Source organism: Pezoporus occidentalis, unplaced genomic scaffold (genome assembly GCF_034315485.1).
Source record: "Pezoporus occidentalis ecotype Australia unplaced genomic scaffold, CSIRO_AGI_Poc_V1 ctg130, whole genome shotgun sequence".
Taxonomy (NCBI): Eukaryota; Metazoa; Chordata; class Aves; order Psittaciformes; family Psittacidae; genus Pezoporus; species Pezoporus occidentalis.
Window position 1 is genome coordinate 3,104,157 of NW_026913104.1, and position 111,759 is coordinate 3,215,915.

General features: G+C 45.5%; 1 protein-coding gene across 12 annotated transcripts; it reads right to left on the bottom strand.

The window, feature by feature from the left end:
- Positions 1-1,607: 1,607 nt before the first annotated feature.
- Positions 1,608-111,230, bottom strand: GRAMD1B (GRAM domain containing 1B). Of its 12 annotated transcripts, none has more exons than XM_062608830.1 (20): positions 111,208-111,230; positions 71,910-71,987; positions 27,769-27,979; positions 20,759-20,779; positions 15,176-15,260; positions 14,243-14,346; positions 14,005-14,100; positions 13,454-13,534; positions 12,246-12,361; positions 11,645-11,858; positions 10,782-10,971; positions 10,298-10,441; positions 9,688-9,806; positions 8,512-8,654; positions 7,791-7,894; positions 7,047-7,250; positions 6,472-6,562; positions 4,548-4,655; positions 3,691-3,808; positions 1,608-3,387 (listed from the first exon to the last, which is right to left on the bottom strand). In XM_062608830.1, the coding sequence occupies exons 2-20, from the start codon at positions 71,921-71,923 to the stop codon at positions 3,298-3,300; spliced, it is 2,253 nt and encodes a 750-aa protein (XP_062464814.1). In that variant the 5' UTR covers positions 71,924-71,987; positions 111,208-111,230; the 3' UTR covers positions 1,608-3,297. The 12 variants fall into 12 exon arrangements, with proteins under 12 accessions (XP_062464814.1, XP_062464810.1, XP_062464812.1 ...); XM_062608826.1 differs by lacking the exon at positions 111,208-111,230 and adding an exon at positions 82,526-83,532; XM_062608828.1 differs by lacking the exon at positions 111,208-111,230 and adding an exon at positions 82,526-83,531 and having other exon boundaries at positions 11,645-11,801.
- Positions 111,231-111,759: the final 529 nt, after the last annotated feature.

Sequence of the window (111,759 nt, forward strand, 5' to 3'; positions counted from 1 at the left end):
CAAGCTGAATGTGCAGACTCAGCACTGACCCTGTCTTGGGGACGCTATAGATGCAGTTTACTGTCTGGTTTATGAATGCATAGCAGGTATCCAGGTCTCAAATTCACTTTGAGTTCATCCCAGATGCCATAACCCAAACACCTCTTTTAAGGTAAGCACTGAAGGCATGTATTTAACAGAAGCAAGCTAGGATTAGCAGGTATATTCTTCTCCCAGATACACACAAACTGGCACATCAGAGCCTTGTGTCTCCTTACTCCCTCCTCCCAGTAGGTAGCATCTGACTCAGCCAGAATTAGGCTACGAGCTGTTGGCATCAGGCTGCAGGTTTGGCTGGAGAAATGCTCTGCTAGAAATCCCTTCTATAGCTTTTCAGATGCTGCAAACCAAACCCCAGCTGCGCTCACCTGGCAGATTGGCAGCAGCAGAAGGGTCAGAGGGAGCACTCAGCAGGAAACACGGCTGCGAGGAGCTATTAAAAGCCCTGCCATTGACTTGGGATTTCTGGCACAGGTAAGCCAGTCAAGATGTGAAGCCCTGACAATGGAAACCCTTGGCTGTGACTGTAGGGAATGTGGAAGTAACACTATTAAGGTTGCTCTGCCTTGCTCCTAGAAAGCATTGCTGATTTTTTCCAGGAAACAGCATCATAAACTGACTGGTCCAACATCTTCTATGGCTGCAAAAGGAATTAATCTGTCAACTGGGACTCAGCTGCCGTAGCAGGTGATTCCTGTCATAGCTCGAGGCAGGAAGGCATCTAGGTGAAAACATGCCAAGGTTTTCTTTAAGCTTTCGCTTTTAGTGCCATTATGGGGTTAGCTTTAAGAAAAAGACCTTGTTTTTTTCTCCTTTATTACTCCTGTGATAAATTAAGAGGCAATAAAATGCTACGAATCCTGTCCAACTGCAAGCCTGACTTGGTGCCAGGTGGCAAAAAGACAGTAAGTAACTAGAAAGAGAAACCTTCCTTGGTCTAAAGGTCGCTGCATGTGCAAGATCTGTTTGGTGACGGCCACCCTTGTGCTGTTTATTGAAGGATTTACCATAGCTTTGTGTCAGGATATGGGCCAAACGTGTTAAACTCGGTTTAAAGCAATGTGCAAGCAGAATGAGTGTTAGTGTTTGAGAATGCTATAGGAAGTGTGGGACTAAATGGGGAAACAGGACTTCTTGGCCAGTGTGTCAAGTCACAGTGGGGAACTGGGGCCCTCCTATCCCAAGATGAGCCACAGAACACACTAGCACCTCAGTTTCATTGTACAGTAGCCATTTCAGCAGCCTCCCTGGACCAAAGTCAGGGAGGAACAAAGTACAGTAGTCAGCAGCATTAAATTAAATAAATAGTCATAAATACACACTACTCTCTAGTTGCTGAGGCATGTTTTCCCCAACTGTACCTTGCTTTCACACTCGCAAATGTCTCTTTAATAACCCGTGTCCATCTGTGCTTCTTCAAATGTGAGTCCTCCGTGGGATACGTTGTATTGTGTGGTGGGAGAAAGCAGTGGGTTACGTGTACGTGTATTGGAATGTGGGAGCTTGGGAGGGTTTTCCTTGGACTCCATGAGGGTAAAATACAAGGAGCAGTTACTCACCCTTTTGTCCCCTTGCTCTTGCAGCGCCCACTGGAGCTAGAGACAGCAGACAAGCTACAACTGCACTGTTTGCATACAGGGAATATGCAGCTGACTCCCTCCTGCCATTCAGAAGGTGGGAAAATCCTGGTGTTGAACAGGGTGGACACTGAGGACCTCGCGCATCACCTAATCTACGTGGCTGGGTAAGATGAAAAAGCACTGATTAAACATTCAGACAAGCATCCTGCATCCCAGGCAGTCGCAGTGGGTTTGGGTACAGTCTTGCTGCCCCTCTTCCTCATTTGCCTGCTAACAGGAGTCCAGAATTATCCCCCAGAACAAGTGAAAATCCGTATTTAATGGATTTTCGTGTCTTTTTAATGCAGCTCTATCACCTGACGTGCTTACAGAGGTAGAGCCTCACTATCCAGCTTACAAAGGATACCAGTCAGATACCTTGCACCACAGATACCATCCAGATCTATCCCTGCCACCCACTGATGGTCCCTTTTTCCTTTCCTTTTTTTGGTCCCCGTGACCCTTCCTAACCTCTCCTGGACCTTCAGAGCCCTTGTTTCTATATAGATATAGGCATGCAAGATAAGAAGCTGTCCTTTCTCTCCCTCCTGGTTTCCCATAGAGTTCGTAAGACAAGGTATGAGCAGAATTGTCTCTCAGACCAGGGGCAGGAGGGAAATTTGCTGAGCCAGGGGAGTGGGAGCAGTTGCAAAGCAATACTAGTTTTGGTTTGCTTTTCCAGTTGGAATACTCCCCCATCATGGGGAGTCACACAGGCAGTCACCCTTTCAAGCACCGACGTAGAACTTCAGCATAGGGATGGCTCAATGGCAGGGGCCCAAGCACATGGAAAGCAGAGAACTACAGGGGACACTGTCAAAAGGATGGAAGCGTGCTTCCTGCAGCATGGCTCTCCTCCATCCATGCACCTTGTAGGCAGATACTCCCCTCCCCACCACCTCCTTGGCTATTAATGCAGTATCAATAACAGGAGGCATCAAACTAGTGTTTGGAGAAAGCATTTCAGCTCATTTATGTGCTGTGCTCTGCTCTCTGAACCAGGCTGGCTGGCACCACAGTAAATAGCATCTCTGCTCCAAGACATAGAGAAGCTGATTGCCAGCGAGAGATGTTCTTTGCAGACCTACAGCAACTCTCGTTGCAGCCTCCTCTCCGAATGTGGAATAGTTTAGCAAGGCATTGACAGCGACTGCCAAAACCTCTCCGCCCCGAAGCCAGCAAGGTAAGAAAGTTGACAGTGTCCCCTTCGTGTGTATAGATAAATACAGTCACCCAGGGACCTTCATGCGCAGGGAGGGGTGGGGTGGGGGGGCACTCACGCTGATGCTTCCCTTTGAAACAACATAAGACAGACAGAGACAGGCAGGAATATTACACAAGGGTGGTGCACAGGCCCAGGGGAGCACGCTCCAAGGTGCCCCTAAGCGCACCTCAGTGCTGGGAGAGCACAGCCCTCCCCACACACACACAGCACACTGCCACCGAGACGCTCCATTTCAGCCAGTGTTGGAGGTCAATCCTTCCTCTCGATACGTAGGCTTTGTTTTGTTTTTTTCTCTTAAAATCTGTATATAATATATATATTTATATTCTGTATATATATATTTATATATATATATTTATATATCCTATTTACACATATTGCACACCGTCCTCTGGCCTCCTGCATTCCTGCCTGTTAGTGGAAACGTTTCCGTTTCTCCTCTGGATCTGACCCGAAGTCCCGGGACCCGATGCCATTCTGAAGATTTATTAGTGAATCCTTCATCTGCAAGACAAGAAAGTTCTCCACTATGATGCCACCCTAGAGGTGAGAACACATTGGGAATTCCTTCCCTATTGGTGCCTCCTTCCTCCATGTAAAGTATTGATGCCATAATCTGTGAGCAGTGCATTGGGGATGGGATGTGCAAGCGGGGACTGGGAAGATGGGAACCCATAAGAGAGCATTCTCCCACCTAACAGAGAGGGGGTGAGCTGAACTGAGGTGTGGGGTAAGCAGCCCTCTCCACAGGGACTAAGGTGGAAGCAGGTATGGCTTAAGGAGGACACAGTGACCCTCTGATGTTACCTGATCTAGAAGCATCACCGAAGATTTGATGATCTCGCGCCATTTCTGTAGCTCTGAGTCGTGATACTTCTGCTGAGATTCTAGTAACTGAGCCCATTCTGTCTGAGACTGGGGTAACCTGTCAGGCAGAACATAAGCAACAGTGAATCCAGGGAAACTGAGGCTGAGGGGGAGCAAAGTGGATTGGGGGAGCGTGTAGAGTCTATCAATCAGTTTGTGTCTTTCTACCCTAAAGGGTAAAATGTTTTCTTGAGCACAAGTGCGTTTACACATGCTTAGCATTTCCTAAATCAGATACAGTGCTTCTCTGTATGAATTAATAGCAAAGATGTGCCTTTTGCAGAAGCTGCTGAACTGTGGGAGGAACCAATGCAGTGTGTTCTCATTGCTGGGGAGATGTGCACATCCTGGGAGATGCAACTGTCTGGTTGCCTTTAACCCTAGACACAGTGGGGGACTCTATGCAGTAAATACTGCTCCCCACAATAAACTCAGCCTGGCTGTTGTCATGCTTTCTGCAAAGGAAACAGGGAAATGCTGCCATGCAGCACAGAGCTTTACACATCTCAGCACACTATACTGAAATAGGATGTCCAAAAGGCTTTGGACAAGGCCCTGTGCTACCAATTACTAAGGAAATGGAATTAATCTGCAATCACACTTCCCTGCTTCCCATCTACTACTGCCAGGAACTGTGCTCTGTGCTCTCTTTGTGATCTTTCTCTTCCTCCCATGCTCCAACAACTTCCTGACATCTGGACCTGTACCTTTCACAGCACTTATCTAATAGCTGATTATGTGTCACAGGCCCAAATTCCCCTCCCCGGTACAAAGCAAACGACACAGATAGATAGTACCTCTCCTGCAGTCGCAAGCCCTGCCATGCCGTGAGTGTCTGTGTAGTATATTCTAACATCCAGAGCTTGTAGAACAGCATCATGTTGAGAATGACCAGCAGCACCAGACTGGGAATAAAGAGAACAGGTCATTAGGAGCACGGCATAGCCCACTGCTTGCCAGTCACACCTGAGGCTTTCAGAAGGTGTCAGGTCCACGCTGTATGTGAGTGGGAATTCAATCTAATTAAATTAGATTTTGATCTAATTTAAAAACAAAAGGTGGTCAGAACCCAAAGCTTCACCTGGTGGGAGAAATGTGTGAGCAAGGAAGACAGGAGACAGAAAGACAGGGATGATGGATCAGACAGAACAGGGTGGGTGAGTGGATGAGCTGAATGCAGAGAAAGGGAGGGAAATGGAAGAGTAAAGAGGTAAAAAAAGAGAGAGACAGTACCTGAAACAGATCCTAATGGGAGCAGGGAAGAGAAAAGGGAGTAGCTGCAGGTTAGAAACAGACCAACACAGAACAGGAGAAACAGGGTTGAAGGGAGAGGGCTCAATAGTGCAGAAGATACATGGGGAGAGGAGGGAAGAAAGAAACAGTGGGAAGAGAAGCAAGAAGGACAGATACCTAACTGCGTGCCTGCAGCTAATGGTGAAAGATGCTCAGCAAAACATGAGCTGTGTAAGCAAAAGACAGCACAAGGCTGCCTTCTCATCCTTACATCACTTTACATTACCTTACCCATCATTACAGCAACCAGCTGGGCTGCTGCTGCAAACCTCTACAGTCTATCCCCACTGGGAAAAGGAAAGGCAGCAAGGAGCTCAAATTGAAAAGAAACCTCAGTCTATAGCTCAGCTTCTTCCCACCTCACTAAAAGGCAAGCGGAGCTTAAGATTGAGCCCAATTTCTGCTGTTCCTCGGGGTTTAACAACATGCTTCCATTTCTCTATGTGATGAAAAACCCCACTGTGCCTGCACTGCTCCTGTAGCACCTCACAGCACCTGCCCAGCATCCGCTGCAGCACTAACACATGAAAGCTACTTACCAAAAGGCAAAGAAACAGTAAATACACCTGGGGTTAGGTATAAAAACCAAGCACAGGGATACAAGGAGCCCATAGACAGCTCCCTTTGAGCACACATCCAGCCAAGTCCAAGACTAGCCACCGTGAAAGGTAGTGGCAGAAAAGGGACCCGAATCAAACACAGTTCCTGCTGCTGAACAATAAAACCACGCTGATCAATCTTGCTTCATGTATTTCTACCCTTATTTTACAGCAATCATCTCTAAATGGTCCAGCTTCTTTCTGAGATATTATCCTCATCAAAACCACTGCCCAGGACCAGTCCCAAACAGGTTTTGGCAGACCAGAGAAAAGAAGTCACAGCCAAACTCCTCACATACAGTAAGCGCTCTTAAGGTAGCACAGCACTCCCAGGGAGCCTGGCATGGTCATCTTTCATTGTAACAGTGAGTTTGGTGCCAGATTGCATTAAATTACTTAAATTAACTAAAACCAAAACCACAGTTTCTAGATGTCACTGAAAATCTCTAAACGGAGTCCCTGAAATAATAAATACTTTCTATTTGTTGGAATTCTTCTCTTTAGATATTGATTTAAGTGATTTATTTAAGTACTTCATTTACTTGAAGTATTTGATAAAATAAGATCCAGAACCTATAGAGCCAGATCTGTGGCCAGCTAAACACTGACAAAAGCTGGGATCAAGCCAAACAAAAGACCTGATGGGACACTTGGGGGAAATCTTAATTCATTCTTTTCCGCCTGTCATTGCTTTTCCTTCCTCTGTGTTGTGCAAAGCTTGGGACTAGAGAGGAACATGTGAGAGTAAAAGCTGGCTCAGGGGAGCACAGAACACGAAAGGACCAAAGGTGCTAAGAACCTGACAAGGAAAGCAAAGAAAAGCACTTACACAAAACTGATGACAAGGAGCAGCTTGGAGACACTCTGCAGGTGGAAGCCGCTGGGGCTCTCCTCAGGGATGTGCCGTGTCTGAGTGGAACCTGGGGAGATAGATGAGGTCAGGTTAGGAAATGCTGTCCAGTGGGGAGGGCATCCCTTTTCCCTCTACCCACCCCTCCATCTCCTCAAATCAAATCATAGATTCATAGAACAGTTAGGGTTGGAAAGGACCTTAAGATCATCCAGTTCCAACCCCCCTGCCATGGGCAGGGACATCTCACACTAAATCATATCACCCAAGGCTCTGTCCAACCTGGTCTTGAACACTGCCAGGGATGGAGCATTCACAACCTCCCTGGGCAACCCATTCCAGTGCCTCACCACCCTAACAGGAAAGAATTTCCTCCTTATATCCAATCTAAACTTCCCCTGTTTACGTTTGAACCCATTACCCCTTGTCCTATCACTACAGTCCTTAATGAAGAGTCTCTCCCCAATCCAATCCATCCTCCCTGCCCTGGAAAGCCCTGTCCCCTCTTCCCATTAACCCTGCACAAAGCAATGAGGGATCCTGCAGTCCCTTACCTGCCACATGCTTGATCCGATGAGCAACCTCCTCGTCGGTGGGGGTGGTGACGGGGCTCAGCACCTCCTCCAAGTGCGGCACCCGCAGGTGGGCATGGGCGCGTTTCCTCCGGCGCACGGTCGATTGCTTGCTCACCTTCTCTTTGGGGGATTGTCTGTGCACCTCAGCCAGGTACGTGCTCTCTGTCTTGGTCAGCTCACTCTCTGCAGAGGCAGCAAGGGGAAGTGTTTAATAGGGGTGGCCTTGGCTTTGCAGAGATACAGACTGAAGCCCTCGAATGGCAACAGCTAAGAGGCAGTGCCAGAGGATGCACCACACATCATAGAATCATAACCAATTAGGTTGGAAAAGACCTTTAAGATCATCAAGTCCAACCATTACCCCAGGACTGCCAAGACCACCACTAAACCGTATCACTGAGGGCCTCATCTACATGGGTTTTAAGCACTTCCATGTCTCAGAGTTCTTCCTCAAGAGCACCCTTACTTGGAAATCATGGCTTATCATGCAAAAAAGCATTTAAAAATGTGTTTTCCTATATAATTGAAAAAGCATACCTAATACAGCCTTTTAAGCATAAGAAACATATGGCAGAAGAACCAGCAGTGCACTTTACTGTTTCGCCCTCCAAGGTCTGATCCCCAGTAGGCTGGCAGCAAGTATGACAATGTCATGCTCCAGGGATGCATGCATAATCTATGGAAGGTGCTGCACTGTGCAGCTCCACTCATCACTGCTCTTACCCAAGTGACGGAAATAATCTTCTAGGCCACTCCAAAAGTTCTTCTCAATGAAGGATTTCACCAGCCCCCAAGGCTGCTTCCTGTAACGCAGCTCTGTGGAAACCCTATGGGAAGAAAGGAAAGTCGTTATCCCAGTTTTGCTCCCTGGAGGTGATGTCAATTCACACCCCTGTGTCAATAATAAATGAGAAATAACCCTGCACACTGTTAGTTCTGCAATGGTCTCAGCCCTTCGTGTTTCTCCAGAAGCACTGCACGAAAAGGCCTTCCAAAGGCAGCGGCAGGAGGACATCATGAGAGCATCCCCCAAGAGGACTCCCAAGACCTTCAGCCATGTAGCAGGCAGGCATTTACATTGCTTAGCGAAGCCTATAGCTTTGCCTGGCATCAGATTCCTCCCCTTGTCCCCCCAAGCCCAGCCCCTGCAAGCATGTCACATGTTGACTGTGTGTGACCACCAGCCCTGCAAACCACTGCTTCCAAAGAGGGGGCAAGAGAAGCCTGTAAAGGCACCCCCTGACCCAACTCCTCTGCATTGGGTCTATTGTCTGCCCCGTGCCACCACTGTAGGCTATCACCCCTGTGGCAACTCTTCATGGTACGACAAAGAAATAAGGCTAAGTGCTCCCTAACCCCTTCTAACACACCAAACAGCAGAACTCCCACCCAGAGGTGCCTTTTGGTCATCAATATGGCTCTTTTCATCCCCCAAGAAGTGTACCTGAGTCGGCTTTTGTTTCTGGCAACACGAGTCAACGTGTAGCGGTTAATGGTGTAGAAATAATCGTGGTAGGGGACGTCGTGAGTTAGCACCTCTGCGTCTATGACATAGCACTCGCTTTCCTGGCTGGCTTTGTACATTGTCTGCAGAAAAGACAGCATGCAAGGCAACTATTAGTCTGGTTAGAAGGCGGCTTTGATAGACTGGCACCTTCACCAGCACTTTACCACAAACAGGAGCCCATGCCTGTACCCACGCTCCATCTCTGCAATTCCCCTGTGAACATCTCACCTTTAAGAGAAGGTCTGCTCAAGGAAACCAAGGGTTTCACTCAGATGTTTCTCAAGGGCACCTTTCAAAAGGACCATTCAGTCCCAGCAGCTCAACCCCCAGCATTTTGTACCAGAGATGTAGTTACACACACTACCACATGAGGACCTGTTCCTTTAGGCCTCATTAAACTCATGTCTGGCTTGTGAGGGAGCAGCCTGATCTAAAATGGCCCTGCTTTAAGCAGAGGTCCTTTCTAACATAAATGATTCTGTGGTTCTAAACACGGCAGAAACATGTCAATTACTTCTTTTAAGTGCTTCTGATCTGATTCATACACAAATCACATCCTTTCTTACAGACTATTTCCACGTACCTCTGCAATGAGGACACAGCAAAGTACATTTTGGTGCTTGCCCACAACACGGAATAAAATGGTCCTTGCCTGCCTGACAGTGTGCTGCTCCCTTTGCCCATCACTTTAAACAGGTCATCTAATTGTCCTCACCAGCCTGGACATCTCTGTGTAGAGCTGTGAGAAGCACTGGCAAGACAGTGTCTTTCTTGTGCCCTGCTCATGAATAACATGTGCTGGACTGACCGCAGCTCAAAAAGCACCAGCCTGGGTAACACACACAATTGTTAGCATGTGCTGGCTTGTTCCCAAACAACTCTGCTTCTGCTGGAAAATGTATGGCCTTTTCCTTGCAATGCAATCCAGTGTAAATCTCAGATTAGCTATTCATGTCTGCAGTGATACTGGATAGCAAGCTAATATAAGAAAAATGGGTAAAGGAAAATGGATAGGGAGAATGACAACACGCAAAGCAGCATGCCCAAGACAAGGAAATCAACCACAGCTCTGTTTCTACAGAGCATTACACCCCTGCTCCCTCTTCCACATACCTGTGTCTCAGTGACAGTGGCAGTTTTGGGGGCCAAAGGGTTGGTGAGGGTAATGGTGTACAAGATCACTCTGGTCTGATTGCCATTTTCTTCTTTCTTCCAGGGATGAAAGATAATATCTGAGAGGGCAAAACAATAATCCCTTCAAGTAACTGGAGAGGGATCTCGGGTCAATTCCCTAGGGAAAGGCATGACCATATAACCATGCTCAGGACATAACGCCTTCCCCTTGGCTGAGGAAGCACTAGAGCTCAACTGAGTGTGAAAGATATGTCCTCAGCCTCTCCCCCTTTCCCTGCACTTGGAAGAGGGGAAAATACCTACATTTTATATACAAGACCTATCTCCTTCAGCTTTAAACCTCCAGTTACAGGGAAAGGAGGACCACAGCATGCCAAGGGATGCTCTCTTTGCATCATTAACTGTGCAGTCTGTGCCATTGTGTGTGGTATGCAGCTAGAAAAGCTTTTTCCTCGCACTCTTAAACCTTGAACGCAGGACCAGGCTTTAGCTGACGTTCAGAAATAAGAGCTGTTTCCTCCATACAATTAGACATTAGACTCTTTACAATTACAATTAGACTCTTAGAACATAAAGCCAGGTAGCTTACCGGAGAAGCGGCGCTGTTCCATGAAGTCCCTCTGGAACTGAGAGTCCGTGAAGAGCAAATCATACAGCTTGTCCACGCTGAAGTTGAACACCTCATTCACATACTGGCGCCCGTTCAGATCCTCGTAAAAGGCTTGGACTTCCCCTATAGGGAAACAGGCCCACAAAACTCAGCCCTGATCCATGCCAATATCAGAGGCTGTGCTTTCACAGCACCAGGACATCGGTATTAGTGAAGAAGGAACCCGAAGTTGGTACTTGCAACCCTTTCCCTCCACTGACCCAGGGCAACAGTTGGAAAGTCAGAAGGGGTCATTAACTACATAGGTTATTTTAGGGACATCCTTCCAAATACCCCACATCCCCAGGATGGGAAATCTTTGCATCTTCTGAACTTGCAGGGTCCAGAAAAGGAATTCAGTATTCAGTCCCTCACTGGAAAGGATGGGAGAAGGCTGAAAACAACACAGCCCTTCCCCACATACCCTCATCATGGGTCTCTGAGGAGTCACTGAGCTCAGTGGGAATGTCTTCGTTGTCATTGAAGTCTAGGGAAGGGGAGTTCACGGGGCTGATGATCTCTATCTTCTCTGCCATGATATTTGCAATGCCAATGTCTTTTTCCACAGGACTCTCTGCCACTGCCTCCTCCTCCTCTGGTAGCACTCCATCAAACTGCAGCAAGGAGAGAGCACAACAAAGGCAAGGTCAGCACTTGGAAATAGGGTGCTTTCTGAAATCTGCACGTCCTTGAGCCAATCTTCATACCTTTGGCCTCAACATGTCTGGATATTAAATAATAGAGAGGGGAGGAAGGTCACCATACAGTGTTTGTAAAACACAGACATAGGGGATCACCTCCTCTCCAAGAACCACATACAGCTCAAACTGGGGATGTACACAGGGCTTTTTGTTTGTTCAGACAAGCACACCAACACTGGGTTTGCTACCAAACAAGCCCTGTACAGCTAGGAAAATCTGAGGTTATATGTAGGGTGTTGAAACTCGTCCTTTCTAACCCTAACTATTCTACAATCTAAACAAGGTCTGCTCTGCTGTAATACTGGTGGGGTACAGGCTGTTTCCTAGGGAATAACTGAAGGCAGAGAAAAACTCATAAGCCTTTTATCTCCAACACTCATTTCTTTACATCTAAAAGCCCTCAGTTCCCTGGATTTTAGGACTTTAGGCATGCTCTGGACATCTTTTCAAGGCCAAAGGCCATGCTCGCAGATGGCACTGATTCAAGTACCAAGGTTTGTTGCAGTGGAATCGGAGCACCAAGGATGATGAGCTGGCTGCCAGAGGAAAGGATTACTGCTCCCATTGCAACAGAGGAAGCACTTACCGAGGCTGGTGCTTCACTGCTTCCCGTGGATGTCAGTGTGCTGGCAGTGACAGATTTCTTTGGCAGCTGAGGGCTAGCTTCTGGCTTGGCCTCCACGCTGCTTTTGGAGGAGCTGTCGTTGACTTCATTCTCTTCCACGGGGATTTCTTCGCAGTAGCTGAGACGCCACAGAGAACACAGGTTTTTATGTTTACCCCTCTCAGTACAGCTACAACTGGACACACAGAGCAAGTAAGAATATTTCTATGAGGATTCCAGGCTGATCGGGAGCAGAAATGGCTCAGTACAGGGGATATCAGCACTTTCTGACCGTGTAACACACTGTCTGGCCTTGTGATGGGATGCTTTGGCATTTACAGAGTTGCTCATCTAGCCCAGCAAGTAGAGAGGCAGGCATTTCATCCCTGCCAGCTTCCATGAGGAAATGTTGTGCCTTCAGCTTTATTGATATTACACATTTAAGGGCAAACACTTGGCTGGAACCCAGCATCTCTCATCAGGGACAATCAGCAGTTTGAGGGATGCAGTGTGTATCAGGACTCCTGCTCTCCTGAAGCCATCTTTTCTTCATCCCAGGCAGAGTTTACTCCTCCTCACTCACCCCATTGTGTTGAAGTCATCGTCAGGAGGCACGTAGTCTTCGTCATCACTGGTCAGACCCAGTTCGTTCCCGTAACACTGGTGGACAAAGTGCCAGAGCTCCTTTGGACAGAGAGGCTAAAGAGGGAACAGAGAACAGCGTATGTTTTCACCTGACAGCATCCTTCCCATAGTTACTGCATGGAATAAGGCAGGAAATTTTTAATCTAGCTCCCAAAAGTAGCAATCAAAAACATGGGGGGGGAACCCTATAATGAAAAAGTTTTATCCAGAAAAATGTGTTTCACCTTCCTCCCACACACACTCTCACACTCTAATCCACATCAGGAGAAAAGGACCGGGTTCTTTCTCCCTCTCTTTTGCCAGACACGGATCCTACATTTGGAAACAGAGCTCTGGAAGTGGTTCCTGTCTTTATCTCCATTCCCATTTGCTTTGCCCTTGAAAGCAAGGACACTGAATTTTGTCAGGAACTCCAAAAGGCTGCTCAAATGACAGCATATGGCAGCAACACAAGCTGCCCAAAGCAAAGCGATCCTTTGGCATACCAACCACTACCCCCATGTTCAGGACAGGGTATTCTGGGTGCCTGATTACTTAAACCTTCCAGCATGGTAAGAACTCAAGTCAGAAACATCCCAAAATGCTGGGGGCACCACAATGTCAGTTCATGAGTGTTGCTCCCACAGGGAGGCCAGAAATACTCAATGGATTGTGGAACATATACTGGGATCAAATACAGGATAAGTGGGGCCCTCCACAGCAGGTGCATATCCTGCTTTATTTTACTATCCAACCCACTGAGCCCTTAACCCTACCTAACACTGGCTGGTTTTGGGATGCCCTTTTCTGTCCTACCTTGAAGTCTACACACAGACTTAGTGAGAGCTTTGCTTGTGCAATGAGCTAATTCTGTTCCATTTTCAACTGTTTTCTTCTGGGCTGTTTCACTTCAATTATGGACCTCAAAAAAACCTCCTTCCTAAGACATATGCTTCCACACCTCAGCAGAGGCAAAGTGGGATCTACTGCATGTCTGTACATAGACAGAATTCCATGTTAAAAGAGAAAACTTCACCTGCAGTGATGTACCTAAACACATGTGCTTACTGTCTCTATGCCTTCTTATGCATATACGTTAGTTGCAGCTGCATATATTCATCACCTCCCTTCCACCCCACCCCAGCACTGAAGGGCTGGTGTCTGTACCTTGTCAAGGAGAGCATTCTGCCACAGTCTGAACATCATCATGTACGTCCTGTCTCGAGCCCCAAAGGAAGTAAAAAAGTGCTGAATGGGAAGAGAGAAAGTGAAAAATCAGTTCAGAAAAGGCCCAATGAAGGGAAGAAGAAGAAACAAGCCTGTTCAGTTCACTTCCCAGCTCACAGGCTAAGCAAGCCACACAGCACAGCTGCTTGGTTCTTGGGTATAAAAACCGAAGGCCTCACAGGGACGCTGAGTGCTTCTCACCCAGAGATGCTTGAACTGGGAGAGAATCAGCTGCAAGTCCTCTCGCTTGCATCTGAGCATAGAAACAGCTCTCTTTGTGATGTGCTAATAAATAACCCAGATCTCCTACCTGTTCCCACACCCCACATATGATCAACACGTGTTCCAGCCTCAGCCTGAGGTCTGCAGAAGCTCTACACCTTGGTGCCTCCTCCGAGGCTCCAGGCAGCACAAGCACTCAATCCCATGACATTCCCTGCCTCTGCCAGCCATAAGGGATGACCATAGGGGTGAAGGCTTCAAGGATGTACCTTTTCAGTGTCAGTGCAAACTTGGATGGCATTAGGAATGAGCCGTGCTGTTTTTTCCTTGGTCATCGAGCAGATATCCTTCAAGCGAACCGTCAGCTGCAGTCAGAGCCATGCAGAGAGGGGAAGGCGGAGAAAGAACACAGGTAAAGATGAGGGAGACAACGGGAAGAGTGCTTTGAAAGCCATGTCAGCAGACCTGCTGGCACAGAACGCGTGCAGCAGTGTGACAGAGCCTTACCAGTGTCTCCCAGCGGAAGATGTTGCTGTAAAAGCAGATCCAGTTTTCAGAGAGGTAGAGGCGGCCCTGCAGGAGAATGTCTCTTTGTAGCGCGCATGAGTAATCTGTGGGTGGACAATAGATGGTCATTTAGGAGCATCAAAATCAGGAGACGGGACAGCCTAAAGGTGAGGATCAGCAGCAAGACAAGAAGCTACTCAGTGCAGTGCTGCAGAAAGCCAAAGGCAGAGCCAGAAGGAACTGAGCCACAGCTGCTGCTCTGTCCACTGGGTTATGATTCCTCCTAAGGGCATGTCACAGACAACCTCTCTTACTGATTCATGATCTTGCCTTATTATCATCCCATGTACTATAATGTGTCTTTTCCTTTTTGCCTTCTAGTTCATTTCTCGCCCATTTTAAGCATCCAAAACCATTTCTATTCCCCTGCTAAGAATGTGCACTTTTCAACAGGATGAGACATGGTATGAGCTCATCAGTTACATAAAATGAAAGAACAGATGCAAGGCAGTGTGCAGTCACTAATCAGCTGCAAGGCCAAAGGCTAAATAGATACGGGAAGGGCAGTCATGTGTGAATAGGGGGCATCAGGGATGCTGGAAAACAGGGAAGCTCAGTGGCACGTACATTGAGACATGCAACCCGGACCAAAGGAGGAAGGAGCTCCAAGGCTGACACACTGTCAGGTCTGGGGGAGCACTGTGGAGGGAAACGTGCTCCTCGCATCACGAGGAAACAGAGCCACAGCTGATACAAATCAGTGTTGCTCTCTGAAGCAAAATGGATGAAACCCATTAGAAATGGTGAGGAGGGGTTCCATCTGGGCACAAGACAGACGCAATGGGCTTGTTCCTTGGTGGCAACCTCTCTGAAGAGCAAGCCGCATGCGTGCCTGTGTTGGACTTCCTCCCCAAACCATAGGCTGCACCTTACCTACGATGAGGCGCTCCGTGTCAGGAAGCTGCTTGAAGAGTTTCCTGAAGTCTTCATTCCGCTGTTTGTAAGTTGGACTCAATACCTGCAAATAACAGTGCCTGTTAAAGAGAGGGGCAGGCACGAGCACAGAGAAACGGAGTGGGAAAACGGGAACACCTCGGTAAGGAGAAGGGGGATTGGATGCACTTACAAAGTGTGAGGCTAGGAGCTCCCACCACAGCAGACACAGAGATGGGAGGATTTGGGGTTTAGTGCATTAAGTGGGAAGAGGAGAAGAACCTGATTTGGAAGAGCAAGTACAGAGTAGAAGAGCTATACCCGCATCAGAGGTAGCAAAAAGGAATCGTATGGAAGCTGGGGCTGCAGGAGAAACCTCTTTTCCTGCAATCCTACACTGCACAAAGTATGACATATGTTTGCAGTGCATCAGTTTGCCACCAATCCCCAGCTCTCCCAGGAACAGCAGAGCAGCACAGGAAATAGGTGCTTTAGTAGACCTGCAGCCCTGCCAAAGGGACTTGAACAGTCACCGTCATCAAGAGCTCAGGAATACCGCAGTCATCCCGTTCCTCTCCCCATCAAGTCAGTCAGGGAACCACAACTACCCACTGTACACCAAGAACACTCCTATGGGGCTCAGAAGACCCTCTCACAGGGACTCAACTGTGTTTTGCACTCATTCTGCAGACACTTGGCCTCACGGCGCTATTAACTGGAGGGAGCCCAGGAGCTGGCTTCTCTCTGGTGTTTACTACCCTCTAATGTGCCTCTGCCCATGTCAGATCCCCCTGCACACCGTGCCCATGCTGACAGCTGCTCAGAGCAGCCAGGGCAGTTTCTGAAGGCAGAGCTGACCAAAATAGAGACACATCCAAATGCAGGAGACACGTATCTCCCACCTGATCTATCATGCTCTTTCTCCCACATGTAGGGAAGGCAGAGTAACCTGGGGTACAACCTCTTCCCTCCCTATCTCCATTTCCATTCAACAACCCTCCCCTATCTCTTCCAGCTGTGCAGTACAAATCACCAAAGCAGAAAGGGAACTTCCCCAGAAATCAAAGTGATTATAGGACATAGCTTCTAGTCTGAACATCTGGAAAAGATCTTCTTCAGAGATGGGCTCCAGCAAGAGCCCCAAGCCCAAGATTTCCTGGGACAAGCAGACAGGATGGAAAAGGAGCAGAGGGAACAGAGATTACAATCAGCTCTGAGCTTTGGGTTCAGTGCATTACAGCAACCCAGCTTAGCAGCACAGTTTCATGTGGCAGGGTGCTCCCCTCCCTTCCCTGCAGTAAGGGATGCTCTGACCTAAAGCCTGTACTACAGCAGACACCTCAGCTCAGCACCAGAGCTTCTGTTAGTGACAATCAGTTGGGTTTAGAGACACTCACAGCTGGAAATTCATCTGATCCATATTCTTGTGACAAGTCGACAAACCCGTCCAGGTCCCTCTGCAGACAGGGCAGCTCGCGATCCAGCACCAGATCCCAGAGAGACCCGCACTCCAGCAAGGAATCCATAGCACTCCCACTGCACAGCTCCCAGCCAAACTTTTCCTGTTCCTGCTGTCACCGCTTCTTGTTTAGATTCAAAGTCAAAAGAGATGGAGCAGCTTGGCAGGGGTTTATGTGCCCTCCCCTATGCTCCTGCTCACATTCAGGTCGCCTGCCCTAGCAGGCTCTGTACATCTGAGAGACGGTTTGCCCTCCAGGTGTTTGCAGAAGCGGCTCATTGGGGTAAGCGTGCTGGCAGGCAATCTTGGTGCTCCAAAGCTCCAGCCTCACCACCTTCTTGCTGTGGGTATCCACTGAAGCAGCACTGCAGAGGTGCTGGTAGCCTGAGCACTCCCAGGCAGGTCAGCACAAGGCATGTGCAGCTCCCAGCCAAGCTCCGATGCACAGGAGCTGGCAACTGATACAGCTCCAACCACCAGGACCAACAGCTCGGAGGCTTCAGCTTGGGTTTTTGTCCACCTTTTTCAACCAGAAAGCAGTTACCCCCCTTCCTTCAGTGCCTCCTCTATTCCCTCTCTGCTCTGAAAGGCAGCTCCCGGTCTTTGTCACAGCTTCTCATGGAAGGATCGGGTGGGGAAGGTCCCGAAACGCCTCGCACATGCTTTAAGTCACTGTAGCTGGGTAATGCTGTCGGCCAATGCCCTGCAGTAACCCGGGCTCAGCCCTGCCTCCCAGCAGATGTTTCCTGTAATGGAAAGTTGCTGGACAGAGTGCGCTGGGGGAGGCGCGAGGGGAGAAAGGAGAGACCGGCCTGAAGAGTACAGCGATGAGGAATCAGGCATGTGAGACACACACAGCTAGGGATCTTAAGGGCTCCGCTATTCCTGTATGTGTTTCTGAGCCCTCTCAAAAAGCACAGCTCTTTCTAGGTTTCCTCCATTATCAAGTCACTTTGGAAATGAAGGACTCCAGCAAAAGAACTCCCTACAGGTCCCAGGATAATTGCTTGAAGCAATGGAACTCCCTATACCCCTCTGCCTCTAGTCCCCAGCCTATCTATCTCTCTGCTCAAGCTTAGAAATGAAGAGGTAAACATCCACACTATGGCACCAGTGCTGCTCAACCACGATGCTGAACCCATGGAAACGAGTATCCTGAAGTAAATCCTCATCCTTCCTAACAAACTGGGCACATAGACCTCAGAAACCGAAACACCAACCAACCAACCAACCAAGCCTATGCAAAGCCACTGTGTCATTCCAGGGCCAAGGACTGCAGTTTGCTCCCTGACAAGAGCTCTGTCTGCTCAGACGCACCACAAAAGCATTGCTAGTGCTAGACAGCATGCAGGTCTCCCCATTTAACTCTGCCAGAAGGAAGCAGTGCATCCATCTGCCACCCAATGATGAGGGAACAACAAGCCTGGGAAGGACAAACAGCGAGGATTAGAGACATCTGTGAGGCACCTGCATTGCTTTACTGAATGGCCCTATTTGGTGGAAACTCTTCATGGGATTACTTCCAAAAAAGAACCCACCAGGATGCTTCTGTCTGCACATCCACCCACCTCTATTGCAGGGATGAATGACACAACTGATGGGAAGAGCTAACCTGGAGGTGGAGACAGCAAACATTAACTCTACTGCAAACAGAGAGAGACAGGACAGGGTGGCACGGTGAGGGGGGGAACAGGGAGAAAAGGGTGCCTCCCAACAGCAAGAGCTCCCTGTTAGTACACAGACAGATCCTCCAACAGGAAATTTAGAGCAACTGCTGCTGGGGGGTGGGATCTGACAGCACAATAACAGGGATAGGTACAGCCTGGTTCAGCACAAGCCACAGAAAACAGGAGAGATGGAAGGGGCAGGGAGAAAAGGGGGAAGGAAAATCTCATCTGCTTTGCACAACTGAGGGACTTGCTGTTAACCCTTTAGGGAAGAAGATTTACATTGCTTCTGGACAACAGGAAAACCACTGGAAAAGGACAGCATGCATTCCTCCTCTGACAGCAGTTCTGCTATGCTGATTAATGCAGTAAAGAAACTAGCCACCCGTCCCACAGCATTTGCTCCAAACCCAGTCTGCTTTAAGAATAACAGTTCTAAACCAGAGCCTCTGTGTCTGCAGCTCCTCACTGAAGGCTTCTTCCCACTGTTAGTGAACCTAGCCAGCCCAGTCATGGTGTCTGCTCTCCCACCATGAAGACACGGACACAGAGCAAAGCTTGAGCGTTTGCTCTCAAACTGATGCTCTTGTCTAAACCTCACACCTGGACCAGTTTGTGTTTGTCCTCCGGAAGGCAAAGCAGAGAAAGCACACCAAGACCAAGCCAGGGCTGGTCTGCCAAACCAGCCCTTGGTTCACCCCTTTTCTCCCACTCCTCAATCTGACAGGGATGTCAATCCCCAAAAGCAGTAGTAGGATCAAAAGGAGAACACACAAGGTGAGAGAAGTTGGTAGCACCTTAAGGAAAAAGTAGACAAAAAAAGGCATCCAGGAAAGGGAAAAGGAAGGGTTCCAACTGCCAAAGAGGACAAGGACCAATTGCCAATGCTACAAGGACAAGAAGAGCAGTTAAAAGCAGCAAAACCTAAAGTAACCTTAAGAAACTGGCATTCTCACCAGTGATGCTCTAAGGATCTTTAAGGACTGCGTGCTCTTTGAGGCAAGGACTGTATTTTGGTTTGTATTTATACAGTGGCAGTGCTGAACTGGCACAAAGACCAATGAGGAGAGTGTTTGCTCTGAGCATAGTGAAGTTTATGTAAAATCAAAGTGGTGCAAAGTGAATAAAGGAAATCATAAGGGGTAGCCTGCACAGATTCATTTCTAGAGCTGCCCTCAGTGGGGAAAGGAACAGAAGAACCAGAATGGTCCAAACACCAGAATAATCCTGCCTGGAAGGAGCTGGCAAAGAAGGGAAACTGTATCAAGGAGATACATTAGCACATTTGTAATGGTAATAATACTGCCAAGTAGGATTGACTTTGACTGCCTTCCTGGAGTTTGTGGCCCATCTACATTGCTGCTTTTATCTGGCCAGAATGTCTCTACTAATAGAAAATGGCTTGGTTTTGTTGGCTAAAGGAAAATAATTGGGGGATGGGAGGGGGGGGAAACCACAAAAAAATGCAGCCAGTGCTTACTCTCCGGATGTACTGTCTCTCATGCTGAAAATATATGGAGGAAAAACAAGAGAACAGAAAGATAAGATAGAGAGAACATGAAAACACAAGAGACCCACAGAAGCAGACCACAGCAAAGCATCATGCAGCAGGGTATGGATCTCAGCAGCTACAGTAAAAGCAGTAATAGCAAAAGTCACCTTTAGCCATGGCCACAGATTCACATTCTTGCCCAGTCTGCCTCGCTCCACGTTCCCCTCTCTGCCACATCTCCACTGGTCTGACCTACCGTGGTTTATCCTGCATTCTTAATGCCATTGCCTCCATGCTTCAATCTGCTCCTGAGCATGGCCTTTCCTGTCCTCGCTACTATCCTGGTGCTGATTACATACAGCAAGTAACTCAGTCTGCCTCTCATGCCTCTGTCAAACCTGAGTCAGCCAAAATCACTGGTTCTGATGTCTATAGGAACATTCCATGCTGCTGGACATGGAATGCCTGCTGTATTTGCCAACTATCTACTTTAGAGCACTCGAGCCATGAGGGTTTAACTGTGCAGAACGACACCGACTGTGGGAATTAGCACACTGTGTACTGACAGCACTGCCACCCATGCTTGCAGAATGAAAACAAGAGCAAGGCAGAAGCAAAAGAGAGTTTTGCTATAGTTTGTTAGACAGAAAACAGCTCCTCTCTCGCCCCACACCACCCTGAGAGATGCAATGGGTTTGCAGGGGGGCAGCTCTGTCCGTCACATCAGGACCAACGCTGCTGGGAAACAATAAGGTACAGGGTGTGGGTGACTCAAAAGACAAAGCTTGTGCTCTCTGTCTCTGGCATCCCCTCCCTCAGGATGCCAGTTCTGAGCCATTTCCACCTTTTCTTCTTGGAAATGGTCAGTATGCCCCAGTGCCATTGCAAAGCCCCTTTGCACCTTTCCCCCCACCCAGGTACCCAGCCCATATTCACCCAGGGACAAGAGAAACTGGAGTACTTACATTATACCAACTCTGGCTTTTCTGTAAGGACAAAATAAAAAGAGAAGCATTAGTTAGCACAGAGATCTTAGGATCCAAAAGAAAGATGGACAGAGAAACTAGGTCCAATCTGGTTTGTATAAGTAGTGAAGTGAAAGTGGGGTTAAACAGAAGATTTCAATGGTGTGGTCTAACAGTTATTTCCAGTTACAGGAACAAAGAACAAATCCAGAAGCACGAGTCCATCATAGGAAGCAATTCAGGCTAACGTGTGCATGTCCCCATGCACGCACACACACAGACTGTACTCCCTTCTGCAGAACAGCAGCATCCACTAGCAACAGGGGAGCTCCTCATTGTCATCATCAGCCATGCCTTTGAGAGGCTTCATCCTTGCTGGCCACGTAGCAAAAATCACATTGCACTGAAGGGACCCTGTGCAAACAAGCCCCTGAAGAACTACGAGGAGAGGCAGGGACACAGTTTGACTCACAAAAGCCATCCAGCAAACTTTCAATAGCATCTTAAGTTCTAAAAAGGAGCCAGGAAAACTGATGAAAAGAAGGGGAAAATCACTAGAAAAGCTAAGCATAACAAGAAAAGAGAGGCTGGGATGTATTTTTCCCCTCCAGAATTTCAGTGCACAGTGTTTTGCATCATTTCACATGTGAATTTGTTTGCCTTTATCATGGCGTTTCAGATGGTTTGAGAGGACAGGCCACACGGCACACTGGAGCATATGAAAAAGCCAGCTCAGCTTGGAAAGTCTCTCTTGGCAGTTCTCAGCTGGAGGTGAGATTTATCTGCACAGAGAGAGCTTCACACTCCCACTCCAGTCAGGCTGGCTTTCCAATGCCGGGACATAGAGCAGCACTGGCAATATAGGCATCCCCCATTTTAGGGTGGATTTACACAAGGGCAATGAAGCTTGAGAGCCCTGTAGCCTTTTACTACTACATGGCTGTGCCCATTCTTCTCCCCCAAGCAGCAATGCATGTCCACATTGCACATGGGAGAGCTGAGGCAATACCCAAGGACAGAAGCAATGTTTCACTGCATTTCTTTCTTTGAAGCCATCTTGCTTCTGACCCTTGGACTGGGAATGTTTCGTCACCCAGTTTGGAAGCTGAAGGGAAACAGACTGTTCCCCAGCTTGTAACAGAGCCTGAGGAAGCTTTGCTCACGTTCACAGAGACACAGAACTACCTGCACTGGGATAGCCCACAACAGGACCAACGATGTACAGGATGTTCATTAGAGGAAAGTAAGTACCAAGTGTTAATGAGATCAGATTGGACCAGAGATTTCTATGTAGACATGGGTGTTGCTCACACTGCTCTTTCTTTACACCCCCCTGCTTTCAGTTCCCCTATATGCCACTCCTGCAGACAACCCTACTGGCATCGGGATCTCATTCCTGAAGGAACCCTTGCAACCTTGGGCATTGCTGCCAGTTTCACTTGCTCTGTTTTCTAACGCAAAACCCCACAGTAACACAGTATATGCCACAGGCCAAAATACAGGAGTTTGATGTTAAAAAGAACATCCCTAAGGCCTTTCCCCAGATCCTGGGGATAGGATATGAACTGAATACACAGTATGGCTCATTAACTAACCAGAGGAATTTCCTTTTACTTCCTACACTTTTCCATACTTGGCCATACCCTCCATTCATAAAGGGTCTGGTTGAAGTCATCCTTCTTTGCAAGTAGGACATGGAAAAATGCCTTCTGGAATTCAGCCTGTCCTGAAAAGAATTGGGGGAATTAATCTTAAACCATATACACACCACCTTGTCTGAGATGGGAGTGGTTTTCCTGCAGATCTGTTCTGCCATCTGTTTGCCTTAATGAGCAAAAGGCATAACTCACAAATTCCTGGGGGAAAAGGATGAATAATCAAGCTATAATTGGCATAGACAAAACAGAGACACCGCTATCGCTCTGTCGCCTAAATCAGGGTGCACATGCTGCGGTGTCAGCACACTGCAAAAGGACTTCATCCCCCTCTGCTGCATTCACTGCAGTAACTCTTTTTGGCCCCTTGCATTTGAATGTCCCCAAACTTCAGCTCCTCTGTAAAGCAGCTCTGCAGCTCCTCCTTTCTTAAGCTCTTCCACACAATTATATTGACATCCAAGCCTCATCTTTTGCCTTCCCTCAACATGAGGGGATTCCTTCCCCCTGACCTCTGTTGTGCAGGTAAAACAGTCCAAAGAGAAGGGAGACCGAATCCTTCTATCTATCTTCAATATTATTTACCTTCTTTTTTAACTCAGAATCAGAACATAGGGGATGTGAATGATGAAAACCAAGAGACAGTGTAATGGGGGGGGGAAGAAAGAAAAAGGAAAAACATTCTTACTTTGAGCAGGTTAAGTCTGTCATACTGGAAAAAGAAACCATAAGCATTAGAACTGAAAAGAGAAAAGAAATAAGTAACAGAGGAATGGAGTTGCACACAGAAGAGGAGATGTAACTGAGTTGCAGAGACGATGCTACCGGCGCAGATACCAGAGTTCACAGTTACATGGTGGCTGTAACCAGGAAGAACTTGAGGAAGGCAAAATACGGGGTATCTTCCATGAGCCTTTAATGAATATAGTGTTGCCTCTAAATCTTCATAGGTTAATGGTATTGCATATACTGCTATGGAAGATTACAGCTTTACAGTGCTAATAGGAAGCAGTGGATCACACATACAAAGTTCAGCCTGCTAACCTGATGCCAACACAAGTTGCCACCTTTCAGCATTACTGGGAGCAGGATCGCAACTCACTCCTACTACTTCCAGGGGAATGGAAACCTTTGCCAAGTGAATGACACGCCATAGAGCTCTCTCAGTATCCCTAAGTCCATTTTACAATTGGGAAAACAGAGGCACAGAACCAGGGTGAGGGTGGAGCTTGGAACAGATTCCAGAGCCCTTTCTCCTGACCTTCTTCCAAAATCTATGCTATTCACCTCACTTCTAAACCCCTATGGCCAGGTAACTGAAAGAAATTGAGGACATTTATTCCTAAATCCCTCACCCTGGTCCAAAATGACCAGTATTTCATCACCTACTGGTTACAGGGGGATTATACCACCCAGTGGCAGGGTAAATGAGAAGACACAGCCAAACTCTTCTCATCATCGCACACTGAAAGGACAAGGTGCAACGGTCATAAGCTGCAGTAAGGGAAATTCTACTCGGGTAGAAGGAAAAAGCCTGTTCCCAAGAGTGATTAAGCACTGGAGCAAGGGCTCGATGAGGTTAAGAGACCTCCAGTCTCGGAGCTCTGCACAATGTAGCTGGCCAAGACTACAGACGAACCTGTTCTAACCACTTCAACCCTGCTTTGAAGACAAGAGACCTTCTGAGCTGTTCTACAGGCTGCAGGGGCTACATCAAAACTCATGTTTTCCCCTAACCTGGTATTCATCCTCAGCGTTCATTATCAGTGATAGACAGTGGGAAGAATCTGAAGGATTTACAAGGGAAAGGAAATCACTTCTAACAGTGAGCAGGAGCAGAAGAGTTGAAAATACATATTTCATTGCTGGCTGTTAGCAAAGAGGGTTTTTTTTTACTAAGTTCAGAAAGCAGCAGTGTTTGCCAGTAAAAGCCTAATGCTGACACAGGCCTGTCGGGGGTTTGGTCCATGCCACATCATGGATGCTATGGCAAAGCTCTTTCTCCAGGACAGACTTCCTGGAGGTGTCATCCAGTGCTTAAAAACTCCTGGCGAAGCGCTCCCTCTGATGGCAACGCTGCAGCACGACAATTGACACAACAGACAAAAGAGACTTCAAGCAGATCTGTCAGCAATTGTATAAACACAGCATCAAACTCATGGGCTCAAGCTGGTTCGTTTCATTAGCAAGACAGGTTGGAAAATGAGACCATTCTTCTTGCACAAGACGGGCGGGGAGAGGAGAAGAGGCTGAGAAAGGAGATGTTAACATCTTAGGCTCTGTTCCTAACCTCTCCCTGTCTTAACAATATCATCATCATCTGTGTGGGAAGAATCAGGGGGGTCACTACACCCGAGATTCCCCCCTTATACCAGAGAAAGCCACCTTGGGGAGCACAGAGAAGAGACTGACACTGCTTTAGGCTCACCTTGTGCACAGAATATGGTAAGCAAGGCAGCAGGCTCTGACAGAGGCTTGGGGAGGCGATGCCCAGGATCCCCTTCTCTCTGTGCTTTATCTTCCTTGCACTGGAACTCACCTTGAGGTCCACTTCCCTCTTGTTTCTCTAATTCTCTTAAAGTTGTTGGGGTTTTCCTCTCATCCTCATGTGCTGCTCATCACAGTACCACTATGCACACATCTGACATATACACCACTCCCTACCAGTGCTCTTCCCATCAGTCCCTCTCCTAACAAACTTCTTCATAACTTAGGCAAAGCACCTCCAGCTTACCACGACCTGTCCTGACCCACACACCTCTACTCACCAGCAATCCTTTCAGGACTCTTTGCTACTCCAGACCTGCATCTTCCATAGAGCTTCTTTCACACTGTTGTGGTTTAAGCTACAGTTACCAAGCACAAGACAATCTGTCTGATAAAAGACATAACAAAGCTTCCAGCAGACACCAGCAAACATGCAAGGTCAGGCTGGACACAGGAGGCACTACGACTAAGGAAAAACAGTAAGCCAGCACTGCAGACTTCACTGCTCTCTGAGAACTCGCCTAGAATGAAACCTAAGGCATCAACAGGGGAAAGGCCAAGGCATTGATTCCGTGGATTATGAAGCCATCCAAGCCATTCTGGTTTTAACTTGCCTTGTATACATGTGGAAATGCCAACAGCCTGGCACGGTATCCAGTACGCATCCCATCCACATTTCTGGTTGGTACACTCTTCTGAGGGTAGCATAGAGATGCGAGGTCAATCTCAAATGATCTTATCTCCAATCCAAGCACCCACAGAGGGATCTTCTACTTATTACCTTTGAGAGCGAGCCCATGAATTCTCACAATTCATTTGGGACAGGTCTGTTCTAACAGGTTTAAGCTGGATTCATTTGAAATCACTGATCTTTAATATTTACATCACACGGGGAAGCATGTGAGGGCAGTAAGCTGAGATCACTGGCCACAGAGCTACTATTCATCATAAAAAGCAAGCAAGAAGTTGTGGGGATCAACTCTTGTTTCTGGAAGGCATAAAGTGAGAAGAGAGGAAAGAGAAGGAATTACGGCACTGTCAGCCTACCAAAGCCAGCAGATTTCTCCCTGGCAAAGACAGCAGCTCACTTCAAGGGGGAGGGAAAGCAAACCTTAAAACAAAGGCTAAAATTAGTCAGAAGTAATTGAAGGAATGTGATGAACAGGCCAGCTCTCACACCATGTGAGCAAATATTAATGAGATCCCAGTGATATAAGTGAAACCAGCTTCAGCTACAGGCACGGGGCTGAGCTCTTGCTGACATTCTCACAGCCGCACCAGGAGAATGCCTTACTGGGGTCACCGCTCAGTACCACGGGGAGGGTTTCTGAGTGATGAGACAATTCTACAGTGGGGGACAGGAGAGAAAAAAGAAGGCTTACTTTGGAGAGGCGCTTGTGTGACTTAATCGGAGAGAAAGCATGCAGGAATGAAAAGAGAGAAATTAAGGAAAGAAGAAAAATTACCTCGCAAATCACGAGAAGGAAAACCCACAAACCCAACAGAAAACATTATACCCCCTTCCCTTTTATAAAGCCAAGCTTTACAGTCACCACGGTGATGAGAATCGCACTCCCATGGCCTTAAATCACAGCAACTCATTTCTGTAACTCCCCCTTAGTAAGGATGCCATTTCCCAGACAGTGTCCCCCAGCATGGCTACAACCACAGCATCCTGCCTGCCTCCCATCGGCACGGTTCTCCTTTGGGGACACACTGCTGGCACCATAATGCCTGATGCTGTCATCCGGTCCCGCTGCCCTGCGGGGTGTTTGTAGGTTGCTGAGTACACAGGAAGCAAGTCTGACCTCAAGGGCAACCTCAGAGCTGACAGGTCTTAAATGATCCGTCCTGAGAAAACTCTTTGCCCGCTCTTTTCAACTCCCATACTCTCCCCATAGCCGTGAGTGATCAGTTCAGCCCAGTGAACGCGGGCCAGTGAATCCCATTTCCTCTGCCGACAGCGACCACAAAGGGGAGTCGATGAACACTTCTCGTGTGCGATAGGGGATGAAGACTTCTTGTGTCCAGCACTAAATCGGGCAAAGATCTAACAACTCGTTTCACACAAGCCATCAGAGCTATACCTGTGCCACCATGAAGTTGTTCAGGCTGGAATATTTCACTTTAAACCACTGGAAATACACACGTAACTAGCTTATAATATGCCACTCACATGAAGGTTATAATCAAAGGCTTTATTTGGCTCCCACGTGTGTTTCAAGGGGTCCCATTTGCTCACAGAAAATTGAGTCACCCAACCCTGCTCCTCAGAACAGCAAAGACAAGGCTGTTTCAAATATGGCCCAAAAGACACAGTATCTTTCTAGGGAAAACATCATCTGCCCTGCCAAGACAGTCAAATACTGCACTGATAGAATGTAATGCACAGAGGATTGGCCAACTGATTCTATGCATCTTGAGCCTCATCTCAACACAGGGCTTCAGACTGGAGAAATGCATGGGCCCTTTCTAGGCTGTCTGCACAGAGGAACCTATATTTGTTCCATGACCCTTCATGTTCCAGATTATAAAACCAGCTGATTTCCAAGGTCTTTCTCCAAACCACAGAGCCTCCCATAGAAACAGGGTCTTGACTGCAAAATCGTTAGCCTACATAAACTGTTACGGAGCTGCGTGCAAGCCATCAGCAACTCGTGGATGCTGAAAGGATGCTAGAGCTGTGCCAAAATCTGACCTATACAAATAGCTCCCAGTTCAGAGAATCTCCAGAAGGATGATGGGGGAAGAAAGAGGAAAGTTAGCTACGGGGGAAAAGGCACAGAACAAAGCCAGTGTCCTGCATTAGAGGGTTTAGAGCTGGGGACACATGCACATCTTGCCCAAAGGCATTTGCTCGCTGCTCACCTTGGAGTTCTTGGCCCCGCTGCGGCCTGACTGAGAGGAACAGCTACGCTGTACACCCTGCTCCGGCGTGGAAGGGGATTTGTCTGACGAGTGGTCCGAGCCTTTCTCCACCATGGCGTCTCCTTGGGAGTCCTGCGGCGTCGGGGACCGGGAGCGTTTGCGCAGGATCGGGGAGCAGGCAGGCGTGCTGCGGTTGGAGTTACTGGCAGTACTACAGAGACAAAGGAAGAAAGAGCAGGGTTAATGATCTTCAGCTCAAACCCAATGCAACTGCATCCCTCCTTGACGTGGAGCATCGCTCACAGATATCTCCACCAGCCCAGCAGACAAATCTGGCTTCCCAAAGCGATGTGCCCAATGCCACGCGTAGGACTTATGTCCTCAGTGAAATTAGGCTGTAGGCAGTTACCATTTACCAGCGGCAAAGGGAACTACAACGGCTTGCCAGTGTCTTTCTCCACCTACTCTTCAGTTCATCTGACCACAGAGAATGAACTCATTCTCTCCTGTCAGCTCTGAGGGTTCAAAAGGAGGATCTGAGCTTAGGAAACCTAAACTTGCTCTCAAAAGCAAAAGAGATATCAGTGTGTTCTCAATAGAGGCCACTCTTAATAGGGTCCCACTATGTCCCTCCTTTATTTTATTCCAGCAAGTGTAACTGGACTCAACAGGATGCACAAAAATGGAACCATGTCTCTTAGGAAACACTCCATTCAAGCTCATCAAAAACGATGGGGCACTGGGACGGGAGTCACGATGACAGACACCACAGTCATGATTTCCTGTACCTAACCATCCTTTCCCACACCAGCTCGAATGGGGCATGGAAACGTTTTGCTATGACGTAAAAGCTTTCATGATTTAAAGAAAGAGAAGTTGCCCTTTCATACTGGGGAAAAGCAAGACCTGACAGAGGTTCACAGAAGATACAAAACATCGGGGGGAACGGAACTTCAGTAAATGCCCTGCACCTAAACCAGAAAGCCAGTTACATACGTATTTATATAGAACAGGAAAACTGAGATTTCCTCACTGTTCCTTCTCTTTTGATGCCTCTTCTTCCTGCCAGACACTTCAAAATACCACATGCTGCATCCATTTTTCCCCATGTAACTCATTTCCTTTAACAGCCAAAACTAGTTATGACCAGACCAAACATCTCTGAGGCCTTCCCTGCTGGTATTGTTCAACTCTGCAAACTGCAGGTCACAGTGGAACCTGGGCTGATCCAAGGCTGACCTTTGTGCTAACTCTGCCATGCTGAGTTGCTACTGCACCCTGTTATCTTCTGAGCATTCGAAAGCAAAGCCACATCTGAGCAAGGCAGAGGAGCAGGCAATAGGAAAAGGGTGAGGGAACTGAATTGAAGAAGTGAATACAATTGAACTCTCAAGGGCTATAATTTAAGCCCAATTACATACCGCAAACTGAAGTTCGCTTCTCACAATGGGATGTGCAGTGGGGGAGTTAAAGCGGACTGTTTCCTTTCTGAAAACATGCCTGAGGTCTCCTTCATTCTCAGATAAAAATCACAGCCACCTCTTACCTCTGAAGATGCCAAAACCATTTTACACGTGTTAGTTTAGGTAACGTAATACGCTCCTTTATTGGGTTCGGTTTAGTACTGGATGAACTGGTCTCATAAATTACCCTCTATTTGGTCACTGTGTGTTTTAACACACAAGTGATGATACTTTCCCTAAACAAGTGGCAGATGGAACACTACAAAGTTGCTTATGCAAACATCATCATCAATTTCACTCTCACACACACAATAAGCTGTAAGAGAAACACCAACAGCAAACTGTGTGCCCCTTTTCCTTGGTCAAGACACAGGAATACTGAATCCCAACTCCATGTACAGCACAACTGTAGCAATAGTCAAGCTTTAATCCCTCCAAATGATACCTGAAACCAAAAACCGAACTAAAGATGATCCACAGAAATACAAGGCAAGAATTTGAAGCCAACGTTCCTGAGTCACGTCCCACTGTGCTACATCTGTTTGAACAGACATACTCCTCTGCTGTGAAACTTGGGTTTAGCATGCACAAGCTCCTTCTCATTTTCAGTTCATGTGAGTTCACACAAGTTTCACTCTTGAGTTTCAGCTTCACGCAACTCTTAACACAGACTAAGTCAAACTCAGCCCAGGTTCTGCTTGCTTTCAGGTTGCAGGTATGAAGGAGCACAGAGTTTTTACTGTTTCGAAAGTAAAACCCAATAGACCCAGTTACTGTACCAGCTGCACTGTGTGCATGTGAAACTCAGATGAGAGCACTAAAAAGTTTGGTAGTCCTATTCAAACTGTAATCAAATGAGACAAATTCCACCTTCTGTGGACTGCAGTAAATACATTATACTAGCTCCAATACACACACACTCAAGCATGGAAGATAGTCTCAGTTTTTACACTCTGAACACATATGTGCTCCAAACCAGCCTTAGCATGCCTAGCACAGATGCAGCTATGGAGGCCAGTTCAAGCTGTATCACCCACGGTCTAACAGAGCTCCTCAGTCATGCTGAGTAACCCATAGTGCTGCAGCAGTGCAGGAGCACCATCAGCACTAACTCCCTTAAAATTGGCATGTATACGTTTGTCCAGGCTCAGTTCACACTGCTGTAGCCGTAGGCTTTGATGCCAAGCACAATTTCGGGCACTCTCTGGTCTCCCAGCTTCATTTTCCAGTCACTGAGCATCTCTGGCATGCTTTAACAACCTCAATCCATCCGTACATATAGTGTTAGGTATGTATGAATTAGCACCTTTGCAGATAGGGAAAAGCAGACAGCTTCAAGGGTGCCTTCTTAGGCTTAAGGCAGAAGAGCTGATCAAATTCAGGTCTGAATGCACCTCACTACCTGATGATTGGGCAACACTGAGTCTTTGTTATTACATGGAGGGCTCCATGCGTAGAATATGAGGATGAGCACAAACCCCCCCAAGCCTGCAGCTCCGTCCCACTCGCCTCCCCCTGCCCTGAGCCCCTAAAAACTCCCTGCTCAGTCCTTGAAGTTTGAATCTAACCCAAGGCACAGCCATGACGAACGCTTTCTGCAGTTGCCATAGTGACCAGGGCCTGCCATTGAACCAGGAATCAGCGCCTGAAATGCCAAAACGGCTTGACCCACTTTGAAATGAAATAATAGTAATAAATAATGCTTTACAGACTTAATTGACCACAGCGCATTCAGGGCCTCCCATACCCCCGCAGCGGAGCCTTTAGTAGATGCAACAGATTAAGTGAGGGACAGAACACAAACAAGCCCACCTAAGCAGCAGCCCTTTACTCCTAGGTGGAGGATATAGAGTGCACAGGCAGAGTGTGTCTTCTTGGTTTATGTTCATGCTGTGCCTAAGAGAAACAGCTCGTCTTATGATTGGAGCTGCAGTAAAAACAACACGAGAAAGTGTGATGCGGATAGGAAAAGGCCAAATTCTGTTCAGTCACGTGGAGGACAAGCCTCAGTATCTGAGCTTTTCTTTGGGTAGTGGAAAAAGAACGAAGATTGGCAACGCGCAGACAAGCTACCTGATCATACCCTACCCTGAGCACTCCACAAAGCAAGGATGCAAGGCAAGATGAAGAATACAAACTTCCTCCTCCCATAGAGCATCTCCTGTAAAGATTTGAACCAGCCAGTGAACAGTGACTTCAGCAAGCAGAAGCTTTTGGGAATGGCTGCGGTCTGTATTCCACAAGCTATGCCTGGGATACTTACAGCTATAAAGGAAGCCTGAGGACTCTGCAATGCTTTAATGGAGAGTTCTGCAAGAAACCTGACTTTTGGGTCTGTTACATGAATGACATTCAAGCATCCCTGCACTGACATGAAAGTCTGTCCGTCCTACCACATCTGCAATAATCACCCTGCCTGCCACTACAACAGAGCCTGTTCTCCTCTCAGGCAGTAACGCACACAGTAGGAGGACACACAGCACATCCATTTGAATCTGCCAGTTGCAGGATGTGAACTAAAATAATCACTACATTGTGAAAAACCAAAGGAGCTGTTACAAGGGCAGCTCATGCGAGCAAGTGGCAGCTTCTGGTACATGATGCTCCCACCTTCACCGTGTTCACCAGCTTCTCAGGCGGCAGAAACACACGGATGACACCATTTCCTGCAGTGTCTTTCTAACCCCCTCTGACTTCCTCCGTTTGGAAAGCTAGTCAGCAGCCTCCAAGCCTGCCACAGGTCTCAAAAGAACTCAACTTTACAAGAGTAAATGTGCTCCAGTTGCTTGCATCTCCCTGCAGCCCACCGCACCTACCTGATAGTAAGCTCTTTAAGGCCCAGAATTGGGGTTACCAACAGCATTGCAAATGCTGGGCTTAATTCTATAGCCAGCTGAGCACTACATGCCTCCAAAACAGCAAAGAACTTCAGCATGTATTGAACTCTGCTTGTCTGAAATCTGTGCAAATAAAGTCAAGCCTGTGCTTACACGCTTTCCTAAACAAGAGTGAGGGAGATCCTCAAGCATAAAACAGAACTCTGCTGATAAAGCCTTGTAAAGAGCAGGAAAAGCTGCAAGGTCAAGAAGGCACCTCAAGACTGGATGTAGTACAAAAGGAGTTAATTCTTCTCAGAAACAGCTAGTAAAGGGGTTCATTAGACGCCTACAAAGATACTTTTCTGTGGTACAGTCTGACATCAGTGGAAAAAGATGAGATTCAGAAACTCATTATGCAGTCTACCAAACAGCAAGCAGATGGTAACAACTTTTGATCATCACCAACCTACACGCACTTCAAATTGATAATCCAAGAATGAAAACCTCCATATATCCTCCAGCAATTCCCTGGGCTTGGCATGGTTCTACAAGCAATAACAAAATGCTATACTTACATTACATCTCCCAGTAAAAAAAGACAGAAAAGCAAGCATTACATTAAAAAAGCAGTGATACCTGGAGGGCTGTAGAGAAACTTTGAGCAGTGTTTCATGGCAATTGCTTTAAAAAGGATAGTGGGGATAGCATCATTTCTGCTTGTTATTTAAACAACTGGTTTTTAACAGAAAAGTCCATCCTTGTCAAAGATTTACTGTGATTGTTCTGACGTTTCACAGAATGGTGCCCTCCTCCTATGACATTCAATAGCATCTTCACATATTCATGAGGCAAAATTAATGCAATTATTATGCTCAAGGGGATTAGCAAATCACTGCAAGCATTAGGAAGGCATTTGCCTTCTGCCCATACACAGCACTACAAGGTTGGTCAAATGTATTATTAACAATGCCATTGTCTGTGTCTGAACCATCTGACACTGGTTACCACTAGAGACAGACTATCAACCCTGATGGACAAATAGCCTGCTATCTTACAGAAGCTCCCACTCTGATGCATCTGAAACACTGCCTCCACCTCTCCCTTTTTACCTGGAGCCATTGCAAATCCCAATCAAAAGTTGGAAAATGCTGTCAAAATAGAACAAGACAGATCTTAATAATACTGTCCAATAATGCAACGGCCCTGATTTAGGGAGGATCATTAATGTGCAGAGAACCAACACGTGTTACAGATCATGCACCAAACCCCTCCAGCACCCCCGGATTAATATAGTTCGGTTTGCTCTGGTGGAAGGCAAACCACATGGAACAAAGTATGATGGATAATACAATGAAACCTGGGGAGAAACAAAGGGGAAATAATGCAAAAGGAGAATTTCACATCCCTCTGAGGCTGATGGCATGTCTCAGACGTGGCCCCAACACGGTCACTCCATCTATGGCTGTACTTCTAAAGAAGGAACAGACAGGGGCTTTGTTTCCTCTCCTTCCCACCACAGTGCCAATGGCTCCTGTAATTAACAGCAAGAAAGGCAATATCTGATGCTCTCTTGAAAATCTCAGAGCCCAGAATTTGGGATAAAACAGAGCTTGCAAGTTCTTGTCTATAATTAAACACGATAACGAAGGACAGTGTTAAACCATCCCTGATGTGAAGGGAAGTTTGAAAACTTGACAGCTCAAAGAATAAAAAGTGACGTTCAAATAAATCTGAGCGTGCTTATTTTAAACCTCATTATCTGCAAAATCCCTCAATGGTTTGGAGATGCATTGTTGCTGTTGTACCTCAGTCCATCTGCATTGTTCCCAGGGAGAATAATGCAATATAGCACTAAATAGGTAGTGATAAAGATCCATGCTCGTTTTGGATGAGGATGTATGTATGATACACCTTCTAGATTACCTCAACAGCAGCAAAAGCACTCTTCCCCTCTGCCTATCTCCTGCTGTAACATAGCAAGGCTATGAGCATCCCAGGACTTTGGCCCCAGCACAGGCAGCATCTCCCTCAACACATTCCAACCTTGTGGCAGGGTTTTTTTAAAACACAGATTAAACATCTAATGAAGCCTCACACCACATCTTATCAGTGACAGAGCGGGGGTGGACAGGGATATTGTGTATCTGGGGAGTAGAAGACAAAGCCAGAGCTGCACAGCTTCCCACTCACTCCTGCTGCTCATCAGCATCAGCTTTCGTAAGTTAATGGAAGATGCTGTAATCGTCAAAGCTGGGACCAAATCGATTTCTTTTGTTCATCTCTTGATGCTTCATCCCTTTACCACTGTGAAAACAACAATGCAACAGTTCCACAGCCCCGTGCCCTGATATCCTCCACGCAATCCCCCCACCTCTGCACTAACCATACAGTGTCCAGTGGACACCTAAAACCAGAGAGGGTCAAGGGATACTGAGAAGAGTCAGACACCCTCAGGGCTGGAGTCACACACAGCCCTTTGTCCTGAGGACCTGGTTTAGGCTTGTCCCCATACACAACATATTCTCTCTTGCTTCATCCAGCTTTCTGGTTTTCAGTGGCACAGACAGTTGGAGGCTTCCCTTAGCACAACGTTGGGCATCCAAAGTTATTGCACTGAGGTGAAATACATCTCTGAGATTCGGCTTGAAGTTTCCTTCCCGCTGAGCCAAAACCACAAGCTCCATCCTAAATACACCAGCTTCAAAAGGAGTTCTCCTGCATATGCATGTGATTTAATGAAGCAAGGGAATAGGAATATATTGTCTGTACTGAATCAGTGCTTTCCATGACAGACAGGACAATGCTAATCACCAGTAATCTGAATAACAGCAATGCTTTAGTGAATGGGGGTTCAGCAGATTTTCACTGCCTATAAGCACCCCCCATTTCCTACTGCCAAAAAAACCAAAGCCACCTGTATAGGCACTGGAGGACCGCCTAAAACAAGCAGCACAAAACAAATCCCACCCCTCCCCATCACTTCAAACACACAAACAGAGCGAGGAATGCAGAGCAGAAGCAAGGCATCAGTGTGCATGCTCCGAGCCCTTTTGAGAGCAAGGGAGCACATGGGCAAACCAATACACCATCTTCCTGCAGCGGCTCCAGCTGCCCTCCCGTGACGCATCGCCTGTCCCTCCGGCATCAACCCCCTTCTGCCTCCCTCCACAGCCCCAGCTGCCATGAGAGCAGTAACTGCCCCTTTGGGGATGGGGGGGGGAGATGGAGGAGACAGCAGGCGTGAACGGGAAAGGAGGAGGGGTGAGGGGAATGGAAGCTGAAAATGCACACAATCAGATTTGCCCATCGGTGGTTTCAAACAATCAAAAAGGCTGCTTTAGCAATTCCACTGTGGGAGAGGTAGGGTGCGTGCACGGGGGAGAACAAGGCGGGGGGGAGGAAGGAATCAGCCTGGGGAAGGGAAAAGAAACGAAGCATCTCTGCAACATGATGTCACGCTGTCTGCTTTCAAGTCCCCCAAACAGAAAGGAGCAGCAGCGGCAACCAACATGGACTCCAGATTTAATCTGCCTTGGAAGCTTGTGTCTCCGGTGGTAGATTTGCTCGGCGGACCTGTGCCGAGCACAGCACGCACGCCCCTTCCACACACATCCATGCACACACGGCACGTACAGACGCGGAGGGGAGAGAGGAAGGGAGGCATCAGCAGAAGGAACAGGAGAGTAACACTAACCTGGTAGCCATTAGGGACCGTAGTGCGGCGCGGAGCGGCTAGGAATTCATTCATTCATGCACTCGTGCGTGGCGGGGGGCGAGCGAGGGTGGGCCAGCGGTGAGGTGGGAGGGTACTCACCTCCTGCACCATGTCAGAGCCCTTCCCGAAGGGAGCAGGGAGACGGGGGGTGCCAGGGGCTCCTCACGGGGAGCCCCGTCTCTCAGCATAGTGCTGCGGCTCCTGCCATGGCTCAGCCTCCCTCCCCACTCTGTGTGCTGATGGTGGTGGTGGTTCGTGTGGCTCGGCCCCTGCTGCTCTCCAACACCCCCCGTCGCTGCTGGCTCTTTCACACGCGCACAGCAGCACACACACGCGTGCGCACGCAGACAAGAGCTGCTGCTTTACATAATGCAGCCCCCTTCATGCCTTCGTTGTTCCCCTTCTCCAGACAGAGCAGTGTGTGCGGGGGGACATGCAGCATCTCCCCCGTGTCCCCCCTATTCTACCTGCCACTTCCAGATGCCGCCCATCAAGCCCGGCAAAGCCGACAAGCGAGGATCCTACAGGTTGAGGCGACCGTCCTCATCCTCGCTGGGCGCGCACCGGCCCATTCATGCACATGGGAGAAAGTTTGGAAACCCGGGAGCGTGTCGGTGCAGGAACAGCAGGGGAAATTAAACCCTAATTAACTGGGGAAGTGGATTATCTAAACCGAGTTAAACACCGTGAGGACACACTCACTCGGAGTTAAGGTGACCTCAACTCTATTTAGCTTGCTTCATCTAGAAAGCGAGATGCTTCATTTTTCATGCCTAGCCGTGTGCAAACAGGCCTGGGATTTTAAAAGGCAGGTTATCGAGCCAAGTTTACCACCCTAGAGCAGCATTAGTATGTGGTGGTTCACTGAGGGACATACACCTCGCTGTAACACCACACACCCGCTCGTGGACATCTTTATCCCAGAATAAGAAGGTTTCAGTCCCTCTCAAGGACTCTCATAGTACAATATAAACTCCATAGGCTGAAGGATGGAGGCCCTTTCCCTTCTTTTGTTGCATTTCATCCATTCCTTACACAGAGGTGACCGTTCTCGCTTCACTTTATAGAAGCAATCACAGTTTTCATGCTAATGACACAAAAAAAAGCATCTTTCCAAAAGGCTGATTATCCATCATTTCATTATAATCAAAATCAGTGGGAGCAGGAGGTGCTCTGCACTTGAGAATCAGTGCTCAAGCAGACTGCTGCAATTCAAATGCTGCACATGATTTTAAATGGAAAACGCTATCACCATACATGCCTTTATCCAGGCAGTACAACAGTACCATCCTCTTCTTCATATTGCTCAAAGGACACACATAGATGCACATGGGTTCATTGTGTATATGCCACTATTCTCACAAATGCATTGCTCCATTAAGAGATCCATCAGCATCCTCTTTGTGCCATGAGGGACCATAGTGCTTTCTTTCTTCACCTTCTCCATTTACAGTGCTGCCAACTACAAGCATCTAAAATACATCAACTTTCACCCCGAACATAAACTTGGCACACAAAATGTAATTTCATCTAGGAAAATCTGGTTTTCATACCTCTAATTCCATTGCACATTTGTTCAGGTCCTTTCTCAAGCTTTTCTCTTCAGTTCAACTTGTGTTATAATATTTCCCTTGTAGTTCCATGTTTACAGGCATTGGAGATTTACAAACAAAATGAATCTGTACCAAAATCACAAGAGCTGACAACGTATTTGTCACTTCATCCAGCAACATCTCACTTTAGGCTTTAAATCTGCAAGTCCCCATAAGGATGGAGCTTTCTGGGTGCATGGAAATGAACAGTCTCTAACTAAGTTGTAAAGCTAAGTAACTGGCAATGAAGTGGTTTTGTCCTCGCACACAATGACCTTCTGCCAACACAGAAATCTCTCTAAAGTTTGCAATGCCTTCTTCTCCAGACTCTAACCTTCAATTCATTGGACCACGTTCCCGTGTTTATAGGTAAACCTGGTGTGTTTTGCAACTGAGAAACCCACGTCTTGTGGTCCTCACTGGAAACACTGAAGCACTTCCCCAATACAAACCTAAGCACGAGCAAGAATATGTCATTATCCAGTCAGAAAACCCAAGGTGAGCAGCAGAGCCACTAGAACTTGCACCTTGGCTTTTCATTTTCATACATGACTATCACAAGTTTCAAAAGCTTGTGAACTGGTGCATTTACAAACAGGTTTAAAGAAAATGGCATGGAACATACAAACTTTCCCATTCCCTGTGTCCAGTGCAATGGGACCTCCATACCCAGGGATGGTGTGACTCCCACTGGAAATGACTGTACCTGGTTTCAGGACGTGAACAATGTGGATAAACTGGACAGGGTTCAGATAAGAGCAACAAACAGTAAAGATAGTGCCACTGAATCCATCCAACACAGACTGGAGTGCAAGGAATGACGAGCTTTATATGATCACCTGGAACAGGAGTTTGATAATAGCAGGTAACAGATGAAAGTGCAACAGTACCAAGTGCTGAAAGACAAGAGAGGCATTTTTGGATGTAAACAGAACTAACCACTGTAACTAATTCAAGGCTAGATTAGCCATCTGTGGCAAGCACTATTACGCAAGGTTTTATGGTTTCCTAAATGCTGTTCTGTAGCTCAAGCAAAAATCAATTCAGGAGAGTCTTATACCTTGCATTCAACAGGGCTTTCACAGAGGTATCTGAATGGTCCCATTTTGGTTTAGAGCCTATGAGCCTTTCAGTGCTTTTTTTCCTTATGGCTTTCAAAGATGCTTGAAGATAGGTGGAAGTGTCTCAGCCTCTACGCATTTTGCCATGACTGACTGACTATCAAGGTCTGAACAAGATACTACTTTCGTAAGTCGCATGAGAGCTACGCTGCCCTAAAGGCCTTGAGGAAATTCAGTCTAATGGCTACTTCAGATTTGGAACCATAGAGGACACGGAGACGCAAAGCGGAAGCGGTAGGATAGACTCAATACAGGAGTTTAAGGCCTACCCATTCTTCAGACTTGTCAGGAAAGAAGATGAATAAAATGAGAGTTCTGCTTCCAAAAACACCGTGAGAGCAATGGCAGAAATGCAGGACTTAGAGAAAAGCTTCTTAGGTTTATCTGGGATAGCATGCAAGAGGCAGAGGTATGGGTAATTTGAAATATCATGCCACGTATCAAAAGCTTTACAAACTTCATCACATCCACAAGGTTTAACCCAGGGTTGCTTGCATGTATGCCTCTCAGCCTTTGCCCTGGTACTAAAGAATCCACTAGGGCATTATTTCATGTGTGAAGGACAGCTGCAGGAGGAGTGAGTGGTGAGCCATCTGTGGCATGACATGGTCACACACCACAGCCTGAATACCAACCCCTACAGCAAGGTGGAAGGTCATACATCAGGAGCACTCCCTCCCAGGATGCTCTAATTCAGATCATGCCTATCTGTGGCAGGTTCTTCAGCAGAAGCCATACCTTTACTGCCTGCTGGAGGGCTGGTTTCTGTTTTGCTGTCTCAGACCCAGCCGTAACACAAGCACACTCATGCATATTGCATCTCTCAGGTGAGAAGAAACAATGCATTGTCCGAGTCATTAAAGCCCAGGGCTGATGATAGATACACACAAGACAGTCCAGTGACTGAAGATCCAGGCCTACAGAGCAGCAGGTAGGTTTGACATAAATGCTATCTCAAACTGGTATGGCTTACCCTCCCTGTAAGCCTAACCAGTGATAGGGAAGCAAACTGCAGTCTTTCAAGGTCTCTCTGCAAAGTGTTTGGGACCATGGCTTTGAAAACACGCAAGGTTTTTCAGTCCCCCTTCCCAATAATTCTTTGTTCAATTTTAATACGCTCTAGTTTGAGGGCTTAAAGGATTGAAACAGTTATTCCCCACCATCTTTACTTTCCAGCTGAGCTCAGAAGAGAACCAGGGACACTTACACTTCCATAGTACTTCTGGCCTTGTCTTCAAAGACATAGCAGAAATGTGCAAGAAAGCGTATCCTCGGGGAAAACTCACAGTGCTGCAGCCTCAAGATCTCCAAGTAGGATTAGCATTAGTGGTTAACTGATGCAGATGGCTGGTAATTACTACTTTGCACATGTTGGCTATTTCTGCTCATACCACTGTTGGAGCACAGAAGCTGCTCTCCTCCTTAACTATGAAGATACGGGCTCTGCTTCTGAATGCACAGCATTGTACAGGGCGAGTTCTCCGACTGGGATGTGTGGTCCTGTTTGCTGGCTTCTGCTCAGACCATTGAGCATCCCTCCAGCGTACAGAATGGGCGCTATTCTCCAAACCCCACAGTATTCTCACCCTATTAAGCAATAAGGAGCACTGCCAAAAGTCTCCCTTCTCTCTCCCATAGAATGAGCTCCCAGACAGGTAGCAGATCAAGCAAAAAAGCATTTTAGAGAACTCTGAGCTGACAATGGCGTTTTCATGGAGCAGGATACAGTGGCTGCTAAGAGCACATGGATTCCTACAGTAGTGGGGGATGGAGGAGGCAGGCAATCATGTGCTCAAAGGCATGGAGAGGAAGAGGGGGAGGAGGAGAACAAGGAGAGAGAGAACAAAGTGTCAACGTCTTAACTGGGACACACAAAGAGCCAGTTCTTGGTAAGAACTTAATCCAGGATTAACAAGAGGTCAGCTACCTCTGCAAGGAGGCCGCACTAAAAGGAGCTAATTAGCTCTCCTTAATTGCACAAAAGGAACCACACAGAATTCAAGGCGTTCACAAGGAGCAGGTCCCACCTCACCTAGGAAACACAGCCCTACCTGTTGTCCGCAGCACCACGCTCAAACAATGGGCGTGTGGAAAGCCAAAAGCAGGCAAGGTGAAAGGATGCTAGCAAAGAGTGTGCGGGGAGTTAGGCTCAGCATCAACAAGTGAAATGGCTGAGCAAGAGCTACATCACACAGGACAAACACTTCTAGCATGGCCAGTGTATTTCCAGACAGCTTCTTCAGCAGCCACTGCCATAACATGTGGAACTGCCCAAGATCCCTATAGTAACTACAGCTATTGCTTTCATAAACATCCCAATTTAGGCAGGCATTGCACCCTGGGCAGAATAAAAGGAGAGCACAAAACAAATGCATCATGGACCACGGGCAGGTAATAGCTCCCAGTCTGGAAACTGGGAGGATGCAGTGGAAAAGGGTGGCTGAACTGGCCTTCCAGAAATTCTCAGACTTGAGTTTCTAATCATACATCACAAAGACGCATACATATCCCTAAATCCTCTGCCAGCTTCTACTCAATACTAAATCCATCTCTTGTTTTCCTCCAAAACCATGATATGTTCTATTCTAGCCCACTGATGATAAGCTGGTGCATATTTTACCCCAGAAACACTTGTGCTGCTGACAATCAGCATGCTTGAAAATGAAGAATAATAAGCACATCAGTAACTTTAACTGATTTCTCCAAGATCAAGCACTAATAAAACTAATTCCAGTACTTATTTGGCTTACAGCACCGTGCTGAGTACTGGGCAGGTTGTAGGCAGACAGGGCCCTCCCCGTGAGAAGCTTACAGTGCAAGACTTCAACCGTGCATTGAAAGGCACAAAGACAAAGAGGCTGCACTGATTTCAAGCCCTGCTGCAATCAAGGGAGGCACCTTCGACTCCCAGGGACCGAGTGCATCCCAGCTCCATGCCCAGCTTGAGAGAGGATGAAGAGAAAAGCAAAACAACAGGTTGACCAGGGGACAAGTATCACACACACAAAGGAAAACAGCAACGGAAACAGGAGATCACCTATTAGTTACACGTCCCTGTGGAATCACTACAGTAGTGCCTCCATTAGCCATGTATCCTTCTTTTCTTATCCCTTCAGGATGGAGTTGAATATCATGCCATTGTACTTCCCGTTACATTGTGAAGGTAGCCACCAGGGGACAAGCAGCAGCAAAACTGCACCTCAAACCCAACCCAAACACATCACGTTCTTGGCATACCACTCCGAAGATGACAAAGCCACATCCCGCTCTGCTCCCTCAGATATGCTGTTCCTATGCAAGCTCAGCACAAAGAGAGAATTCCCTGACAGCTGGATAAAGCTTCAATAGCTGCCATTGGGGAGAGCAAAATGCACATCGGCTGCTCTGTGCCAGGGGCTGGCCTCCGGTCTCCTGGTACAGACATGCCCCACTCCAATCCCTCCACCATCCCTCTGGCTCCTTATTCCACACTGCACCGAGCTGAAACAGCTCAGACCTATGAGTAGATTTATGTAGAGAAGGAAGAGGAAAAGGGCCCTAAAAGGGCCTGATGTCTGTCTTTAGCACTGACTGGTGCAGTGTGAGCTTCTACGTCATGTCATTCAGTTCCGCCAGCTTCACCATTCCTCTGGACTGTTCCAATCTGTTTATCCCCACCAAAAGCAGCTTCCTAAAGCCTTCTTCCAAAGCACTACCCCAGTCTCTACCTACGGACTCCTGATGTCAATCCCAACACCCATTCACACACACTGGATTCTTCCCCACTCTCACCCACTGACTTTCTTAACCTTGCCTGACACTCTTCCAGGATGGGTTCAGATTCCTATTACCTGCTGGGCTCACCCAGAGACTCACTAACACTAAAACAGCTAACTCAGTGCAGCCTTTACTCCCATGAAGACAGAGCACTGCTCCACCAGAATCTTCCCTCCCCACACTCTCACCCCTTCCACCCGACCCTCTGTATCTCCATCCCAGCCCTGCACTGCATCAGGGAATCCTTTTTCCTGAGGAACTGCCTGACCTCAGCATGCACACACAGACACAAAGGAACCTGCATCCACAGGAAGGAGTCCTCCTGCCTGCCTGGGAGGCGAGAAACGAAGAGCTCAATGATGGCATCGCCACCTGTTAGCACATCGCATTGCCCGGGGTGAAGCTTCGTGTCTTCCCTGCTCCTCTGCTCTCTGGCTCCGAAACCACCATTTAAACTGCAGGCAGAAGCAGTTCTGCTGAGGGGAGAGAGACCATTAAAGCAGGCAAGAATCTCACTGCTCCGATGCATTTTATGCTCTCAAAAGTGGTTGACAAAAAGATTCCTCGCTCCGATAACGGCTTGGCATGGCTGAAACAAAGCCTTCTTTGCAACTGGCTACCCAGCTCTGGCATCTGAACTGGCTGCTGCCCACTGGAAAGAAAAGCTCCCACTGTCTCTTTAAGAATGCCCTGTAGCCCACATCGCTGGAGCTCGGTTAACCCTGGCTGCTCCTCGCTCCAGACACTGATGTCAGCTGTGAGATACCAGGACCTCTTCCTTTCTCCTGCTCTTACCTACCTGTTCGACTGCCCTGGTACAGCTTCTCCACGCTGTTGCACACGCCTGGCGCCCCAAGCATTTTTGCAGGGGCACTTTAGAAGAGCTTTATTAAATATCCCTCTAATCCCCGTTATAAAAGCCACCAGGGAGTGCTTCTGTGATGACAAAGGAGCAGAGCAGTCAGCATGGACCAAAGCATCCCAATTACCTCTAAATTCAACTTCCTTACTCCCACAGATCACTCTATTTAGTCATTTCTACATTTTATCTTGTTGGGCTGGAGGGACTGTGCAGCCTTCTCTAAACCTTATCAGACACAACACATACCGTCTCCTTCCCTAATACAACAGCAGGCAGCACAGCCAGCAAGAGGAGAATATTTGTCTTCAGCATAGGGGTGTTTCCAAACATAAACTCCTTGGAAGGCCAGCTTCTACAGAGGGGTTAGAAAGCGCAGAAGGTAGCAATGTGACTCATACTGACAGTGCATATAAACACACATACAAAAGCCTACCTCACAAGCAATACAAACAGAGACTGTGATTCTCTTCTGGGCAAAGCATAAAGAATGCTGCCCTACCACTGCCCTTGGTTTTGTACCTACTCCAAACAGGTATAGGGGGGGAAACACAAAGTCAGGCCCAGCAATACATAGAAAGCAAGCAAGCAGCGTGGCTCCTCAGTGCGCAGGGTAAGAGCACAAAGCAAATTAGATGTGTTCTTGCAACATGATATAGGAGCAGGACGGACTAATGTGATTCAGAGCTGCGTAAATCCGATCAATCACTTCTCATGGAAGCTGGTGAAATACACGCTCTGTATGATCAGTTAATCTCTACCACTAACTTTATTATAAGGGCGCCGTCATAGAATCAGAAAGCTATTCTTGCAGAGAAACAAGTTCAAAGGATAGCAACAAAAACATCACAGTATTCATGAGGCTTATTTATTAAAGGAAACTCGAAGGGCAAACAAAGTGAAGTGGTCAACAAGTATTTGAAGAATGTAAACATCAAAGAGAAAGAGAAGCAGTAGTAGAAGGTTTTATAACAACAAGCAATGCTATTCTATTCAGTTGTGGGAAAAAATGAGGCTGAAGTCAGATCCTTGCAGCCAAGAGCATGAGAGAAGTGGTAGAAACTCATTCACTTGTCATGTTTATAAACAGCATTAGCTAACCATTAGTAAAGACAAACAGTAGGGAACTGTCCTGCACTGGCAGGAGCATGGATTAATGCCTCAATTCCATCACCCTTTTTTCCCGTCTCTAACTCTGCTTTCCGTAATTTTCCTAACAGGAGCAGCCCAGTCCAATGGAGCAAGGCCCTTCTTTTAAAAGCCTCTCCCACTGTCAAACAATACAATCTTAGATCCGTTTCCAAAATCATTTATACTCTCACCTGTCTTTAAAAACAGAAACCTGGAAGAACCAATGGGAAGCCTGTTAGAAATGCTGGGGGAAAATAACATAACAGGCACCTGAAGCAATGATGTAGTTTTACTGCCTTCAGCCAGCCACTGAATATTGCTCAGCTTCTCTAAGCTCCAAGCCCTAGACACGTATCTGCTTTCACAGCCTGCAGTTAAGCAACAGTTCATCTCCCAAACCTCATTCCTAAAATGTACATCGGATTGAAGGCCACCGCATGAGAACTCTGCTTTTTAAACAGCTGACAGCTCTAGAAAAACCTAAATTCCAGCCACAACCCCATCTCCTTCCTCATGAGCAGAGGGCACTGCTTTCAGAGCTCTATAGCTGCTTTATTTCTATTCCTAGAGGGTCAGAAATACACCAAAATTACAGCTCCAGCACGCTGCCGGCTTTCTAAAACGCCTCTGTCTCCAGTGCAAACCTTTTAATTCACAGCACTTCGTGTGTCATCACTGCACAAGGATGAGACCTTGCCAACGTGGAATCCTCAGACCTTGCCATCTCTTTCTCCTGTCATTTAAACAGGCTTGTTTGCTTAGTATTTCATTAAAGGAACGACTCTCGTTAAAGAGAACTGTTATTACACTAAAGATAAACCCTGTTAATTTGGTGCCTTCTATCATGTGCATATGTGGATGCTTTATTCTGTTACTAAATCTTTGCTGCTTCTGAATACATACCTCCTCCTTCCCTCCCCAAGTCTTTTTCATTCAATCCATTTTCTCCTCCATTTCCCTTCTTGCCGTTCCAAGGCCTGAAATTAGGTGTAGTCAAGCCACATTCTTCCAAACCTGGTATTCCAAGTGGTTTGAAAAGGATTCAAAATATATACCCTAAATACATATTCCCCCTCCCACCAACCTAAACCCAAATTCCTCCTTCTCTGCTCCTTTTCCATGTGCATAGAGTGCCTGTGACACTGTCAGATGAGAATGGCAGCATTTACATCTTATGATAGTTGAAAATAAGCAGAGCATCTCCCCCCAGGGTCACTTGGCTGTGTCCACAGAGAGCATTCTGCCCAGGAAAAATGCTTACGGAGAATAAACCTCTGGAAATATAAAGTATAATCAACAGCATAGACCTAACATTGACCAAATGGAAAACTTTACTAAAAGAGAGGCTCAGGGAATGTGCCACCATCTTGTGTTCAGCTCTGCAAGAACATACTGAAGTTGCAGGAGGGGAAGAAAAGTTTATGTGCAGCACTTGTTTGGGTCGGTCTCCGTTCCCCTAACTTTGATACTTTATATTTGGATACTATTATTACTATTATATCTCAATTTATACAATTTCCTTTCACCAGAGTCAAAATACTGAAATTAGCACTTACCATTCATAATAAGTATTAATTATTATAATACTACTGATAATGGCAGCCTGCCATTCAGATGCACTTTCTGACCAGGACTCAAATCAGAGGCACACAAGGGAAGATTCAACCACAAACACACTGCTTAATCAACCAAAGGAATACCACTAACTAGTTTAGAATAGAGAGCAAAGAAAAGTCTTGTTCCCAAGAGGAATTTCAGCTGACAAATGTGATTAAGCAAAAGACATCTCGACCAGGATGCAGTAATTCTTGCATAATGTGCCACAAGAGCTTCGATGGCAGTATTTGGCTCTTTCAGACCTTACCATACCCACTTGTTGAGCAGAATAGCCTTGATCAAGTAGAAACATTAAGTACCTGAGTGTTTCTGTTTAGTTCAGCAGAACTATTAACACATGCAGGGTGAATCACTGTTCAACATACCATTTCTAGCTCTTGTTACATGTAAATAGCAAGCTGTGCTTGTGAAAGGGAGCGCAAAGGATGAGTGGCATAGCAATATATATATTTGCAGATACTATATAGCATACTATATATAAGAGCGGGGCATTTTGCAGACATAGAACCTGGGGCAGAGGCAAGATTGTGATACAAGTGGCTAGTGACAGATTAAGGTTTAAAACTGGCTTCTTGTGACTTCCAGTGCCAACAGGCAGGTCCTTGCTTCTCATTTGAAAGGAGCAAGGACTTAGTTTGAAGAGTGGAAAAGAGAACCTGCAAAATGTTATCTAAAGCCTCCTCTCAACTCAATTTGCCTCTTTCCATGCTTTTTCCTCCTGCATAACTGAGGAAAATAACCTCTAAAGGAGCCACACTGCAGCCTCATTCATCTCAGTTTAAGGCCCTGAACAAGCAATGGCTGCAGAATTCCAGACCAGTTCCCAAGCAGTTTGCCCTTCACTTGACATGTATGAGGCTGCTGAAGGACCAGAGAGAGCACAAGGTGATTTTACCCACTGATAAGCAGAAAAGGCCATTTTAGAGCAAAACAAATGATGAGGATTCAATTAGCCAAAATAATCTGCAGCTCAAGGAGAGATGCTGGGTGTTGACTCTGCAAAGCACAATGTCTTCATGGTGTAAGTCAAAGAGCTCTTCTACCTCATTGCCCTCAGAGAGGTTTCAGTAAGCACACAGACACGTATTACAGAATAAAATTACACATGGTCATCCAATTTTAAATCAAAACCTGATGCCAAAACCATACCACATAACAAGCAGAAGACACGAAAGGGCTACTTTTGCATGTCTATCATCACACAGAGTTTCAGCAAACCAAGCCTCAGAGCAAGGGCTTCAGACTGGCTTGGGTTTTCTTCAAATAGCCTCCTTCCACTGTAATTTTATATATATGTATTTTACTAAAATAGTCACTTCACATGTCCTTTGTACCATATTACCACCGAAGGTATTAATTCAACATGGCAGTCCAGGACAAAAACTGGTCTGATCTTGGTTCTATTTCTGGCTCAGTGATTGCGAGCACAGTGAATTACATGCAAGGTTTTTCCTTGACATTTGTGCACTTGGATTAGGCTCCTAATTGCTTACTAGCACTTCCCACTACTGAAAAGCCCAGAGAAATTAGCACAAAACCTGCTGTGAACCACTTCATCAAGCTATGAAACCATTTACAAAATAGATCTGTCAATACTCTTCAAAGCTGTTCTCTGGGTCACCTTACACAGCATCGTAACGTTTCTTTCTGTTGAGAGAGAAGGATAGAAACTGTACGTTATGGACAGAGGTTCAGCCAAAATGGTCAGAATATTCTGGATGCAGGGAGAGACAAGTGACCTATTAATATGGTTTCCTCTTCCTGCTGCATCGACAGCAAATGGGAACGTTCCGAGTCCTAAAATGCATTTGCAGAATTTATAAGGAGGAGTGAAAGCCTCTCCTTTCCAAAATGCTAACACCGTGTTGGGTGCACATGTGGGTCAGCTCTGATGGCTTCCAGCAGGATTATCAGCACCTATTTCTTCCTTTTGAATAAAAAGCACAGAGAAGAAATAGGGAGACGCAGAAAAATCGATGAAGACGGGAGAGAAGAGCACTGAAATGTAACATTTCAACCTGTGGCATGAAGGTTGAACAGCACAAAAGGCACAACAGCACAGTTATGTAACTTCAATGGAACTATATCGCTAGTCTTCCCCCCAAAAATGGGGAAGAATAGATTTGGAAATCCATCTTTCATTTGCAATACAACAGAACAAAGCTCGTGCTCACTGCACACAGTAGCTCTTTGCAGTATCAATATGAAATTGAAAGTAATTTAAACAGCTTCATCATGTCACTATGCAACTAAGGAGGCAAGAATCCCAAATACCCACGCTGGTCACTTTTACGTATTATGCCAAGCAGTGATTCTCTACAATAGAGAACACATTCCTCCTGGCCCTTTTTTAACCAACAAGCAGTGATTCTCTACAATAGAGAACACATTCCTCCTGGCCCTTTTTTAACCAACCCTTTAGTTTAGATCCTGAAGTCATCACAGGACTACAGTGTAAAGACTGCGTACGTGATAGTACACAAACATCCTCCCTTCCCTCTTAGACACTTGTGGCCCCAAGATGCTGACACACCAACTGAAAGAGCAGGTATCATTGCCTGCACTCCCGAAGTGGCAGCCTTACAGCACACACAACTGAAACTGCCTAACGTTAATCCTCACTGCTCCCTGACATCAAACAGCTTCTAATTTTAGCTCTGCTGTTCTGTAACCCTACCTAGTTCCCATCCCACCCCCACAACTATATAATAGATCCTTCCTTCAGATAAGTAGGGTGTTGGAACATTCAGAGGGTTTTTTTTTTTCTCACCCACAGGCACTAGCAGAAAAATGAATTGCAGATTTATTTTTAGGTAGAGCCTTTGGCCCTTATTTTCTCTGTAGGTTCCCTATAGCAAGTTCTGCGGCTTAGAAATAGTCCAACCAACAAATCAGCACAAGCCAGTGCAGAAGGAACCACAAAAGGAGGAAAAGCGGATGAGCAGACTTTTGTTCAGTATCTCATTTATGGGGTATCAAATTCAGCCACCAGCTTGTTCTTATCCCTGCAAGACTCCTTAGTCATTTGATTGCCATTTTTTTCATAAAAGATCCAAATCAGTATCCATCTACGCTGGATTATGCACTCCCCTGACGAGGAAGAAGGCTAATGGTGAGCAGCATTGCCTAAGATATATGGGGAGGGAAAGCTGCCTGCCCTGCTGTTGTAGTTTGTGCCTTTCTGAAGTGTAAAGCTCAGGGCCTGGCTTATTATAGCCCCTAGGGACCCATGAGATAACAGTGATGTAAGGCTGAAAGCCGAAGTTCTCTCCTGCAATCCCACATCACAACATAAAGCCATATGCAAGGGTATAAAAGCATTATGCTGTGACATGAAGGTAACCTATTAGACCAAGATACTAGGCCCTGACTAGACAGATGCATGTTGTCTTATGGCAATAACAGCACACTAAGGGACTGCAGTATCACTGCTGACACCAGGATGTTGTATAGAACAGCATGATGCTGCACTGGTACATCAGGACCTTGCGTCACGTTTTGATGTCATGGAGTGGCGACGGTTACACGTCAGGGTTCTGCTGTACTGCAGCGTACTGTGACCACCTAATGACTCCATGGTATGCAGCTATGCTATGCTATGACACCAGATGGTGATGAGATCATTTTGGGCAGAATTAGGTGGCGTACTGCAAAAACGCATGACATCGTATTAGAGATCAGCACATTACCTTGTGCGAAAACAAGCCTGTGCCGAGCCTCAGAGGTGGCCAGAGGTTCCCCCATAAGATGCACTATGTTATTTTGGGCAGTCTAACAGCATGAAATGGACGGGTGGTCTAAAAACAGGCAAGAGCAAGTCCTCTTCCTAACGGTCAGAGCAGGCTGCTCCTGCTGACAGCATTCTGTCCCTGTGCTACTGCCCTTCCTGGTACAGAGAGAAATCATGTGTCTGCCTGAGAACGACTCCATAAGGAAATCTGCATTAACCCCAGCAGTGCCATCTACAACTGGAATGAACACTTCTACAGCAAGGACCAAAAGATCTGCTTGTATGCCGTGCATTTGATGTGATTTTCTCTTTAGATAAATACTAAACCTATAAAGCCATTTCACTGCAGATATTGGAGGCTGTACGACCCATGTTAAAGTACCTTAACCAAGTCTGACAGGCAGCAAAGTGTATTCTATACTTAGATCTGTGCCTCTCTAGAACCATACGAATCAGTCCAGTAGTGACAAACACATATTAAACACAGGTGTTTAAGGACTTGAAATAACATCCTTAACTTACCCTTCTGTGCCTGGATACTGCAGCACAGTCAGATAAATAAAACTGCCTGCAAACATCCTAGAGGTGAAACACAGTAACTACTGCATAGTCCCAAAATGCTGTATCCTTCAATTAAATAAGGCAAGCAATCAGACCACTTGACTTGTTCCTCTTTGGGATTCAGAGGAGGATGAAGGGAGGATGCTGGAGAGATAGCCCAAGCAGGGCTTGGTTAGCACTCTCACAAGCATCTCCTGGGGAGTGGATGAGGACCTTCACTGCGCTCCCCAGCAGAGCACAGCCCCCAGGGCAGCGCAGTGCCCCCAGGACCCTGAGACAGAGAAAACTCAGAGGTAAGAGCGTCACCTACTGAATCACTGCGGCATTTCAGCTAGCACAAGGGTAATCTTCTTACGTCCCCCATGAGAACCGACCAGCCTCACTTGCTCAGCTCTGAATCTGACTAAATCAACCGGCTAGCTTCAACCTGGCGTGTTGTAAGTGCTGTGATCGAACTGGGTATGCAAAAGCTCAAGATGTCCAGCGTTGCTCATGGGTAGGTACGGAACCGAATCCAGTGGGGTGCTGTGTTATTGCAGATACACATGAGCACAGCATTCCTAACACATGCTTTGCTCTCCCGGTAGTACGCTAAGCTATTATGCAACTCGTCAGCCCAACTGCATACCATGTAAAGCAGCGAATCAGTGCACGAGTTGGGTTTTCTTTTTAATTAAAGGGATGAAAAGGGAAGATTTTCGAATGCTAACAGTTATATCACTTGTACAGCCTGTGTTACACATGGCCATGTATTTATAGAAGAATTTCAAAGGCTCTCAGGGTAATTAAATTAAAGATAAAATGACAGAAATTAGAGACAGAGATGACCTATTGAGTCATCCCTGGCTCTGGTCCGTCCCCTGGGGCCCAGCACAAGATGCTGCCTAGTGCTGTGCTGTGCTGCTTTCATTCTTTACACCGAAAATAATAAATAAAACAACAGAGGGAAAATAACTTCACTTCTTTCTCACACTTCACAGGGAAGGATCTCAAAGGACTAAATTCAGGCTGATGCAAAACGGCACACTGGAGAGGGAGGCTGTTATTTCTATGATGACTTCCTTTTTCATTACAGAGAAAAAGGATTAAGGAATAGAAACAGGCCTTCACATTGCTCCTGTCATTCACTTTGCAATTGCAACCCCAATTACAAAGTCGCATTCCACTGTTAACTATGGAACCGTTCCCATCTGATAAAGTTCTGATTAAATCAATTTTGTCGCGCTAATTCAAAGGCGATTTATCCCAACTAAGCCATTTTGATATATCAGGGATTTAAAATAGTTTTGATATACTCAAGATTCTATGTAAACCTTTGTTGGCCTGATTTATGTTAGTTATATATATATAGAATTGCATCTATATATATTGCATGCATATATATTTACATGCCCATAGAAAATACAAACTTGACCAACAAGAACATTGACACCCAAAGGTTCTGTTCACTTTGCTGATCACTTTCACCAACACAGTGTTTCCTTCATTGCCCACTTATCCAAACCCAGAGACTTTCCCCCCAAAACACCCAGGAACCACCAAAGAATTAAATGAGCACTTCGGTACCTTCCAGGACACTGTTAGTTCCCTCGACTCCCAACTCTTACTATGTTATTAGAGCAACATAAGGTGCATCCCCAAAAGCAGCTATTTAAAGGACAAGCCGAGCAGGAGCCATTCCACGCACACCGGATTCAAAACGTTTTCTCCACCTTCCTTCAGGATAAACCTGCACAGATCTATTTAATCTGGGTGCAAACAGACACGGGCTCCAGGCGCTCAGGTGTGCGTGCGTGCAGAGATGCAAATTCATGCACAACCATAGCAAAAGCCGGGAAGAGGAGGGGAAGGGGTGGCGGCAGCAGGGAGGAAGATGCAGCCAGACCAGAGGGAAGCTCACGGCATCACGGTCCTGATGCGGAGATGCCCGGACAGGAACGGCCCGTCGTTCCATCGATCCCCACTCACTTCCCCGGCGGCTCCCCCCGAACCAGCAGCCCCACATTGATGCCCACCCCCCCCCCCCCCCCGGCGTTGCTGCAGTGGCTCCGAGCTTCACAGCGCAGGCACCGGCCAACTTAGCGGAGCGCATCCCTCTCCCCGCCGGCCCCCCCTTCGCCGCAGGGCTGGGAAGGAGGATTTGGGGAAGAGGCAAGGGAGGGGTGAGATCGCGTTCTGCTTACCAGGCGAGCTTGAACCCTTTCATTAGTACAGTCACGATAATCCGATGCCCGTGTCCTTGTCTGCCCACTGACAGCTCCAGGGGTCCCAGGACATATTGGAGCAGACCCGGCCGGCGAGCATCCCCCGGGGAGCGCCGAGCCGCATGCACACAGCCCCCTGCGGCGGGGCACGGCCGCCCCCCGGCCCCGGTACCCCCGCCGACAGGCACCGCGCTCCCGCACTAGCAGCGCCGGGGGCTGAGCCGCCCCGCTCTCTGCTGAGCATGTGCAGCGCCGGCAGGACAGCGCGCAGCACAGCATGCCATGGCAGCACAGCATTCCATAGCAGCACGGCCTGACCCCCCCCCCCCCCGCAGCGCTGGAGCCGGCACAAGGGGGATGTGGCTTCCTCCGCTGCCGACCCGTCCCTCCTGCCCCGGTTAGCGCAGGCAGAGTAGCCCCATCACCAATACGGGCTCCCCCTCGATGAATTAACCCATCGCTCCGGCCCCAGAACGCTACTAAGTGCTGCTACAGCGTAATTGAAAGTGTCTTACTCTCATAACACCCGGTGCTTGCACAGAAGGCTCAATTGTGTAGCTTTGCTTAGAAATACAGACTGGTTTGTGTTGGAAAGGAGCTTAAAGATCCTCCAGTTCCAAGGACACCTTCCACTAGGGCATGTTGCTCCAAGCCCCATGCAACCTGGCCTTGAACACTGCCAGGGATAGGGCAGCCACAGCTTCTCTAGGGAAGAAGGTTTATTTGCTTTATTTGACTTTGTTTAATGAAGGGACCAGATCTTTTTTCCCCGTTCTCCCCCATCCTCAAGAGACAGACAGAAGCCAAGTTCTAGATAGACATCCCAATTTCTGGATAGACATCCCAAGTTCTAGATAGACATCCCAAGTTCTAGTTCCACTTCTGTAAGGCTTTGGACATCCCAGCACAGGTAAATGGAAACAGGACCATGCCAGTGGGGCTGAAGTTTTAGAAACTGTTCAAGTAACACAGAAATGTGGTTCCGGGTAGTTGAGCCCCTCCAAATAGCTTCCCAAGCTCCCATTGAGCCGTGCTGCAGTCTTTGCTTCACTATTCCATACCATCATGCTGCAACAATTAGTGTGAAACTGCATCCTCTCTTCCACTGCATTAGTGAAGGGCAGTGATTGGCAGCACCCTAACAGGCAAGCCCTGTGACAGGCAGAGATTGAAACACCTGCTTTGAAAATTGTTTCCAACATGAACATAGAAACACACCTTCTTATTTATTTCTAGACAAAAAGCATTAACTGAGCCATAAAGTTAGGCACATGCATTTCCACATGACAAACAGCATGGGAAAACCACAGATCTCACCCCATGTAATCCCACACTCAGCCCTCATTAGGTCCAACCTATATCGGATGCCTGGCTTGGACTCGGCTTTTCTCCACGAGATTCTTTGAATCTATGGCCTGCAGGTTGTCAAGGAGAGAAGCAAATCACAGTGCTGTAAAATGGGTCAGGAGACCTGCAAGCTTGGCAAATCTGGGACAGACTAATGCTGCAGAGTCACATGTTTAGAAACCAAAGCTCAGGCAAGAAAGGTATTAAGAGATAAGCAGTCACGTACATAACATGGGGGTTTGGAAATTATCAAAGCAGATAAGACCACTTCGAAGAAAGTGCCTGTTTAAGCATCCTTCGGGCAGCTGCAGCCACAATTCAGCTGGGATCCTTGCAGCAGGAGCCTTGGTGAAGGCGCTGCGGATAACCACCACCAGTGAACCCCAAGCAGGTAACCCCACTCTTTACGGGTTGGATTCTGCATTCACTTGCCTGGTCCATCCATGTTAGATAACCCTGCCTGGGCAAACCCTTTCCTTTTCCGCCGTCCTTAGCAAAAACCACTCCAGGGAAGAGATATTACAATTTAAATAAGGGAACAAAAGAGCATATGTAGATATCGAGAGAGAGATAGGCTACGCACAGCCACCCTGTCCACCTCCGCAGTGCTAAGAATACTTAGCATTCACACGCACACTGAATTCCAGATAAATTATCTACCTACTCCATCCCGAGCACCCATCCCACAAAATGGAAAATGGGAAGACAGAAAAAAGCACATTCAGAACTATGGCTTGAGCACTCCAAACCCAGTTCTGGCTCTGTTTGCCCTGTAATCCATGTCTTTTCACTCATCTGTGGAACTACATGTTGTAAGGAGACATTGAGTACATGGTTGTAATAAGCAGCAATGATAGATTGCTTTGGATTGTATAAGTGTCAACAGAAATGACAAATGATCTTTGATCATTATGTTTTGGATGCAGAAAAGCTTTCATAAGACTTTTTTTTTTAAGAATTCCTTTATTTTTCCATATGAATAGTCAAATAAATTAGTAAAAATAATAATAGAAGTGTCAGCACTGGTTTTCTTTTTAGTTTGCTTTCACGTTTCATGAAAACAAGCCTAACAGTGAAACACCGACAGCAGGTATCTCTTTGGCCAACATTAGCCATCACACAATCCCGAAACCACCACAGTAACGCTGTCTCCTTTATGTCTCAGCTACCACAGCCTCTCCTCCCTTACCTAACCAAAACCTGAATTCAACAGCAGCTGTGAAACATACGGAGATGCCCTTCACTTCTGCTGAGGAAGGCAGGAGCCTCCAAAGCATAAATGCTTAACTAGAGCTCTAAGATCATCAGCTACGTTCTTCCCTACAGCTTCTATACCTCACCTCTCACAGCCACCTTCCTTCCCAACTCACCCCCCTACCTCCCTCCATACAGGATGCTGCAGTTGTGCCTCTCGTGGCCCTCTGTTGACTGCCACCTCTATGTCCATAGTAAAACTGCATCTTCTGCCTCTTCCTTAAAAACATGCTGCTCTCTACACCTTGTTACTTCCTTCTCTTCATTTTAGATCACTCCATCAGCTATTTCATAACATCTGTTGATGTTACCTTTGCATCTTTCAGTGTTCTATTCTCCCTTTCCTACCTCAGTCATCAAATCACCTTTCCCTCTCCCACAACCCAAGATTTATTCTTGCCATAGCAATCCCCTTTCTTCTTTGTATTCATTTCTACTTCACCTATCCACAGAGCCAAATGTATATTTGCACCAATGACTACCCTTCATAAAGGATGTTAGCTCAGATGTTCATAGCCATAAAATCTGTAGGTCAAAGAATTTGCTTATTGCAGTAGAGATTTGAGTGTTTGGGAAAGAGATCTCCTTTTCTGATGGCAAAAAAGATGAGGTACATAATCTGCTAAGCCTAAACAATGAATAACAATCAGTTTACACGGTGTCCCTTCCCCCCAGGCCAAATTCTCATGAACTTCAAAAAGGATTTGAGAAGAGAATTTGGATCCTGGCCTCCTGCCCGTAATATTTTGAGTACTTCTGGTCCAGAGCAAGAACACCATGAATACAGCCTCCCTTGTGGCTTCTGGTGCTTCCACCAGCAGTCAGGATGAGGAAGTCAAACCGGCACACACACAGACACTAAAAACAGCAACGGAGTAAAAGCCATGCAGGACTTTCTCAAACAGACTCAGATTCTGAGTCGCATTAAAATAGGAGTTGGAAAAAAAAGACGGATGTTTTCCTGACCTGTAACTATAAACTGCTACGGCCACATGAATTTTAAAGAGTTCGAGCTGTAATACACAACCCCAGAGTTACTTACTCTTCCTGACCTCCAGCTTAGATGAAAGGAAGACTAAACGGTACCGTCCAGATAAAACAGTGCTTTACATGCCCTCTACACAGGCAACAACATCTGGACAAAGTGACAGGCTGTAATGGATTAGGGCTTGGTGTTCTGTTGTGGTCAGACTGCAAGGAACAGACCATTTGTACACAGCGTTTCGCCACCTCCCTCGTCAGGGTCCGGGGGAAGCACAGAGGCAACTAGAGACATAAAAAGTCATACAACAGTAGTTAATATTTAGCATTATTTTATTCACATGCCAGCTATTTCACATTCCCCGTTGTCCTTCTCCCTTTACACACGCTCCTCCAAGCAATCTCAGTCTGAGCAAGTGCTAGCTAATAAAAGCCAAGGAAACAATCTCTGTGGTACTGTAAATCAGTGTCTTTTCTGTCTTCACTCATCACTCCTGTTACAGCTTTTGAAGACAATGTGTTTCTCAAGATGGAACACGTAATTCAGGTACTTAAATATCTCCCCCTCACCCTGAAAGTTCTGAGAACTTTCCATGTATGTACTTGCAGCACAGAGAACCTTTCAGTGTGAGAGGAATGAAAGACAGCTCACTGATTTATGTTCCTCATCTCCACTAGCTGATTACCTGGAATATGATTCATGCTTTCCCAAGAAGAACTGGCCTGATTTTTGTCTCTCTAACAGATCAACTACTTCTCCCCTTGGCACTCAGCGGGAGCAGGGACAAAACAATCCAGGTTCCAACTTGCAGCACATAAGCAAAGGTGACACGTCACCATGTCTCCATCCCAAAGCAAGGTACCCCATAGCATACAAGGGACAAAGATTGCACCGTCAGTTCTGAAAAGCCTTAAGACAACTGCTTGAATGACTGATTACCCTGGGATTAAAACAACAGCCTACAAACCAGTAAAAGCTGCACTCCTCTCTATTTTTAATGCTCTAAATACAGGACTATTCTTTACCACGTCAGGAAATGACACTTCTTGAGATACCCTCAAAGGTGCCCCAGCAGAAAAGGAAGTGACAGTGCAACACAATGGAGAGCAGCCATGGAAGTAAGTAACATCCTGGAATTACGTCCCATGGCCACCTTCTGGCATCAGCTCAGCTGAGAAAATATGTCTGTTAAACCTTCTCCCAAGTTCTTTGCTAGTGCAGGCTAACCCCAGCAGGAATCAAGCGACATGAATAGCATCCCTTGGAGGCTCCAAACCAAGCAGAACAGGGGGAACTGACGCAACCTTTTCAGAAAGTAAAACAGATTATGGAAAAATATTTGGCTTTCAAACAGGGGACTAAACAACAGCACTTGCCATGGTCTAAGTCCAAATAAACCTGTATGCATTCCAGCAATGTTTACATCATAACTGATTTTCAAGAGGTATCTGTTTTAGAAGGTTTAAACTAGACCTGCTTTTCACTCAAACTATATTTTCCAGAAAAGGTAATGAGGATTTCAATACTTTCACACTAAGCCGGTGCTTTAACACCATAGATCATGTTTTCCTTCCATTACAAACAAGCAGATACTAGAAACAAGTGCAGCCAAAAGATTTTTAAAGTGGGTTTGTTGGGTTTGGTTTTGAAAATGTCAGTTTTTCAACATGGAAAACCTGGAGCCCCCCCAAAGCATCACAACAGCTATAACTGAAGTGTCATTTCCAATTGGCTCCAATGCTACTGACCCTTCAAGCATCCTCCGTGGTAGCTTTTCTCAAGCACCACAGGTGGAAGAGGGTACAGCAACAAACAGTTGCAGCTTGAGCAAATGTGGTAGCGGGGATGATTTCACCTTTATAAAGCCATGTTTGTCCAGAGGGACTTCATACACTATATTAACACTAAAACCACAAAGCCTGCACTGACATGCAGCCCACGGCAAAGCAGGGCAGCTGCTCACCAGTGTTATCCAGGCTAGCAGAAACGTGTGAAAAGGGAAATCTCCAATTCAACTTGAATTCTATCCGAGATATAAGACTAAGCCCTACAGTACATTAACAGCACCACAGTGAGGGTTTTAAACCATGGATTTCAGTCCCCTAGGTAGAACAGTTAAGCTTCTGGAACACAGCATCCCTACTCCTTATGGCCATGCCAGAGCACCCAGTACAGCGCAAGCTTAAGAGCAGGAGGTTTATACCTACTAATGCCATTTCCCACTCTTTCAAAGCTACAGCTCTTTTTAGGAACGCTTAATGTCAGACCCTGCCGAGATAAAAGCACAGGATGCGTTTTGCAGGCACATCCCCTGCACTTTAACCTTGCTATGAAGGGAAGTCACATCTTCCTTGTGCTAGGAAACAAACCAAAGGCATTACCACACATAACATATCCCTGCCGTCAGATACAGCCCTTCAGTGGTGGCACAGCCTTGTGCTTCCCAGGCCTCTCCGAGCCATGCTGAAGCCATCTGCCTCACAAGCCCATCTCAGTTCCAGTTTCATTCCCACAGCTTTCCATCCTGCCAGCCCGCAGGAAAGCAGAACCGACACCCTGGTAAAAGCCAGCAGCATAGGCAAACAGAGAAGCCTCACAGCAAAGGGCGGATGCATCCATAAGCTCGAGTTACTTTCTCACCCGGCGCTCCCCTGAGATCCTTTCCAAGGAATAAAGCTGCCAAAAGGCATTTCTGCTCACAGAGCTAGCTCAGGGACCGGGAAACCTGCCCCTAAAGCACCCTCTAGTGTCACTTTCCCATAGAGCAGCATGCCAGCATCCCGGCTTCCTCCTCAGCTTCATAAACCACCGCTGACGGTGATGTGGACTCCCCCATTCCTCCCCACCTACCCCAGACCTTCACTAGAGCATCAGCATCTCAAGGCTGTCTCAAACCTTACAAGAAAGCAACACATAAAAGCCGCCAAGCCCAGAACCTGAGTCCCATCACCCCCAGCACGGGTACCACTGTAGGGAAAAGGGCGAATAGGAAGTAAATGGTTCAGAGACAAAGTAAGAAGTTGCCAAGCGAAACCACTTACGCACAGTGAGGCCGGCAGCATTTCCATCCTACCTTTGCTGTCGCCATATCAGACGTCTCCATGTTTTCTGCTTGGCCTATCCGTAAACAAGAGCATTGAAGGAGAAGGGAGGGGAGAGAAAGGGAAAGTCAAAAGATGGAGAAGACAACTTGACAGGAGGACGGCAACAACAAAAGTCACTTAAGAGCTAGTCCCAAGCTTTTCCTCCTGCACTCAGATGGGCAGAAGAAGCATCTCGGGCAGATAGCCCCAATATAAATACTTAGGAGTCTGGCACAAGACCCAAGTCATTGCCACCTCCCCATACAAACTCCTCCCTCTTGCCACCACCCAAAGGTCTAGTAAGACACAAGGACCCTCCTCCCAGCTTCCCTTTGAAGTCTGAGCTTCTGCAGGGAGCAGGCAAGCAACCCACCTTTCTCCCTCTCACATTATAGAAGGGAGAGGGACACAATCACCCCCCCCCCCCCCAACCACGGGTACTTTATGAATCGGGAGAAGGGAAGAAAGCGAGTGCATTCTGGGCAGTGCACAGGGAAAGGGGGAGAGATCAGACATAAGGAAATAGGGAAGGAAGAGGCAGCTTTTGACAGGAAAGAGTGAAAGGCATCAGGCAGACAGGTAGAGAAGCAATGGTGCAGAATAAGCATGCCACAGACAGGCCGTTTAGAGAGATGTACACGTGCAGAGAGAAACGCAAGGTGGAGGCTGATCATCTGCACCCTGCTGGGAACACTCACCTCAGCAACCCTCAAATGATCTGGCCTAAACTAGGAGCCCTTTGGTGCACAGGCTGAAAATCCCCAATCATCTAAGGTAAGCTTTGTCCCAGCATCAAGAGGCATCCGTAGCTGCCTGGCTGAGCCTGGCCCTGATTGGCGCTGCAGAGTGACTTCACGCCGCCCCATTCATCACCCACAGCTTCTCCCTGCCGGTCCTGCAGGCTCCTCCTGGCCTACTTTACTCCAGTAAATCAGTCTGGAGCCTATTGGGCAGCCCAGGAACCGCTGTACGCAGCTCCTGCCCTGGCAAACCAGACAGACATGAGCAATCCTGGCTGGGAGGGAGGCAGAGCAAACACTGCAGAGCTCAGTCAAATTAAGAGCCTCTGAGGGCTGGAAACATCACTGCTTGAAAGTGCTTATTCATACAACACCGTGCTCAGGCACACAGCAGGCACCGCAGCACAGCGCACAAAGACTGGAGGCGCTGGCAAACCCTTTACAACGCACGGTTCGCACACTGAAGGACAGCTAATGCACCTCTGCAGAACCGCGGTGCTACTATTCCCTTGTGCAATGCGTACACATCACCCCCATAGAACAGACCCACAGGGGTTTACTAACCTGTTTTGCAGTCCTGCTGTTAGTATGCAAAGGAATATCTACGTAAACCATCTTATCACCATCATGCTGATGTGCGGTGTAAACAGTAAAGATGGGCCATCACTCAACGGACAACAGTACTTAGCACTCAAATCGCCTCTGAAAAGGACCATCAGTATAGAATACACACAGCAACACTCCTGCCAAGCCCTGTCTGGCATAGAGGAAATGTGTGTTTCTGGCGTTTATTTCTGCTGTATTTCATGCAGTTACCTGCTTATACAAATCAAGGCTGGCAAACCTCACCTTTTCACTCGGCATATTCATATTATACCAAGCGCATGCTTATCAGGGATATAAAGCCCCCCCTTATGAACACGTCTTTCAATCTCCACTCCAAGCATTGCTGTGGATGTAATGTAGCTTCAACATACCCAATCCAATGCCACATAGGAAAATTATCACCACACCACCTGAGCTACACTCAGTAGGATGAGTATCGCCATCCCTGCTGTGTGCTAGGACCTGTGCCACAAGTGCACACACTGTGGATAATCTACTCCCTAACCCCTCTTTTATAGAGCTGCTGAAGACCCATAGCAGCAGGGACTGCTGTTTAAGCTCCCTTGAGTCTGTAATTGCCCCCCAAAAAGTATCTTACAAAGAGAAAAACATGGTTTGTGTTAGAAGCGTTACCTGAATGTGTAGGACCCCTTCAAACAGTCACAGAGACGCAACTCTCAGCCATTAGGGCATCCTCTGTACAGATACATCGTTGTGGCTTTACTCCTGCCCATCATTACAGTTGTAGCTTCACACTGAGTAGAGCAGACTCGCCTCAGATTCCTGGTTTTATTTACTCAAGTACCCACATAGTGCAAACAAGAGGCTTACAAGGCTCAGACAGATTAGCTCACCAGGAAATGTGCATGACCTGCAGGCACAGAATGCAACACTGCGTGTGCAGCACCACTTCAGCTAGTTTGATTGTCTTATGGCAAGAAAGAAAGGCCTGCAGGAGTTGGGGGAGCAGTAAAAAACCCCTTGTTCTGCATGTATGCCTCAGAGAGGCACAAAACCCGTTAGTAACAGAGCTAGTGGGAGGGAAAACTAGAAGCAAGTTATGAAACATTATCAGGAGAGAAGGAATAGCTTCGAAGAATGCCAGAAACTAAGGCAGATGTAGTTATGCACCTTAGTGTATGGGTCAGATAGTTAAACTCCCGAACCCTTCCCAACGTCAGCATTCTGCAGGCTCTGCTGTCAGAGGAGGCCACATGCAATCGCAGCCCCGGTGAATCAGGGCACACCTCCATTCCCACAGGGAAAAATAAATCTCGGAAGGGACCCTCTCTTTGCTGCAGCAATTAGGAAGTCACATGAGACTGGTTTTCCAGAGGGAAAATATGCATTTCATGCTCTCAGCATCATGGGAGCTGTAGTCACACTGTACACAGAACAGAGTGCCTGTGAGCCATCTCTGAGCTATGTGAATACAGTGTTTGTCATGGCATGCGAGTTAGAAGTTAAGGTCTTGGAATGGAGAGCAAGGTAGAACGGCATCACTGCAGGAAAGCAGTACTTTCAGCTGTCCTGGAAGAAAGGAATTGAGAGAAGCTCCCCTCCATCACAAGGTGAAGAAAACCAATTCCCTATAGAGACTCTGGAGAAGGAATACTGTCATGTAAGGAGAGAGTCAGTATCAATAGGGCGGAGAAACAGGGATGATTCAGACTGCTGCTGCTGCTTCTGTTTTTGAGTAATATTATAACAAAAGAGGGCTGCTGCTTTCACCCAGTCTTTTGGCTCTTTTTTAACTCATTGTCTCACATGTTTGAACTCTTAACCTTCCATTTGCTTGAGATGGTGAAATAACCTCTGCCACCCACAAAAGACTCATTCACTCTGAAAAGGGGTAGGCAAACAACAGAAAGCTTCATGATTCATGGCATGGTTCAGAGAAGTTGCTCTGGTTTGAATGCATCACAAAATGAAAAGCCATCTTCTAACTTCTACCTTCCTTTGCGAAGAACTTGCAGCCACCAGTGAAAAGGCAATGAGATTTCATCACTTGCACAGAAATATGTCCTGATCATCTCCCACCCCATTTAGATCAAGATACTCTGAAACACCATGAAGTAGCAGGTCACATCGCACCATAGCCTCATACCTTAACGGAGCAAGATTTTCACTGAGGATAATGCTGAGCATCTGATCTCTCAAAATCAAAGTGAAGTGCCTAACAGCCAAGACCCTTTGGATCCTCATAACTTAGAAGTCTTTCAAGTACATTGAGCTAAACCTTTACATGGAGTCCAACAGCCTTCAGTCTTCAGGCTGGCACTGCCTAAGGGATAACCCATACAGACACACAGGTAGCACACCAGAGAAACAAAGCCTTCTGCGCTCATCTGGAGCCATGGGTGTCTAAATGCAGTATCCAAACATATGTTTCAGATAAATGGGTGAAAACCTGATAGCGAGAATATAAACCACAAAATATTGGCTTCAGGAATACACATCCTAGAGGAATGACTGCAAATTCATATGGAAGAAAAAGGTCCCACATTCCTAAAATATGAGAGAGAAGAAAGTAGCTAAAGCTGGGGCTCAAGACCCAGGTCCTAAACACAAGCTTCCCGTTTGCAGAGAGCTGTTTCAGATGAGCAGTGAAAGCCTCCCACAGTCACTACCTTTTGCATGTTTGAGGGGTCTCCCAGCAGCAGTGGCACTAGCAACAGGGTAGGACAAAGGGCAGCAGGCTGCAAAGAGGAATACAGTACAGAAGATGCCCCATAGGCACAAAGCAACAGCCTGCTGGAGCTCACATGAGGAAGTGAGCACTTACATGTCTAAGCCTGAAGCAAAGATTCTTTCCCGGAGAAATAACGCAGTCTTACAATGCTGGAAACTTTATAGCTAGACCCATATCCCTCAGGCAAACCCATATTACATGTGGCCTGCCATTTAAATGAGAGGAGGTGGTTTGGGAGGGTGGGAGCACATGGAGCATAGGGATAGAGTACTTAAGAGGGGAAACAAGCAGCAGAGAAGGCTGAAGGAAAAAGATTAGGTCAGACTTGCAATAGAACAGGAAAATAAAGCAGAGGCACTCAAGGACAGACCTTGGCTTGTACCATTGCAGTGCCTGACCTTGTTACACTGCATGGCACAGTGGGGAGACGCATGCTGCCATCTTATCACCGGAACGCACAACAGATACACGCTGCAAAGGCCAGGAAAGAAAAGGATGGGAAGACAAAGAAAGAAGGAGGGGAAGGAAAGGAAGAAACACAGAGGTCAGTGAGCACTCACACGGTTACAGTCATCTGCAGAAATGGGGAAGTCTGTCCAGGTGCCAACGTGTTCCTCAGCAACGTGAGGAAGCTTCACTCCAGCAGCAAGGGAGCAGGACAATGTTGGGTGGAATCCCAGCCTCTTTACGTACACACAGTAGTTTTGGGGAGAAAGCAGCCCAAAGCAGTGACCTCAGAATCCACTGTGGAAAATCATGATGCCACCACTGGCACAGCTCTTACTGATATTACTGGAGTCACTGCAGTTTGGCCCCAGAGAGGAGCAGTGACTAGGCTGATGAGAAGGCAGATCTATGGAGAGATCTCCAAAGAGCTTGATCTGCGCAAGAGGCACTGGTCTCCTTTCTATGCTCTCAGATTTCTTCCATCTCAGGCAATTCAATTTTAAAGGCACAGCTGCTTTCAAGTCCCTGCCAGATAATGCTGCTGCTATGGGATGAGATGCAAAAACCCAAGAAAATTAAGACTTCTCTATTGAAACAAAAAGAATTTGAGGCTGTTCTTTACCAGAGTGAAATTCTCAAGGCAAGAATTAACCAAGTACTATTGCTCTTGAACTAGGCTGTCCATTACAGGTGGAAGTTAACACAGCTTTTGTCCTGAAATGGGGAGGAAAACTGGCTTGAGCATCAGCACCACCACCAGTTTTCTTCTTTGTGGAAAGGAGGGGTGTTCGGATAGAGTCCATAGAAGGGTGCTCTAAGTCCAAGTGACCCATTGCAAGGAACTCATTCTGCTCCATGCTCTTTGTGCCAGGACTCTCTGATCCACTGGTGCACAGAGCAGCCTGAGCAGCTCGGCCTGAGCTATCAGGTCACCACAAGAGACCCTGTACACACTGCTCAATGATTAATGTGCCCCTTGCTTCTCCCACCAACAAACCAGCACTAGCACCTTCCCAGGGACACACGGCTGAGCTCCTCTTCCTGTGTCCAATGCTCCACTAAAAGGAGTTAGACTTTCAGGATGGAGAGGAGATCTGCAAGAAGCAGCAGGTAAAATACAGAGCTTCAGGCATCTCTTTGTAATGTAACATTTAACTTCCTCGTATGTCAAGTAGCTATTCTTCGTGCACTGCATTTCCAAACAGCATCTTATTTCCTATGGCCATGGAACGCAGCAAGGCTTAAGTATGTACTTACCATCACCACATAATTCTCCTCCTCCCTGCCCCATGTTGTTTCTCCTTCTTTATTTTGTGCTACAACTCATTTTGAGTGCTTGGTATTTCCCCATTTAGACAGGCAACTATGAAGTGTAAAGATGCACATATTTTCCAGGGTAAGGATTGCAATCGCTTGCGTGCACCAAAAAATATATAGCACTAAAAGCATGGAAGAGGCATGATAAAATGTTTATGTGCTGACTGTGAAGTTAAGGAAAAGCTGATTTGTTCAGGGACTTGCATCAAGAGCAATCCGAACAATGGATAGCAGCTGCCTGCAATGAGACTCTGAGGATGTTTCACCAAACAAATCCAGAACAACTTGAATGCCCAGGTCAGACAAATGGCCTTAGATTTTAGGGGAACTTTTCCCTATAGAAAAGCAATGATAAATATCTTGCAGCTGGGTTTCAGAAAGAGCTGATGACTGCACTGTAAACGAGGGCCTGGAAAGGTCTCTGTAAGGGCAGAAGCACATGGATTCAAGCTGAAAACCAAAGCTGTTCCCAGGTCCCCTTCCACCACCCATACAACCTGCCATGGTCTCGGGGAAGCTGAGGCAGCAGCATGGGTCAACAGCCCTTTGTCCTCCAGCTGCAGTCTGAAGCTTCAGCAGAACCATCTGTGCATTCAGCTTCCCTAAGCAATTGGCTAGAAAGCCAGGCCTGTGAACAGTGATGCCAGCTCTGATTTAGATACTGTGGTCCCAGATTCCTAAGAATTGGAGTGGGAGAACTAAAAAAAATGCTGTAAAACATAAGCCTTCAGTTTCTGCCCTTCAACATATGCCAGTGCTGTCAATTTATTGGCTCAACAAGTGGGTTTTAACTTGCTTATCTCTGCCATGCAATGGATCCTAGGCAAAATTATTTCAGTAACACACAAACTAGATTTGCAGCTATTCTATCTTAGGGGGGGAAAGAGGAAGAGACCTAGTTAAAGACTGAGAAAGTAACACAGAACTCGAGGGATATTTTGAGATGTACTTTTTTGGTGTTTGCCCACCTGTTTCCCCAAATATCCCCTTCCCATCACAAGGAAAAGAGGGTAGAAAAATGAGACCTGAAAAGCCATGCACCATCCCATCACATTTTAATACCACCTTTGTTTCACTGCACGGCATCAATCTGTCACACTGCATCAGATGGAAGCAAGGAACAATGTACTTGGAGCGCTTTTCATTGCGGCGGGAGCACCAGGCTCAGTCACGACATGACTGACAGGTACCTCTTGGATTCTGATGATATCTCGAGTGAAAATGTTCCCAGCATGAAGCAAGGTGGGTTTCTGTGACAGGGAGACAAAGAGGTATTGCCTACACTGTGCTCTTTTTGAGGAAACCCTGCAGTGATTTCTAGCACTCATAGCAACGGAGCGATGCTATCAAGAAGAAGAGAGATCACCCGTACAGCTAAAATTCCCATACCCTTCACATTTAGGCATATGCAATGCAATAAGGACAGTTGCAGCCCCTAGACATGTCCCAGGCTATATCCCAGCTTAAAAAGGCATCCCCATCAAAAGGGATGGGTTTTACAACTTGGGAAACTCCTGCCTAGATCCTTGAAGCTTGCAATATAGGTACCTGTGACATTGCATAAGCCTGGCCACATGCTAAAAGAAATAAGCATCAGGCTCCCTAAAAGACCCCTCTGCATCCTTGAAACTCCCTAGCTCTGTGAGGCTGAAATCAGTTATGTTCTCTGAGACTAACATCATAGCAGAAGCCCACAGTGGCCTTGTCTGTCTTTATTGGTCTTGCTTTTTATTTAGTCAACAACTGGATGTTCTCTGCCACTTTTCCACATGCTTCAAGAGAGCTACCAGTGCTCCACAGAGCTGGTGGGGTGGCCATTAACTGAAGGGCAGTTACACAACTGAAACCTCTGCACTTGGAAGCAGGAAGGAAGTGTAAGGACTCTGCCCAGTGTCTCAGATAAGGGAAAAGTGGGACATTAAGACGCCTCTTCACCTCCTCCTCATGTTCCTGAGCATCATGAGCTGGTGATGCACTCCAGTGAGGTGAGACCTCCTCTGCATTCAGTGATATGCAAGGCAAATCACGGTTTCTCTGATCTTAACTGACACTAGTCCAATAGAGACAGTGTCCCCGCTGTGACAGTGTCAGTCTGTGGACTGACTGATCACTGTCTACTGCTCTGGACAGTGATCCATTCTATTTTACTTTTCAGGACACCAATGAAGCTGTCTCATGAGTGGCAATCAGGTAACACCCAGAGGTATGATATTGGACTACATTACTATAGATAACACAAAATTACCCTGTTACCAAGTTTGCTCTGAACTCTTCAGAAGTTCCACGCTCTGATGCACTGAGCAACAGCTACCACCAGGTACAGGAAAAGAGCAAGGAAGACAATCCTGCAAGGTCTCCTTTTTGTCTCTGGCCCCAGTAAGGCCAGAGGAGATGTATTTGTCCTCCCATACCCCTCACGGTCATGGAGGGGGGAACAAGAGGGACTATCCCCCTTGCTTCAAATCGAAGGGCTGTCCTTTTATCTTAAGGAGACTGAATTGAGAACAGAGGAGATCACAGGTACAGTACAACTTTGATGAATCAAACCCAATACAGCCTTACCTCCACTGACAGCAGAACACAGGCATACTCTGCAATTAGCAGCCCATCTTCAAAAGAAAAAACAATGTTGGCATATGAGAAATAGAGAGCAGGTGATGCTTCCATTCACTGCAACTCTGCTGACAGTAGCCTACCTAGGAATCCAGATGGAAGAGGACTGATCTTAAGCTGCTCTTCCCTACAGAAAAGGGTCAATGTTGGGGGCTCAGGGAGCAGCACCAACCAGAAGGTGAAAGAGGAAAAAGGGTACTAGCTCTGAACCTAAATATTAACCATCTTTCCTGCGTGACAAAGGAGACTTGTGCCATTCTGATGTAGCTTTCTATTTAACATTACGTCAAACTGACTCAGTTTGGAGCTAGATGCAAACCCAAACTCACCCTAAAGTTATTGCAAGGCCATCAGGGTTCTGATGTGGGGCCCTCTGAGAGCTCATTTGCCTCCAAGTCATCTCCACAACAAGGTCTTTAGCACCACCTTTGAAAACCTCCCTAAAGATGATGCATCAGGCATCCATCCATGATGGATAAAAGCTACTCAGAGATTTGACTAGTACTAGGACCATTACTAACAAGGACTCAAAATGCACTCATCCCTTACAATGAGCATTGTTGGAAGAGCAGTCCCCATATTTCACATTTAACAGTAGGAAGCAGCAGCTGGCTTTTACTTCACCACCACCTTTACAACAGCATCCATTCCCTTTTAGCCCCATAAGGGTTTCTCCTTAATACTGCAGAAGGCCAGCACCACGCTGCATGGTTTGTCCCTGGCAGAAACATCACATCCAGACACACAAACCAGGGTCCCTTGGTTAATCCCTGCCCTCCCCGGTCGAGAGCAGACCAAGCATGCCCAGCCACGCTTTGCTCCCAGTTCTCACCTATCTTCAGCTGCTCCAAGCAATGGAAAAAAACCTTCTGCTCTCCGTGAAGCTGCAGAGGTAGCAAATCTCTGCTGTGCCTCCACTTGCAGGCAAGCAGGGGTACAGCGTGTTAGCACCTCTATCAAGGAGAAAGGGACACAGGCTAGGAAGATGCAGCATAAGCAAGCCCCTGGGTACGTAAATAAGACACAGACTTCACCCTGACCTCTTACACACACCCCAAGGATGTCATTTTGGCACACGTTCCAAGTGTGACCTCGGAATCCAGGCAGCCAACTATTTCTTAGTCTCTCTGTCTTCAGCTGTTCCCTAATCTCCTTGCAAGCAACTTCTGTGAATTCTGAGCCATTGAGAAACCCTCTTTAGCTTATGCAAAGGAAAATCAAGCCCTGCAGCCCTGGAACTAGCAGAATAAGGTGCTGCACAGGTTAAGGGGGTAGTTAAGCTGCAGCCAAGATGTAGGACTTATCCAACTCTGACTTATAACTGCTCTTCCTTCCTTCCTCCCATTTGATAGGGTCTCCGATTCAAATATTACAAATTACACTTAATTGTTAATGTAATTTTTTATATGATCTCTTGTAAACTGCCACTCACTTCTCTCCATTTCCCCAATAGCCTACTGCTTTCCGTCCTTGTACTTCTCATGCTCCCCTCTATTCAACAGTTTCTCCCCTCCTTAGGCTGAATCTAAGAGTCTAAGGACCCGTTTTTCCTCTGATTCAGCAGCTTAACATTTACTCTTAACTGAAACATACTGTGCATCCTAAAACTGATGGGTGCCTCAGTGTCATGACAAAGAACAAGTCCTTGGACCAAGCAGAAACAGGCTCATGAACTGGGACTTCATCTAGCTGAAAGCTCAAGGTAATTCATGCACATAACCTTGTCTCGTTACAGGGATTACAGAGTCTGTTGCATGCAGACATCTCACCCAAGTCCCCATCCCAACCTTACCCACCCTAGCAGCTGTAAATCGAGCTGCTATTGTGAGCACAGTTGTGTGGACACTCAGTAACTCAGCTCTGCCTCTCTCTGTACTTGCTGTTTCAGCATGGGAGCAGCTCAAATTAACTTCACCCCCTCTAGATTCCTGAGAGGTAAAAAAGGAATTCTCCTTATTTCATAAACAGCGACATGAAATGACTCAAACTCACCCAAGCAATCAAAGAGCCAGGGACTGAGCCCTAAGTTCATACAAAACCTGGCTCTTTCTTTCCAGCCTGTCCAACTAACTTCTCCCTTTACGGTTCTAAAATACCACCCATAAAGCACGCAGTTAGAGCTGTACAGAGTCCCCTTCAGCATAAACCAGCCACAATAGATAGATACAAGACAACTTACATGACTTTGGGGAAGGAAAGCTTTTTCCTCAGAGAAGATGCACACAGATGGCAGACCTGCTTCACGGTGCTGCAGGATGCCTTTTCAGGGGATGGGTTCTGGACCATGGCAGGACTTCACAATGCACAAGCCAACAGCAGCACTTGCTCTCAAGAGGAAGACTTGCACTGAATTCATCAGCAGGACAGAATTCTCAGTATTCCCTGAGAAGACCTGAGGGTCGGAGCATGGTCCTTGGAAATCCATCACAGGGGAGTTAACTGCTAGCAGCACTCCTGGGTACGACTTTTATGGTAAGAAAAGACATGTCGTTGAGATCTTGCCTATGCCTAGTTCATATTCAGCCATTCTCAGCTATGTATTCCTCTCTTTTACCCCAGAATCAACTTTGCATCCCTTTACTTTTGGCTGTGGTAGCTTCTTTCAGCACTTTCCCAGCTGTACTGAGGTTGATGCAGATCCTCCCTGCTCTGATCCTTGAAGTGCAGCACTGGCTCCTTCTGCCTGTGATAGCAGAGGCAGCGTGCCAAGAAAAGGTGCACCTTTCAGTATATACCACATGGTTTCTTATTCTCCCCTCTTCTGCCCTACTCTGCCCAGCTTTGGTCACAACTTAAGGACTGCTGAAAGCCTGGGTGGTTGTGGTTAAATACATTAGCAAAGGAGGAAAACAACCAAGGCACTTTACTAGTCCCTGTATGGATCATTTTAGGATCAGTATCCTCCATGAAAACAAACTTAGTTGTAATTAAATCTAGGCAGCAGGAATGCTGCAGGTCCCCAGTAAGTGAGGTCAGCAGGCTCAACATCACCCTGGCTCTGCATAAATAGAGCTGATTGTGCCGCACCTAAAACATGTCCCTTCCGGCCAGGAAGATATTCTTAGCACCAGTTCAAAGGCTTTAAAGTGCAGGCTTCCAATTCAAAATTCCCTTCTTGCTATGCTCCATCTGAGTATTAACAAGGCCTAACCCTGTTTAATCATGAAATCCCGGATCAAATGGTATCACAGCATGCATTACACAAAGAAAGGCCAGGTATGACAACCTAAGCACCCATCTGATTTGCTGTCACATTTTGGTTGCAAACACCATTCACTGCTCAGTTGTACCAGGCTCCACAGCATCTGAGATCGGTAACTGGAGTGAAACATATGGAGGAAAGGTTAGCTACAGCCACCAAGTGCTAATTCTGAGCCAAACCCTGTTGGGATATTAACTAGCTCTTCAGGGTCAGGATGTTCTCTCAAGTGAGTCAATTCCTCAGATGCCTACTCAGTTCTTATTCAATCCATTGGCCTTTGATACCAGAGCAGGGAATAGGAGGTTGGTAACCATCTGACTTACTACACAGTAAGAAAGAACTCTGACCTCGGCGACAGCTTATGTGGAATCACTGAGTAACAGACCTGAAACAACACTCTTACGAGGGACCATGCCCGGATGCAAGCCGGCAGAATGGAAAATGCCATATTCAGATGCTTCGTGTAACCTGCTGTGCAGCAGCACAAACAAATCAGTTCCTAAATCCCAGCATATGCCCTTCTGTGGGCAGTCCCAAGTCAAATGAAATGAAGCATAATTCCACTGTGCAATGCAGTAACAAAATAATGGGAATTTCAGAAACCAAAGTCCAGTGTAACGCTGGACCCAAGAACATCAGTAGGGAAATAGGCCTGGTAGTAGCTTAGGGCTCAATGTTCATACACAGCAGAAGAAAATGAAGCAGATTCAGGCTCAAAAGATGAACTACACCATAGAGCTAAACTCAATCATCTGGCTGCAAGCAAAGCAACAACAGTAAGTCATGCACCAAAATAGGCATTTGGTTTTCAACAGCTTTTGTGCCAATGCTGCAGTTTGAAGTAGTCATTAATCAACCCAAAGTACAAGGAACTTGAGTTTCTTCTAGAACTTCACAGCAGTTCTCACCCAGCTGAGCTCTAGATACCTCGCACTCTCACAACACATCAGAAGTGAAATACAACAGCCAGTCTTAATACTGCCTTTGCTGAGGACGAGAACCACATACAAAGATTCACTTGGGCATTTTTAAAGATCAGAGCTGCTAAGCATCAATACACATCTGCAGTTCTAAGGAACGGGTCTCAAGAGAAAAAGCAGGTTACTGTAGGAGCTGGATGCATTTGTCCCACAAGTTCTACTACATATGTTTAGACATTGATAAGATCAATGTAAATCACATTTTTTGTTGAACACCTGAGAAATACAGGGACAATAAGGAGTTCAACCAGCCCAGCCCATGTCATCTCACTGAGCGGTTCCAGGCTTCCCCATTCAGTCACAGTCTTACCTGTCGTCACGCATATAAGGGCTCAAGAACCGGGACGAGTCATCATCGTGGCTGCTTTGCTGGCTGCTCTGCTGACTGCTGCAATACAAAGGGGAAAACAGAAGCAATTAGATTTGAAACACTCTGGTTGCAATACAGAACAAGAAAAGGTTTGTACTTCGTATCTGGGGGTGCAAAGAAAAAGTAAGTTCATATCTGATTGACAACAGGCATGAGTAGTTTGAAGCCTCTTAACCTTGCTTAGTGACACTTTCCTCAAAGCTTTCTACAACACAGAAGTGACCATGCCCATTGCCTATGCACTGTTTCACCCTACCATCCCTGTCTATTACAGCTTTACATTCAAATACCGCACTGCTGCATCCCCTCTTCTAGGCAGTGGCACAAAAACGTGCTTAAACCAAACTTGCTAAGGATGAGCAGCCGTTTATTCTGGTGGAGAGTTGCGGGCAGAGCCCACAAGATGTCACTCTCCACCCTTAAATAGGTGTTTTGGGGAGGTGTTTTTAATCCCTTCGTTTCTATGGATGTTAGCCTTATTCCCTCCTAGCAGCTTCCACCTGCTCCTAGGACTCATCAGGGTTCCTGCTGCTCATTTCTACAGCTTCATTTCGTTGCAAGAGCTTCCCTTCTGAGCAGTAGATAGATCTGATTCTGCCTTCAGGTAACAGACTGCAGCACAAAGAGCAGATGTGCCCAGAGCTAGCTTCGATTTGATTTCTCTCAGTACCACTGGCTATAGAGTCATGGCAACACAGCACAAACTGCACAGTCCCACCTAGGACACTGTGCACACATCCCTGAGCACACAGGTTGTGCTAAAAAGGCTGTGGTTCCACTGTTGGAAAGACCTGGACTGTTCAAATAAAACTAGCTCAAGGTATGCGTACGCATGCTTGCAATCACAGCTTCCACTGCGCTGTTTGCTGATCTACACGTCACATTGCCCAACGGCACAGAACTATAAATACAGTCCCCAAAAGCACCAAACTGCATCTTTTCACTCTAAAGAGCAATAATTCTCAGCCAGCAACATGTAATTTTTGACAAAACATAGTACTAAAAGACTGCCTGCTTAGAACATGAGCCAGAAAACTGCACCTTACTCAAGACAGGAAAGAGAACAGGCTGAAGCTCTCAAAAGTAAGTAATGAGGGATCAGTCTTTATAAAAATCATTGAAAAAGTGATACAAAAATTAGCCTTTGAAGTTGGACAGAGAAACCCATGAAAACCTCATGTAACATTTACCCCTTTCAGCTATAAAGTCCGTGCACCGCATGGGAGACAGAGGCATGCATAGTGCGTGGGCACATTCACACAACCCCACCGAGCATACTTGGCTTGCTTCCCTCCCCATTGCCCACTGTATAGTTTTAGCATGAGAGCCAAGACACGTAAACGTTTTTGCTCCAGCCTCTCAGCAAGGGGACAGATCTAATTTTCTGCTCCTACACCCACATGCTTACTCATGCTTTTCTTCAAGTGTCTCACTGTAGAAAGGATAATCAGAGAATATTGGCTTCGAGCTAGAAACCAACAGCTGGGTAAGAGCAATGTGCCCCCAAAAGCAAAGAAACATCTTGCCTGTACTTCTGAGCTTAATTACAGCCCAGTGAACTGGTTTGCAAAGAGCACAGAGGGAACCACACTTTCCCCTCCTAATTCAAAGGGATTATCACCCTTTGGATATGAGAAAGGGACTGTTTCTGTAACTGTTTCTGCATAAAAGAAACCCTCCCACAAGAGTTTGCCATTTCCATTGAGATCAAACAAATACAACAAAACTTACCAAAGGAAAATTCTTGCTATCACAGCCCAACGACAGACAGCACCTTCAGTGCTGGTAATCCCACGTGAAAGTTTACTTATGGACACCTATACAAGATGAACCTTAGACCCTTTCCTGCTCACCCACCCATGAGTAAATTCCTCCTTCAGAAAGTCCTCTAAATGAAGGTTTAAAATTTAAACAAATCCTGTTATTGCAACACCTCGCAAGGCAAGACCTTACCCCTATGAAGGCAAGCAATGAAACCAACTCGGACCAGGAGAAATCAGTTTTTACCCACCTATTTGCCACAATCAACATGGGAGCTTTGTGAGCTTTTCACAAAGAAGGGTATTTCGGCATTCTGAATATTAGACAGCAGAGGTGTTTAAATGCCATGAAGTGTAGAGAGCAGCTGAAATGTAGGGTCTATTGTTTTATTATGCTTTACAGTCCTTTTTAAGTCAACCTGCTTTTAAGGCGACTGTTCCTTTGAGTTAAGTTATTGTTGCTATACTGGAAATAATACGAGATAACGAAGGTATGATTTGTGCTGAACAGTGCTATAGGGGAAGCTTTCAGGTACGCTTATGTCAGTTCTGTATCTAAAGAGAAGGCCAAAAGCTGGTTCAAAACCACAGGAAATCAGCAAAACAATCTTATTCTAAAACTCAGCAATGATAAACCTGCATTTGGACAAGGCATAAACTTTTGGGTACACAGGCACAGGTTGCCCCTTTCTCTATTATGGTTTCAAAGACACTAAACATCAAGGTTATACCATGTGCTTTTGACTCAATGCAACCATTCAGACTTACAACATTAGTTACTACTATAGACATTAAGAGTTTTAAAGGCAAGGTGAATCTGTTCTTAACAATTAAAGCTCAGGACTCTCCCTCCACCACTCTTCCATCTCACTGCTCCCAAACAATTTACCCAAGTAGCTAAAGTCCAGAGGAAACATTTTCCCTACTGACCAAAACAAGTGTTCTCATCACCCCCCACTGTTCAAATCACTTGTGCACTACTTGCAAGACTTCTGCATACTGAAGAACACTAAGAGTCAACTTTACAGTGGAAGGAACCCTATACTCTTTGGGCAAGTTTGCCCTTATAGGAGTATAAAGCAAAAGAGATCCTCAAGATCAAATTCGTATTTGGTGGTGTATTTCTTGTTCTCTTAACAGTGTAATCTCAGTTGCCAGTTCATCTTCCCACATCAGAAGACCCATCACCACTGTTGTACCGACTACACTCCTATGAATGCTTGCTCTAATACCTTCCTTTTCCACCAGTTTTAAGTTGTTACAAGTCTTAGTTTTTCTTGACTTCATGACCCAAATACACACACATAAACTTAGGTGAATGCTTATGAGACAGTAACACAGAAGAATGAGGTTTTCTAATTCTCACCAGAAGTGACCATGAACAGATCGAAGATACTAAAAACCCTGCAAAACTTGCTTTTGTGTCTTAAATATTTCCCTCTTGAACTTGGTCTTGGGAATCTATGAGCCAAAAGCCAGATTTTGTACTATTCTTATCTGCCTGCCTTTTTAATAAGCCTCATTTTATTTCGAGATCTCAGTCTCTGAATGATAAGGCAGAGTCAAGGGCTCTTATTTTATGCATGAATAGGCTTTTAAAGCTAAACAGGTTTTCTAGTAGAAGGTATTTGTGTGGCTTTCACAGTTCAGACACCCAGGTCAGTGTTCACACAGTAGGAGTATCCTGGGACTTCTATAGCCTCCAGATGCGGATGAGAAGTCCACCACACTTTTATATCCGCACGTGTGGTTTATTCAGTGGAGATGTCTTTCAACAGTGATGGATGAATGGGGTGAGCAAACAAAGGGGAAAAAAAAATGGCTGTGTCCTGGAAGATAGAATCAGTTAATGAATTTGGAGAATTACCCAAAAATCTGTGGCCTTCAGAAGGCTATTGTTACCCACAGCTATTAGCTACATTGCCAGGGCTGAACCCACATGAATATCTGGTATTCATTTTGCTTCATTAACCCCTGTATTCATAAGGCTTTGGCTTCAGTATTAAGCATTTCCAAAAGGAGAATAATAGACAGTTGACACATTCTTCAATGGCTTTCAGCAGCTGTGGCAACAGTTTTTGGAACTAAAAGCTACTATTATATGAAATACGATGCATTAATATTTCCATTAACATGGGTTTGGGAACTAAAAGACATGCAGGTTATAATTAATGGAACACTGAACTTGCATCAAGGTTTCTGTTACAATTTACAAAGCTTTTTGGCTATTTGAGCGCTTAGCTCTTTTCATCCTCATAGCTGTAAGCACAAAGGCTTGAATTTACCTGCCTTCAAGTACACCACAAAGTGACCAGGACTTTGGAAGAACTATCACCAGAAGCAGCACGGCAGTCCCAATATCTGGTGCAAGTTATGGTTACTTCCAAGCGGGCAAAGAAATCAAATACATTATGCCTGTTAAATGGTATTTAGTGTCAAAATCAACAGTATTTTAAGCCAAAACTCTCTTTCAATTAAGTCTAAATGATTCACTATGAAAAGAGAATCTTTTAGACAGCAAATCCCACGATATGCAAACAACTTTCATTTGAAAACTCTCCTGAGAGGTGTTTCTGCCCATCTTTCCTTGGCGACACAAACAGGGTAATAACACTAGATTGAACTTCAAGCCTCAGGTGTGCCAGAAGAAAAAGGTCCCTCAGTGTTTTCCCACAGGAGCTTGTCAAAGACAAAACAATTTTATCTTTCCATTTCACTCTCCTGCTCTGCTCATCCTTTCCAGAACACATCCCTCCTTGTACTTCTCATGAAGCAGCAGAAATAGACCTCCCGCTCCCAGCTGCCTAACAGCACCTCTTTGTCCTAAGCAAATCAAGTTCCTGTCATCAAAAGCACCACGTTACCATGGTTGCATGGATACGTAAATGTCGGTGCCATTACAGATGTCAAGAAACTGTCAGGTGAAGGGGAAGGAGGAAAAGATAAGGGACTGAACTGGAAATCACTGACCTAAGTTCCAAGGGGTAACAGTCTCCCTTAGCATAAAGGGCTGTCCTTTGACAGACCTAAAGCTTTCAGTCTGGATTAAAAGCCAATCACCTCCAGTGATACAGCTTTCCCACAGGTGCTGCAAGTTCCCACTCTCAACATACAAAGTTCTCAGGGGAAACATACCCTTACCACTGAAGGCAGCAAGCTAACATCAGGCTTTACTAAAAAAGCTAAGGAGAACTCGTGTTCAAAGTGTGGTTGCTGAACGATAGCAAGCCCCATGGGAAGCTGGTACCACATTTCCAAGGATCACAGCATCCTTTGTTTACACAGCCTTGCTCTCTATCCCAGGACTGCCCTTCTTCATAGAAATAGGTGCAAGCACCCTGTTTCTGATCACTTTTCATTGCAGCTGAAATAGGAACCTAAGAGGAAAACTTGTACATAAGCTCATGCAGTGGCTCTGTGGGACAAATGGCAGGCAGAGCCAAAAGGTGAAATTTCAAGTGCCTGGTTTGAACCTTAAAGCATGCATTGCCTGGAACCAAACGTATTGCCAGTGTTGCCAAGAACCAAAGGGACACTTCCTACTCCAGAGCTTCATATCTTTTTAATAACTCAGTTTCATTAATGGGGGATTTAAAGCACTGTTTAGTCTAGAACCAGTTGGAAAGCCAGAGTGTGACTCTGTAGTAGAGTCACCTTTCCTTGCTGGAAAACATTACAAATGGGCAAGTTTTCCCCTCTCACTGCATTCATTTCACTAATGAAAACACCAGCATCAACCTTCACAGCTGTCAAGGCAAGCCCTTTCATCAACATCCTGTTCAACAATGAACAACAGACATCTCCAGTTTCAAAACACAGTCTGGTGGAAAACAACCCTGGTAATGAACATGATGATTAATTGTTAAATACCACTGACAGGCACAGCATTGTGTAGGGCATCACATTCAGACAGTCCAATGGTAAATATTTGCTGACTAGATAAGACCAACAGCAATGAAGTTCCAGGCTGTAAACCAATCAGTTTTGATACTCTTGTGTCACTGGGCATCCTAAAGCACACAGATACTGAAAGGGAAACCACAAACTACAGCACAAAGGCAGGAAGATTCAGAACTGGTGGAATTCACAGCCACTTGGCACACATTATCATGGCCAAAAGTCTGCAATCACAGCAACCAGTACACCAGTACTCTTCATCAGAGATATGCATGCAGCAACCTAAAAGATCAGCTCAGCAGAAGCACAAATTAGGTCTCACTTGAACTTGCAGGCTCACAAAGGAACCAAGCTGCTATTAAGCCATCATTCATGCCCTCTGACTTTTTAGATTAGAAGAGATACCACAGAAATGGAAGTTTGTGCTTACAGACTTTCTGAAGCTACCAAAAGCAGAGAAGATGAGCTGCTTTACTGCAGAGAGCCATGTCAAAAATAACCCTTTTCCTGTTTTTGCTTCGAAGATGAACAAAAGTACCAATTCCAGTACTAACTATCCAACTACGTATTCAAGTCCCAAATGCAACCCATCAGATACACACTACATTTAAAGCTTTGATTTCTGGAGATGTGTGAATATGATTAACACTGAGAGATATTGTCCAAAAGCATGGGACGGTATTAAAACATGTCACAATTTGTGCCAACGTTTCAGAACACACCATGTCTGACATCTGTCCTCCCCAAAGCCCCAGTTAACCGACTCTGGCCACAAGCAGAACAAAAGAATGCAACCCGTTTGCCTCTTCCATTATGAAACCCCCAGGAAGCTGCCAGCTCCTCACACAAATGAGGTTCCAGGGAGGATTTTGTCACAGGTTCCAAAAGCAATCCCAGGACACGCACATCTGTCACTTCCTGCAGCGGCTTGCTGGGTTTCTAATGAAGGAGAAGCCCCACTTCCTCTCCTCTGTCCTAAACCAGGAACATGAAAGCTCTTAAAAGCCAGAGAAACCGAGAACTACAAAATGTACACAGTTACTCATTGTGCAGCTTCCTGGAATTGTATGGCACAAAGTGAACAGAGGTAGAGTCCACCAAGGTTTTGTCTATGAAACCTCTATGGCTGCTCGTCCAGCAGCCCAAGAAGCCTCCATCTCCCCAGCATGTAACTTTTCCTAAGGTAAGATGGAATACTCCTAATAATGTATTTCAGGTTTACATCTTAGAAGCATTTTAGGATAGGTCTTTTCCTTTAGCTCAACTTGTCATTTAGGACTTCAATAAGTGTTTTGAGCAGGAGACCAAACTGAGGCTATTCTGAGGCAATCTATTCCCCATTGATCCAACAAAATCCACAGCCAGTTTTACGTTCTTCGGAGCACCAATGTTTTTAATGTCACCATTACCTAGTCTGGAGGCTGTAACTGACCAAACATTTATCTTTAGGACAAGCATTAACAGAAGACTAACTGGGTGATCTTGGAGCTCAAGGGAAAGGGAGGTCTAGCATTAGGACACAACAGCTTCCAGGACCTCCCATGAAAGCATGTTCAGCAAGGAATAACAAAAGCAAAACAGAATACAAACCATTTAGCATTCTTGGCATTCTAGCCTATCTCTCCCCTCCTAGGGAAGCACACTAGTAGAGTCTCTGCTCTGCATGAAATCTTCACAGGAAACTGTTCAAGAACCAAGTATTTATCATACCTCAGCTATTATATATGTACTGTTGTGGAGCTTTCATACAGGAGTCTAAGTCAGGCAACAGTGGCACAGGGCCCATCTCATTCCAATACTGATCTTAAGCCAAAAGGAGAGCACTTCTTTAAGCCCAAGTGATCTACCCTCTCAGCAGTTCTTGTCTTTAACATCGAGACCCAAATGCAGTTCCACAGATTAGTAGCAAGGATGACTAAGTAGTAAATAATAAATTAAAGCAGACAGACCTTCACATCCCCACATCAATACTGCATACTCATTACATACATATAAAATGCTAACAGATTGCATCTACTAACCTATGAGGAAAGAAACATCATCATGCCTTAATAAAAAAATCTGTGCACCTGTGAGAAGGTATCCTGCTTTATAAAGCTGTATGTGGGTAAATAACTTCTATCATTACCTGGGTAGCAAATGATGGATAAGGAGGATAGGTAAGCTGTCTGCATCCCTTACAAAAATCATATTGTATCGTCTATATAGACCCCTGGAGCACCCAACATGGTACGGGTCATCATGCTTTTGTACAAGGGCAAAGTACAGGGAAACTCCTACCCCTGAGAAGGGGCTTCTTTCTGCTCTTTCACCTTGAACAAAACTGTATCATAGGCAAGCCAAGCTCTTAGAGGCCATCTCTGCTGTTTAAGGAAAAAAACAGCTTTTCTTCTGCTCTATCAGCCACCTAACAGCTTTTAGAGAACCAGCAGGTAAATAAGCCTTAACTTTATCCAGGCTGTTAAAAACTAGCCCCAGATATAGAACATTATGTAGGCTGGAGTTTCCGGCCAAGAAGAGCAGCCAGCCTTCATCAGACCTGGAGCTTTATGGACAGCATTGAGTCCTAAAAGCATTTGTTTATTCACTTGGATGCTTACTGTATGCTAATGGTCACAGAGCTATCGCTTTTGCTCAGGGGCATGTGAGCAACACATGCATCACTGAAACGAGTCAGCTGGTGCACAGTTTGCTCTCAACTACCAGCTTTCCCAGGAAAACCCTGCCATACAAACAGGCACAATCTGGCCACATCATGGGGTAAAGCTTATTGGACTCCAAAATACCTATCAAACTGCTACGTAACAATTTAACTAGAAAGAGGGAGTGACTGGAAGCAAACTGCATTCACCCCTCTAGGGGGAACCACATGCGATGCAGCCACCTTTTCCAGGTGGGTATTAGGAACCTATGTACTTCATAGCGTACCCTTGCTCCCAGTAGATTTATGGCACACTGACCACATTGGGGATCCCTGTTACAATAGTGTTGAATTGAATTCGAAGTTAATCAGCTGGACACTTTGAGCATCATCACTGTTGCTCAACCCTGAGACAGGGCTTGGAAAAAACACTGGACAAAACACTTGAGCCTTTTCTCTATTACAATAGCCCCTGCTGTCTTCAAACAAACTCAGTACAGTAAATAACATTACAAACAGCAACATCATAATAAAACAGCAGCAAGAAAGAGCCAGTGCTCTGGATGACCAAGTGTGAAGCAGAAGAAGGTAGACAGGCAGTATTTATCTGCCTTACATAAAGGCAGCTTCCTGCCCTGTATTTCAGAACAGGGTTTCACGTGCCTTGGGGCATAGTAAGGTTCACACCACAGTACCAGCTGCCAGTCTCCTTCACATTAATGCCACAGCATCCTTTAGGTTCATCACTCTGTGATTAACTCCCTACAGATTGTGCCCTCTCTGTCGTTTCCATGCCTGCTGAGTTTTGAGAGCCTGATGATGATCTTTGCATTCTACAAGCCCAGAGGCTCAGCACAGTCACTGGCAAACTGTCTGGGTTTCCTCCTTTGGACTAGAAAGGGAAAAATTCCATTAGGAAACATTGTGTTTCCCATTGCGAAAGATTAACAGCCTGCTACATACGAAGCAAGAGGTGCCATGCTGGCTCTGGTATGCTAATGCCACCTAATCCATCAACCTCTTCAGCTTTTTTTTCAGTCATGCTTCAAAACCATAACCAGGGTTAAGAGGGAAATGTCCCAGTGATGAGTTAGCAGAAAGATGCCATAGCCATGGAGATACCATGTGCGCAAGAAGGGATGAAGTTTTCTTCTGCATTCACACTGAAACATGTCTTGGCCTCTGTCTCAAACACATTCACCACCAATGAATCCAAATTAAATCCTTCAGCTGAAAAGCCATCCTTCAGGCTTGAGCTTTGTGATAGGGCAGATGCATTATCTTCCCTGTTTGCTAAGCTATAACTGAGTCATTACCTGTATCATCACAGTAAGTGAAAATAAGTAATAATCATCAACCAAAAGATGTCCTTCAATGGTAACTTCATAAAAGAAGGATTATCAAGTCCTTCATGGCATGCATCTATTGATGAGATTTCCCCAAAACTAATTGGGGTGGATTAGTATAATATTAGTTTCATAGATGCACTTAAGCAATACAGGCAGTGAGTCAGTGTAGCCTGTTGGGTGCAGAAACAGTAAGAGACAAGTTTCTGTTCTTATGGAAGTGAGTACATACTTTCAGGCATAAATCCACATACAGGCTGCATGGGGGTTCCAAAGCTAGTAAAGAATAATTGCCCTATGGGAAACACGCCTCAAGATTTATCCAATGCACTCATGTCTCAGAGAAAACTTTAAGTGCCTGGTATACTGTGGGTCTTCAGGAAAGGCAGATTATCCCGCTCTCCCATTAGAGGTCAACTATACTGCATACCCTGATGTACTGATACTTGTATACCCTGGTAGGACCTGCAGGGAATTACATACAGTATAGCTTTGTCTTTGTACGGCCACACAATAACCCCCTTGGCATTAATTTCCCTGTGTTGACAAGCTCTTGGACTTCTTCATTAATTATGTGTCCCCTTTTGAGCCAAAGGACCGAGCGACTTTCAACTCTGGAAAGGAAGCAAGAGCTGACACCTTGACATGCAGACCCACCTACTAGGCACAAGGACTATTGTCCTCACAGTCTCCCAGTATCAGATGCAGAATGGATGTCAGAGAAGGTTGCACGTAAGGATTAGGCCATCACCAGCAAGTCCCATCAGCTACATTACCCATTCCAGCCAACAGGCGAGGACAAAGTGCCAGGGAGAAGCACTCCGAGATTTCTACGGGAACAACAGACCCTCCCTGTGTATTGTGGACATGCTCCTCTTGGAAGCAGGGAAGGGGAAGCGTCCAAAAACATACCTGCTCTCACTGTATTCCTTCTTCTCTCTCACACGCAGCCACTTCCGAAGGAGGAAGCGCTTGCGCCGTGGGGAAGCACTGGGTGTGGAGCAGTTGGACCAGGGTGTGTCCTCGTCGCTGGAAGGGGTGATTTCAATGGATGGGAGCTGCAGGTATTCCTTGCTGGAGGATGGATCCTGATACCTGCAGGCCTCCAGGCTCTGCTCCTGCACATTCTTCATCCTCCTCATCTTGAAGCGCTTCCTGCGCAGGGTCGGGGTGGAGGAGCTGGACCAGGCAGAGCCCCCCTCCACCACCTGCTGCTCGGGGACTTGCAGTGCTGGGAGCTGCAGGGTTTCTGTCATGTTGGCAGCTGGCATCGGTTGCCCTTTCTCCTTCTGCTCCCACCCCCAAGCACTCTAGCTCTGATCCCGGTGTAAACCACACCACGACACTGCGGCTTGCCTTCCTCCTCCCTCACCCGGTCCAGCACTGCCCTCCCTCTCAAGCAGGAAGCCCCATGTTCTTCACGTGCTTTCATTTAACACACAGCGGGGTGGGGATGTTCAGGACAGACATGCCACAAGGGAAGCCAGTGTCAAGTTGTTCTCCTTCTCCTCTCTACAAAACAAAGTCCCTCCCCTGCCTGGTCTCTCTCATAGCAGGTTTAGCACCGAGACGAAGGTTGCCAGCAACGGCTTGGCTCACTTTCAGCTTCTTCCCCCCCCAGTCCCCCTTTGCCTTCTGTCTTCTTTGCCTAATGTTGGCTCAGGAAAGCAAATCTCCTGGGGCTGCGCTAGGAAACTCAGCTTTGGTCTTCTCAAGAGACGAAGCAAGTATGGAGTGGAGCGGCGTGGAGCTGTGAGGAGGTCAGAGAGAGAAACAGAGGGAGGGAAGCAACAACACTAGATAAAAATCAGGAGAAAGAGGAGCAGGAGCAGCATGTTCTTTTCCTGTAGCCGGTAAAACATATGCAGGCAGCTGTTGCAAGTGGAACCGCGCTCTTAATCCCAAGGGACAGGGTTTATATTACCAAATATACTGCTGCTGCAAATCAACCGAATGAAAAAGGCTAAGACGGCAATAATAGCCCTCTGCAGCAGGCAATTGGACAGGCTTTCTCCTTGTCCCACCTTCCTGCTCAGCCAGCCCAGCCCAGGGAGGGAGGGAGCAAGCAAACTTGGACTTTCAGCCTTCTTTCACAACTAGGTGGGGGGTTTTTAGTCCCCATTGACTGTTCACAGAGAGGAAAAGGGATGGGGGAAAAGCCATAAAGCAGTAGCAGCATGTGGCACCAGGACAGGGAGGCTGGTCGGCTTTATAGCTCAGGTTCACATATGAGTGAAAGCTAGTTAAGTTCTTGGAGAGCAATGCTGCTTCCAAAATGACAGTGGGTGATGGATGGCCTCAGGTCCAGGAACCAACAAAGACACCACATAAAGACAAGCAGACATGCAGAACAGATTTGAGACACACACTAAAACAGAAGACCCCCAGGCATTTAATATGCTAAGGAATCTCTACCAAGAGTCACGCACTGGGAGGAAAAGCAGCCTCAGGACAAGAACCAGTGTGACATTCTCCATCAAGACCCCCTGAATGAAGCTGTATGTTCAGGTGGAAAAGCGACATAACTTTTATTCCCTAAGGAAGTGACTAGAATGGATTTCAAGTGTGCTCTCAGGAAAAACAAGCATCCCAAAATCCCAGCTTCAGTTTTCATTGTTCAATAGCCTGAGCCTTTAAAAAATATTAGTTTAAGGTTAGAAAATATTTGTCAACCCAAATCAAAACAGTTGTCCTTGTATGGGCTGCCTTGGTTGTGTTTGAAAATAAACTTCCCAAGGACTTTAAACATCAAAATCTACCATCTAGGACACAGATAACTAAGGACATCAGATAAAGACTTATAACAGCAGGACAAGGGGGAAGGAAGCATTTCAATAGTGTGTTGTATTGAGGCTTTTTAGTCCTTATTCTACTATAGTCTAGTTTGCTGTACTGTCCTTTTTGCTCTGCTCATCCTGTAAGTTAATAGCTTGAGCAGCTCTTCAAATCTATTTCTGGAGCTCCTGTCACCTTGGTGTCAATGCATCAGGTGCACACATATAAAAACATAGAAGGCATTTTGATTGTAAGTGGGTGTTTGTAAAGTAACAACTTTTTCAATTCCAAGAAATTAATATCTACAGATTAGTCAAAATGCCAGCATTCCATAACTGAGACTTGCACAAGTACCTGTGCATCCTCTCTGCCTTTCCTCCTCTGCAACATACCTGAGCATGGCAACACACGGCTGAAGGACTCAGGGTTTCTGTCATGTTAGCACACATCTAAAAGCCTGCACATAGCATTGTTGGCTAGCTGTTAACACAGGAATTTAACTGTCATCTTCTCATGGCATCTGGAAATCCAAACCCCACAATGTAATCCCTAAATCAGCGTGTGCAACTTCAGGAGAAGGGTTTACTAGCCCTTTGGAGGCTGTCATAAGCAAGTCTGGCTTCCTATATTAATGAGCCTGATCTCCTACAGAATCTTTTATCAGCTACATAAGATACTCAATTATAGATACAAGTGCAAATAAGAAGGGTCAAAGTTTGCCCTTTTGCATGATTTCTGCAGCAATAAATTGCAGAGCGGACATTGCAAAACCACAAATTCCCCACTGCTGTCATCTAATTAATCGGGAGACTCACACTACATTGCTCTGGGCAAAAGGAGCATTTGGTAATCACCTTCTTGAGCAAGGCAGAACTGGCCCTTTCACCAGTCTGCTTTTTGCTTGCATGGCCATGCCAGTAAGATTTCTTCACCCTGAGCCTCACCGAACGCTGGAATCAACTTCAGCGAGACCAGGGATCCTTTCCCATTGCTTTTTCACACATACAAACCTGGGGCTGTGCCATGAGAATCCTTTCACTTAGGACAGTGTACACATGCATTGGGACTATCCCTTTAATTCCAAGTACTTCACTGGTTAGTAAGCAACACTTCTATGCACTCCAACATTCTCAGCACAGTTCTGTTTAGGAGAGAGGATGCTGACACCTGTCTGATGCTCTTAGGAAAGAGAGAAGCTATGTAACAAGAGAGACAGCTCAAACGCCTGACCCACAGAGTGAAAAATACCAGCCACGACCAAGCACTATTCCTGTACAAATCACAGCAGCACCATTTGACTGCCTCCATGAGAGCCTGTGCAGTTGCTGCATCCTTGTTTAATGACTACTCCTGTAGCTTAATGATCCGTCTAATGACAGATTCATTAGAGCAGCAAATAGTTGTCACTGCTTCAGGTTGATGAACAGTCTTTCTCCCGCTCAAACATTCCGTCTTTTCCAGTGTCCAGAAGAGGATTTATGAATTAAACAAAAAAGAAAGAAAAATCCTCTACAAAAACTAAAAATCCCTTCCCTGAATGAACACAAACTAATTCCAGCCCAGGTTCTTTGGCAATCCTTTCCGTAATAGCTTTCCCATGTGTTTAAGGGATGGCAAAATGTCATCCCTAATAGCTGAATACAGAATATGAGATAGCACCGAGAGTACACTGTAACAGAACAACTTGCTAATTAAAAGCAGTTGTTTTTAAGCACAGGAGATACATCCAACTTGTTCAAAAGACTAACAAAGTAGCACTATCTGCCTACAGCAGCTCTGTCAGGTCAGGCAGGGGGATCACTGTCAAGCTGTATCTTCCTATTCAAACTTGCCTTTTCCTACGGTTCAACAGCGTGTTTAACTCCTTGTGCTTTCTGTGCAGAAGTGGCACAGAGAAACCTGCCGTGCCCACAACACAGCAGCCCCTGCTAGGTCAAAAGCCCCATTTCCAAACTGGAGAGCTAATGTGCTTCTTTTTCCTGTGAAAATTCCAAAGTATTTTTGTGAGTTCAAATGAAAAACAAATATTTATCTGGGTTTACTTCTGCATTCCAGCAGTCTTCTGCAATAACAATCATGTTATCTTTGGAACCAGAGCACTTCCTTACACCTGGGCTTCAGCCATCCTTTGCTCTTTGTATATTACCTTAGAATGAGGCCTATTACAGTTTGACATACGACTTGTTGATACATGCAAGTAGCATGGATTGGCTGATTATTCTTCCCTTCAGTTCTGTCCCTTTAAATCAGGCACTACCAACCAGCAGTTGCTATCACTTGAACACACAGAGTCCATTTTATTTTGGCTCTGTGATACTGGATACCTGCATGTGTTGTTCTCTGAAACCCAAGCGCTGTTACAAAACAGATGACAAGTTTCCCAGGCTGCAAGCAACAAATACCAGCAACAGGCTGATAGCCCAGTATATCACAAAGCAAGATGGAGCCAATCCTGTGGACCATATATTCCCCAGTTCTCCCCTGCTCAGTAAAACACTCTTTTCCATCACCTACTCCACAAGCAGCCCAGTTAAGAAAGCAGCCCTGAACTTCATTTAACAACCACGAGTCTCCATTACTCGTGTTAAACACTGCCTCCACATCTCCTCACCTCCCAGAAAACACACTGTGAAGGAAAACAAACACATTTTTACCCTGAAGGGCTGAGGATGTTCCTTCCATGCCACCTGAACAAAGAACAGAACCGTTTTCATTGTCGTTTGACCAATAACAACAGAAGTACTGTCAATCACAACTCCAGTCACTGAGAAATCAGGTTTTGGATAAACTAGTATAAGATTATAAAGTATTTGTCACTTGGGTACTCAAAAAAGCAAAACCATGCACAGCACGCTACAGAAGGATACCCGATCCGAAAATTAGAAGCAGTAACTCTTAACTCATACCAGAATCACATTCTTGTCACCAACACCATGGGTGACAAGAGAAAGGAGTTGCAGTAGGCTTGGCCATGTTGTATCCAATCTCTCCTACCAAAACCAAACTACACTTGTGGAATCCATATGTTGTATTACATATTAGTTGCTGGCAATACTTGAAGAGGCTGAGAAAAAGGCTGTCTCCAACAGGGCTTTCTGCTTAGAGGTTAACCTAAATCCCTTCCCTTCCAAAAGGGATACTTCTTATGTCAGCAATAACCATTACAGATGTCTGTCTGTGAATTCTTACCAAGCATCACACTTAACCAGGCATTTCAATTTTGACCTACTCAGTAGCAGTCCCCTGATTCTTCAGATACCACCCAGAATTCCAGGAATTGTCAAACCCCATTCAAACAGCACAGCATAGCCTGTATTTTTTTCAGCATCAGGACAATGCTTTCGTGGTTGATTTCTTCAGGTACTGCTCTTCCTCCAAATTGAAGGGGACAGTGGAGCCAAAGATAGCAAGCCAAACAAATTAAATCAGTGTCATGACTTTGCAATAAGAATTCAGCAGAAGATAACAACCGGGCAAAGGTTTCAGGACCTTTTCCTCAGTTGGAGTTTTCTTTGCTATTTAGAACTCCAGTGAACTATTTGGCACTGCTCAAGATCTCTCACTTGAGTATCACAAAGGGAAGCTCATTTCTTCCCATAAATCTAAGGGAGGGGCTCTAGGGTAGGTCAATAAATAGCATCCCTCATAAAATATGGGGTGATCCTTTAGAATGAATTTCCATATGAGCTTGGCATTTGGTTTGTGCTATATATTGTACATGAAGGAAGCAAGGGGACTACCCAAATTCCTTTGAATTCCTCCTCCTGTAGAGCACTCACTAACGGGTCACAGCTCACGGCACACTCCATTAACCACAGGAGAACAAGCCTCCAAGTACAAAACGTCTCTGAACAGCACATTCTTCCCTATCCAACTAAAACACCTGCTTTGCTAGGTCAGGTCAGCAGAGTTTGCTTTATTTAACCCAGACCTGCGCACAGAAACATGCACACCAGGTCAAGGACCTTAATACACTAAAAACATCACTCAGCTGTTAAGGAAGATGAAAGACTGCCTACGCAAGTGTGACAAACTCACAGCTCTCATTAAAACCTTGAACATGTCCAAGTTTTATTTGCCCCAAGAGCAGCAAACTTAAGATTAAACTAAATCCTTGCTTCCCCCCTGCTAAGTCACATGCAAGGAGCAGAGAGCTGGATTCCAAATCACACCCTAACAAATGCTCAGCACAGTAGTAATTAGGCCTTGTAGCCTTTGCGAGCAACCAGGCTGATACTCAAGCCCAAGCAGCATAAGTTGGACTCTCAACTGAAAGCAGGGGTGCACAGATGTGCAGCTGAGCAGCACACTGCATTGCTCACCACAGGGGAACAGTAAACTAGTATAATAGAACATCCGCATGGATTATGCCGTGTGGACACCTACCCTGAACACTCCAAACATGTTGCTTGACTGGGATATGTTTCAGTAAGAACTGAACTCCGAGCTCAGACACCTGAATCTCAAACTCCTACAATACATGCAGTGCCCTTCCTGTAAGTAGGGGTTACGCAGATCTGCTTCCCACCCGAGCCTTTCTTTTAGCTCAGAAAGCAAAACAGTGAATACTGCAGCATGTACTGTACTGTCCTTTCTGGGATGGCCTCGCTCCAGTTAAAACTTGTATCTGGCTAAAACCAGTGCTTCCCAGCTCATAACTTGCGTGCTGTTTGCATGACTTGATATAGGAAATACAGGAATCTGAACCTGAGCCCAACAAGAAGAAATGACTGTGTTACCTGTAAACCATTACTTTGTACCAACAGCACGGTTGGAAGTGGAACAGCCTGAAGTGTTTGTGTCTTCTCTTTAGGACAACTAAAACCAATCCCAAACCAATGTTCTTCCTCCTTTTTTCTTATGGAATAGCAAGAGAAGAACATTTCTTTGTCTCACAAAGGGAAAGGAATGCCTGCCAGAAGAGCATTTTCTCTAGTCTTATCTGCACAATGCCAAATGGAAACCACCACAACTAGCTCTGTAGTCCCAAGAGCCACTGAACTGACAGTAGGACAGTGGTAAATTCATTTTATAATAAGCACATAGAAATTGCTTTATAAATACCATTCCTGTCCACCTCAATTATCCACAACTGCAGCAGCAAGGCTGAGGGGGCCCATTCCTTCCATAAGGCAAATGCCTGAGGACAACTGTCATTTTTCTTCATGATATCTGGAAAAGAGCTATTTAGAGAACACTTCATGGACAACTGAAAAATGCCTCTTCCAGCTGGCTTTGCCATTCACATTTATAATCCCACACTTGCTGTTATGGAAATGAAGCCAGCATTTCTGGCTTTGTGGAATGAAATGCATTTGTTCCCCCCAGCACATAGTCAAGATATGCATATCACAAGACACAGATTTCTTTCCATCGATGTGCATTACATGCCATAAATGTGTTTGATGCGTTAAATATTCACAGACTACAAAACTCACACCCACATTTCTTGCTTGCATATACAGAACACATACAAGACAATATATGTACCACATCTACAGCATCAGTAGGTAGGGACTACGGTAAATAAGTATTGGAGAGTTCTATCCACTGAGATCACAAAGCACTGTCACATGCAGTGTCACAAAGTAGATGGAACACATTCAGTATGTCCCTCAGGCAGAGGTTTTACCGGAGAATGCATTTGCAGGTGTGAAACAGCTGATAAATGCCTCCACAAAACACTAAGGAATGCAGCAGATCTAGATGCTAGAGACATTAGAAGACAAACACCACCCTCCCAGTTACATCTCCCCAGCAGCAATCTGTTACTGCATTTCATGTGCCCAGGCTAGCGATGCCTTTGCTGCAGCAGCAGGTTACACTGCTAATATAGGTTGTAAATAAGCTAAATATACACACACAATTCCAAGTGGCAGAGGCTCTCACTGACCTAGGTCCAAAGAGTTGCTGAGGATCATAGGGCTAATGGTCACCTTTTAATGAAATAGCTTAGAACTGACAGGTTATGGTGCAATCAGAGATCTGCTTCCTGCATTTTCCCTCTGAATTATCATTGTTGAGCTCTTGTGAGGCTCATGGGGAAAGTAAGGTCAAGCTCTGCAGAGGCACTCAATCAAGGTCAGAGTCAAGTGCTTTGAGAGGAAACTTACACTAAGGATGCCCTGACAGTGCTCTATTTCATCCATCCCCGGAGCTACAAGCACCAGTAATGACCACAAAACAAAGAACTTCTTTCCTTTGCTTTTCAATTAAAGAAGTAGCAGTAAAAGCAAACAAGCAACACTTCAGCTCTTTGGGGTTTTAAGTAATGCTGAACAAACATAAATCCTACTTTTATGCGTACACCAGGATTTTTACCCAGCAAGCATGTTAGATTTGAGTACCACCAAGAGGTTTTACATGTGATCAGAGTGGTTTGAACTGCACATCACCTTTTCTACCCTTTAAACAGTCTCTCAAATTCTCACAGGACTGCAGCCAGTGTAACAGTTTCCCATAAGCACAATTATCCAAAAAGGCTTTATTTTGCCTTAAAGCCCATGTGATGAGACATGAGCATTAAATTTTTGCTGAGACTGGATATCAGGGTTTCTGCAACACACCCCCACTCTTCTTTTGTCCTTCAGAGAAAGCCATTTCATGTCTCAATATCCTTTCCGATAATATTGAGATTAAGAGAGCTGTCTGATGTTACAACTGCTTAAGTTTAATTTAGGAAAGCACATCAGACACATGGTGATCTTCAAAAGACAGTCAAAATGTCCAGGAGACTTCAGAGTTTATCTGAGCTACAAGAGCTGAAAACTCCATGTCCTGTCACCAGCAAGAGCAAGACAAAACAAGCATCCAATTCAAGGTGGTGAATAGAAAGGTAAATCTGCTATTGCTCCTTTCTGATCGCAGCTACAGCATGCATTGGAATCCAACTGCTTGTGAACTAGAAAAATCTGCTTAGCTGAAAATGAATAATGGCTGAGTATGACAATCTTAGTCTTTTCCCCTACCCCCTTTATTAAATTTGGGCACTAATATTTGCTGAGCTTTAATTCTCAGCCATCATCTTGAGTTCTGTTATGTGTGATGCCAATTTCTCTCCTTCCATGACTGAACCGCAACTTATAAGTGGTGAGCAACAGGAAAACAGTCTCTAATGTAATTCCGACTACTTTATAATGCACCCTCTGCTGTTTGTCTCTGCTTTTTGTTTACAGCTCCTACCACATTTCATAACCACTGCCACATGCTTGCTATAATCTGCAGGCACAGATGAGTTCCAAAATGCAAGGGCACAAATATATCTTCAAATTCCTTCTTAAACCAAGGGCCGAGATGACTGCAATGTGATACTACTGCATGCAGTGCTGTCTACATGAAGAAGGGAAACAGATAACCTAAAGAAAAAAGCTATACATAACACAAAAGATATAAGCAAGATATAAGCAAGATAAGATAAAAGATATAAACAAGAAACATATCTACATGATTTCTCCTTCATCCAACTAAATTGGCTTTTATTTGTCAGTTAAATTTTGGAAAAGACAGCATCCTACATTCACATTACCAAGCTGTGTCTTCCCATTTGAGCTGTGATTGAAGTGGAGCATCCCCGATGGATCAACCTGAGGTTTCTTGAATGTGTCTCTAAACCAAGATGCATTTTACACTTGGTCCGGGTTCCTATTCCTGCATTCCAAACCACACAGCCCCGCAGATTCTCTGGACACCGAGTATGACAGAAGGGACCCTTCGCCAGCAGACCCCTGCTGCTCTCTAGCGTTCGAGAAGCTACAGGCAGGATGACAGCCTGGCTTGTACTACACAGTCAGCATGAGTTTGCTTTTCAAATGGTTCTTTGCCTCTAACATAGTTAAGTACAGGAACAACTTTTAACACAACGTTGTATGTTGGGACTGTCACTAAATGTTGCCAGACACATTCACCCCAACAGTGTTTTTCTAGGGGGAAGAGCCCATTTATTCATAAGCCATCTGCAAAAGCATCTCAAGAGGTTGTGAACTTATGTCAGATACACTGACAAAGGAAAACAGTTGATGAGCAGGCGCTAGCAGATCAAGGACCAAACTGGCATAGGATGAAGAGATACGATCAGCCTGAAAGGTCCCAAGCTGGGACCCTTCTCCTTCAGGTTCAGAGAGTTCTAAGCAATGTAGAAGGACCCAGCTAGCGACAGACAGGCTTCACTAGCCAGCGGTGCAAGATACGGTACGTAGGATTTGCTGAGGAACAATTTAATTGCTGGTATAAATCAATCAAGTCAAAAATACATCAGAATGATTCAGTTCCAGGTTTTATCCTCTTCCCCCACTACCTTCTACAGAATTCAAACCATTTGATTCCCAAAAATCGAATTCTACAGAGATCAGACACTGAGCTGGTTCTTGTTTGGTTCATTTTGATTGGGTTTTGTTTCGTTGGGTTTGATTTCTACATACGGTTAATGCAGTGCACTTCGAAGACTGAACTAATAATTTACAAGCAGAACAAGATGTTATTCCCAGGTTCAAATTTCAGCTGAGGTGAGGGTGGTGAGAAGCCAGTTCCCGCAAACAATACCACTACCTTTGGAACAGAATTGGAAAGCAGAAAGAGATGAAATCTTTGAACCGTGAACTTAGCTTGCAAAGTTCTGCCTCTTTGTCACAAAATTATTCAGCCCAGACTCAGCATCTGAGTCAATAACCTCTGCAGGAATGAATACTTAGTTCCTTGCAGAATCTTTTCCTTAGTTATAAAAGTATCTGCCATTCATCCCTGCCTGCGCAATTGCACTCCCACTTCCTCCCAGCCAGCTAGTGTTGCGTACAAGCAACCAGTGATGCTTATTAATGTTTTAAATTGTGTTTCTGGGCCTCCCATCAGGCTGCTGAGGACTGAGCCACACAATGCCGCCTTTATCAAGTTTAATAAAACAACCCAGACTAAATGGTGAGTAAAAAGCCCCTCTAAGTAGAAGCTCAGTGAGGCATGAGACAAACGTCTTTAATACACTGGAATATGGCAATTACCTACTTGGGGTGAATCAGTGTCCCTGATGTGAATAACATCTAGTAATTAAATCTAAGGCACAGAGCTTAAGTGGTTGATTTGGATCTAAAATAACCAATAGGCTCTATAATTAGACATAGTTAAAAGGTATTGATAGCAGTAGGACAACTGTCAACTGCCCATGCAATTCCTGAAGAGTTCTCAGAGTAGAGCATTTGATTTAAATATTAAGTGTGCACCAAGCAAGCAGCAAACCTCTTTCCATTTATCTAGGACAGAGCCTGGAGACTTGCAAACCTTCCTTCCCTTACAGTACAACTTAGTCTGCCTCCAAAGACAATGACTGCAAGTTTCATTTCAGACCCAAGATTGAACCTGTCGCACCTTCGGTCTTAATATAAAGGTGCGAAACGTTCACATCTCTGTGTTTAAGTCATCCCTTGATTTAAGCTTGGTGGAAAGCAGATCGTAAGCTTTCAAGCATTTGCTTAGACCGCTATATAGTTACCATTAGAATCCCAGAGCAAGTTTGCAATAGCAAATTAAGCTTTCATCTCCTGTACGACGCAGGTAATTAATACTCCTACTTAACAAAACCAAGGCGTAGAGGGTGAAGTGATTTGTCTGTACTCACGTACTTTGTTCCTGCAGTCACAGTTACACAGGATCTTCAGGTAGTCCTTGAATGTTATAAAACAGGCACCGAGTGTCAGTGAAATTTGTACTCTGCACCAAGCAGGCTTTTGGGATAAGAATAATTGTTCGTGCACCTTTTACAAGGTGTTGTGCTCAGTGCAACGAAGTGCTGCGTGAAAGCTGTTGCTCCTCTTTTCCAAACTTAGACCGTCAGACAAAGCAGGTATACAAATACCTACACAAAGAGCTGTGTGCCTGAGACATGAAAATACATCTCCTAACAGCTCAGATCAAAACGATCGGCCCACTTAGTCTAAACTACAGAGCACTTAATAATGAGGCAGAAGCCCAGGCAGATGGATGAGCAGGCTGAGTTTTTCCCCCTCAAGAAGTGAGGATTCAATAGCATCTGCTCAAGACATCCAGAAGGTTTCTGTCACACAAATAAAAATAATCATCATCTGTCAGTCTCAAATCACTGCAGCAAACTCACACGGATGAAGAGCTGAGAGATTCTCAGCTCCAGGAAAATCAGCCCTTCTCCAGAGGAGCTGCACCAAACTTGCGAACTTACAAGTCAGCACTGCCCTAGGAGCAGGGAATCTACATCTCATGTCACTTCTGGCTGGTCTTTCCCACATAAAACTCTAAGGCAGCTTCAGGGAGATCAGGTATTCGCTGAAGTGAGCAGTGAAAGCTATCAGCAATGTGTCGAGTGTCCCTTGTTGCACTACATGGAAGATTAGGGATTTCCTCTCCAAGTTTCATGCAAGCCTTGCATGCAGCATCCTCAACCATTAAGTGACAAACGTGACACATTCCAACCAAGGCTGATCAATTCACTTAGGTCAAAATGACAGCTGAAATCAATTCTCCAAGGATTGCCACACCAAGACCACTTCCTGTACTCGATGACAGATGCATCCTCCTACGATTTATGTGATCTGCTTATTAGGGGCCAGCAAGAACCCCTGAAAGCATAGGTTTTATGCACAGCTCTGTCTTTGCTTACAGTACATCCTTGATCAAATATTTGCCATAGGCCTCTAATGTAGAAAAGGATACTTCCCAGGGAAATAACTTCAGTGATCCAGAGCAAAACTAAACCTAAGCTAGCTGTACTACAAAGGAGACCCAGATTCCTTATTTCTGCTCAGACAGGCCACTGATGAGCTAAAAGCTGTGAACACCAATTTGAGTAACAACAAAAGGCTTGCATGAACTCACATCTTTGAGATCCCTCCACGCTTTTCTGACCAATTCCATATGTCTTAACTCCTCTCACCACCTACCTTATTTTTGAAGGTTAACAGCATCTAACACTCATAAATACAACTTACTACAGACTAATATTTATAGCATGCAGAACAGTACCTAAGTCATTTCACCTGTATATCATTGGTCAAATAACACTTCTACAAGACTGATCTATATAACATCATAAAGCTTTTCCTGTTGAGCACTTTGACACTCCAGTTCCACCAGCAAACTCCTCCACAGTCACAAATACACCAAGGAAGCTGCTATTGTTCCATATAAACTACAATCAACAAGGCTGTTCAATGCCCAATATTGCACATCCTCTACTCACACTTTCCTCCTTTCTGCTACCCTTTTCAGTTAAAATTGTGGAAGATTAAATAGTTGAACACTCAGATATACTTTTCCACAGCCAGTACAAAATGCACATGGCAGTGCAGCACTTACGGCGTTAAACAAACAGCAGAGAGCATAGGCAGTCTTCTGTGGATAGCTTCATCAGGGAAGCCTCTGAAACACAGCACTGGATTCATTTCATCACCATTGGGAGCTGCAGTGGTGTTGAAGGCTAACTCAAAAGTGATTTGATGTAGACAGGGAGAAAGGCAGGGGGAAGTGGAAGATCACCAGATCATAGGAAATCCAACTGATTAAAGTATGAGAATCAGGCAGAATCTTCTGTGGCCACCTTCCCCTCCCTTCCCACTGTTATCCTAAGAGCACTTTCAAAGCCAGAGGCAGCAGACGACTAACAAAGTTCACATTTATAACACCAGTCCTCATCTGACCGAACCTGCAGTAAATGAGCAGCTTGCTCTGGCATTTCAGCAAGCAGAAAGCAACTGGAAGCAGCAACTGCTACCATAGCAGCTGCCACGAGGACCAGAAGGAAACCGAGCGGCTGCCGGTGGGTCTCAAGCCTGCAGGCACACACTGATGATTGATGATGAGATTGTCCCTCCAAGCAGCCGCTTTAACAAAGCATCTGACAAGAGATGACAGAGGGGATTGTCTTACATAGCGAACATTAGGGATACAACTTCTCAGAAGTAAGTAGTGATTCCACACATCCTTTCTCATTTTCTAAGGGGTTAGCAGTCTGACTGGATGGGTAAAAACTGGGATATGCCTGAAGGGGCTTCTTCCCCCCCTCCCAGGAATTATCAGTTGGACTTCAGCAGTAATTTGGCTTATATACACATTTCTTCACTTTTAAGTGCTGTGTGTGAAAACACACACAAAGCACAGGAGCAAAAATTGAACTGAAGCTCACAACGTGAAACAACAGCTGTCAGTAACCCAAGTACCAAAGATGAACATGGCTGTGAAACCGATTCCTCATTAGGACATGCTCCACATAAGTCACTTCATATTCAAAAGGCAAGTGACAAGAACACAAAGAGCTATAGTCATACAAATATAGACTCAAGGCTCACGTTTTCCAAGGCTCCTATCATTTTCTTTAGGCATTTCTTTAATGCAGTTATAAGCCACCTCCAGACACTCACAGCACTACAGCCACACTCACAACACTTGCCCCAGTCTACCCTCTATTTATGAGTCTTGAACAGAGCCTTCCCGTCTTCCTCTCAGTTAGTACCATTGAAATACAGTTCCGACTCACTGAACTGACACACACGCACACACAGGGCTCAGGGTCTTTGGAGAGCTTCTGGCACCTTCTCCTTCTCTAGGATTCTTCAAAAGATCTTTTAAGATCAAACTCACTGGATGCAATGCAGAAAGCACTGCAACACAAGCAACAAAACCTCTCATCAACTGGATCAGAACAGTGAAGCACCTCTAGAAGTGCAGTGGGATGCAGGCATATGAAGGACACTCCTTGATTATTTGTCCTAAGTGACGAGTAAGAGATCAGCAGTTGCTGTTAAGCACACTGTGTTCTTCTCACTTCCAATCAGTTCAAACTGGGGAGCAGGGGTGCTGTAGGAGAGAATGGGGCAAAACTGTTTCAGGTAGATTAAGAACTGACTTCACGTTTCCCCCACAAAATGCCTAATAACTGGCTCAGACCAGCTCCAGACAAGACCTTTTTGTATCAACCCACCATACACAGAGCCTCAGATCAGACTCCACTACTTCAACTACAGCCGTTTCCTGAGGTCTGCTCTGCTTCCAACACAAATGAGCTCTGCTTCCTGATTCTCACAATGCTGCTGGTGTTGGCCTTCACATAATTTATAGTGAATATTTTACTTCTTTCTTCCCCAAATATTGGAGGTTTAAAGAAAAAAACTTTTTTTTTAATCCAGATAAAATAAGTCATTTTAAAATAAACTGATTGTAATATATTATTTTCAAACTTCCAGAAATACTAAAACACAAAATCTCATGGATTTACAGGATGTATTAGTGTACTTCCAGAAGATTTGCTGACATTGAATCAAGTTACATGACATCATTCATTTTTGCTCTTGGATGTCTTTACAGCTATTCACAGCATAACAGTTGAGTTTAACTGCTCCTAATGCCTTTCTTTTTAAACTGTAACTTTCAGAGTTTGAGCTTTATCAAGTCAGGCAGTCCCTTAGGCTTTTCCCCACCATATTTGATGTAAGCCAGAATAAAAGGGCAGTGAACACTCCCATCATGCGTTATGAACATACAATCATCCATGGGGCTTACCAAGAATCAGTTCTTACTTGCTTAAGATATCATGGGCCTTCCCTCCTCAGACGTTGCCATAGAAACCTCAAATTATGTCTATAGGGGAACAGGAAAAAAAGGTTTCCTAAGGTATGGATGAAACAGCTCCATGGAAACAAGCCCTGACTGTCAGAGAAGACGAAGGGGAGGGTTTGTGTGGGAAGACACCAAGATGATCATCATCTAAATATGTAAAACAAGAGCCAGGCAAGCTGTCATTCATGTATCTGCCTACTTCGTGACTGGCACTGAGACCTAATGGCACAAGAACGACTTCACATCAGGCTCTGGCCAGTGATTCCAGCATCCACACACACTGGAGATGTACAAATACATCTATCTATATGGTAATAATACACCACAGCACTACTAAACCTAGGAGCTAGTGCAACCTAGCATCATTAAATAGGAACCAAGCTAAGAAAGGTTAAGAGAAGCCCATAAGTTCACTTGTGCACACCCCACAAAGCCTCCCCCCAACGATTCCCAGCCTTACAAATCTGCCAGCCTTTTCTGAAAAAGAAGATGGAGAGATTTTGGGGAATTTTTAATCCCACAAATAGCACTGGATCAGCCTTTTTCTGGAAAAGATGGTACTGATTCTTTGAGGTGATGTTAGAATCACAGACTTTGGAACAAGCACCATCTAACACAAGAAACAGCAAGAAACTTTACCCACTTTCTTCACAAGACAGAAAGCTCAACCATATCAATGCATATTATTGATGGGTTGTGCTCTAGCCACCGAGGCCAGGAGTCAGCTATCCTAAACATCTACATCTGAAGCAGTTACCTGAGCTCCCTCTATAGTATATGAGGTAAACACACTCTTATCTCATGGTTAAAGGATTTAGATAGATCAGAAGCCTAAAGCAAAAGAGTCATATCTGATCCTTCATCAGCAGATGCTAGTCCATAACCTCAGACAACTTACTTAATGCTCTTTATCTGAAACTACCCAGCAGCTGGTTATCTGCACCTCCATTCCCTTAGTTATCTCGGCCAATACCCGAATCATCATTAAGTGTTGATGAGATAAGTAAAGCAGAGGAAACATTCAAACAGATATATCTCAGATTCTTCCAGGAAAAAGGAGCTTTTGCAGCCTTTGTCACTGATTTGAGGTCCTGATTTAAAGGTACAGAGTTATAATCTCAGCCTTCTCGTTTTTCCCCCCACTCTGTTTGCCTTTTCCATTCTCAGCTTATATTTACCTGGAAAGAACTTTGTATTCAAACGCTGCTTTGGAAGCTCACATTAATCCATCCAGGTGTAGTTCACAACCCTGAACTTGTGAAATACTGTGAAACCACACACAAACACCCCTCATGGCCAGGCAGGCTGCACACACACAGAGCACTCTCAGGAGCTATCCTTACTTTTCATTGAGTTAATGCGGGCTGGAATTCAAAGACACACACGACATCCTGCCCTGGCCCCAGCTTCCCAACCCTGCTATTTCATGTTTGTGCAACCTTACACCACAACTCTTCAACTTCTTCCTGCCCTGCTTGATTTCACATATCCCATTGCTTGCCAAAACCTAACTCACATAACACTCGCTTTATAAAACTCCCCTCTTGAAGGCTCAGGAATAGCCTTTACTTGTCTGTCTTCCAACGACTCCAGGTTTCTGCAATCCTTGTAATAGGGCTGCTGTTTACAGCTGGGAAACTCTGCTTTCTGTACTGCAGGATGTTAAAGCTGTGGGGGGAAAAGGCATCATAGACTCAAAGGGCAAACTTCAGTTTGCTGGAGCAGCGCTGTTAAAACTCAAGCATTATGCGAACTGGGTCTCTTTGGAGCTTGGAATGTATTTTCAGCATATGCTTAGGAAGAGAACCAAAGCTGAGCGTTGGGCAGAAGGCTGGCATTCTTACAGCAAGAACTAGACTTTAAGTTTACAATTCCAAATGGCTTCATTTAGACAAAGAATTGGAATAAGAAGTTGGTGAAATGAACAAGAACAAATCCTTAAGTCAAGAAACTCAGTCTGAAGTAAATACCTTCCAAATAAAACTGTGCTGTGTACAGCTTTAATAAACACCTTTACTCCTCTAATAACCACCTTCTTGCATCTCAAAAGCGCAAACAAGTCTTGCTTATCTTGGCCTGCCAATCATACAGCTAACATGGAGTGTATAAACAGGCATCACAGATAGCAGTGTTGCACAGACTGAAGCAGAAAAACAGTCTCCATTGTTGGGCTATTGCGCTTCCCTCCTTGCCACAATTACAGAGGAACATTTTCTACAACATGGAAGTTGTGAGCGTCTTCCCAACCCATCTCTTGTCAGAGAGTACTGCTTATTCTGCCCCAGTGCTCAGCACAGAACGTGCCTCTCAAGTATTTATATCTCCCCAGTTCTGAATATTTAAGATACTAGAGGATGCTTGTCTTGACTAGCTAAATGTAGATCTTCCACAGGATGTTAATACCCTGTTTTCTTCCAAATTCATGATTTTGTTACCCATATCCTTTGCATTGCAATGCAAGTATTCCCTTAAAGGGAGAACCTGACTTTGTAGCATCTTGATTGCAGATTTATATGCCACCATTGCCATGAAGATGGCAGTTTAGAACTACAAACAGAGGGGACATTGGCCACAGGTTTGCAGTAACTAAATCAAACTTCAAACCAAAATAGCAGCCACCCTTGAGGGGTGCATTTCTAACAGATATGCTACTATCACTGACCAGAATTACCTTGACAGGCTACTTAACTATTTGTCCTACTCTTAAGCACCCTTCTCCAAAACACCTACATTATGTTCTGTCTTCCCTCAAATCACTTTGTTGCTTCCACTTCTGTCTGATACTTGTGTATTAACTTGCATCCTCTCTTGCTCTGCATATAGAGGCTGTGCTCTCCCCCTTTACGAGGGCCTTTTGATTTTATGGCACCAGTCCTTAATCCAAAACACTCGATTAGGTGTAGGAGTTCCTGACTTCATTCCCTCCTCAGAGGAGTTCCAGTAAAGCACAATCATCAGCTGAATAAAGCCCCTATGAAAAACACTCTCAGGAATTCTGCTTACGATCCAAGGGTGCTAAAGAAAGGAACAACATACAGTAACGATTAGCAAGTTATTCAGAGCTTTACTAGAAAACACACAGATGGCACACAGACAGTCAAATGCTACACATACATTTTATGACATTTTGGAAGCAGCACATTTGGATTGGAATACGCCAAGCTGTTACTCAGAGCGGCTTACTTGCCATCAACAAAACTATTCCCCATTGATTTTCATATTGAAACACATATGCAGCACATACCTTTGAGCATGCTCATAGTAAAACTATTAACATGGATTTGCTATGTTGCTGTGATTAGTTTCCTTCTCCCTCTTGAGTCTGGAGGGAGCCAGAAGCCAATGGAACAAGAAAACCAATATGTAAACCCATGAAAAGGACACCAAAAGATAGTCCCCCTCAGAAACTTCCCTTACTCATGGAAGTGATCATTGAAGTGACCTTTAACGTCTCCAACTTGTGAAAGTTCTTACAGAAAGAAGTCCAAAACCCTTGTATTTCCTCTACCCACCACATGAGATATTCTCTACCATTCTAATGCTTCCTAACCCATGCAGCAGATGAAGATGCCCAATGAAGAGACCAATAGGCCCTTTATTCATAAATTGCATACTCCTATATGAAGTTTAACCACAGAGAGAGCAGGATGAAGTGCCCTCTTTCAGACACAGATCACAGGTTTTGTGCTCAAGTAATTTCATCTCTCTTTCTGCTCACCCTTCAAGGATGAAGGGATGTCACCAGAGAGTGAAGGGCACTAGTAAGCAGATCATTTCAGCAATAATTACACTTGGCGTTTAAATTATAGCCCAGAATAAGTTCATTTAGAGCTTCACTTCATAACAGTAGAAAAAACAACCGATAAGCAGCATTAAGCTCCTTAGATAGCAACATTTGTTAAAGACTCGTGATTAAGGGGAAGGGAAACTACAAAACCAGCCTAAACCCCGTACCTGTAGAACTCAAATCTCCTCTTAAAACCAAGCAGATTAAAGCAGCCAGTGCCGGATCTGGTCGTAACAAGTGTGTAAGAACTCAGCTGCACTCAGAAATAAACACAACAGTAATCACTATGCCCCGTTTGGGTTAGGAGTGGCTTTCAAGGGCTGGAATTTGAGCCACGGTACTTAATGACATCAGCTTTAGCGAAAGGGACTTCACAACATGTGTTAAGCATCTCAAAGGTTTCTTCTGTTGCCCATAGAGTGCTGACATCCACAGCCACTCTAAACCTTTCTTCTCCAGAGTGTTTAAAGAGAGTACTCAATAGCGCTTCAACAGAGATCTTGAGCCATCTCCCTTTTCCAATCCAAATTTAAGCTTTGTTTGATATTGACATTTCAACAAGTCCAGTCAAAGGAGACAGCCAACTTGGGAACAGCACTAGACCTATTTAAAGAAGAATTTTGCCTTCAATAGCCATGCTTGCAGAAAGCAAACCAAAAGCACTTATTCTCCTGCTTTGGAAAGGCTCTCACATGCATTGTGTTCTGCACAGCCGATGAAATACTGTCAGTAATGCCACCTGGCCGACTCTTTTCAGTCTCAGTCTCTGCAATCCCCAGGCAAAGGAGACAATGAATAAAAAGATGTGGCCACAAAAGCACAGACTTGCATTGGCCCTGCAGGACCACGTTAAAAAGCAAATCACTCCAGGCAAAAGTTCTTGGCTGGCATAAAGTGGAGCAGCTCCACTGATTTCAGAGCTGCAACAGATAGTATCGAGCAGTGGGGTGCTTGGCTTTATGTCCCTCAGCTGCAATCTGTATTATCTGTGCTCTGGCACCAAGCATACTCCACTGGAAAAAGACAACAATTTGGCATATAAAGCAGTAGTGAGATTAAAAAAAGCTCCTTTTTGCTTCCTGCTCCAGCTATACTTCCTGTTCCCAGAAAATTCCTTATGTCCATCTCATCCATATAGGAATAATAGCTACAGCAGAACAATGCTGCTATTTGTACAGTATTATAGCCAAGGAGCTTATGTAGATGCTAGGGAACCATGCGTTCAGATCTTAGCTACATATGAAAGAGAGGCCCTTCCTCAAAGACACATTAAGAGATAAAAGGCTTACCTGCACAAATAGTAAACACAGCTGGCCTGATCTGCTTACTCCTGCAATAGGATTGCAAGGGCTTAGAAAGGGAGCACAAACTTCCTCAGGCTCTCTAAGGGCTTGCTAGCACAGGGGCAGCGCTTGGTGCAGATGGAGATAGAGTATTTCCAGATCCGAGATGCCCATACAGCACGGCACAGACAGCACCAGAAATGCCAAACCCCACAAATACCAAGTGATCTCATAGCAGGGCAGAGGCTGAAGCATTTCCCAGTCCAAAGCAGCAGACTGCCTTGCAGATATTCAAAGTCAGATGCTCTAGAGACACTGCCCTATTTTGCTCTCTTCCAGCTTTGCTATATAACAGTTCAGATGCAGTCACCTTTGTACCCCAAGGTCTCATTAAAATCAAATGAGTTGCTTCTCAGGCTACCAAGATAGCCCAGAGCCTCTCAACACACTGGTCACATTTTTCTTTCACTCCCTTGCGAAACAAGGGGAAGTCTGGTCTAATACTAAGTAATTAGACTTTCCCCCTTCTATCTAGCCTAGATCCCCAAAGCTTCCCCTGGCAAAGGGAAGGAAGAGCAGATGGTCAGTTCAGATGAGCTTAAAGATAAACGTTATATATTGGTTTCCCCTTTCCTGTAAAGGAAAGGATAGAGATCGGAATGAAAACCAAAAGAAAAAGATCTCAGATTTGGTAACTGATGCTGCATTTAAAATCACAACACAGGAAAGTGGCCAACTTTGCCACCAAGTGGAAAAAGTGGTAGAAACAAGTAATTTGGCTACAAAAACTCCCTTGGCCTGAAGGGACTGTTTCCAGACTATCGATTTGATCTTGTCAACTACTCCAGACTTGGAAACCAAAGCGTGAAATACTGATTAATTGGCTACCCCAGAGGCAGGAAAAGCTAAATATTGGAAGGGAAAACCAAAACTGGTGGAAGAAAAGAACTGGAAGAGTAAGGGAGAAATTGATAAATCAGGCTAGAATAACCAGTGTATATGTGTACACCTTGGCTGGATGACAGCTGCAGTGACTCACATGATGGAGCATCACACAGCCAACAGCATTGTTTAAAGAGGTCTCCAGAGTGTGAAGCAAGGCTTAACAGGATAAAAATGAACCAAGACAGTTCCTTCAGTCATAACACAGCTGAACTTGAGGGTGAAAAGGTGGGCAAGGAGGGTGGGTTGAGGCACAAATAAGGATTAAGGCGGTGTTGTAAGTGTTGTATCCATATACAGTTGGTGATTTCCAGCCCGCTGATCAGAAACAGATCATTCTGCAGCTATTTCCCAGCACAAAGGGTGGAACTGATTATGGAAAGAAGCCATCTTTCCCATGTGTATTGTAAAGGCTGCACTAGTCATAACCATGGAAAACATCACAGCTAACAACCACATTGGCATAATGAGCAAGCTGCTGATTTTCCCCAGCCTGCTGACCACTTTTTCCAGGTATCCTGTTTCAAGAGGATTTCCTAGCACAGGGAAGTCTCTAAGTCATAAGCACAGTCACTGACCTGGCATTGTCACGCAAACAAGCCTTAAAACCTTCTCTACAGCAAGGACTGTAAACCTGCCTGGCTTGGCTTGACCTTTTGAGCACACTACTGTTCACCAAGCTGTTCATTTTCATCTCTACTAATCCAACTAACCTCTTGCTTTTGAGTCAAAAAGTGTGGCCCTTGAAGCATTTATGCTCTGAAGACTTACAGCAAGTCCAGATTCTGTTCCCACTTTAGTGAAATACCAGAGTTTGCACTAGCCACAAAGTTCTATCAGCAAAAGGAGAAACCCCGTGTTGGTTTTGTTACTTCAAACATGCCTGACATTACACGAGTTACTTGCTCTCCCTCCGCCAGTTTCCTCATTTGTAGGAGAGGGAAAGCATAAAAAGCATTGAGGCCGTAAAATATGGGTAACTCCCTTATAGTTGCATTCAACAAAAGCTTTCAGAGCAGCCTAGGACTGATTGTTTCCGGGCTTGCAGTATTTACTGTGCAGAGCACTCCTACTTTTAGGATCACAGATACCCTGAGCATCTCATCATACCAACTACAGCACTTGATCTTATTCTGCCTAATCTCTATCAGAATCATGCCAGTTTCCTTTCAAGTCACCCAGACACTGCTCCGAGCCCACAGTCTCTGAAGCACATCATCATGTGTAGCTCAGACAGGCTGCATCACAAAATGCTCTCTGGATGCCAGACTCACCGTGTACAATGTGTCATGCAAACCTTGGTATTCAAAGAGTTCATACAATTATATCCTTAACAGTATCATGCAGGCAAAAAAGAGGGTTGTGCTCTTTTGTATTTACATGACAACATCAGACTTGATCAAGCTGCCGTCACAGCACTCTCCCTTGCACTACACTAGTTGTCATGTGGAGGTTTGTAGAAAGTGCAATCCAAGGTCACAGTTGGGTGCTTTGCACATAGATAATTGTGGCTATAGAAATAAGTGCTCCAAAGAGCTTCAGATGGAATAAGTATACTTCACACATCTCCCTTCCTTTCTAGAACTTATAAATACTCTACCAGCAAATCCTGTGAGCTGAAAGATCATGAATCATTTGGGTTAAAAAAAGAATATTAACCCAACAGTGCTCCCTCGTGGGACTCAAGCCTCAGCCAACTAGGAAGTCATTAGCTAGACTCTGCAGTTTCACCTCAATCATAGCAGTGCATCAGAACTGCTTCTCAATTCATCTTTCATTTCAACACAGACTATCTGCTCATGTTTGTCCTCTTTCCCTGCGACAGAGTTAAAAGCATAAGAAAGTAATACAGTTCCAGGAATGAGTTTCTCCTGTGGTATCATCACATCACCTAATGTATATACTGGGACCTGCAAGCATGCCAATTCTGTTCTCCCTGACACCCCCTACTACAGGTTTTTACATGAGAGCTGTTTAAAATAAATACCTTTTTCATTAAGTAAGAATTGGAATAGAGGAAACATGTGGCTGTACTGCAGTCATCAGGCCTGCCAGCAAGGCATGGTTACTGTAAATGACCTAGTTAGAAATGGAAATGTGAGAGAAAGCTGCAGAAATCTCACACTCAATCAGCACTACAGCCTACACTCACACAGAGCCTTTCATTTCATTTCCTTGCCCAGCTGTGCTCTGCCCTACCAAAACCAAAGATCCCTCTGAATACCACAAACGGTTTCAGGTTCTGAGCCACCTGGTTAGTTTAGCATTAGATAAGCAAGACACAGGGGAAGATGCATCTTCCTTTCCTGTACATGCTCTGTTCCATGAGTTACACAATTAACTTGCAAACCAAGCCTGTCAGATCAGGTAAACTGTTCCTTTTTGGATGGGTTCCCTCCTTGCTTAAGATAGCAAGAGGGCACCAAGGTTCTACAGCTTGCGGGTGTCTGCCCTTTCTGCTGTGTCATGTGTCACAGCGACGAGTGTCACGCTACAGGCTGAGACAACAGCTTGTTCTTTTACATTAGCTTCTCTTAGAAGACATAAGGGCTGAAGATGGTCATAATTAGCATCGCCGATCCCTATTCTTTCCAATGGAGTACACTTAGGAGACAAGAAACGCTACCGATCCATTTGTCTCACAAGGAAACAGCTGTCTGGGATTTGGGTGTACATCGCAGAAAAGCCCAACACACTACAGCACAAAACATGGCAGCTACAAAGCTAGAACACAGCATGATCATTCTCATCCATTACTCTTTCCTCATCTGTGAGTAGTGCAAGTTGTTCTACTGCCGGATCTGAAACACCTCCATCCCCACCCCCAAATTCTTCCTCGTCATCAGCAGGTACAGTCACAAGGCCAGAATATGCCATTTTCCAACCCTTACAAAAGTCTTTCCATTTTAAGCTATTTTACGTCGCCAATTGTCATCATCCTTCTAAAAGCCCAATTCCTTAATGTTCACCTTGCCAAACACCCAAAGGATGAGAGAAGGGTGAAACAGGGACGTAGAAAAATGGAGACATGGGAGAGAAGCACTGGAAATGGAATAAAAGCTGATAACAGAAATAAAACTGGATCAACGGGAACTAGGTAGGCTGCCAAACAGTACAGCTGAAGAGCATAACATGATTCTTATTTTACAGGCAGGAGGCACTACATAGGACACCACACGTTTTATCAATCTTGTGGTAGTAGAACACTACATTTTCGTTATACAGCATACACCTTCAGTGGCTCAAGAGACCCCACAGCTACACTAATGTAGCACCCCACAGAAGAAGGGCAATATTCACACATCCACAGCACTGCTGTACAAGGCTGACAAGCAACAGGCAAACAATAGCTGTATAATTCTCTGACACGGGGTGACATCAGCAGGCACTGCCACAGGCAACAGGGCTACCATTTTCTTGCACATCAAGCTTTCAAGCTAAATCCCATACCCTGATATAGGAATGACACAGCAAGCAGTTGAAGCTAAAGGGTCCAAAATACGCGATGTCTTAGAAGGAGAAATTGATATAGCTACCACAAGCAAGAGAAGAGATTGATTCTGGAAGAATCAAATCTAAGCAGTCTAGAGGAAAGCAGAAGAAAGGAATAATTATAGTAATAGTCTAAAAGCAATAACAACTCTAGCTATCAATTAACATGTTCATCTGGTTCCCATTACAACTACAGAGCATCTATTTCTTCTGCAGCTATTACAGCATCCTCTAGGATGATGCTGCTGTCCTCCTTGCCAGAGGCTAAGGGTCAGCACTGCTCAAACTCATTCAACAGTATTTAGCTACTCAGATACCACCAAAAAAATCAACACCAGCATATTCATAAAATGGCAGACCTTATACGACCTGCTTCTTGGCACTCCTGAAGTCTACAATGGAGCAGAGACAAAACCCGCTCAAGCCTCTGTGCCCTATTAGCTTCCAAACCAAACTGTCATTGCATCTTTAAAATACAGATCTTACAGTTAATCTGCCATCCAAGAATATCAGGCTTGATCCTGCCTTTCATGAACAGCTAGACTGTAGACAAAGCCAAGGCTTTCAAGATGAAGGACAGTTTCACACTGTTAATGTGTATATACGAAATGCCATGAAATACACTATGTGTACACCCGGTAAGCTGCTGACTTGATCCGGTTGAGCTTCCATGTTGTTTGATTACCTCTTTTTAGGAGGTAACATTTCAAACTCCAGGACTGACAATGTCTTTAGCTTTGCCCTGCATCTACCTTCCCAGTAAACTTGCAAGAGCATGGAAGCACAAGGGAGTTACTGATTTGCATTTCATTACCATCAAAACTTACATGCAACTTCTGAGACCCGAGATCTATTTCCAGAGTAGATTACTAATAAACTTGTGTAGTACCTTTGCATTAAGTAGGTTACAACAGACATGAAGTACATAGGACAAGTGAGCATCGATACATAGCATCAGGGGAATACAAACACAAGCCACATGCTCATGGGCATTTTGCGCTGCCATACACAAGAGTCATGCATATAGAAGCAGCATGATACACTGAAAGAGAAGGCTTATCACAGACATGCCAAACATGTTGTCAAATACACAGCTTTAAAATACTCAACTCCTTTTTGATCAAAACATGCCATAAAAGCTCATGAAGTTATGACTGCATTCTTTGTCAGGTGAGACTATGCTTTGTTTCTTCTCTTGTACAGTTCATAAGTCACTCACGTCATTTGAGAGCAACAGATGCTTTGGAAGTAGAAAGTGACAGCTCTCTACTTAAATTCATCTCTGGTCTAAGCAGCAAGCATAGCATTTTCCAGACAACAGTCTACTACAAATTCTTTGTCTTTTATGAATGGAACCTCCATTGAAGGTTTAGCCAAGCTTACAAGAAGATGATTTCCTGACAGGTGCAGCTCTTGCTTCATTTTCTACCTGGGGATAACACTCCCCAAGAGTCAACATTCTTTCAAGATGCAAAGTAATTAGAATGCATTTTCTGCCCTTCAGCAGCATGCACAGCCTTGCCATAAATATCCTTCACTCTAGAAACCGCTTACTAGCTATACGTGGTACTGATCACCAATGTCAAAATACACTCCTGCTCAAGTGAAAAAGCAGAATCCTTTTTCCTTTGTGGAATTTAAATGAAAAAGACACTTTAAGCCAACATTAAGGCATGGTGCTTGATGGGGTGTGAGCCTTAGAGCCTGCACATGCCCAAAAAGTTGAGGGACCTCAACATCACACCTCCTTGGCACACACAGAACCTTCAGAGCATCATTAGGTGGTGCCATCTTTGTGCTCTCTCCTAACACTCTTTCGTCCCTAGACAGGGTCTTTGATTTTTGACTTATTAATAAGGCATTGATAAGTGAACAGATGAATTTCAATGATAAACGTTCACAAAAGAAAACCAATGCTATGAAGTATGAAGAGACCAAGTTGCCTCTAGGATAGGCTAAAGATTAAAGTATTTGCTCACTTATTTCCCTGTTAGGGGAGGAAAAAAGAAACAGGAGCTTCAAACCTTAACCTTTTGGTTTACCTGAGCTCCAGTTTTATAGTTTGCAAATGGAAAGAAACAAGAACCATTCAGAGCTCATCTAATCCAGATAAAGCAAGATCCAAAGTCACTGTCACTTTTTAATACATGAAAATTCATCTAATTCTGTAGCAAGCCTCTTCTTTAACATTTACCCAACTGTTCCAGGCTTCCTATATGGGAAAGGTCAAAAACAGACTATGGGAACAGCACCTGATCTCTCCTTATTGACATCAAATTTTCTTTTTCCCTATTTGCTCCAGTATGTTTTCATGAAATAGGCACGCAGGCACAATGGATCACAGAGCACATGATGCAACCTTTGCTTATTAGATAAATGAAAGACAAGCAGATCAGCTCTGGTCACAACTCGCAGTATTCTTTCATGTCAGTTTACATTACTTGCAATTGCTGCAAGCAGCAGGGCACTAAATGGCTGTGTAAAAGACTAAACAAAAAGGAGGAAATGCTTCCTAGGCCTTAAGTTAAGCTTTCACCTGCTTGTTTTCTTTCAGAGCTTGGCAATACTATGAGAATTACAGTGGCTTGTGAAGTTTGCAGTGTCTGCATTTACTCTATACTCAACATACAGGGCTAATATTTTAAGCCTTCTTTGCCAACCCGCTCAAAACCAAGATTAACAGTGTCATCTTTTATTTAAGGCCTAATGCCTGCTTGTGAGGAGGATCACTCTTAATAACATCTATGCCCACCTAATCTTATGAGCCAGGGATAATCCATGGGTGGTCAAATCCTCACCTAGCTCAGCCCACACTCCAGCAGCTCTGTTCCTTGAGTGTGCTATGTAATGCCTCCCGTCGTATATTTATGTGTATTTGTATGAGGTACACAATATATTCAGGAGCCTTAAGTTCATTCTAAAAGCACACAGACAGCTAGCTATGAAAAGCGTGGTCACACTGATACCCATTTGTTGCAATAGCTTTTCTGACAACTCAAACCAGAAGGCTAGGTTAGCCTGCTGCATTCGGTAGCCTAACTCACATTTAGCATGCTATTTCCAGGGCAAGCACTTAGATGTGTAAGCTAAAAATATGTGTTGAAAGAGCTAAAAGCTCTGTAAAAAACCCCACAACTAAATTAGAGGGGGGAAGAGCACAAAACTGAGATATGAGAACAGAATGAAAAGCTTGCATTTAAAATTGAAGCAGTATCTGCACGAGTGTTTTGCAATATCCAGGAGGTCCACAAAACACAATGTTATTATGCATACAGCTATATGAATATACCATCCTTCCTGTGTGCAAAGACACATACTTCCTATTCTTCCATGGTATGCACTATTGGAATAGTGTGATTCTCAAAAGACCCCTCTCAAAGATATTTTCATCTTGTGAAATGAAACAAGTGAAAAGTAACAGAATTTCTTCTCCCTCCCAAAATATAAGCCCGTCTTTCCCATCACAGCCTTTTCACAGTCCATGTTAATAGCTTTACTATTGACTTGCAGTAACTTCAGTGCTTCAAATAGAGAGCATAGCTGATCAGACCATGCAAGTCCCCTCATAGCCACCTCCAGGGGGGACAGTCAAACAGTATCCCCAGGACCTGTACTTTTTCATTCCATGCTAAGAGACCACTACCATCATATCTCTGCCTGGCTGCCCACAGACCATCACAACACAGTGCCTACAGCACTGCCCCCGTCTGCCAGCTGGAATGGGAACGAGAGTAAGGCTGTCTTACCTGGCTCTGCTCGGAGCGGCACTCATTCATCAGCCAGCCAGCACCTCACAGCAGCATGCCCAGGTCAGACGCCACCATGCGAAGAGGGGAAGATCCCATTCCTGAGAGGCGGGATGCAGGCTTGGGAGGCGGGGATCCTTCAGTCAGAGCCAGACACCAGCTCCGGAGGTGCAGGATCAGTCTGAGAGCCGATGAAGGGAGCAGAGCTGCTCCGCTCCTCTCCTCCTGTAGCACATCTCTCGCTGCCAAGTGCACACACACTGCCTGCACGGGAGCTGTGCGCCTGGTTAACCCTCTTCTGGCTGTAGGGTGGGAAGCAGGAGCTCTCTTAAGGGATTTCCCTTCCCCTGTGCTTTCCAATCCATCCTCTCTTTGAGAAGCCCCTTTTCCACATCAGCTGGGATTTTGCAGTGTAATCTGAGAGATTTAAAGGAGTGACAAGAGGCTGACAAACCAACACTCCCCCCCCCCAAAATAGAGCTGCAGATGTGAAAGGTACAAACAAAATCCATAATAGCAGAACCAGGGTCTGCTATGGAAAGAGTGTGCCTA

Coding starts and splice junctions, on each gene's coding strand:
- GRAMD1B (XM_062608826.1), bottom strand. CDS start 82,884: ATGCCAGCTGCCAACATGACAGAAACCCTGCAGCTCCCAGCACTGCAA. Junction 27,980..71,909: donor CCTTATATGCGTGACGACAG/GTAAGACTGTGA, acceptor TTGTCTCTGTAG/TACTGCCAGTAACTCCAACC. Junction 7,895..8,511: donor AGAAACAAAAGCCGACTCAG/GTACACTTCTTG, acceptor TTCTTCCCATAG/GGTTTCCACAGAGCTGCGTT.